General features: G+C 45.7%; 3 protein-coding genes across 7 annotated transcripts in view; all 3 read right to left on the reverse strand.

Annotated features, from left to right (window-relative positions):
- The window catches only part of SIGLEC15 (sialic acid binding Ig like lectin 15), a 20522-nt gene extending 16823 nt beyond the window's left edge, over positions 1-3699 (reverse strand). Inside the window, exon 1 of the mRNA XM_066247452.1 lies at positions 3594-3699. Within this exon, the coding sequence (XP_066103549.1) occupies positions 3594-3645 (52 nt within the window). The 5' untranslated portion in view covers positions 3646-3699. The remainder of the gene's footprint in view (positions 1-3593) is intronic.
- A 51461-nt stretch (positions 3700-55160) lies between these two features.
- LOC136315398 (urea transporter 1-like) lies at positions 55161-94379 on the reverse strand. 4 transcript variants are annotated; one of them, XM_066246945.1, is made up of 10 exons: positions 94314-94379; positions 78698-78761; positions 72329-72485; positions 71029-71218; positions 68598-68726; positions 67087-67279; positions 63833-63980; positions 63501-63635; positions 58859-58908; positions 55161-57202 (listed from the first exon to the last, which is right to left on the reverse strand). In XM_066246945.1, exons 3-10 carry the CDS (start codon positions 72462-72464, stop codon positions 57029-57031), a joined length of 1155 nt encoding a protein of 384 aa, XP_066103042.1. In that variant the 5' UTR covers positions 72465-72485; positions 78698-78761; positions 94314-94379; the 3' UTR covers positions 55161-57028. The 4 variants fall into 4 exon arrangements, with proteins under 4 accessions (XP_066103042.1, XP_066103041.1, XP_066103043.1 ...); XM_066246944.1 differs by lacking the exon at positions 94314-94379 and adding an exon at positions 79409-79543; XM_066246946.1 differs by lacking the exon at positions 94314-94379 and adding an exon at positions 78875-78893.
- Positions 94380-97401: 3022 nt separating this feature from the next.
- On the reverse strand, positions 97402-119205 carry LOC136315156 (urea transporter 2). 2 transcript variants are annotated; one of them, XM_066246480.1, is made up of 12 exons: positions 119187-119205; positions 118477-118597; positions 111385-111507; positions 109205-109287; positions 107951-108110; positions 107046-107235; positions 106593-106721; positions 105128-105320; positions 102025-102172; positions 101229-101363; positions 100129-100178; positions 97402-98481 (listed from the first exon to the last, which is right to left on the reverse strand). In XM_066246480.1, the coding sequence occupies exons 5-12, from the start codon at positions 108096-108098 to the stop codon at positions 98281-98283; spliced, it is 1194 nt and encodes a 397-aa protein (XP_066102577.1). In that variant the 5' UTR covers positions 108099-108110; positions 109205-109287; positions 111385-111507; positions 118477-118597; positions 119187-119205; the 3' UTR covers positions 97402-98280. The 2 variants fall into 2 exon arrangements, with proteins under 2 accessions (XP_066102577.1, XP_066102575.1); XM_066246478.1 differs by lacking the exons at positions 111385-111507; positions 118477-118597; positions 119187-119205 and adding an exon at positions 111554-111696.
- Between the last annotated feature and the right edge of the window lie 2691 nt (positions 119206-121896).

Consider the following 121896-nt stretch of genomic DNA (forward strand, 5'->3'; position numbering starts at 1 on the left):
GAGGTTGCCAGCTGGAGCACAGATTCACCAGCTTGAGCACAGGGTCACTGGCTTGAGCATGGGATCATCAATATGACCCCATGGTCACTGGCTTAAGCCCAAAGGTCACTGGCTTGAGCAAGGGGTCACTGGCTCAGCTGGAGCCCTCCCAGTCTAGGCACATATGAGAAAGCAATCAATGAACAATTAAAGTGCTGCAACTATGAGTTGATGCTTCTCATCTCTCTCCTTTCCTGTCTCTCTGTCTTGCTTTCTCTGTCTCTCTCACACAAAAAAAAGAAAAAGAAAAAGAGAGACATTGCTATCCTGACATCGCACCAGTTTGGCATCTTAGACCATGGGAAATACAATAGTCCCTGTCCTTAACTCACCTGCTAGCTAGTCATTTATTTATGTATTTATTCACTCAGTACATACTCACTGAGGGTCTATTGTGTGCTAGACATTTGTGCAGGGCATAGGGGATGTGGTTACAGTAACAATCAGTGGCCCTCCTTGGTATGTTTGTGGTCTGGCCATTGCTCAGCTACTGTTTGTTTTTCATTTACACACAATTCTAACAAGTTTGTTTGATTAGCACCCCAGCGGAGGGAAATACACAGTGAACAGCTGGGAAGTGGGTTCTGTTTGTAGGCCAACTGAAAGCAGCCGGAAAGACAACTGACAGGGAGGAAGGATCCAGGAACGATGAAAAAATGGCTCAGGACAGAAATGCTAAAAGGACAGCATAGAAGGGACCACTTAAAGAAGGAGTAAAGGCAGAGGGTCTTCAGGCTTCATGATCCTGCAGCAGATAGTGAAACAGATGCTCAGAGCTGTGACCCGAGTCACCTTGGGAAGGTTCATTGCCATGAGAGGTGTTTTGGGCAACAGCCCCGGCTAGACTGGCCCCTTTCCTCCTGGACCCACGACTGCAGCCTCTCTCCTCCCCCGTGCCAGCACCCCACCTCCTTGGGTGACGGCTGTGATTGCTCTGGCCTTTTCTGCTCTTTTTCCTGCAGTGGTTCATTTCCAAGCCAGTCAGGTGAATTCCTCTGAGCACCAAGCTTTGCCAGGCTCACCACCACTGCTCGTAGGTGGTGTAAGGTCCCGACCGCGCACAGAAGACTCCAGTTCACATCCAGGCTGTGACTTCCCAGAAAGTCACCTGACCTCTCTAAAACAGGAAAAACCGTCCTTGCATGGCAGGATTGTGATGAAGAGTAAACGAGCTGTTCTTCAAAGGTCTGGCACAGAAGTCCTTGAGCATGACAGCTACTGATTGCTCAACCTGCTTATCAGCGATCTGCGGACGACTGCGGACTTTGACAAGGTCGTCCAAGGGGGTAGAGCTCCCGGACCGCTGTTTTTCCCACCCCCTGCATTCCCATGCTCCAGAAACAGATTTGTGGCGAGAGAGAAGGAAAAGACAAGGAAGAGAGTGTGTGGGGACCCCCGGGAGGTGAGGGGCTGCCCAGAGTACTGTGTGCTCTGGGTTGGTGACAGGAGGAGGAGGAAGAAGGGCACGGATAGTGGAGGGGCGTTTCCTGGGACAACTTCACTCCACTTTGCTTCTGCTGCTAGCTTGCTCTGGGCCCCCATGCAGAGACGTGGACAGGGATGTGTCTGTGACCCTGATCATGCAGCCCCTTGGACTCCCACCTCGCAGTCAAGCTCAGCCAGGGGGCTCCTGCTCAGTTCTGCCGCCACCTGGAGGAGCTCACAGGTGCATGTCACCAGAGGGGTGGACCCCACTCATCCTGGCTATGGACCTCTGGGTTTTATCAATGAGGCAGCTGCCATTTTGAAAAGAAAAGGGTCTCCTCCCCTATGTGGCTCACACGCGTGGCTTAGCTTTCCAGGTAATCTTGACGCACGGCTGGAGCATCTGCAAGCTTTGGGTTTTGTTCTTGAACATGTGACTGTGCATGCTTCCTCTAAATCTTGGGCTTAACTGATTCATAGCAGCTGACCACCAGAGGAGGGCAAACCATAACAAAATGCCCCCATACCTAGCTTCTGAAGCTTTGTGACATCAGCAACATTCCACTGGCACTAATTGCACAACCATGGAGGACTGGGAACCATACTGGGGGCCTTTCATCAGTGATCTGATTATCTGAGGGCTCAGAGAAGTTAGTAAAACTGCCCAGGGCTGCACAGCTGGTAAACAGCAGAGCCAAGATTCAAGGTCATGCCTGACAACAATACGCAGGACATGAACTGCTGCTCTCCTATGTGCCCAAGGTCTGGGCAGGGTCACCTCCTCCAGCCTCTACCCTCTAAGTGGGACCCCGCATTAAAGTACCCCAGAAAGATGGCTGAGTTAAGTCAACTTGGGAGAAAAAAGCCCTTTTCCATGAACTGCCACCACTGTGGCAGGGGACAGGGGCCCGCAGTGGAGCGTCCAGTCTAAGGGCACACACAGCCACGTTCAAATCTCAGCTCCACCCCTAGTCATTCACCAAAACTCTCTGTGCCTCGGTTTCCTCATCTGTGAAAAGTGACTAGAATATTCCTTTTCCATAGGGTTTTCAGGCTCCAGTGAGTTACTAATTAAAGTGCCAGCACTTAGAGCTATGTGGGCACTTCCTGTTTCTATTCAACCCAGACCTCACTGAACTTTGCTGGAGAGGAAGGAGCTGAAGGCGTGGGAGCTTATCATGCAGTCCTGGCGACAGGACCCCACACAAGGAATGTTGTGTAACAGCTCAGAACATCATGAGGTCAGCAGTCACAGCACGTGACAGCAGTGGCCACGCACACGGAGACACGGATGCTGTGTGCAGGAGTCACAGGGGAGACATCTCAGGCGGGGGTCGAGGGAGGAACGGGGGCCTGGATGTAGGGGCTCAGAGGATGGCCTCTGTCAATTATCCCAGCTGCCTTCAATGGCACCGACCAGCAGAATCACTCAAGAGTGGTTGAAAATGCAGATCCCTGGCCCTGCTGCCTGATACTGTGATGCCACAGGGCTGTGGGGGGGCTGATGCGCCTGCATTTTAACAAGTGTCCCCTCCTCTGCGATTGTGATGCACATGGTCAGTGATCAACTTTTAAAACACACTGTTCCCAGGGACACAAACAAGGACCCTGATGCTATTGTTCCTGAGGCCTGCCACAGAGTTGCCACTTACCCTTTGGATCCTGCTGGGCAGTCCGAGTGCCCTCTATCACTATTCTACTCCCATGGGAAATTGTCCCCATCCTTCGCGCAGACCTTCAAGGCTGTCTACACCCTTCAAGACATAAAAACATTTGGGTGACAGCAACACCAAAGTCTGTTCAGAGCCTGGACTGTCTTCCTCATACCTGGCCCATTATCTCCCTGGACCCTCGGAGCAATGTGTAGGCCAGGTGGCCTTTCTACAGGTGGGGACCTTGAGGCCCAGAGAAGTCTGGGGCCTGCTTTAATCACCTGTAACCCAAGGCAAAGCCCAGACTTGACCTTCTGGATTCTGTTGTCCCCGCCTGCCTAAGTGCAGCTCTTCCTCCTCCACAGCCTGGAGGCTCCCGGGACCCCGGCTGCTCCGAGTGCAAGGAGAGAAGACTGTACCAAGGTTGGCGCCTATTCTGGTCCTAGCGTGGGCCAGAGAGAAGAGTGGGAAACTCACCCATCGGGAGGACACACACCAGGCAGGCCAGGAGTCGGACGGACCCTTCCATGTTGTGAGCACCTGCACACCCCAGACCAGCCCCCACCTTCGGCTGGGCCACCAGTGAGAAGCCTCCTGGGCATGGGTGTGGGGGGAGGAAGGTGGAGGGGAGGGCCGTGTGCCCGTCTGTCTGCACGGTGCTGGGCTCTGCCGGTGTCGGAGGGACTGGGGAGAGGCAGCCAGGCAGCCCGAGATATGATTAGATGAGACCCGTGGGGTTTAGTCATGTGGAAAACCAAGAGGGGAACCCCCGGATGACTTTTCAGGACAGGAAATGGAGAAGTGGATGGGGAAGATGCAGAACCCCTTCCCAGAGCCTGATCCCTTTGAGCACACTGCTTATGCTTCCCTCCCTCCCTCTTTCTTTCCTTCCCTCCCCCTTCCCCTTTCCCTTCCCTTTAGTGTGCCAGGGTGGGTTTTCTCTCCTTCTACCATGTTCTTGAGAGGTTTGACAAGATGATGAAAGAGACCGAGGGGAGGAGCCTGTCACCATAATAACTCTTCCAAGTTGTATGCCTGTTCTGTACCGGTCTACACTGAATCCTGCCCAGTACACCAGGTGCAATGCCGGTGATCGAGGCCAGGCAGGTTTAGATAGGATTCGGGCAGACCACAGAACTGTGGAGCCAAAAGGCACTGGGCCATTCCTGTTATGGGATTCTTGCAGAGGCAGGCGAGTGAACAGGCAGGGAAACTGCTTCTTGCAGTGGCAGGCCAGCTATCAGGAACACCTGCCCTTGTGGTGGCAGGCAAGTGATCTGTTCCAAGGGCAAGTATCCATAGCCTATATAGGCTTTACCCACGTGGCTTTCTGCCACATGCTCACACACTAATCATGCAAAGTGCTTGCAGCCAGGAAACCAGCAAGCAAGCCTAACCACAGCTCTTTTTTTTACACAGGTGCAGCCAGAAAGCTGTCAGGACTTGAAAGGAAAAGACTCTTTCACAGAAGATCCACTTCCATGACCCAGCCCCACCAGAGGGCCTGAGGCCTGGAGCTGCGCCTCATAAGACTCACCTGGGTATCTTGTTAAAATGCAGGTTCTGACCTGGGTTGTCTCTAATGCAGTGTTTTTCAACCAGTGTGCCGCGGCACACTAGTGTGCCGTGAGACATGGTCAGGTGTGCCGTGGGGAAATTAAACGTGGGTCCCCAAACTATGGCCCGCATGCCAGATATGGCCCGTAGAGGCTATTTATCCGGCCCGCCGCCAGCCGCCTCCATCCGAACATAAACATTCCCCTCACAATCCCTCCAGCTATCAGCAACAGGAAGAGTGGAGGCACAGAGAACGCTCACTGACCAATCACCTTCTAGGATTCATCCCGACCACTAGCGATGAACCAATAGTAGGCCACCTCTCATCCACACCCAGAAAGGTCCCCACTCAGGCTGCCGCGCACTTGTCATTGTGTGGCCGCTGTGAGTAGTTGAAGCTGTTACTCCTCCCCATGGTCCCGATTTCTAATCCTGGTCAGGACTGGAGGTAAATGTTGCCACCACTAGATGAAGCCTCGGCCTCAGCTGGTTATGTCTATCCTGATGGTATATATAGATATTTGACCTTTTCCTTTTTAAAAGAGGCCCCTGCAGAGGGTAATATATTGCATCACAATGTTATCTAACTTTAAAGCTAAAGTTTGCTGATCTTCCTTTGGACAGTTTTTGGTTATCTGTTGCCAAGGAGTTCCCCATTCTGGTCAACAAAGCTCTTTTGACATTGCTCCCATTTTCAACCACATATCTATGTGAGCTGAGATTCTCGAGCTTGACTGCAATAAAAACTAAAACCAGAGAGAGACTGAGAACTGTTGAGGAAGAGCTTCGTGTGTGTCTTTCTACCATTCCTGCCAGGATATCCCTTTTGTGTTCATCGAAACAGGCCCAGGTTTTACACTAAGTGAGTATAAATACATTTAGAAACTATATTATTAACTATATGTATAATATGTACTGTGTTAGAGTGTCATTTTGTGTCATTTTGGTAGGTGGTGTGCCCCAGGATTTTGTAAATGTAAAAAATGTGCCGCAGCTCAAAAAAGGTTGAAAATCACTGCTCTAATGAGCCCTCAATGCTGCTGTCGCTGGTCCATGAGCCATACATTCAGTAAGAAGAACTAAACCCCCACCCCCACCCTGGGGGTCACTGGGTGGAATGCCAGGTGGAAGTTGGGACCCTGGAGAAGAAGGGAAGCTTATTCAGTGGACTCTTGTGGGACTGACAGTTGGACTCCATGGGAACTAGAAGCCTGTTTGCTCTGTTTAATTGACTGTATTGGATTTGGACTGTCTGAGCTCTTTTCTGATAATGCACTAGACTCAAGTGCCTTGCAGAGGTGACGTTAGCAATGTCACTCTTCCTATCCAGGTGGCAGAGGAAATTCTGTAGGCCGAGTACACAGGGAAAATCTGTGCCCTACTCATGTCTTGCCCCTCCTCTTGTAACCTCTCACTGATGGGAGAGCCATCCCTGCCCACTCAGGAGGCCCCGCCCTGCTGGCTCCTGCCCAAAACTGAGTTGCCGCAGGTGGCCTGGCTACCTTGGAGAAGAGGAGGGTTAGGCCTGGGGGTCCCAGAATCCTCAGAAAATGAGAAAAGGTCTTCTCTTTTTGGCTGGACTACTCCCTAGCCCAGCTTCAATGGCCTAGAATGCCTTCCTGAGCTCCATTCAACTCCAACTTACTCCTTTCCTCTTACTAGTGAACCTGGGGCATCTTTCAGGAGATGCAGACTGTAAGGAAAACAGGTGTATTAGACTTGCTTGCACTTTGCATGATCAGTGCGTGAGCACGTGGCAAAGCCACATGTGTGTGAGTGTGTGTGTAGCCTATGTAAGGCTACAGGTATTTTCCCTCAGCACAGACCTCCTGCCCGCCACCGTGAGGGGCGGTGTTCCTGGTTCCTTGCCTTCCACTGTGAAAAGCGGTTTTCCTTTGCTTATTTGCTCGCCCATCTCTGTGAGCCTCCAATAAACGGGAATGGCCTGACGTGTTCCGGCTCCATAGTCCCTCTACTGTCTGCCCGAATCCAACGTGAACCTGCCTGGCCTCAACCACCGGCATTACATCTGGCATAGTGAGCAAGATTCAGTTCAAACAGGTATGAACCAGCACTACACAGACCTATCCCATTCTTTCCAATAGCTCTGTAGACTCCCACAGCATATAGTTAATGTAGCACACTTTTATCACTCTCTGTTAATGGATGTTGAAATTATAAGCAAAGCTGCAGGAGGAATTCGTGCACATGTATCTTTACATACCAGTACTTATATTTCATCAATAATCCCACAGTGGGATCTCTGGCTCATAGGGTATGTATATTTTGCATTTTAATTATTGTGCTCAGATTATGCTCCTAAGTGTTTGCAGTTGTAGTGGAGTCCATGTAAGAAACGTCTGAACCTGTAGAGAATTTTTATGAGTTTATTTGAGCCAAATAACAATTGCCGGGAAACAAAATATCCACAGACTGAGCACATGCTCCAGAGAATGGCAGTTTTATACCTTACTCTATATCAGGGGTCCCCAAACTTTTACACAGGGGGCCAGTTCGCTGTCCCTCAGACCGTTGGAGGGCTGGACTATAAAAAAAACTATGAACAAATCCCTATGCACACTGCACATATCTTATTTTAAAGTAAAAAAACAAAACGGGAACAAATACAATATTTAAAATAAAAAACAAGTAAATTTAAATCAAGAAACTGACCAGTATTTCAATAGGAACTATGGGCCTGCTTTTCGTTAATGAAATGGTCAATGTGCTCCTTTCATTGACCACCAATGAAAGAGGTGCCCCTTCCGGAAGTGCAGCAGGGGCCGGATAAATGGCCTCAGGGGGCCGCATGTGGCCCGCGGGCCATAGTTTGGGGACCCCTGCTCTATATATTACAATCAAAGGAGGACGCATAAGCGGTTACCCTGACATTCCCAAGCTATGTTATCACAAATGTAAAATGACAATAGACAGGTTCAGTTAAGGTACAGTTTGACCTTTGTCAAGGAAGATACTGGCCAAGGACTGGACTACTCGCTATGACTCTCTTCTAGTTAGAAAGTTTTAATTTCAGGCCACCCTGTGTGACTGCATTCAGCCTCTGAGTTTGTAAGGCTCACCATGCAGGCCTCCCTTAAACTTGTCAGGTTCAGTATGTGGCCCCCTTTTCACCCACACTTCCCCTTTCGTCATAAATTAACCCAAAGGATGCACTGGTGACCAATATTTTGGTTGGATAATGTGGTCCACGGTTCTAGGAAGGCTCATTCCTAGAAGTCTTAGTGTCAGTGTGGAGTAAGGGCAAGACCGTAACCCTGGACGGAAGTCAAGGCCGAGTTTTTCTCAAAAGTGAAAAGCAGGCAAGTGGAAGGCAGGCAGATCTTATGTGCCTTTATTAAGAAAATCATTCTAGCCCTGGCTGGTTGGCTCAGTGGTAGAGCGTCGGCCTGGCATGCAGAAGTCCCGGGTTTGATTCCCGGCCAGGGCACACAGGAGAAGCGCCCATCTGCTTCTCCACCCCTCCCCCTCTCCTTCCTCTCTGTCTCTCTCTTCCCCTCCCACAGCGAGGCTCCATTGGAGCAAAGATGGCCCAGGCGCTGGGGATGGCTCCTTGGCCTCTGCCCCAGGCGCTGGAGTGGCTCTGGTCGCAACAGAGCGATGCCCCGGAGGGGAAGAGCATCGCCCCCTGGTGGGCGGGCCAGGTGGATCCTGGTCGGGCGCATGCGGGAGTCTGTCTGACTGTCTCTCCTCGTTTCCGGCTTCAGAAAAATACAGAAAATAAATAAAAAATAAAATCATTCTGGGTCATTTCTAACATATAAGCTATCATGATCCAATTTCTGCTGTTGGTCTCACTTTTCTGTGTTCTGTATGTCGTATAACATTTACTTATTGTCTGAGGGCATACCATACACCTCTACGGTTTTCACAGTCTAACTATGAGACGGAGTCTCATTTACTACAGCCCATCTATAGTACTTCCTATTGGAAGCAATCAAGTGCTTTTGTGCAATTGGAAGCTCTAACTTTAAGGATTACTTGGGACCATAACACAATGGTGCAAAGTACAATTACCACCTAAAAATTCCAGAGGCCAGGAGGACCTTAGGAGTATTATAAGTAAATTCTGGTGCCTCAGCAGTAGTAATAAAGGGCTGAGTTTTTATAGCCACTTCAACTTCCATTGGAATTAATCTAGTCAGTAGTCCCTGGTGGATTTGGGGTTAAGCCTTTGCCCGTGGTTGGGTTCTAGCATTTATATATAAAATTTCTTTCTCAATATTCCTTTTCTACTAACCTTCTACAACCTCTGTTGGTCTTCTTAGTTTGTCTCTTTTTACTCATTTAGCAATAACCAACTTATTAGGACAAACTACTTACTTTTAACTTCTCTTAAACACACACACATCCCTTCCTGGTGCACTAACATCCTTTCTAAATTAAAAAAGTATTGTCGATAACACAAAAGTTATGTTCTATACCTTCAGCAATTACTAACAGTTGGCCTATAGACACAAAGTTTGGGAAAATCTTAAAGAACAAGTGTAACTATTATTATTATGATTAATATCATCAGACAGATAAAGACAATAAAACAAAGTTGAACGTCAATTTGTAGGGATACAGGCCTGGCAAATGTCTTGGAAAGCTATGTATCTCTGATGTCAGTGCCTCCTGACCCTTGAGGAGTCTTGGTCCCCACTGCAGAGAGAGGCAAGTGTCAGAGACAGGGGCAGACGTCTGTTTGCAGTTAAGCATCTGATAAGGTAAAATATGACAAGGTATTTAACTGATCTTTTTTCCAATGGACAAAATTTTCTGCTTTTAAGTTCTGGTCTTTGAAGTCTTTGTCTCTCAGGAGCGCACTGTGAAATGAATTGGTTACTAATTTATCAGTTCCTGTAAACTATTCAATATGTTCTTGATAATAATGCAGAATGTCTCCTTTTAGTACAGTTGATTTGTATGTCCCTTTATCTGGATGGATAGGATGACCAGTGACTATATAATGCTCGGCGTTTACCTAAAGAAGTGGATTTCAGGCTGAGGATCACTATGAGGAGAGCTTTCAGCCAAAGGAAATTAGAAGCTTCTGAATATTGACCTAGTTGAGTTTTAATTGTACCATTTGTGTGTCCCACCAATCCAGAGAACTGGGTGATAGGCACATGGTTTTATTTTGAGAATATGAAAATGCCATAGAATAGGCTAAATATTGCAAATGGATTGCATTATTTGCCCAGTGAAATGAGTCCCTCAATCACTGTAACTCAAAGGGAATTCCCTAATTGGGGATTAATTTTTCCCAATAATAATTTACCTACCATTAAGGCTGTTGCTCTCCTGCAAGGGAATGCCTCACTCAACCCAGTGAAAAAAACATACCAACCATAACTAACACATATTTGTATTCTTGAGATGGTGGCATTTGGATGAAACCCACTTGTCATACCTCAAAGGGATATCAGGCAGTGGGAAATATTGTTGGGACCTGTGGAGTTATTTTCCAGGATTGTATTTGCACAGATAGGATACCTGCTACACATTTTTACAAGCTACAGTCAGATTTCCAGTAATTGTGTTGACTTCATGAAATCATTTTTTCAGGACCCCAATGTGTAAGCTCATGTACATGCTAAAGTATAGATAATTGAGTCCTTATAAGTAAGATTGGTTTCTGATTGGATCCATACCAAATCTGTTTGTTTGGGTCAAAGTTTCCCCCTTTTTGTTGCCATATCCTCTTGTCTTCTGCAGCTGTCCATTGAAACTGTAAAGGGAGTCTTTTATTGATTTCATAGGAACCAAGGTGCATTCTTGGGTCTGGATAATTTGGCTGTTTCATGTTGCTTGTCTAGCCACAGCATCAGCTAGAGGAGTCCCTTTTGCTTTCATGGTGGCAGATTTAGAATGTTCTGGAATTTTGATAAATGCCAGTTGTTGCAATTTTGTGTGACATAATTCTGCAACTTATTTTCCATTCCTTATGGGCTGCCCCAAGAAAGTTAAGAAGCCTCATTGCTTCCACAACATTCTAAAGTTATGAGCTATACCAAAGGCATAGCTACTATTAGTGTAAATACTAGCTATTTGATCTTTAGTTGACAAGCTAGAATTAGTACAATGAATTCAGCTTGTGGAACAGATATTATTGAGGTTCAGAATAGCCAGGATCATATATTATAACAGTTAAATTCCTTTGTGGACCCATCAGGTTCTGAAGAAAGTTGGAAAATCTCTAGGTGGGTTCCTTAATTCTGTTGTATTGCAAAGAACGTGTATAATTGCTGGTTCCCTTCTGCCTGAGACTGGCTTTTCCCTGGAGCGAACTGCTAGAATTCCTGGATTATCCTTGTCTGAATTTCTATTCTCATTTTTCCCTCGGTCAGTGGGGAGTGATAATGGAAGAAATATAGAGGAGAGAAAGGGGGAAGGAAGAAGGAAGAAGGAAGGGCGAGGGCAAGTCCAGACAAGTAACCGCAGAGAGCAAAGAATATAGTGGAGAAACTGAAAGGGAGGGATGAAGTGTTGGCACTTATTAACTTCAGAAGCCTTCTTCAGTTCAGAGACGGTCTCTAAAATTTTCTTATTAACTTCCTATAGAGAAAATAATTTACCTGACTTGCTCCTAGAAGTTTCTAATTTCCAATCAAAATTTACTTCCCATTCATTCAGTTTAATTTTAGAGCTGGCTTAATCTAATTTTGCGTGCAAAAATATTAATTTAGCATCAGAAGAGTTCCATTTTGACCAACCTAAGTTCATATAATTTCTAGTTAAATTTTTCCATTTCTGTAAGTACTTGCAAGTAACAGCTTCCTATTAAGTGTATATCTGCAGGAGTGTTAATGGGGGCTGGAAGCTGGGAGTTTTCAACCTTGGAGGCACTAGTTCCCATGTTAATTTTAGTTTTATTTTGAGATCTGCAGAGTCTGAACAAAATTTCTAGGGATATTGTGTAGTGAGTTGAAGTGTGCTGCTTCTGTGTTCATTTTAAGGGACTGTCAGCTCCGGAGCCATCTCAACCCTCTTATGTATCTTGGTCTCTCTCCCCAGCTGACTAATACAGCTGTGAGGACTTGGAGTGCTAGGTAACCAACCATTCGTTACATGTGCATTCCCAGATGAGTCAATTATTTAATTAAAATTGAGTTGAAATTCCCTATGGGGCTCCTCCATGTCATGAACGATACTCTCTGACATCTCTACATAGATTCTTAACCTAAGAATACCTGCAATTTGAACTGGAGGGAGTAGATGCCCCTTATCTTTGGAGCTGAATGAGTTCAGACTCATTCAGCAAAGGAACCAGATTTGGGAGTCAGATAGACCATCCAGAAATCTATGTTTTAACCAGAAATCTGGGTGATTCTGATGTAAGCTTATGTGTGAGAACCAGTGGTTTAAAGAATAAAAGTGGTGAGGCCCATAGAGCTCTCAGTTCAGAGGTTGGCAGATTGAGGAGTCTCTCCACTGGGGAACAAAATTTTTGTTGCATCCACAAAAACACTTGTTCTTACCTAATTTGAGTGTGCTGATCTCCCATCCAAGTACTAAGTACTAACCAGGCCCGACCCTGCTTAGCTTCCGAGATCAGACGAGATCGGGCGCGTTCAGGGTGGTATGGCCGTAGACAAGTGTGCTGATCTCAAATCTGACATTAGTTTTTCTCTGTAAGCTACAGGCTTTTTTTTGCAATTCAAGATTTTAGGTTTTCATCTTATTGTAAAATTTTCGACATTTACTTTAACATAATGAAGTAGAATGTCTTCTTGGGCATCATCTTTGTGAAAATATAATAATTTATATAATGCAGTAAATACACTAATACACTAAAAGATATGATTGCATCAGAATTTGTCTACAATTTTAAAATAGAACATATTAAAACACTTATTTTAATCATAAAATTTGCGCAAAACTTATTTAAATTCTATTTGGGCAAAAATTTGCATCTGTAGCTCTTGCGTTTTTGTACTTGTTGTGGACAATCTCGTTTGATGCTCCAGTAGTAGTCTGTTCATCTCTAACAGCTCCAAGATTTTCAGGAAACTTATCAAGGTGACTGTTCAGGAAGTGAATCTTAATGTTCATATTATATCCAATGTCATGGAAAGCCAACAGCATCCTTTGACCCAGTTCATAGTTTTCTGCTTTTTTATTGCCAAGGAAGTTCTTTGTAACTGCCACAAAAGACTGTCATGCTGCTTTCTCCTCCTTATTCATCTTCCTGGCAAATTATTCATCATGTATGAGGGTTCAAGTTTGAGGTCTATCGAATACACCTGCTTTTATCTTCTCGAAAGACAAGACAGAAAAAGCAGAAATAAAATGTTGAAAGCATTCACTTTCTCTATTCAAAGCCTGAACAAACTGCTTCATTAAGCCAAGTTTGATGTGAAGTGGGGGAAAAATGATCCTGTCTCGATTAACTACAGATTCAATCACAATAATTTGCATTCTTACTTCCAGAGCTTCACGTTTCAGCCACTTCGTCTGTGTCCAGTGTTTCTCCCGAGCTCGGCTGTCCCACAAACACAGAAAGCAAGGATACTTTGTGAAACCTCTCTGTTGTCCTAGCAGGAAATTTACCATTTTAAGATCCACGGAAATGATCCAGTTATGCTCCTCATACTTCAGAAAGTTGAGGACAGTTTTTATGTCATTATAATCTTCTGGCAGATGAATTGAATAACCAATTGGAACTGCTGAAAATAGGCACATCTCACAAATGATGAAATATTGCGCCTTTGACGTTGAAGTGTGTAACAGCCATATATATAACAAAAGGTGTCAGGACTATTCTTACATTTATGCCTACTCGAAGAAGCCATGATTCAATCTTTTTATCAGATAATAATTTTTTTATCAGATAATATTTTTTTACATTTAAAAACAACTACAATTATGTAAAAGTGATGTTTGTAAAGCATTAATTGCCTTGTGGTTTTGTTCAATCCAAGAGCCGTTGCCCTTTAACTTCAATTTAAAAATCAATGCATGCCATTAACTGTAACAAAAAGAAATTAAAATTGCATAAAAACTAGAGCATGTACCAAAAACAGATTTCAGATTTGAAATCAGCAATGCAGAAATATATAGAACCAGTTCTAAAACCTCATGCAACAGAAAATGAAAAAAAAATTGTTTTACAATATAATCAATGGTAGCCATATGTTTGTGTTTGTGTGTGCATACACACACCTGTAATAAACATACATATATATATATATACACATGTTATATATATATGCATACATATATAAAATAACACAATATGTGTATATCTACATAGTAGCTGCTTAATTAAATGGTTCTTAATGTTATTGGAAGACAAGCTGATGCTGCCTTCTCCCAGTCTCTTGGGTTGACCCATTTGTGGCTTATAAGAAGAGTAATTGCATAATTTACACTCCAAACTGGGACACTTTTGTCTGGGACTATTAAATGTTAAACTGTTGGGACCACCAGTACAATAATCGTAAACTGGGACTCTCCTGAGCAAACTGAGCATGTGATTACTCTTGAAACATCCTGCACTGTCAATTTATTGGCAGAATATCTCAGAGTCTTTATGGATCTACCTATGACTATTGGAAACAGTGGAGGGTAAGGGAAGGCACTGGTAGTTGCTGTGATTGGAGGCAGAATTTTGCCTTTTCCGTCTGGGTCCTTTACATTGATTTTCTTGGGAGTCACTAAGGGGATTAAAATGTATGTGCCTGGGTCTCTGTGGGTGAACTGTAAATTGGAATCCTCATAGCTGAGGGTAAGTGAGAGCGTGTGAATAAGGGGCCATTGTGCTTTTTGTACTCTCTGTGTTTGCTCTTTACAGCCTGTACAACTGTATGCAGTCACCCTGTGTGAATGCCTGGGGTAAGGTAAGGAAATTGGGAACATGAAACCAGGATTGTTTCTGGAGAGCTATAGGGTCCTTCTCTGCCACCTGACCCATAGTCTGGTTTAATCTGGTGAAAGTGAACCCCCAGGTGGCCTAGGTTGGTGGAACCAGGGTGTAAACCTCAGGAGTAGTAAGGAGGAATGGCAGAAGGAACCAGGGGAGTTTCCAGTAATGGGATGACAGGCTGATATGATGTTCTCTCTCCTTAGCACCTGCTGATTCCCTGCCTACCCCTAGGTAGGAGATGTCCCAGTTCAGGGGCTCCAGGGACCTGGCTAGCTGCAAGGTTTGTGTGAGCAGGAATCCAGGAAGGTAACATCGTGTCTCTGCCTAGAGACTTTCATAGAGGAGGGTGTTCCTTGACCCAAGGATATGAGGAGCTAGAGAGCATGGGCGTGGGCCAGTGGGGACACCAGTTCACACCACGCTTAGTCTGGGGAAGAGGGACAGAAAGCTCGGGTTTCCTCAGTCATTTTGCCGGAGTGACTGAGGCCATGCCCTCTTGCTAGTTTTAATGAAGGTGAGGGACTGGTTGTTCCTTTCCACGTCTTCTTTCCATTTCCTCTTCTCCGGAAAACCCAGTTATTTTCAGCTTTCTGTGTCATTTCCCCCCCTCGGCCCTAGCAATCACACGGGAAAGGCGGTGTGGTATCCTGGCAAGGGCACGGCTTCTGCGGTCCCAGCTTTGTGATGATAGCGTGTCTTTGGGCAACTATTCTTGTCGTAAAATGTGGACAATAATGGCCTCTTCGTGCGGTTGCTGCAAAAACAACAGGGCAAGGTTTACAGGGTACAATGGCCAGTGCCTGACTCCTAATAAGAATTCAACTAATAATCAGTAAGATGCGATAGTATCTTTTTATTTTTGGGTCCCATGTGGGTGGATAGCTTCAGATTTTGATGAGAAACCAGTATGAGTTCAGGGGTTAGATAGAAGATAATAGTGGAAAATAGATATTTTGGAGAGGCCAAACAATTTCAAGCACTTATGAAACATTGGCAAGCTAGTTAACAAACCTATCTTCTGTTAATTCAGTCAGGTCATCTGAGGACCTGGACAAGTGTTCACTGTTCGCTTTAGTTGCATCGGGAAGCAGTATAATTGCTTTTTAGAAAGACCATTTTGTAATTTAGACGTCTGTCTCTTCTGCATTCCCAGTGTTTCCCAAACCCTCATCCATCCTCCCGTTTTCCCTCCCCAGCTGTCCAAACAGCACCCCCTGTGCCCACAGCGGTGCTTTCTCCCTGGTTTTGAGGCTTCTCTCTTTGCTTCAAAAGCAGCCCTTCCTCAGAGAGAAGTTGCAGATCGATGAAACAAGGCAGAGAGAACACAGCATATAAAATAAAATGTCATTCCAAATCACTGGAGAGAAGCTGAGTCTTTAATCACTGATGCTGGCAAAACCAGTGTGTCATTTGGATAAAAGAAAAAAAGCTAGATATTGTCCTTAAATCTTAATCTGTATTCCAGATTGTTGCAATTATTTAAAGCTAAAACTTGAAATCATAAAAATGCTGAAAGAAAACATGGGTGACTTTTACAATGAATCGTGGAGAGCTTTCTAAGTTTGGGAAAGAATCTCAGAAATAATAAAATCATTTTCATAAATTTGATCTCTTAAAATTTTTACTTTAAAATTGACTGTTTAAAAATAAAAAAAAATCTTTTTTATGATTGGGCAGGAATCTGGGCAGTTTTACACATTAACAAGGAACTCTGTCTGACTGTCTCCTTTACAGGGTTCCCTCTTTCCAGCAGCTGTGGCTGCCCCAGACTCTGTGCCTGGTTCTCCAAGTCAGAGGGTAGGCTTTCCAGGCCTCTATGGTCCATTAATATTTGACAAAGGAGGCAAGAACATACAATGAGGTAAAGAGAGTCTATTCTATAAATGGTGTTGGGAAAATTGGACAGATACAAGCAAAGGGGGGGAAAAAAAGAAAGAAACCAGACCACCTTCTTACACCATATATATAAGAATAAACTAAAAATGTATTAAGAATTTAAATGTAAAACTCAAAACCATAAATGTCCTAGAAGGAAATATAGGTTTATTTTTATTTATTTTATTTTTTTTTTGCATTTTTCTGAAGCTAGAAACAGGGAGAGACAGTCAGACAGACTCCCGCATGCCCCCGACCGGGATCCACCCGGCACGCCCACCAGGGGTGATGCTCTGTCCACCAGGGGGCGATGCTCTGCACATCCTGGGCGTCGCCAAGTTGCGACCCTCCTGGGTGTCGCCATGTTGCTATCAGAGCCACTCTAGCGCCTGGGGCAGAGGCCACAGAGCCATCCCCAGCGCCCGGGCCATCTTTGCTCCAATGGAGCCCTGGCTGCGGGAGGGGAAGAGAGAGACAGAGAGGAAGGTGCGACGGAGGGGTGGAGAAGCAAATGGGCGCTTCTCCTATGTGCCCTGGCCGGGAATCGAACCCGGGTCCTCCGCACGCTAGGCCGACGCTCTACCGCTGAGCCAACCGGCCAGGGCGGAAATATAGGTTTAAAATCTCTGACATTTCTCTTAGCAATTTTTTTTCCCTGACATATCTCCTTGGGCAAGGGAAACGAAAGAAAAAAACAAAAAACAGATGGGACTACATCAAACTAAAAAGTTTTTGCACAGCAAAGGAAGTCATCAACAAACCAAAAAGACAGCCTACTGAATAGGAGATATTCACCAATGATACATCTGATAAGGGGTTAATATCCAAAATTTATAAAGAACTCATATCACTCAACACCAAAATAATAATAATAATAATAATAATAATAATAAAATAAAACAAAAAAAATCAAATTGAAAAATGGGCAGAGGGCCTGACAAAGAGGTGGTGTAGTGGATAGAGCATCGGACTGGGATGCAGAGGACCCAGGTTCGAGACCCCAAGATTGCCAGATTGAGTGCGGGCTCATCTGGTTTGAGCAAAGCTCACCAGCTTGGACCCAAGGTCTCTGGCTTGAGCAAGGGGTTACTTGGTCTGCTGTAGCCCCCCTGGTCAAAGCACATATAAGAAAGCTATCAACGAACAACTAAAGTGCCACAACGAGAAACTGTTGATTGATGCTTTTCATCTCTCTTCATTCCTGTCTGTCTGTCCCTATCTATCCCTCTTTCTGACTCTCTCACTGTCTCTGTAAAAAATAAAAATTAATTAATTAAATAAATAAATAAAACAAGGTTGTTTAAATTGAAAATTTTTTTTAAAAATGGGCAGAGGACCTGAATAGATCTCTAAAGAGCACATATAGAAGACTAATAGGCATATGAAAAAATGTACAATGTCTCTAATTATAAGAGAAAAGCAAATTAAAACCACAATGAGATATTACCTCATACATGTCAAAATGGCTATAATCAATAAGTTAACAAATAACAAATATTGGTGAAGATGTACAGAAAAGGGGACCCTCATGCACTGTTGGTGAGAATGTAGATTGGTGCAGCTATTATGGAAAACAGTATGGAGTTTTCTCAAAAAACTAAAACACGGAACTGCTTTATGACCCAGCAATTCCACTTCTGGTATAGATTGGAAGATACACCAAACACTAATTTGCAAGAATATATGTTCATTTAGCATTATTTACAATAGCCAAGATTTGAAAGCTACCCAAATGCCCATCAACAGACAAGTGGATAAAAAAGTGGTAGCACATACGTACCGTGGAATGTTCCTCAGCCGTGAAAGCACCATTTGTGACAGCATGGGTGGACCTAGAGGGTTTCATGCTCAGGGAAATCAGTCAGGGAAAGACAAATACCATATACCATGTGATTTCACTTATATGTGGACTCTAAAGAACAAAATAAATAAACAAAGTTAAAAGAGACTCATAAATACAGTGATCAGCCTGAGGTTCTCAGAGGGGAGGGGAGTTGGGTGCTTGGACAACAAAAGTGAAGGGATTAAGAACTACAAATTGGCCTGACCTGTGGTGGCGCAGTGGATAAAGCGTCAACCTGGAATGCTGAGATTGCCAGTTTAAAACCCTGGGCTTGCCCGGTCAAGGCACATATGGGAGTTGAAGCTTCCTGCTCCTCCCCCCTTCTCTCTTTCTCTCTCTCTCTCCTCTAAAATGAATGAATAAATAAAAATAATAATAAAAAAACAACTATAAATTGGTAGTTAAAATAGTCACAGGGATGTAAAGTACAGCATAGGGAATATAGTCAATAATACTGTGATAACTGTGTATGCTGTCAGGTGGGTAATAGAAATATTGGGGGGAACACTTTCTAAAGTATATGATTGTCTTAACTGCTATGCTGTACACATAAACTACCGTATTTCCCCATGTATAAGACACACCTTAATTTTAGGGCCCAAAATTCGAAAAAAAATGTATTACATAAAATTATTGAACTCAAGTTTTATTCATCATAAAATTCATACAGCTCCTCATCACTGTCAAAACTCTCATCCATTGGCCTCATCTGTGTCTGATGACAAATCACTGTCTTCATATATTGATTGCCTCATCCTCAGTTCCATCTATGGCATTTGAAATGTCACAACCACTGTATAATATGCACCCAGTTTTTAGACCCCACATTTTTTGAAAAAAGGTGCATCTTATACATGGGGAAATACAATAATACAAAATAATATTAAATGTAAGATATAACTGAAAAATAAAATAAAAAAAAAGATAGTAGGTTTTCTATGAGTTTTAGTTACCCTTCTCTGACTGCAGCTTGCCCTCAGGCTAAACGTCATAAAAAACAGTAGACCCACCTTACACTATTCCCTTCTTCCAAGTATCACCTTCCCTCTAGAATCCGCCTGCTTTTGGTCTACTTGCCAGGGCCTTCAGTAGGGTTTTTTTTGTCCAGAATTTATTGTTACTTCAGGAAGGTCGGTACAGTAAGCGTTTACTCATCTTACCAGACGTAGAGCTCAGTCCAGAAGCTGGATGCTTAACCACTGAGCTGTACTGTCACTTAGTTAAGTGCTGTTCTGCCCTCATCATATGCCCTATAAAGGGTCATGACTCTGAGACAGATCTAAAATGGTGGGTTTTCAGATACTATGTGAGGCTGGTGATACGTTTAGAGAAGGAGAATTTTTGTTAATGCTTTTCAAATTGCAATGTCCACCTCATTTATAGATATGTTTTTTTCTTAAGAAAAAGTAATGCTATGTATGCAGACAGGAGCTACTGACTCATTATGGGCTTGTCTAGCCCTTGAGAGTGACTCACAGAGCCTCAGAGGCTGGAGGAAGTGGCCAAGGTGGCAGGCTGTTGGCTAATGCTTGGCTCTGACATGACTAGATTTAGAGCAAATCGATTCTGACTTGGGAAGGGTAGAAACTTGATTTTCTAGGTCATTAGGAGGTATCTTCTGTTTCCCTTTATTTGCCATCAAGAGGGCATGAGATCCTAGGATGTGATTAGACATGAGCAAATAAATGCCATCTGTATGAAGTCATTCAGTCACAGAGTGGGGTTCAGGTGTAAGGTGAGGGCAGGTGCTAGAACAGGTGGGGAAAGGTTAGAGACACCAGAAACTGCTGGGCCCTGTGGTCATCTCCTCCTCCTTCCATGGGCATTGGGGTGGGGTTGGATGTTTGGGGGTAACTGGGAAGGACCTGAGGGTCAAAGATTAGTGTCAACATTTGTTATATAACTCTAGTCCTCTGTGACTTAAGAGCTCTGGAGAGAGCTAGAAGGGCTCCATTTCTCTCTGAGCCTGTGGCCATGGATGAGGTGCGCTTGAAGGACCCCTCTGGTTTCATGAATTCAGGGAAGAGCCCCTCCTGATATCTATCAGGATTCACTAGAGGAGGGGACACGGGGATGAAAGCGAAGACAAGAGAGGTTAGGAGCAAGAGGGAGGTGCCAGAGGCCAAAGGCATTCTCGCTCTTGGGTTAAGCCTTCCTCCAGGTCCACCCTGGAGTGAGGGTGGGAGTGGACAGGACCCAGAACCCCACAGAAAGGGTGAGGAAGCTCAGCTTTCTCTGCACAGGGCACTGCCCTCACCTCCCAGGAGAGCTTGAAAGAGGGGTGCTAAAGTCCTCCCTCTGGCCATGCCTGCGAGGCCACGGGCTGGGCTTCCTTTCACTGCTAAGCCCCGAGGCAGCTGCCCACCACAGCCTTGGGAAGAGAAGCAGTTTCCCTTTCACCCCTTCCTCTCTGACGGGTGGAACTCCAGGTGGATTCAAACAGGGGAGAAGGGGAGGGAGGAAAGCTGAAAGGGGTGGTGGAGTGTGCGTACCCCAAACGTCCCCAGTTTCATGATACAGATTTCACTCAGCTCAGCAGTGACCCCCTTTCCTGCTGAGGCATCCCGACCTCCTCAACCCCCCACGTTTGGGTTGGTCCTCTACCTGTAGTCACTTGTTTATTTACTGTCAAAGTTTTGCTTACCAGAACCTTCCATCAAACTTTAAAACGCAGGAAGATGATGCATTGGAATGACTCTCTCTTTAAAAAATATTCGCCTATCTGGTTCCACCCCCCACACCCAACAAATACCCCTCCTTGCAAATAGCTCCCAACAGCCTCCTTTTCTAAGAGGCTTTCCCTGAAGGAGCAGAAGAGATGATTCTCTGAAGGTGTTCGGCCTCAGCTTAAAGCTGCTGCTGTCCCTAGCCCAGGAGATCCCTATCTGGGATGTCAGGGTCCCCACCTGATCTCTGGCTGGCCCAGCAGGGGGGACACTCCCAGATCAGAGGGCCAGAGGGCTTGCACTTTTGTCAAGAGACGGGACCTCGGCCCTGGCTGGTTGGCTCAGCGGTAGAGCGTCGGCCTGGTGTGTGGGGGACCCGGGTTCGATTCCCGGCCAGGGCACATAGGAGAAGAGTCCATTTGCTTCTCCACCCCACCCCTCCTTCCTCTCTGTCTCTTTCTTCCCCTCCCGCAGCCAAGGCTCCATTGGAGCAAAGATGGCCCGGATGCTGGGGATGGCTCCTTGGCTTCTGCCCCAGGCGCTAGAGTGGCTCTGGTCACAGCGGAGCAATGCCCCGGAGGGGCAGAGCATCGCCCCCTGGTGGGCAGAGCGTCGCCCCTGGTGGGCGTGCCGGGTGGATCCCGGTCGGGCGCATGCGGGAGTCTGTCTGACTGTCTCTCCCCGTTTCCGGCTTCGGAAAAATACAAAAACAAACAAACAAACAAAACAAAAACAAAAAAAAGAGACGGGACCTCTAATGACAAATATGCAACTGCTGCTCAATGCAATGTTTTACTAGCTTATTTTTAAATTTTTTCAATTTCTTTTTCCTACTATTTCTTCCCAGTTATCACGGTGCTGCATACCCATTGTAGACATTTTGGAAAAATCGAGAAAATTATAAAGCGAGTGAAGGAAATTGGCTGTAAACTTACCACCCACTGGTAAATTGGGCACATTACCTTTCCATTCTTTCTTTCTTTTTTTTTTCTGTATTTTTCTGAAGCCGGAAACGGGGAGAGACAGTCAGACAGACTCCCGCATGCGCCCGACCGGGATCCACCCGGCACGCCCACCAGGGGGTGACGCTCTGCCCACCAGGGGGCGATGCTCTGCCCCTCCCGGGCGTCGCTCTGTTGCAACCAGAGCCACTCTAGCGCCTGGGGCAGAGGCCAAGGAGCCATCCCCAGCGCCCGGGCCATCTTTGCTCCAATGGAGCCTCGGCTGCGGGAGGGGAAGAGAGAGACAGAGAGGAAGGAGGGGGGAGGGTGGAGAAGCAGATGGGCGCTTCTCCTGTGTGCCCTGGCTGGGAATCGAACCCGGGACTTCTGCACGCCAGGCCGACGCTCTACCACTGAGCCAACCGGCCAGGGCCTCCATCCTTTCTTTTCACGTCCATTTTTTCCTGGTATAGTTGAGGTCAAATAGTGCATACCCTTCTCTATACTGCTTTGAAAACCTAACCATTTACCAGTAGGATTTTCCTGTGATGTTAAAGGTCTGTCAGCATCATTTTAAATGGCTGCATTACGTCCTGTCAAAAGTATACACCTAGTTTGCTCAACAAATGGGCCTATGTTTTGGCTATCTGAGTCATCTGCACTTTTAAGCTATTATAATAAATCTGAAATGAACAGGATGGTACACAAGTCCTTTAGGTCAGATTCCCAAGAGTGACCAGAAGGACTGGTTTCCCTTCATCCTAGGCAGGTTGAGGCTTTCCTGGCTTTCATTTTACGAGTTTAAGGCCCACTTCTCCCCCACCCCACATTGATTAAAGATAGAGGTATATATAGAGATAAAGAGATAGAGATAGATATAGAGATAGAGAGAGAGAGAGAGAGAGAGAGGAAAGGAGAGGGAGGGAGAGAGAGAGAGAGAAATCAATTTGTTGTTCCACTTAGTTGTTGTATTTGGTTGTGCACTCACTGGTTGCTTCTTGTATGTGCCCTGACTGGGGCTTGAACCTGTGACATCAGTGCCCCAGGAGGATGCTCTCTCCGTGGAGCTCCTGGCTAGGACCTAGGCCCATTCTTAAGTCAGTTTCTATATTCCACTTCATGACTTCCCCAAAGTTTGTACCAGTTGACATTCCTACCAGCACTTGATGGAAATCCAGGTTATTTTGAGATCATTTGCAAACTGGAAAAACCCAGACGTTGCTTCCATTGTAAGGCAAGCTACATATCCTGACCCACCCATCAGGCCAGTCCCGGAGCCTGTCCCCAAAATAATGACAATATTAACAATCACAAGAGAATCAACAATTTTTTAGTGTGAGTGCCAGCTATGTTGTGAATGTTTCATATGTATGTGTGATCTAATTCTCACAGCATCCCTGAGAGTTAGTGGATGAAGTCATTCCAGAGTCATGGATGAAGAAGCCGAGGCTCAGAGAAGATAAGGAATTTGCTTGAGGGCACACAGGTGGGGAGAGGCAGAAGGAGGAGGAGACACTGGTTGTCTGGCCCCTAACGCTACAGGGTGTCCAAGCAAAGGGGAGAGAACTTGCCCCGGAATGCTGACTTGGGGACTTGGGGTGAGCACGGGGTGGGGTAGCTTTGATTGCAGTTTTGGTTGTGGTTTTGGCCTCACCACTTGGATCAGCAGGCACTGGATGGAGGCTGACAGGTGGCTGAGGGGTGTTTGCTCAAGGTTGTGTTTCTGCAAGGACGGATCATGTCAAACTTATTTTTTGGAGATATAATTGACATATAGTGTAAGTTTAAGGTAGTGTAGTGTAATATAGTGTAGTACAATATATTTGAGATACATATATATATACATATATACATTATGCAAAATATATCTATATAGCAAAATGATTACTACAATGAGGTTAGTTAACATCTATTACCTCTTGTAGTCACAATTTTTTTTTGTGTGTGTGTGTGGTGGTGAACTTTCAAAATCTACTCTCTTAGCAACTTTCAAATATATAGTCCAGTCTTGGTAACTATAGTCAACACACTATTTATTAACTCTCAGACTTATTTATCTAATAACTGAAGTTCAAAACTTCTGACTATCTTCACCCAATTTACCCCACCTCCATCTCCTACCCCTGGCAACCACCAGTCTGTTCTGTCTCCATGAGTTTGATTTTCTTAGATTCCACATGTGAAATCATAGAATATTTTTCTTTGACTTATTTCACTAGCATAATTCCTTCAAAGTCTATCTTGTTAGGATTTCCTTATTTTTTTTTATGGCTGAATAATATTCTATATCTATCTATCTATCTATATCTATCTATCACATTTTCTATATCCATTTATCTATCAGTGGACATTTGGGTTGTCCATGTCTTAGCTATTGTGAATAATGCTTCAGTGAACATGGAGATAGGTAGCATATATCCCCATGTATAAGACGCACCCTTTTTGAAAAATTTAAGGTCTAAAAACTGCGTGCGTCTTATACAGTGGTTGTAGATTTTTTTGCTTGCATTTTCCGCTTTTTCACGCGGATGAGGAGTTGTATGAATTTCATGATGAATAAAACTTGAGTTCAATATTTTGATGTAATACCATTTTTCCCCCAAATTTCAGGCCCCAAAATTAAGGTGTGTCTTATACATGAGAGCATCTTATACATGGTATCTTATACATGGAAATATGGTATCTCTTCAAGATAGTGGTTACATTTTTTTTGGATATATACCCAGAAGTGAATTGGTAGATCAGATGGTAGTTCCATTTTTAATTTTTATAAGAGTCTTCATACTGCTTTCCACAGTGGCTGCACCAGTCTGCATTCCCACCAACAGTGCAGAAGGGTTCCCTTTTCTCCACATCCTTGCCAACATTAGATATCACTTATCTTTTTGGTACTAGCCATTCTGGCAGGTATGAGGTGACATCTCCCTGGGGTTTTGAATTGCCAGATGTTGTCATAATTCTTATGCAGGCAGAAACATTCCAAAACTGCTGCTTCTGTCCCAATTCTAAGGTCCAGGTTCTAGTGCTCTGGGGACGCAATTTCCCTGAACAGAGACAGCACAGCTGTTCAATTGCCTCAGGGAAACATATTTTTAACTTAATACCTTTGGACATCTAACCTCCTGCAAACAAATTTAATTGCTTCAAAAATATGATTATATATATGCTCATCTGTGTGCAGTTTTCCTTTTTTATTTTTGGGTTTTTTCTCCCCGCCATTCATCTCTGTGTTCTGCCCCCATGGTCAGGTAAGCCAGGTAAACCATGTTTAACCTGTCTGTAATAGTTTACTGTTGACCAGAGGCCTTACTGATAACATAAAGGGTCAACTAACCCATGTTTCATATGTTATATGTACCATATACTGTATTGTATTCTTACCATAAGTTAAGGTAGAAAAAAGTTGCGAAGAAATGCATAAGGAAGAGAAAATAGGTTTACAGTATTGTATATGTGTATCGACACTGTGCATTTGCATCAATCTGTTTGCAAGATGAATTGTCTATCTGTACCTTCATCAATATCATCGTAGAGGTTACAAAACACTGCAGATTCTATACATATTAATAACACCAGATAGCAAAAATGAAAAGAAAATGTGAAAAAGAAATTTATATTTATTTACAGGCATAATGATTCATGCATCAGTAATGAAGAAGCAGCAATATGATTGCTTTCTGGTAGTAAGAAAATCTCAAAAAAAATTTAAACATTTATTGAAAAAAAATCTGCATGTCAAAGGGCTTGCACAGTTCAATCCCATAGTGTTCAAGAGTCATTGTACTTAAGTCTAGATATTTGTATGAATGGAATCACATAGTGTATATGCTTTGTCACATTTCTGCTTAATATTTTGCTTTTTAAAATTTATCCACATTGATGTATTAGCTGTAGTTAGTTCATTTTTAAAATTTATTTATTGATTTCAGCAAAAGAGGAAGATAGAAAGAGAGAGACAGGAACACCGAGCTGTTCCTGCAGGCGCCCTGACCGGGAATCAAACCCGCAGCCTCTGCACTTCAGGACGATGCTCTAACCAACTACCCTCTCTGGCCAGGGCACTTAATTCATTTTTAACATTGTGTTGCATTCTATTGTTGATCACATTTAGGTTGGTTCAGTATTTTCCTCCTATACTATGAGAATGTGTTTTCAATTGTATTTCAAAAACATTAAAAAAAAATCTAGCTGTAATCATATCAAGGTCAGAAATGGATAAATTTAATCAGTTTTTAAACAGGCATGTAGTTTAACAGGTAGGTATACAAGGCTTTTAACAAAAATGTAGCAGTGCCTTTCCCCCAGTTCTGTAACCAAGGCCAGGCCAGTTGGAGGATCCCCGCCTGGACTGGGGACCTGGGGTCCTGAGGGAGCTGCCGTAACTAACATGCAGGGGCACGTTCCTGACTGCTTAGCAATGGGAGTGGAGATAAGAGTCCAGAGAAGGGGGCAGGGGAGCCAGCGGTGTCAACTGTGCTGTCCCGGCTAGATTGTCCGCTGGGGCTGGGTTGGCCAAGTAACTTGCTGCCCAGTCTCCTTAGTTTCTTTTCTTCCAGTGTTATTGAGGAATAAACGCATACCTCGCTGTGTAAGTTGAAAGTGTACAGCATAACGGGTTGATTTGCATGTGTTGTGAAATGATTATCACAACAGGTTTAGTTAACATGCACCAACTCCTATAGATACAATAAATAGAAAAAAAAAATTCTTGGAATGAGAACACTTAGGGTCTATTCTCTAAGCAACTTCCCTATATATCGTATATCAGTGTTAACTGTTGTACGTCACATCCCTCATACTTACTTATCTTGCAACTGGAGGTTTGTCCCTTTGACCACCTTCCTCTAATTCCTCTTCCTTCACTCTCTCCCTATAAGACTGGGGTCGGGAACCTTTTTGGCTGAGAGAGCCACGAACGCCACATATTTTAAAATGTAATTCGTGAGAGCCATACAATGACCTGTGCACGTTACATATTATTCAATAAATATTTGGTGTTGTCCCAGAGGACAGTTGTGATTGGCTCCAGCCACCTGCAACCATGAACATGAGCGGTAGGAAATGAATGGATTGTAATACATGAGAATGTTTTATATTTTTAACGTTATTTTTTTTATTATTAAAGATTTGTCTGTGAGCCAGATGCAGCCATCAAAAGAGCCACATCTGGCTCGCGAGCCATAGGTTCCCAACTCCTGCTGTAATAACTATAAATCTGATATCTCCCTTCCTTCCTTCCTTCCTTCCTTCCTTCCTTCCTTCCTTCCTTCCTTCCTTCCTTCTTCCCTCCCTCCTTTTTTCCCTCTTTCTTTTTTTTCTTTTCTTTTTTCTCTTTTCTTCTCTTTCTTTCTTTCTTTCTTTCTTTCTTTCTTTCTTTCTTTCTTTCTTTCTTTCAACATATAAGTTATACCATACAGTATCTGTCTTTCTCTGTTGACTTATTTCACTTAGCCTATTGACTAAGTGATTTACTTATATTGTCATAAATGGTAGGACTTCCTCATTTCTATAATTGAATAATATTCCATTAGATGTGGATACCACAAATTCTATTTTTTTTAAATTTCTTAATATTTTTTTCTGAAGTGAGAAGCGGGGAGGCAGTCAGACAGACTCCTGCATGTGCCCAACTGGGATCCACCTGGCATGCCCACCAGGGGGTGATGCTCTGCCCATCTGAGCTGTTGCTCCGTTGCAACTGGAGCCATTCTAGTGCCTGAGGCGAAGGCCATGGAGCCGTCCTCAGCGCCCAGACCAACTTTGCTTCAGTGGAGCCTTGGTTGTGGGAGCGGAAGAGAGAGACAGAAAGAAAGGAGAGGGGAAGGGTGGAGAAGCAGATGGGTGCTTCTCCTGTGTGCCCAGGCTGGGAATCGAACCTGGTACTTCCACACATTAGGCCAACACTCTACTGCTGAGCCAACCGGCCAGGGCCACCACAGCTTCTTTATCCACTCATTCATCAGTGGGCATTTAGGCTGTTTCCATGTCTTGACTATTGTAAATAATGCTGCAATAAACATGGGGGTACATATACCTTTTCAAGATAGTGGTTTTGGTTTTTTTTGGATATATTCCCAGAAGTGAAATTGCTCGATCATATGATCATTCTATTTTTAGTTTTTTGAGGCTCCTCCAATATTGTTTTTCATAGCTTGCTTTTCTAACTTAAAATTGTCAGAGAAGCCAGGCAATGCCTTATCAGGTCAGGTACTATAATTTTAGCAGAATATGACTTCTTGTGGACACCTTCCCTCATCCTGATCACCCAGCCTGCTGCGTCAGGGTTTGTGACGTATCTCAGAGGAGAATATTCTGGCTGTGGGTATTTGTGTGTGTACTTCTGTCTTTCCCTTTACCTTACTGCTGTGCCAAGCCTGCTGAGGTGTAGATTTCCACACATGTTCCTACTTTCCTACCTTTCGGGGCTACTTCCCTTTCTCCTTGCTTAGGAGTGTTCCGGCCACAGTCTTTGGGGTAGAACAGACCTGGATTGAAATACTGTTTCTGGCACTTCCTTTTGCGACCCTGAACGAGTTACTTGGCCATTTGGATCTGTTGTAGCTCATCTGAGGAATGTGGCTAAATTGCCCTGAAGGAGCCAGCGCTGGGCCTCCATGAAGGAGGAGATAATGCACAGTTATCTCAGGAATCCCACACCAGTCCCCGCCCACCACTCTGGACACCACACAGAATTCCACTTCTCCTTGGCCCTGGAGGAGAACAAGTTTTTCCTTCTTTTCTTCTAGAACCAGAGATAAGAGCCTTGGCGCTAGCTCTGCTAGACTGAGAGGTCAGCGGCGACAGCAGATCTGATGAGAGTGTGTTATGGTAGGAGAGAGAGAGAGAGAGAGAGAGAGAGAGAGAGAGAAGAGAGAAAGATTATCTTGAGAGCAGTGAAGCTTGAAAAAGAGGTGGGGCAGTGGTGGGATTCAAATAATTTAACTATTGACTGTTTTAAGTATAAAAAATGATATACTGAAAGGTGATATATTATTTTATGCATTTAATACTTAAATAAGAACAATAAAAGAGGTACCACAAACTAGATTATAAGAGCTTACAAATATTAATGAAAAATATTAAATAACACCCGACAAAAAACAATAAAACTATTATTTAAGATATTTCCATATTGCGTCTTGATTGGTGTCCTCATTTGCAATTTTCTTTGCTTTTATTTAAGCATCATCAGCTCTGTGTTTTATCCTTAACCATCTTTTCACAGTAAGAGTAGGATCCCATTCCTTTAGAGGCCATTTTAACAAATGGTTTGCCGAACTCAACAAAAAATTAGGTATCCGTTCTGTTGAACCCGTGCAAACTGGCTGAACTCCACCACTGAGGTGGGGCTGTGAAAATCAAAAAGAGGACGAGCAGAGATAGGCTGTGTCCCGGCTCCAGGTGCTCTGATGGTTGTTTAATCCTTCGCTGTTTCCTGGACACGTTTACTGAGCTGATGCTTACAGCAGAGGCTCACCCAGGCCCACACTTGTCCTGAGCAACTCCACTGGCCACTCTTCGTGCACAGTGAGAGGAAGGGTATCGAGGTAGGGAAAACAATTAATTAGATGTCAAGGAGATGCCTCCCATCAGGACAGGCATAAACAGGCGAGCAGTAAATCTGAGCCACAGGGAGTCTGTCATTTACTTGAATGAGTCCTCCAGAAGAGGGTGGGACCCTCTGGGGCCAGGATTCCATCCTGGGGGCATGCTGGTCCCCAGAGAACTTGATGTGTGATAACTGGGAGGTTGAGCTAAACAGTTGGGAGTCACAAAGGGGCTGACGGGTGATGGATATAAATGGACACAGTTTCTCAGCACCTGCACCTGCCTGCTCAGTGAGGGTGAGGGCTGGCACCTTCTCTAGTTGCTGACACCCTGCAGAAGGACACCAGGTAGCAGGTTTGGTAAGTATTGAGAGCATAGTGACTCTTAAGAATGTAAGTAGATGTAGGAGGATGAGTAAGTGGGCAAGAAAGGCCACCTTTTCTGAAGATTTGGGATGAGGACAGAGGCGGGGCAGAAGAAATTGGGAAAAGAAGTATTGACTAGGCTGACTTCTTTCTTTACTCTGAGCAGAAGACTTGGCTGCCAAAGAGAGTAGAATTTAAGGATGGCTGGTGTTCATTCTCTTCTCTAACAGGTAAGACCCATCTGGCAGCTGCAGATGTGTGTTGGGGACACAAGGAGGCCGCCTCTGTTCTCATTTCTCATTTCCACCTCTGCGTTTGCTCACCATTCCCCGCCCGCTCCTCTCCCTCTTCTTTCCCTCTGCTTCAGGGTCTCTCAATCCAGCACTATTGACATTCTGGGTTAGATTATTCTTTGTTGTGGGGGGCTGTCCTGTGCATTGTGGAACTTTTAGCAGCATCCCTGGCTTCTACCCCCTAGATGCCAACCCTCAGCTCTGGCATCCAAAAATGTTTCTAGACACTGTCAGATACCTCTTGGGCAAGGGAACCACTAATCCATTTTGAGTGTATCTGTGTTTCCCAGCCTTGCTCAAGTCCTGCCTCCTCCATGAACCTTGCTTTGGCTACTTCTGCTCAAGTGGATTTCTACTTTCTTTGGTCTCCGGCACCCACCATTGCTACCGCAATGCAACTCACTGTGTGATCTTCCTCTTCCCTCATTTGACCTCCAGGAGAAGACAGCCCTGAAAACAGTCGTTCCTGGGGATGTAACCTTCATCCGGGCACCATGGCAAACCTATTACATCTCTGAGAACAAGCTGCTTCCATCCTCCTGGGGAGACCCCAGTTCCCTCAATTGTCAAATCACACACGGTATTAGATCAGAACTTTTCAACCTTGTATCATAAAAGAGACGAAGGGGCCAAGTGGGCAGGTTTCTAGGTACCAATTTTCCTTAAAATGAAGTAGATTTTGTGTTTCATATATTGAGTTCCATACAGTGTTTTGTCAAACACGATTCGATTATCTTACAGGCTTTTCTAATATTTCATGAGGTTTTGTTTGAATTAATTGTGTCTCATTTAGGTGTGAGTGCCTTCAGTGCCTGCCACCTCAGTGATTACCAATTAGCTCAGTGCCAGATTCACAGAAGTTACTATTATTAACATTTGCTATTTGATCATGTTTTCATTCCAAAGCCAGAGATGGTTTTGCTCTGAATTTGGGTCCTGGCGTTTGAAATCTCTCTGCATTAGTTAGGAGTGATTCATCTGCAAATGCTAGAAAACCTAATCACAATAGCTTGAATAAATAGTGGTTTCATTTTCTCACCTAAGAAGAAGCCATGTCAGGGCAAGTGTCAGCGATTTTCTGGGCCTCTCGCTCCCGTGTGTCCCCTCACATGATGGCTGCTCCAGCTCCAGGCAACACATCCACATTCAAGTCTGGGATTGGTGCCAGCTCCATTTGTCTCTTTTAGAATTAGAAGTGCCTAGAACCCTCCCACCAAGGTTCTGATTACATCTCACTGGTCAGAACTGTATCACAAGAGCACCCCAAGGTGGAGTCTGGGAAAGTGAAGATTTAGGTCTTCCAGTCTCCAGAGTGGAGAGAGCCATGGGAAAGGAGATAGGGGAATGGACGCCAGGTTGGCCAAGCTGCAGGGTCTGCCCCAGCCCTGTTCAGTCAAGGCTCCGGCAGCTTCAGCCCTGGAAGGCAGGCAGCCAGAGGGCCATGTGCAGGGTCCTGACACTTGACTGATGGTGCTTCTGCCTCAGAGGTGCAGCCTCGAGTCCCGGGGTTCACCCACTGCCCCACACAGCCCGAAGTGGCTTTCTGAGAGCGGGACGACAGTTCAGTGCTCCTGGGGGGGGGGTAATTCTCTGTGTCTTAGGTTTCTCTTTTCTCTTGGCAGACTTTGCAGTTGGAATGGAAGGCTCCCCAACAAGGAAGCAATTAAGTAAGTTAGACAATACTGCCTGATTTTTTGAAATCCCATGGGGTTAACTAGAATTAGAAGTGCCAGTTTGGGCATTAACCCAATAAACTCTTTGATCCTGTATGCTGGTTGGAACAAGGGGAGGGAACCTTCTTCTCTTACTTCTCTACTGACCCTGCCACACACCCCCCCCCCAAAAGCCTAAGCATCACTTTCTTAATTACTGGTCTCATGTCCCCTCCCCCACTGCTCACAAATTCTCATCTTCATCTCTATCCAGTCAGTATCAGACTCTGCTTCTAGTTAGCAGCAGACTGGGCAATCCAGTCAAACCTTTCTTCTGAAAACAGCTAAAAAAAATGAGAAAAAGAAAACATTAAAAATTTTCCCTAACATCTCAAAGATCTCATAGGATCGTAAGGAATGAGCAAGCCAATATCTCAAAGAGAGAAGTCCAGAGAGGCGAGCTTGGCACTGGCTGATCTAAAAAGGAAGCTGAGAAATAAGTCATGCTTTTGGAAATTCTAAATGGCTAGGGGTCTAAAAGTTGGAATCTATAGCTTATTTTCTTTTCCAGGGTAGAGGCCCTGGCAAATGGCTTGGCATTTAGAGTTGGGGCCCTCCAGCGCTGCACTGTAGGACTAAAGAACGAGAAGTACACTGCCCTCCCACGGAGCACAGTCTATCCGAGTCAGATGGTGGCCAAAGAGTCTGAAGCCTTGACTTTGGATTAAACTGATCTTGAATGCGAGTATCCCTAGGTGCCTGGCAGAGCCCGGGAAATCCTGTCTGGAAGGAGTTACTATCCTAGATCTCAAATCATTTCTACAGATTATTTTTCAAACAGAACATCCCATACACAATAAAAAAGGAACCAAGCAAATGAGGCATGCCATCAAGCCCACCTTCAGTGGCACATAGGGTGAGTGGGCCCCCAGTTGTATCTTTGGTTTCCACAGACCTCTTTCATAAGGTCTGCGCTACAGCTATCGGATCTGTTCACTGTCCCTGATAGTGTTCCTGTTCCTTTCTTTTTTTTTTTTTCTTTTCTTTTTAATGGGGCGTCATCAATAAATCAGGATACATATATTCAAAGATAACAAGTCCAGGTTATCTTGTCGTTCACTTATGTTGCATACCCATCACCCAAAGTCAGATTGTCCTCTGTCACCTTCTATCTAGTTTTCTTTGTGCCCCTCCCCCTCCCCCTTTCCCTCTCCCTCTCCCCCTCCCCCCTCCCTCCGTAACCACCACACTCTTATCAATGTCTCTTAGTTTCACTTTTATGTCCCAACTACGTATGGAATAATGCAGTTTTTGTTTTTTTCTGATTTACTTATTTCACTTCGTATAATGTTATCAAGATCCCACCATTTTGCTGTAAATGATCCGATGTCATCATTTCTTATGGCTGAGTAGTATTCCATAGTGTATATGTGCCACATCTTCTTAATCCAGTCATCTATTGACGGGCTTTTTGGTTGTTTCCATGTCCTGGCCACTGTGAACAATGCTACAATGAACATGGGGCTGCATGTGTCTTTACATATCAATGTTTCTGAGTTTTTGGGGTATATACCTAGTAGAGGGATTGCTGGGTCATAAGGTAGTTCTATTTTCAGTTTTTTGAGGAACCACCATACTTTCTTCCATAATGGTTGTACTGCTTTACATTCCCACCAACAGTGTATGAGGGTTCCTTTTTCTCCACAGCCTCTCCAACATTTATTACCTGTCTTGTTAATAATAGCTAATCTAACAGGTGTGAGGTGGTATCTCATTGCAGTTTTGATTTGCATTTCTCTAATAACTAACGAAGATGAGCATCTTTTCATATATCTGTTGGCCATTTGTATTTCTTCCTGGGAGAAGTGTCTGTTCATGTCCTCTTCCCATTTTTTTATTGGATTGTTTGTTTGTTGTTGAGTTTTATGAGTTCTTTGTATATTTTGGATATTAGGTCCTTATCTGAGCTGTTGTTTGAAAATATCATTTCCCATTTAGTTGGCTTTCTGTTTATTTTGTTATCAGTTTCTCTTGCTGAGAAAAAACTTCTTAGTCTGATGTAGTCCCATTCATTAATTTTTGCCTTCACTTCTCTTGCCATTGGAGTCAAATTCATAAAATGCTCTTTAAAACCCAGGTCCATGAGTTGAGTACCTATGTCTTCTTCTATGCACTTAATTGTTTCAGGTCTTATGTTTAGATCTTTGATCCATTTTGAGTTAATTTTAGTACAGGGGGACAGACTGTAGTCCAGTTTCATTCTTTTGCATGTGGCTTTCCAGTTTTCCCAGCACCATTTATTGAAGAGGCTTTCTTTTCTCCATTGTGTGTTCTTGGCCCCTTTATCAAAAATTATTTGACTATATATATGTGGTTTTATATATATTTATTTCTGGGTTTTCTATTCTGTTCCATTGGTCTGAATGTCTACTTTTCTGCCAATACCATGCTGTTTTGATTGTCGTGGCCCTATAATATAGTTTGAAGTCAGGTATTGTAATGCCCCCAGCTTCATTCTTTTTCTTTAGGATTGCTTTGGCTATTCGGGGTTTTTTATAGTTTCATATAAATCTGATGATTTTTTGCTCCATTTCTTTAAAAAATGTCATTGGAATTTTGATGGGAATTGCATTAAATTTGTATATTGCTTTGGGTAATATGGCCATCTTGATTATATTTATTCTTCCTAACCAAGAACAAGGTATATTCTTCCATCTCATTATATCTTTTTCGATTTCCCTTAACAATGGTTTATAGTTTTCATTATATAAGTCCTTTACATTCTTTGTTATGTTTATTCCTAAGTATTTTATTTTTTTTGTTGCAATCGTGAAGGGGATTGTTCTTTTGAGTTCGTTCTCAGATGTTTCATTGTTGGCATATAGAAAGGCTATTGACTTCTGTATGTTAATTTTGTATCCTGCGACCTTACTGTATTGGCTTATTGTTTCTAGTAGTCTTTTTGTGGATTCTTTGGGGTTTTTGATGTATAGGATCATATCATCTGCAAAAAGTGATACCTTTACTTCTTCTTTTCTGATATGGATGCCTTTTATTTCTTTGTCTTGTCTGATTGCTCTGGCTAGAACCTCTAGTACTACATTAAATAATAGTGGAGAGAGTGGACAACCCTGTCTTGTTCCTGATTTAAGGGGGAAAGCCTTCAGTTTAGTGCCATTTAATATGATGTTAGCTGACAGTTTATCATATATGGCCTTTATCATGTTGAGATATTTTCCTTTTATACCCATTTTGTTGAGAGTCTTAAACATAAAATTGTGTTGTATTTTATCGAAAGCCTTTTCTGCGTCTATTGATAAGATCATGTGGTTTTTGTTATTTGTTTTGTTGATATGGTGTATTACGTTAACCGTTTTACGTATGTTGAACCATCCTTGAGATTCTGGGATGAATCCCACTTGATCATGATGTATTATTTTTTTAATATCTTGTTGTATTCGATTTGCTAGTATTTTGTTTAGTATTTTAGCATCTGTATTCATTAGAGATATTGGTCTGTAGTTTTCTTTTTTTGTGCCATCCTTGCCTGGTTTTGGTATGAGGGTTACGTTGGCCTCATAAAATGTGTTTGGAAGTATTGCTTCTTCTTCAATTTTTTGGAAGACTTTGAGTAGAATAGGAACCAAGTCTTCTTTGAATGTTTGATAAAATTCGCTGGTATAGCCGTCAGGGCCTGGACTTTTATTTTTGGGGAGGTTTTTAATGGTTTGTTCTATTTCTTCTCTACTAATAGGTCTGTTTAGGCTTTCTGCTTCTTTATGACTCAGTCTAGGAAGGTTGTATTGTTCTAGGAATTTATCCATTTCTTCTAGATCGTTGAATTTAATAGCATAAAGTTTTTCATAGTATTCTACAATAATTGTTTGTATATCTACGGTGTCCGTGGTGATTTCTCCTCTTTCATTTTGGATTTTGTTTATATGAGTTCTTTCTCTTTTTTCCTTGGTAAGTCTTGCCAAGGCTTCGTCAGTTTTGTTGATCTTTTCAAAGAACCAGCTCTTTGTTCTATTAATTTTTTCTATAGTTTTACTGTTCTCTATCTCATTTATTTCTGCTCTGATTTTTTATTATCTCCTTTCTTCGGCTGGTTTTGGGTTGTCTTTGTTCTTCTTTTTCTAGTTCCTTAAGGTGTGAAGTTAAGTGGTTCACTTGGGCTCTCTCTTATTTGTTCATCTATGCCTGAAGTGATATGAACTTCCCTCTTATCACTGTTTTTGCTGCATCCCATAGATTCTGATATGTCATATTGTCATTTTCATTAGTCTGTATATATCTTTTGATCTCTGCACTTATTTCTTCTTTGACCCATTCATTTTTTAAAAGTATGTTGTTTAGTTTCCACATTTTTGTGGGATTTTTTTCCTCTTTTTTGCAGTTGAATTCTAGTTTCAAGGCTTTATGATCAGAAAATATGCTTGGTACAACTTCGATTTTTCTGAATTTGCTGATGTTGTTTTTGTGGCCCAACATATGGTCAATTCTTGAGAATGATCCATGTACACTGGAGAAAAATGTATACTCAGTCACTTTGGGATGAAATGTCCTGTAGATGTCTATCATATCCAAGTGCTCTAGTGTTTTGTTTAAGGCCACTATATCTTTGTTGATTCTCTTTTTGGATGACCGATCTAGAGCCGTCAGCGGTGTATTGAGGTCTCCAAGTATGATTGTATTTTTGTCAGTTTTTGTTTTAAGGTCAATAAGTAGCTGTCTTATATATTTTGGTGCTCCTTGGTTTGGTGCATATATATTAAGAATTGTTATGTCTTCTTGATTCAGTGTCCCCTTAGCCATTATGAAATGGCCATTTTTGTCTCTGAGTACTTTTGTTGTCTTGTAGTCAGCATTATCAGATATAAGTATTGCTACGCCTGCTTTTTATTGGATGTTATTTGCTTGGAGTATTGTTTTCCAGCCTTTCACTTTGAATTTATTTTTATCCTTGTTACTTAGATGAGTTTCCTGTAGGCAGCATACAGTTGGATTTTCTTTTTTAATCCATTCTGCTACTCTGTGCCTTTTTATTGGTGAGTTTAATCCGTTTACATTTAGTGTAATTATTGACACTTGTGAGTTCCCTATTGCCATTTAATAGATTGCTTTCTGTTAGTTTTGTGTCTTGTTTGATCCTTCTCTTTTGTTTTGCTATCTTTTGTTTTTATTTAGTTGTATTCCATACATCTTTCCTCTGTTGCTATCTTTTTTATCTCATGTGCTTCTGTGGTGGTTTTTTCAATGGTGGTTACCTTTAAGTAATGAAAAGGGTTCCTACCCTGTTCATTTTAGTGCACTATTTTGTGAGTACTTTTGCACTCCATTGTCCTTTGCTACTGTTAATCTCCATCCTCTCCCCCCTTTCTTTTTGTTGTTGTCACAGTTTAAATTTGGTTTTATTGTGTTCTTCTTGGAGCTTTTACTTGTGGCTTTGTTTTTTTTTTTTTCTTTGTATCTGATTGGAGAACCCCCTTTAGTAATTCCTGGAGTGGGGGTTTTCTGATGATAAATTCCTTCATCTTTTCTGTATCTGTGAATGTTTTTATTTTTTCTTCATATTTAAAGGATACCTTTGATGGGTATAGTATTCATGGCTGAAAGTTCCATTCTTTCAGGACTTTAAATATTGGGGTCCACTCTCTTCTAGCTTGTAGAGTTTCTGCTGAGAAATCTGATGATAATCTAATGGGCCTTCCTTTATATGTTGTATTCTTCTTTTCCCTGGCTGCCTTGAGAATTTTTTCTTTGCTGTTGGTTTGTGCCAATTTCATTATGATGTGCCTTGGAGTAGGTTTGTTGGGGTTAAGAAAACTCGGAGTTCTGTTTGCTTCATGAATTTGAGGCTTTAGTTCTTTCCACAGGCTTGGGAAGTTCTCATCTATTATTTGTTTGAGTATGTTCTCCATTCCATTTTCTCTCTCTTCTCCCTCTGATATACCTATTATTCTTATGTTATTCTTTCTGATGGAGTCAGATAATTCTTGTAGGGCTATCTCATTTTTTTAAATTTTTGAGTCTCTTTCTTCTCTCTGTTGTGCCTCAAGTTGCTTGTCTTCTATTTCGCTAATCCTTTCTTCTATCTGGCCTGTTCTATTAGCTAAGCTTGTTACCTCATTTTTCAGCTCGTGAATTGAGTTTTTCATCTCTGTTTGATTTGTTTTTATAGTTTCAATTTCCTTGGAAATATATTCTTTGTGTTCGTTGAGTTGTTTTCTGAGCTCCCTAAATTGCCTTTCTGTGTTTTCTTGTATATCTCGGAGGATTTTTAGGATTTCTATTTTAAATTCTCTGTCATTTAGCTCCAAGGTTTCCAATATGTTAAATTTTTTCTCCATAGATTTTTCCTCATCTAGCTGTGTTACCTCTCTTTTGTATCCATGATATTCTATTTTCTCTTCCTTAATGGCATCTGAGGGTGGTTTTGTTGATAGTATTAATGAGATTTAATAAAGAATAAAAAGTTTAAAAAAATAAAAAATTGAAAAGAGTTTTTTTTAAAAAAATTAATAATGAAATAAATAAAAATAAAATAAAAATTAAAAAAAAGGAAATTATTCCCCCCCCCTCCTTTTTTTCTCTCCTCTCCTCTTCCCTCTTTCTTGCGAAAATCTTGTGGTGAACTGTGAATTATATTGTACTAAATAGAACAAACAATGCCTGTAATGGAGGGCCTGAATTGGGGAGAAGTAATAAAGGGGCAAAAAAAGAAAAAGAACAAAAAAAAAGGGCATATGTACCCACAGAAAGCAAATAAGAAACAAAATTGGGTCAAGAATAAAATGATTTGCTTTTAGGTGTTGGTTGACTATGAGTTATGATGAGAGGAATAAGAGGGAAACAGGAAAATGGGACAAATTAAAAAATTACTATTGTATTTAGTGGAACAAGAGCTTGATAAAATGGAGAGCCAGGGATGGGAGCACTGCTAGTGTGTTAAAAAGGTGAAGTAAAAACCCCCCAAAATGCCACAAACATAAGTTTGAGTCCCAGATAAGATATTGTACATTATTGAGGTTTGAATGAGAGGAGACGTAAAGGAGAAAGGAAGAAACTAATATAGAGGGAGAAAAGAAAGAGAGAGAGAGAGAAAAAAGAGGGAACCACTAAAAGAAGAAAACAGAAAAAAGAGGAGAGAGAGAGAGAGTTAAGGGTTTTGGAGTGCAACCCTCATAAAGAGAAAGGAAGAGGAAAGAAAAGATAATGGGAGATGTAACACTTATAGGTAGTGTAGTTCAAGGAGAGGAAAGAGTAAGACCGGCAGAGAGTTAAATGACCAAATTGGAGGAGGAATAAAAAATATCAAGAATGAAGATAAGAGAAACAAACGAACAAATATAATAAAATGGGATAGGCTATAAAGTCTGCGGATTATTCTTGATTTTGAGAGGTTATCTTCTTGCTTTTTCTTTTCTCTCCCTCTTCCTGGTTGGTGACTCTGTACCTCAGGTTCTGCCCCTTTGGCACGCTCAGGTAGAGGTTTGTAGTTGATAAGTCTCTATGACGATGTCGTGTATTGTGCTTCAGTCTTGTTGGCAGTCGAGGCTCATTAGCATTTATAGGCTCCCACAGTGAGAGAGTCCGTGTTCCTGGAGCCTTTCTCCTAGTCTTTCCTTCCTCAATTAGTAGCCTGATAATCCGGCTATGGGGTTCTGCTGCCTCCTCTGCCTGGATAGTAAGAGGCTCAAAGAGCTGGCAACTCCCTACTCTATTCCCACTCAGCACAGGGCTCTGGGTAAGGCTCAGTCAGTCAGAGCTGCTAGCATATTCAGGCGGGGCTTCCGCCCACTCAAAGACCTCTGGCTCTGCCACTCTGTGGGATAACACGGGCGTGCACTGCCGAGGCACTTGGAGGAATCTCTTGCCCACTATCTGTGCGCACAGATCAGGATATCAGGCCAGCAGTCTCATACTCTATGTGAAACTCCCACCCGCACGGAAAAGTTCCAGAGTTGGAATTGGCTCTCGCTCTGTCCCCGGGCGCGGCTTTTTCAAGGCGCTGGGGCGGCCCGAGATTTCGCTTTTTGGCCCACACAAAGGCCCCTGACTCTGCCCCTCTGTGGGATAACACGGGCGGGCACTGCCGAGGCACTTGGAGGAATCTCTCGCTCACTATCTGCGCGCGCCGACCAGGATATCAGGCCAGCCGCCTCACCCTCTGAGTGAATCCCCCTCCCTCACGGAAAAGTTCCAGCGTTGGAATTAGTTCTCCCTCCCTCTCCGTGTGCGGCTTTCCCAGGGCAATGGGGTGGCCCGGAGATTCCGCTTTTGGCCCACACAAAGGCCTCTGACTCTGACTCTGCCTCTCTGTGGGACAACACAGGCGCACACTCCTGGGGCTTTGGAAGGAATCTCTCACCCACTATCTGCGCGTGCCGACCAGGAGATCGGGGAAAATGGCTGCCCCGCTTGTCTTTCTTTGTCTGGGTTTGGCACGAGTGTTAGCTTGTATTGCCCGGGTTGTCACAGGAACAGTTTTTCCTCGGCTTGGATCTCCGTGCCACAGCCTGGTTCGGCCGTTTGTGCCGCAGCCTGGATCTATTCACCCCCTTTGCCTGCCTCAGTTTCTATATTCTCAATTTCCAGTGAAAGCCGCCCTGTTTAGGTTAGTGAGGAAGGTGGAGCATTTCTTACTCCCTATTTCCTTTGGGGTTTGATTATATATTTAGCCAATTTTTCGCTCGACCATACCTTCGGGTGTATTGCGAAACATCTGGAGGCTCCAAGGATAGGTTTTTCTGTTTCTGGTTGAAGATCTTGTTGAGTTTTGGGGGAGATTTATCGGTATCGCTTCCTACCACACCATTACTTTGACATCATCTCGTCCTGTTCCTTTCGTTTCTCAATTCAGTCCCTTCTTCTGGGAGACGTGGATCAGTCAGTCATCATGCAATTTCTACCTTGGCCCCAATGATGTCTCCTCTAGCTGCTCTGCCACCAAACTCCTAGAGCCTCAGTGGACTGACTCACTCCAGATTAGATTTATTATATATTGTTTTGTATTGTAGTTATGTGGAGCAGTGGTCCCCAACCTTTTTTGAGCCACAGACTGGTTTAATGTCAGAAAATATTTTCCCGAACCGGCCTTTAGGGACGGATAAATGCACAAAATGAAATTATGCAGCCGGCATAAAAACTGTGGTATTTTAAAATATAATTGTTGAACTTATGAGACAAGTGTCAAGAGTGAGTGTTAGATGGATGTAACAGAGGAAATCTGGTAATTTTTAAAAAATAAAACATCATTCAGACTTAAATATAAATTAAATGGAAATGATGTAAGTTATTTATTTTTTCTCTGTGGACCGGTACCAAATGACCCACGGCCCGGTACCAGTCTGCGGCCTGGGGGTTGGAGACCACTGATGTGGAGGATAAATTTTATTTTTCCCAGAATATAGGTTTATGGAGGATAAGGATCTTGTTTTTAATACTTCTGTATCTCCTGTAATGCTTTAATAGAGAAGAAACTAAAGTAATTTTTAAAGAAATAGGTTATCATGGAAAGCTACTTAATATCTGTGTGTGGTTTTGCCATCCATTAAAATGACTGAGACAATATCTGCTCTTACTTAATTGATTAGATTGCTGAGAGGCTCAGATGGGCTAATAGATATGAAAGAACTTGGATTATGTAATATGCTATAGAGAATTAGTTACAGTAATAAGTACAATGATCAAGCAATCATTGGGTGTTTACAGTATGAAGAACATTAAACCTCAATAATTAGAGACGAACAAAAATCAAAACTCATTACCTGAGCCCTTAGGTACCAGGATTCAAATCATACTTTCATTTGTTCATACAATGATGTTTACTGAGGACATACTCTGTGACTTGATTGTGTCAGAAATAAACGTTTTTGCCCACATCTACTTTAGCCTGGTGGGGGACCAGATAAAGGTGGCAAGTGGTATGACAGAGGTATTTATAAAACGCTAAAAGAGCACGGAGGGGAGACGCCCGACCTCAGAATGGAGGTATTAGGATGTCTTCCCAGAAGAGGTGACTGCTGAAACAAGTTCTGGAAGACAACTAGGAGGCAGACAGGTGACAGAAGGACAAGGCTATTTCAGGACGATGGAGCAGCACGTGTAAATGCAATACATTTCCAAGAGCAAGTCTCCGTAAGGACATGTTTAGTACTTACTGGCAGATGTAGAGGTCTGTTGACAAGAGACTGGGCTGTTACATGGGTAGTAGATTAGTGATGGCCTTATATGGCCCTATGAGCCATGCTAAGAAGCATGAGTGCCCTTCTCTCCAGGGGACTCTGTGGATCACCTAGTCCAGCATTTCTCAAACTTGAGCATGAATCAGAATCTCTTGGAAGGCTTGTTAGAAGACAGGTTGCTGGGCTCATCACTGAGTCTCTGAGTCAGCTAGTCTAGGGTGGGTCTAACAATTTGCATTGCTGACAAGTTCCCAGGTGATGCTGATGTTGCTGACCTGGAAACCACTTTGAGAATCGCTACTCTAGTCCAACCTTCTTTTTCTTCCAGACGAACAAGCTGTGGCTTTTAGGAGAAGTGCATTTGGCCCTGGCCGGTTGGCTCAGTGGCAGAGCATCGGCCTGACGTGCAGGAGTCCCGGGTTTGATTCCCGGTCAGGGCACACAGAGAAGCGCCCATCTGCTTCTCCACCCCTCCCCCTCTCCTTCCCCTCTGTCTCTCTCTCCCCCTACCGCAGCCAAGGCTCCATTGGAGCAAAGTTGGCCCGGGCGCCAAGAAAAAGAGAAGTGCATTAACAAGGTTGTCGCACAGCTAAGTCAGGCAAAGTAGCCGAGGATCAGAGCAGCCCGCCCTCCGCCGCCGCACAGCGGAGTTCCCCCATTCCTGGACCTTAAATAGCCTCATCTCCCTCCCTCTCCCTTCATAATCCTACCTTCCAATGCTCCACTTTCTATAAGGGAACTGGTTATCCCAGTGTTCATTAAAATTCACTATTAAAGAAAGCTCCTAAAGAAGGCAACGTCTTAACCTAAGGGAGTGCATCTTAGCAGATTTGCAGGTGGGCACCCTGGCAGGTGGTTCCCAACATGCCAGTGGGCATCGCCCGATCTCTGTTCAGAAAGACATCTCACTCTATGTGGGGGACACAAAGATGCCCTCATTTGCTTAGGAGACAAGCCCTACATCACATGTGGATGCTGTAACAGTGCACTGTAGCTGCGACAAGTGCAGGCTTAGTACAGGAGCTGTGCAGAGGGGAGGCAGGTCGATCCTGGAGGACTTCATGGAAGGTGAGTACGTTTCCGGATAATGAATGGGAGGAGGATCCATTCCAGGCTGCAGGAGAAGCATAGGAGATGAGGGGGAAACTGCAGGGATGTAGAGGAGAGTATCGAGCAAGGCTCTGTGTGGCAGGGGGCTTAGCTAAGGCTGGACAGTCAGACGGACAGACTGCAAGTTCTAGAATTTCATCCTAAGCCCTTTATCCTGTTTGACAGTTGTTCTTCATAGTTTTCTTCTGAAATATTCTAAACAAGATCTGGTTGGAATTTAAAGGGGCAACTGCAGGCAAGACATTTTGTGAAAGTCTCATGTATTGCCTGACCTGTGGTGGCACAATGGATAAAACATTAACCTGGAATGCTGAGGTCACATGTTCGAGGCTTAGGGTTTGACTGGTCAAGGCACATACAAGGAGCAACTCTGAGCTGATCCTTCCCACTCCTCTCCCTTGTCCTGCCTTTTTTGCTCTCTTTCCTCTCTCTAAAATCAATAAATAAAATCTTTTTTTTAAAAAAAGTCTCATGTATTATCTCAGAAGTTCATGTGATTTTTGCGTGCTACTCAACAATGTTTCTATGTTTAGTTTTGATATAAAAATCATCTTCCAAATTGCTCCTCACTGGGTAAAAGGGAAGGGTCTGGTTTGTGTTATCCTTCAGTTCCCGTCCTCCAGGTGGATGGCCTCCCCCTGCTGACCCTGGTGTGAATCGTGTAATCATTCTCACCCCAATGAAACTCCTCACAGTGCCTGCCTCAGAGGGCTGGTGGGATTCGATGAAAGGAGAAAGAATGTCTACAGTTCCTGTACCTCAGAAACTTCGGGAGCCTGTCTTCCTTCCCAGTCTTCGTTCCTTCTTTCCCTCCACTCCTCCCTGCCTCTCGCCTCCAGCATGGTGGAGTGACGGTGGGATACCGGGGAGGAAGCAATGGTTGTGTCTTCTCTTCCAAACCCTACCCCCAATTTCTCCTGTACGTCTAGTCGTCAGTTAGCCTAAGCTCTAGTTTTCTCATCTATTGAATAGGAAACATCCTTGTGAAGTTCAAATGAGATCATGTATGAGTACTCAGTACAATCTAAGTCATTTCAACAATCCCAAGTGTCTCCTCTCTTTAAAATAATCACCCTTTCATCTCTATCAGCTCTGGCTACTGCCCATTTTTTTAAAACTCTTTAGAAATTAGCAAAGGTTTTCCAACTCATTGTCTCTACTTCCTACCTCCCATTCTCTCCTAAACCCACAACTCTATGGCTTTTGCTCCCACCACGCCAAGCTCTGACCCCCAACATCCCCAGAACCTCATGGACAACCTTTTGGAAGCAGTACCCACTATCGGCACCCCCTTCTTCTCGAAATCGCTCTTCCTTTGGGTTCTACAGCACCCCTCTCTGGGGCTTCCTCCCACCTCTCTGGCTACTCTGTCTCAGCCTCTCTCCTGCCCCTTCTGTTGCAGCTTAAAAGCTGCCGTTCTCCGGGGTCTCCTGTTCCTCTTACTTCCTGTGCTCTCCTACATCATTTCTTGGCTTGTGGTCATACTTAATTGATCCAATTATCTACTTTTTCTTTTGAAATACAAACTACTAAAAAATAGAGCTCAATAAAATCAACCAGGTTGGCAGGGACATACACACAGAATGAGAAAGTATTGTTAAGAGCCATGGTTTAAGAAAGTTCAACTCAAATGTCCAGGGTTTGTTCCGTTGGAACTCTTGGGTGAAAAAGACAGTTATACTCTGTACACTAGCATACAGAGGAATGGTGAGGAAGGTCACAGGGTTGAAAGGTGAGGATGACACACAGGAATCAGGGCATTTATAAGGACTTCAGGGACTGGAACCAAAGCCTGGGACCTTCTGAAACACACTATCAGCTGCCTTGCTCTTTCTTACTCTAAATGGCTTTTCTCCACACAGTGGGGAATGGAAGTTGATTCTCACCAGCTCCAGCCAGAAGAATTGGGATTGGCAGCAGCTGTCCCGTGACCTTTCTGAATGGATCACTGTGGTGAAGTGCAGTGATTGTTCTAACCTGGACCATGGGCCTCCCTCTGCCGTCAGGAGTTCAAGGTCTGTGCCCAGGAGGGTTGGGGTGGGGGTGGTGGGCACAGACTGGACAAGGCTAACAGTCACTTTGCTGCCTAGCTTACATACTCCCTTCTTCCCATATACACAGTTTCAAAAATATCCCTGTTTAAGATAAAACCACATTGCTTGTACCTCCCTCCCCGTGGGAGATAAGTAGAAGTCTATCGAATACCCCACCCCCTTAGATCTGAACGTGCTCCTCACACCAACCTTTGGATAGGTGTGCTACCCCAACACACCCAATATATAGCAATTCTGGGGGAGGGCCAGGGTGGCAGTGAAAACCATTTTAAAGAGGGTAAAGGAAACAGGAGATGACAGCCACTGGCCCAAAGGACAGCATACCGTGCTGGTCAGGAACAGTGAGTACTCAGGCAGACATGCTTGTCGACTCACTGTCCTGGCTGCGGGGAGTTCACAGTGGGCCACTGCGGCTTCCCAGTGCTCTGTTGCTGGTGCCTCCATCCAGGGTTCACTGTGGCCACACCAGAGGAACACTGGGCAGGATTTTGCTGCTGGGGCTGGGCCATGAGCCCACTCCCTCCTGGCATGGGTCCTGGGGTCTGGGTTTGCTTTGGGCTGACAATTTGAAGCTCCTGCTTGTCAAGCCTGGAGTGTCTTTGGCCACAAAAATCCTCTCACTGATCACATTTAGGGGAGTGCTGACCTGTAAGTTAGGATGTTTAAATCTAGACCCCACTTGGGCTGCTTCCAAACCTTGGCTATTGTAAATAAGGCTATTAACATAGGGATGCATATATTCTTTTGAATTAGTGTTTGGGTTTCTTGGGATATATTCCCAGAAGTGGAATGGCTAGGTCATAAGGTGGTTTCATTTTTATTTTTTTGAGGCAACTTCATACTGCTATCAGTAGATAAGTGGATAAAAAAGCCATGGTACATTTACACAATGGAATACTACTCAGCTGTAAAAAAGGAAATCTTACCTTTTGCAACAGCATAGATGGACCTGGAGAATATTACGCCGAGTGAAATAAGCCAGTCAGAGAAAGACAAGTACCATATGATTTCACTTACATGTGGAATCTAATGAACAAAATAAACAAACAAAATAGAAACAGACTCATAGATACAGAGAACAGAAGACTGACAGCTGTCAGAGGGAAGGAGGTAAGGGGTTGGGTAAAAAAGGTGAGATTAAGCAAAGAAAAAGCCCTCACAGACATGGACAGCACTGGTGATTATCAGAGGGAGATGGAGTGGGGGAGGTAGAAGAAGTAAGGGAGGGACACATGGTGATGAAAAGAGACTTGACTTGGGGTGATGAACACACGACATGCTAGACAGAAGAAGTATTATAGAATTGTAGAGCTGAAACCTATATAATTTTATTAACCAATGTCAACCCAGTCAATTCAGTTAAAATAGAAAGAAATCCGGAGCCCAGCCTTGCAGTTCTGTCTGCTAGCTCATTTCCCCAGATCTCAGCTCGATGGCTTTGTCTAGCCTTTGCCTTAGATCCAGGCAGCAGAGCAGATTTGCTTCCTGCCAGGCTCTTCCTTGACATTTATGAGGCTGAGACAAGGGCAGAAAGAGGTCCCTGGTCTTTCTCCTGCCCCCCCCCCCACATCTTTTCTTCCCATTTGGCTCTATCCTGCACAGTGGAGCCTTATACAACCCTATGGACAACTCAGTGGGCACATCCAATCTCTGTTCAACACTCCTCCTCGGCCCCCATCAGCCATCTCTTAGTGGTATGATGGCCAAGGGGTGGGTAACCTGCAGCACAGCGTTTGCTTAGAACGATGACTCAGGGAACAGCCTCATGGGCCCAGGAAGCAGGCTATGGGCCATTTGGGCAGGATACTCTGTGATATTGGGTGCTTGAAGCATAGGAGAAGGTCCCAGGTTGTAGGTGGACATATCCTCTTGTCTCCATGGCTCCTTGTCCCGGGAGAAAGGGCATGGGCCACAGGAAGATCATATTAGGACATTTTAAAGCACGGGGGCTCAGGACAGAGCCCTTCTGGCCTGGGTTAGAAGCCAGTACTGCCCCTGTTCCCAGGCTGCTCCCAGGAGGCGACACAGAATCATGACCAGGGATTGCTAACCTTTTTTGGTAAGGAGTGAATTTATAATAGAATGTATTTGGGAAAGGCCTGGAGATCAGACTCCCCACCCCCATTTCTCTTCATCTTCTTAGGTAACTGCTTCCTAGTCAGGACATTAACTTTATTGTTTGTGTTTTTTTGTATTTTTCCGAAGCTGGAAACGGGGAGAGACAGTCAGACAGACTCCCGCATGCGCCCGACCGGGATCCACCTGGCACGCCCACTAGGGGCGAAGCTCTGCCCACCAGGGGGCGATGCTCTGCCCCTCCGGGGCGTCACTCTGCCGCGACCAGAGCCACTCTAGCGCATGGGGCAGAGGCCACAGAGCCATCCCCAGCGCCCGGGCCATCTTTGCTCCAATGGAGCCTTGGCTGCAGGAGGGGAAGAGAGAGACAGAGAGGAAGAAGGGGGTGGGGGTGTAGAAGCAAATGGGCGCTTCTCCTATGTGCCCTGGCCGGGAATTGAACCCGGGTCCCCCGCATGCCAGGCCGACGCTCTACCACTGAGCCAACCGGCCAGGGCCAGGACATTAACTTTATAGTGCAGGGACATAACTCAGCTGAGAGAGGGACTTCCAAGTGCATGTGGTAGGTCAGGTTAAGGGAGAGTGACAAGAAACTGGAAACTATTTCTCTTAAGTGGCAACTCCATTTCCCTGCATCCTACCTCCTTCCCTCGGGCCCACACGATTAGCAGAAGCCAGCAGGCAAAGGAGAGATGTGGATTGTAGAGTCTCAGCCCCTGCTTCTCTAAGCAGAGTACAAAGGGTGCATTTAGAACTGGGAGACCATAGCTTAACCATGCAGGCAGAGTTCACAATTAGTCTACCCCTGGGGGTCTGCTGCATCAGCTAAAGGCAGAGAGAATCTCAACATACATCCTGCTTTAATGTAAGCCAGAAGTAGCTGAGAATTCCAACATCCTGACATTCCCCTGCCAAGCCTGTCTAAAGCTTTAGACATGGGGACACATGGTTTGGATCACAATATACATCAGTTAATAGTTTAACTGCATGTAGCAGGGACTATCAGATTCCCAGCCCAGGTAGTGGGGGAGGGAGGGTACTTGCTTAGCTCTTTGCCCCATCTTGACTCAGCCTATTTGATATTCTAAGTAAGTCACTTGCAATATGCTGTATCACTTTTGGTTGTTGGTTGCAACACAGATTGATTCATGTAAGTGCCAACTAAATTTACTGGAAAGATATTGGGATTGTTTACTACATGAAAGTAATAGTAACCTGGTGTTGGCAGTGGGGTGAAGGAAGAAGCCAAGATGGCTTTGAGTGTTTCCTGGCCTTTCTCCAGATCACTGTTGTCAGACCAGCTCCAGTTTCCTTCTATCTTGGATGTCTGCTCAGATTTTAGATTCCTGCAGGGCAGGATCTGATTGGCTCTGTTTGGGTCAGGTGGTTATTCATTGGGCCAGGGAATTGGAGTACTATGATTGGCCAGGTCTGAGCTACTCCCCACGGTGCCTGGGAGTGGCTATTGAGGCTGACAGCTCCAAGAGAAACTCGTGATTGGGGAAGGGGCAGATCCCTTAAGGAAAGAGAGATGCTATTTCCAGATGAAGGTGGGAAGTACATAGTTTGGGAAGATAAAAAACCACAACCGGCCATGAAGGCAGGCAAGCTGGGATTTCAGGAGTATGGGGAGAAACAGTACCTCATGAAGGAGGGAACTGCTGCTTAACCCGCCTGGACTTGCAGATTGTCCTGGAAAGGCACATACCTGGACTCCCTGCTCCTTGCCTCCTGGCTTCTCTCTTCACTCTGATGGGCTCAGCAGGGACTATATTTTAATCTTGCAATCTTGCATCTTCCTTTTGTATGTCATTCCTCTTCCCCTTTCCTGTTCTTTGCATGGCCACTGCCCTAGGTCTAAGTGGCTGTCTTCTTTGGGTTTACCCATCAAAACTAATCTCTCTAGAATCTTTTTCCTATAGCATTTGCTCTTGCCAAATATGGAGTGGGAAGAGACCAGATAAACTAGTTCCACTAGGATTTTAATAGCTGAGAGCCTAATGACCTGCTGCTATCACAGTGTAGCACTCTTTTACTGAGAATTCGAGGGATAAATTTTTGGCTTCATGGGGGGGCTTTATGTGAAGGTATCACAAGGCCTTGGTGCCTTTCAGATCATGCAGGTGTTGGCCTGATCTGGTCCAGGTGTGACTGCGTTGATCCTGATACCAGGTGCATGCACGCCCCTCATGTACCTCATGCTGAACCCTGGGCCCTGAGAGCCCACCTTGCAGCCTGGAAAAAAAATAATGCTTTGCATTAAATGACAGCCAGCTTTAGGCATGCAAACTGTGTCTGCATGGAACCGTTTGACCAGATGTGTACCAGGGTGACATTCAAAACTTGAACAGTTGGTTTGGCAAGGGTACTGTGGAATCAGAGGTCTCTGTCTCAGGGCCTCTGATGGGCAGGGAGGGGCAGGGCTGCAGGTGACAGGGCACTGTCCATGAGGAATGTGAAGATCAGAGGTGGGCAAATGAGACAAGTGTAGACAATGAAAGCAGTCCCCGGGAGAAGCATGTAGCAAGGCCTCTCTGTTGGATTGGCTACGCCCGTGGCCAGCCTGTGTGGCTCTTGTTGCCCCGTGATGCGCTTGCTCTTGGGCCACTGACTCATGTCCTAGTTGCCATTATTTTCTGTGGTCTCAGAGACTTGACTTCAGCCAGGTTTTCTGGTACTGTGCCAACTTCCCTCTGCACTTTATTGCATCCCTTTCAAGTCCTTGCGTGTCACTGTGATACAATTCAAACTTATGGGCTAGGAGCCAATCAGCCCAACCCAGAGAGGAAGCTGGCTTTCTCATTGTTTATTTGGAACCATGATGCAGAATGTGTTGGACACTTGTTTTCAGTGCTTCATTGATCTGGAACTGAATTGAAACTCAACAACTTCCAGTGGGGCCTTCCAATGCGGAATGCTTTAGAGGCTTCAAGCGTTAGATCCAGAGGACTAATTAAAATATGAAGTGACCCCAAACTGTTCTTGCTCTGATCATTATCACTGGCTGTCTCACCCTTTGCTTAGAATTTTGTTAGTCAGAGGCTACAAATCCTTGTATGAAGCAAGGGTATTCTAAAGTACTCTGGGAATATTCCAGCAAGTACTCCACAAAGTATTTCTGTGTGAAAGACCTTGATTAAGGTCTCTGTCCTAACCTTCCTTGTGATTCTCACAATGGACAGTCTTATCTGCCACTACCTGGCTCTGGGCACATATATACTGCTGTGTCCGAGATGTTGGCTGCCTATCCAATAGCCATTCATCCTGCTTTGGCTGCAATATGGCAGAGCTCACCTGCTTCAGTACAGGTTGACAATACTAGATGCATGTTTCCCAGACACCTTTGCTGCCAGGAATGGTCATATGACATAGTTCTACCAAAAAAAGATTGTCCTCCCTGATAAAAGAAGAGAGACATGAGAGAATGACTCTTGCAATTCTTGTTGCCTCCTTCTTACTGATGTGATGTCTGTAACCAAGGCAGCTCTTTTGGGACCAGGAGGCAACAAGCCTGATGATGAAAGTGGAGTCTTTTGAGGATGCTGAGAATGTCGAGGAGGATAAAAATAGGTCACATCCTTCATGACACTGTTGGGCAGCTGCACCAAACCTGGGAAAGAAATTCCTACTTTTCGGAATGTAATTACTATTGTACAGAGCATTTTAAGACAGGTATTCTGTTACTGCCAAAAGCATTCTATTTAGTATGGTTGCCTATACCATAATGATATGTTTTCGTCTTTCATTTTTTAGAAGGAAAAAGTCATTGGAATACTCCTCCTTCAACCTTGTTGCCTGGCTACCTCTTGCTCAGCTTTATTACCACACTACTCTGCTTGTTAGTTCACCTTATAAAGTTTTGATGAGGGCAGAGTCCCTGACTATTTGTTTCACTACTGCAGTCCCAGTTCCCATTATGTAATAAATAGTCATTTAATAAATATTTGCCAGTGAATGTTAGAATGGGGGCTATCAAGGTGGTGGAATACATACCATGCTTGTGGCTATTGCCTAGAGGTGAGAGAATGAAGTCAAGGATGTCACACTGTTTCTGACTTGTATGATTAGCTAGACATGCTAACCTTCCCCATGAGTCAACATGGGAAGAATAGCAGAATAGTTGAATAAGATGAGTTTTGTCCTGGATGTGTTGAAAGTGAGGATGTGTTTTTAGAATAGTCCCTATAGATAGCTTCAATCTAAGGTCTAGATCAAAGTCCAAGAAAGCTGACATTGGCCAGGAAGAATATGTAACATGAGAAGTGAGTCTTCAGTGCTCCCATCTCATTGTGTGGCACCACCATCTATCTTGTTGCCCAAGCCAGAAATTAGAAAGTCTTCCCTGACACCTTCTCCCTTACCTCCCATATCAATTTATCACCAAGTACTAAGGTTCTACTTCCTGTCTCTCTCAGCCATAAACTTTCCATCCCCTTGCCACCACTGAGTCCAAGCCAACCACCTCTCTCTCGCACTTTTTCAGTGGCCTCCTACTTGGTTTCCTAAATCCACTTCAATGCCCTCTTCCTCACCATATTCCAGCCACATCAGTCTTCTCTGTTCCTTGAAAGCACCAATCTCCTTCTTGTCTCAAAACCTTTATCCATGAGGTTCCCTCCACCAAGGACACTGTTCCCTCCATGCTCAACTGTCCATTTCTCGTCTGTTCTTCAGGCTCAACCTAAACATCACAACCTTGGGGATGTTAAACTACCTTTGACTACTCCTTATCCCACTTACCTCTGTAGCCTCAGACATTTTACTTTGTTGGAAAACCATGGGGGTATTGGGGTTTTGGTGACACATAGAGGAAAATAAAACTTTAAAAGACTTATGTATCTATTGGCCAAATAAGTTTGTAAAATGTGATTTTTGTGCTCATTTTGTTAAAAATGGCCATTGTGCCTGTGAATGGCCACTGCCCAGGTGAGGCTGCTGATTACCTTCCTGCTTGGGAAGGGGATTTGTTATGCTAATATGTGCTGGAGGAGGGGTTTTCACACCAAAAAGTTTTGAGAGAAGAAGGAGGCCATGTATTTTGCAGAGTGAGAGCAGGAAGGAAGAGTGCTGGAGAGAAAGCAGCCAAGATGGTAGGGTGCTGAAGGAGAAGCCAGTTTGTGCAGAGGAGAGAAGGAGATGGGGAACCAGAGGGGGCTGAGGCTGGTGGGGGCCCTTCGATTCTAGGAAAACTCAGAGAAGATTCTCCTGGTTGTGGAACCCGAGAACATGTGAGTGGGCTTTGGTGCCCCATGTGTTAGTTTTTACTTGCTGGCCGGTTGTGAAGCTAGAATAAAAGGATGGCCCACCATTTTTAGGCTCTGCTGTTTCTTTACCACCTGTCCAAATTCCATGAGAACCTGCATGTGAATGGCCATGATGATGGCAGCCCCTGGCCTTACAGTATCATAATTAAATTATTAATTAAAATGAGAAATGTAACTATTGAGGATCAGAAACTCATGAAAAAGTATACTTTTTTCCCTTAGGAGGCAAATCTACCCAGAGTCAAATAGCTTATGAGTATAGAAGCAGACAAGGGTCAATAGTTATGTGATTAAATTAAATTTGCTCAACCATGGTACCCAGCACACTCATTCCCACCATAGAGAGCTCCCTGACACCTGTTTCTGGGTTACCACCCCAGTGTTGATGACCCCCTACCACTGTTTGCTTCCAGTTCCTAAGCTTCAGTGGCTAATATGCTGCCCCATCAGACTTAAGTTTGCTTTAGATATGTTAACATCAATTTGGTTAATACTTAGTAATGTTAAGGTCAGACCTGGGAGCAATCTTTTCTTTTAGATACCTATGCATATATCGGCTCTGATCTATTGTACATATTTTATAGTTAAATTTTAAGAACTGTGAAAGCAGACTCCATAGGACTTAGATTCACTTCTTTAGAAGTCTATTATTTACTATTGTCAATGAAGCAAGACTTCCAAACCTGTAAGATTTTTTTTTTTTTTTTTTTTTTGCATTTTTCTGAAGCTGGAAGCAGGGAGAGACAGTCAGACAGACTCCCGCATGCACCCGACCGGGATCCACCTGGCACACCCACCATGGGGCGACGCTCTGCCCACCAGGGGGCGATGCTCTGCCCCTCCTGGGCGTCGCCATGTTGTGACCAGAGCCACTCTAGCGCCTGGGGCAGAGGCCACAGAGCCATCCCCAGCGCCCGGGCCATCTTTGCTCCAATGGAGCCTTGGCTGTGGGAGGGGAAGAGAGAGAGAGGAAGGTGCGGCGGAGGGGTGGAGAAGCAAATGGGCACTTCTCCTGTGTGCCCTGGCTGGGAATCGAACCCGGGTCCTCCGCACGCTTAAGATTTTTTTATGTTTATTTGAGCCAAACTGTTGACAATTGCCAGGAAGCGAAGTCTCAACAGATTGAGAAAGTGCTCCTGCAAATGGCAGTTCCACCACTGACTTTACGCATCAGAATCAAAGGGGAAGACGTGAGAGGGTTACAGGAAATTAATTAGTGGGAGAAAGCAAAGCGGGAATCTCTGGGATTGGGTAAAAGTAAAAGGGTTTATGTTGTTGAAACTTTTACATAGGCAGGAACAGGACAGTTAACAGTTAATAGTTCACATAACAGTAACAACCAGGGGGCTATTGGCTTCTGCTCCTGCGGAATGTCTGGCCTGATGGAAAAGGAAGATGACCCTTACATTCCAAAGGCATGTTATCAGCTGCGTTATCATAGATGCAAAAGACAGCAGACAGGCTTGAGTAAAAGCAAGCACTGACCTTTGTTTAGAGTAAGTTCTTCCCTAGGACTTGACTACCAAGCATGAACTGTTTTTAGAGAAGTTTGATTTAGACCATTCCGTGTTCACCTTAGTTCCCTGAGTTCGCCAGGCCATTGTGTAGGCTCTCCCTGAGCTTGTCAGGTTCATTTCGTGACCACATCTTGATTTATTAAAACAATTTTTTTTTTCGTCCAGACTATGTTTGTTTAGATTCCTTCAGGATCTTCATTGATGATTAATTTAGTAAGTAGAATTCTGCAGCCTGGACGCTGCAAACTTCTAATGGTCTGTGGGTTGTCAATGTGGGTTCAAGGGAGAGATTTAACTCTAAAGATGAAAGCCTTTTGGAAGAAAGCTGTTAAGGGGAAAGGCTGAAAAATTCATATGCATAAAACCTTCTTGTGTACTCCACAACTACAAATATATTCTTTCAAAGTTGTCTGTAATGAACCCCTTGGAAAGTCATCGTCTTCCATGGAACTGAACCTTCTAGCTCAACATAGTCCATGCTAATCAGGTGTGTGGGAAACAAGCCAGTCTGCACCTAGAACTCCTATAGGTGAGAAATATATATAATGTTGGGAGTCTTTAGCATAATAGTCTCAAAACCTTTTCCCTGTTTTCTACCTCAGATCAAAGGGGACACTTAATGATCATATATTACCTTGAAACAATAGGCAGGGAGGTTTTGTTTTGACCCAGGGCACTGCAATGGGCCAACCCACTGTGGCCTCCTTTTGTTTCCTGTTTGGGCTGCTTTTGACACTTGGAGTAAATTTCCATTCTTACCATGCTTTCTTTCAAGTATGCTACCCAGAGATGAAAGGAGGTGGAAGGGAAGTGCTTCAGGTGGCAGAGACAAGCACTGGTGACAAGGCTTGTCCTAGGGAGCTGGCCCCAGAGACTGTACCATGGCCCATTTCAGTCCTGACCTGGGGCCCAGGGCTTGTCTGGATATTCATGGAAGTGAGTTCTCAGGATATTCATCCCTAGTGTTGGGTGTGAATCTATACCCATCTATACCCATCTTCAGTAATCCACCCTCCTCCCTGAGTAAGAACAATGACAGAGGGGAGGATACCCTAGCAGATAGGCCAATAAATATGAACTTGAACAGGCTTTGCTGAAAGACACCTCCAGTGCTTTAAGGAAGGAATAGGATTTTAGATACAAGCAGTACTTACTTACACATGTGCTCGTGAATACACATGGTAGCTACAAAAGGCAATACTATATTTAAACAAAATTTACACAGAACTGAGTTGTGAATATAATTTATTCATATTCTTACATAAAAATTTGTCATATAGATGATAGGAAAAAAAATACAAGTCCTCCTTAAGAAAACTCATAACATACACTTAATTTCAGGCTAATGCTTAATAACAAAATAGCTTGAGAAAATACCATTTACATTAGACAGTGTACAAGGCCCTAAAATGTCCCTATTCACAAGCCAGTGTGAGCACCCCAGGAGAAGGTATGCATTTAACACACTGGACAGGCTCCGTTCAGAAGGTTAGCTTGGAGACACTTTAGAGGCCTCTGGTTCACTACCCACAGTCTTTACCCCTGTTTATCCTTGGTTATGTTTGCTCTTTAGTCCTCTCCCCCACCCACAGTCTTATGTCACAAATTCCTCAACCAGAGATTTCAGTTCAAACACTGAAGACTTAGTTATTTCACAGGAATAAACGTGACTCTGCCAGCTGCAAATCTGTGGCTTCCAAAGGCTTTGGTCACAGGGTTTTTAAATTGGAACAATGTTCGTTTGTTTTCCTGAGAAAAGTAAGCTGTGAACTTCTCCCTAAAGTATTTGTAGGTTTACTTCCCTTCTTATGTTTAGTGATTCAGCTAACTGTGTATTTTGCACTGAGCACTGCAAACCGAAAGAGGAAAGAAACCTTCAAGATTCTAGTTTCGCTATTGGCATCCTCCAAAATACCAAATAGATGCACACTGCCGGTGGGCAGAACTCTCTACTAGTCTCCGGCATGTTTGGTCATCAAATATTTATACAACTGATAACTGAAAAAAAAAAAAAGAAAAACAGGAGAATCCTTTATCTGTTTCTGTCTTTGTTGGTGTTTCAAATACCCTTGGTTTCTGAGTGAGAATACTGTGTGAGTGTTCAGAAAATAAATTTTCTTAAAGTCAAAATTCAACAACTTCTAAACACCCAGAAGCAATCTGACCTTAACTTTCAGTCTTTGTAACATGTAAGATATCATCAAATGAACTGAAATTGTAACTGAAAAGAGCCCTCAGATGTTGATGACTTAATTCTGCACATTTGTGGCATTTACGAGAGCATTTTAGGGGTTAAAGTAAAAGTGCTGTGCCGAGTATTTTATAAAACTGTAATTTCTCAATACAATTTAGGAATGTTAAGCCAAGAATGTCTCTTATTTTATCTCATTGAAGACAAATCTATTTTCACAAGAAAAAGATAATAAATTCTCTAAAAATCCTTTGCAATCGCCAAGAAAGGTAACAATATGGAATAATTTTGACAGACAAAAACTCTTTCTCCCTAATGCAGCTCTGTCAGTCTGGAAAAAAAACCCCAAACATCTTCTATTTGTTGAGTGTGAATGCCACACTCGGCAACAACTCTGAGGCCATGTTGACCACAGCTGTAATGCGTAACTTTTATTAACTTTCACAAGCCAAACTGCTTATCTGAAAATTCTGGGTTGACTTCAATTTTGTGACCATGAATTCCATTCCCTTAAGGTCTCACTTTTTAGAGCTTATTAATACTGTTTACATCAGCTAGCCAACCAAACATCAAAAATATCAATAAATATCAATAATTAGCTCCAGTCTCACTTCCTGTCTGTGGGAGCATGTTGGCTTTATAAATACATTACAGTCTTAGTGCCAGTGTCCCATGAGGATTTTCATTGCACAGCCAGAGCACACGGTCTGGATGTGTCTCTCACATGTTTAGGGATATTCCTGAAGTCTGAAAGAAAATGATAAAATGAGCAAAAGAACAGATTGCTGGTGGGTTAGTAGGAAAGTGGTTCTTAGTGAAAAACAACGATTTGCTGAGAATCTGGAAGCCAGCTGGGCAGTTAGTCCGAAATGGCTTGTGACCATGGCTGTGGATGAAGGCTGCTTTCACAGAGGGCTTTCAGCCATCCTTCTCTTGGCTTGCAGGTAGAAGATGCGGTTTTCTTCAGGATAAGTGACTTTACTGAGGGATATCTTGTAGATGTTGGTGTTATTCGTGGTCAGCAAGAGGAACACGAGTGTGGCCAAACAGAAGGGCCAGGTACAACATGGCAATCCGACCTGAGCAGGAAGAGACAAGCCACATGCTCCTTTGAGAGCCCGCAGAAAGCTAATCCATACCAACCATCACCTTTCCCTCTGTTCTCATCCCGCCCAGGGCGAGGGGCCACAGGGGCACTTCTCTGGACTCTGCTTGTGCCCATGGAGACTGAGTCTGAGTCCACAGGGCGCTTAGCAGTGGAAATGTCATCACCCATCCTTCAAGATGGTCAGTTATAGTTCTACCTTGTACATCTTTCCCTTCCTCTCCTACATGCAGACTTCCACACCAGCTGGGCAAAGATGATACTTAGCACACAGAGATGACACTTAGCAAACTGTCAGTGGCTCCTGACCCTTCATCCCATCCCACAAGACCTTCTTTGATTAGTTCAGCTCACAGTGAGCACTCTCCCCTTGACTTCCACCCAGACTAGGTCTTGGACTCCACTTGCTTTTCTTCTCTTCACCCTATCTCCCAAACAGACTCTAAGTTCCTTGAGGGTCAATCTTTCTTCTGCGCTATCCATGGCGACTCATGCGATTCTGAACATACACCATGTGCTTGATGAGGTCTGGCCCTATGCAAGGGCCCCGTGGGGGTGTGGTACCTAAAACCTGATGGCACATCAGAACCATCTGGGGAGGGGCTAAAAGCAGGGATGCCCAAGCACCACGGCAGATTGACTCCATCAGAAACACCAAGGAACAGGGCCTGAGGATCTGTACCTTTAAAAATATCCCTAGCTGACTCTGTTGTGCAGCCTGTGCAATTCTGGGCCACGGGCTGATGTCTGTGAGCCTATGTTGGGATGAAAGTGCTCCACAGTGCTCTAATATATTCCTATCATGGCTGTAATGGGGTTTCAACTTTCTATCAGAAACATACTGTGTCTCCAGAGGACGCTCCTGGATAAACTCTCTATGCTGCTGTAGAAAAGACGAGATACTGTTTCGACCCATTAGCAACCATGACCACATCCACATGGATTGTACTATCAGAAACTGGCCCTGCATCACCCGCAACAGTGGGTGGAAAAGAGATAAAGTGTCCAGGCCACTGGGAAGTGGGGGATCCTGAGATGGTCATACTGGGTTCCTCAGGGCAGTGGGAAAAGAAGTTTAAAGGGCCAGACAGAGCTGAAAACCAAGAAGAATGGCGGGGGCCACTTAATGCGCTATGATTTTTGCCTATTAACTAATTCAGCCACGACATGGGTCTAAATACGTCCTAGTGATGACTGACTAGGGATTTACAAAAAGGTAAGGCATATGAAAAAGTACTGGCTTGATTTAAAAAAATTAGGCTTTTAGCCAATTATGCTTTCTCTCCCTTGGCTGCTTCCTCCACTACTACCTGGTCCTGGCTTTCTGTTTAAGTGAAAGGTATTCTGAAGTCAACCTCCCGATCTTGGAGTTAGAGAGTAAACTGGGTAATATGTTATTCAACCCAAGTCTCACTTCCTTAAATCAAGCCTGGTGATGGTGACTAGGACTAAGATTGATTGAGATGCTCTGAGAGTAAGGACAGACAGGTGCAAGAAAAGGGAGAGTGGTGGCTGTCACAGTCACGGACCCCGCCGTGGGACGCTGCCTATGCGGACTTCAGGAGGGCTTCCAGAGCCTTGGAAACTGATCAATCATGCAGATGAGAAAGCAAGATTAAAGCAGACTCACCATAGCCATCAGCTTTGACATGCTGCCTCCAACATAGGCAGTGAACAGGCCTACGAGAAAAGAAGACAGAATGATGCTTGGTATGATTCATTTCATTATGGGAAGGACTGCCTTTGTATAAATCCCCTGCAATGTCAAAACACCCACGTTTGGCCCACTAGCCCAGCACCCTGGTTACAAGTATGAGTTTAGAGGCAGCAGCTCTGGGTTTGAATCCAGACTCTACCGCTTAGGAGCTTGGTGGCCTCTCTCAGCCTCTATCTCCTCACTTGGACAATGGACGTTATAGAGCTGGTGTGATCATGAAAGGAGGTAATGCTTGGGGTTGGCACACAGTAACTCAATAAAGGGAATCTCTTCTGTGGTTACTATTTTGTTGCTGCTTTGCTGATACTGAAGGGAAAGCCCTTCCATAGCAAATAAACTTCCCTGTTATTGTATCCAGGCATAGCTGAATTAAAATGAAACTGATAAACATTTCTTGAGATAGCCTGGCTTCTATACTGCATCTAGGATCCTCCTATTAATGGCTAGAACTCAAGTTACAAAAAAAAAATCATGGTATTAGAAAATAAGAAGGTTGTAACTCAGAGATCAGTAGAAATGGAACACAAACTTGGGATTCCTCCCCAGAATAATGCTTTCCCAAATACCATTAAGGTTGGCATACAGGTCAGTAAATAAACACGCTATTTTAAAATTTACTTCAAGTGAGCATGGATCTTAGAGTAGGTAATTTGGGTGTAAAATCTCTGTGATTTTCAATGTAAAACAACAAAAACAAAGATCTTAACTAGTAAATCATTAATTCCTCAGTTTTGGTTGGAAAAGGGGGCTCAAGGAGGCTTAGGAAAGCAGGCTGAAGGATGACCCCCACACAGCCACTTGGGCCACCAGCACACACTCTTAGAACACTCAACACCTAGTCTTCCTGTCTGGTGAGAAATCACATCAGCTATCTTGGGCGGTAGGATAGGAAATGGTAGGAGGAACTCTGATCCTGATTTCCATGCTTTTATATGCTATTATGTCTTTTTTTATCCCAACATTTTTGTTCAACAGTGTACCTAATTCTTTCCTGTCTGAACTGTCTCATGCTAGTGGGAAAGGCTTGTCATTGGAAAGTCTGGACTTCAAACCCCAGCTCTGCCATTTATTGTAGTTTGTTGTGCAACAAATCTCTAAGCATCTCAGAATCTAGTTTCATCATTTGTAAAATGGCAACTTGGAGCCATGCTTTACTGGGAAGCAGTGAATCTCAAATGAAATCATGTGTTTCCATGTGTTTCCACAACAACAGCTGTCAACTCACCGTTGTCACCATGTGACTGAGACACTGCTCTGAGCAGAAGGGTGCAACAGCTTGGGTTGGAAGAGCTCTGTGCTTGGTTTCCATAATTTTATTCTCCCCCCCTCCCCATTTCATTCATTAATTCACTCACTCATTCAAGAAATATTCACTGACCCTTGACTAGGCACCAGGGACGCTCTGTCCTTGCTGTCTTGAGTACCAGCTCTTATTTCTACACACCTTTCCTGACCACGGGAGACCATATTGCCATTTATCTCCTTTCAATACCAATTGTATTTCTAAGGCATCATCCTGGTGTTTAAGTCTCATACTGCTATACTATTGTCAAGTGATCGCCAATTCCAAGTTCCTTTTCTCTCTAAAATAAGAGTCAGATTAATAGCAGCTGCCTATCAATTAAGCCTTGCTGAGTTGGACTGGGTGTGCTAGAGGGAAGACTGGATTTCTAACCTTCATAGACAATGTCCCTCCCAACAGATGGCCATGTGAGAGTCCTACTATGATACTCTGGCAAAAGACAGACAAAATGTGTTTATAGTTTACATTGATAAAGTAACAAAATTTAGGAATTCCTGGCTACAGAGTTCCTGCTTTCGGGAAGGCAGCACTGCCAGGCGATGTCCGAGTTCGCCAACCCTTCTTTCCTGATAAAGCCATGAAAAGAGCAGCTCCACAATAAATGTCTGTTATTTATTTACCTTGGCTGACAAGGTTGGCTTTTGTTTGATGGCATCAGGGTGATGTGGGCAAGCGGAAACTTGCTGTGGCATTTCACATGTGATATTTGCTTTACCTTAGGGCAGGAAGTCTGTCTCAAAACTCGATGTCTAAAATAAAAAACACTGATAGCACCCAGTGTGGATGAAACGGACCCTCTTCCATGCAGTTGGCGGGAGGGGAAATTAATTCGGCCTATGTGGGGTGGACTTGGCAACTACTGAAAACTAAAATCGGCAGAGCTGGAATTTTGGCAGCAGGATCTGGGCTCTTAGCTGATTCAATATATTGCCTTAGCCATTATGATAAACTAGTAAAGAAAATATGATCTGCTCAAAGGAAGGTAGGCGTGGTAGGCAGAATCAAGTTCCCCAAAGATACTACATCCTAATCCCCAGAACCTGTGAATATGTAACCTTACATGACAAAAGGACTTTGCAGTGGTGACTACATTGGAAATCTTGAGATGAAGTGATGATCCAAAGTGGACCCAATGTAATCACAGGATCCTTATAAGAAGGAGGCAAAAACGTTCTATCCAGGGAGTAGGATAAAGAATTATCACTGTTTATTTTGTCCTCTTCTGTATTGACTGAATTTTTTTCATTTTGTTCAATAAGCCTATGCTACTTCTATAATAAAGAAAATAATGAAGAGATTCCTGCTTTGAGGAAATCCATCCACAAGCATCGTCGGCTTTATCCCCTTCCATGGTCTTCCGAGACCTCATCAACAACCCTTGTGACCAGAACAGTTTCTGCTTGATCTTTACGAGTGTGCTCAGGCTGTCCCCACGGATGTGCTCGGGCTGTCCCCACGGATGTGCTCAGGCTGTCCCCACGCGGGCCCAGAGCACCCTCTCCACCAACAAGAACTTCTCCTTGAAGTTTTTAGGACGTATGGAAAAGCTCGCTCTCTAAGAGGTGCTTCTGATGATTCTGGACTGGACTGTTCCCCCAAGAAGCTTGCATTATAGCTGTCTCCTTGTTCTGCTATAAACGCCACGTGGTCTCCTGTGGGCTCTCTCTTCCTTACTTGGCTTCTGCCCTTAACTGTAACTCTGTATGTCGGAACCACCTGAGATCTAAAGTGTCTAAATCCCTAGCTCTTACTAGTACTGCCTAGGTTGTATCATGAATGTTTAATATGTATTTGCTGCTACTGCCAATAAAATAAAATAAATAAAAATAAAGATATGCACTCCAAATAAAAGTTTGAAACCTCAAATCTCAGAATAAAGACTTGAACCCAGCTGAGCTCAGGCAGCCATATAATCTGTGACAGCCTTCTCCTCTGCCCTAAGTTTATGAACAAATACAGGAGAATGAGCCAATAGTTGTGACAGGGTTATTGGGAACTGGCAGGATGACGCATAAGCGGCCACCTGAGTTTTGTTATCACTGCTACTGCCCTGGGAAATCAAGAGTGAATGAACCCTTAGGAATCCTTGGTCCCATCCCACCCCCTGCCCAACACAGAAATCTCTTCTAAATCCCGCCTGACATGGGGTCCCTCGTTTTAAAAATGACAAATAACTTGGATTGATTAATCTGGTGATAAACTGACTCTAGACAAATATTTATTTCCATTAGCTCTGCAGTGAGTTTTGCACATTCCACTATCCCTGCACCCTCTGTCCCCCAGGGAGTGTCGTTCCCTTCAGTCTAGTACATTATCTGAAATGTTCTTACTCCTATTGCATGAGGAATGTCAGGGGCTATGGGAAAATCAGCATCCCTCACAATGGCCTGAGAAGCCGCTGGCTTTTCAGATTGAATCACTTGAGGGCTGTTCTCACCTAAGGCCTGAATGCTGCTACTAACGGAAGCAGAGTAGTGTAGTGGGCCTAACTCTCCGGGTCGTTAGCAAGTGTGAATTCTGGGTTTGCATTTACCCCCGCTGAGGATATCCTTTGGCATAGTGCTTTGTCTTCCTGGCCTTTGTACCCAAACAGTAAAATGAGTGAAATGAGAAGGATGGCATTTCCAGAACCCTTTCTGACTGACCGGCCGGGTCTGGCTGGGACATGGGGGTGAGAAAGGGTCAATACAGCCGCTCTCAAAACGTGGTTGGAGAGTAGCATCAGCCCCACCTCGCACTTGGTTAGAAACGCAAACTCCTTCCACCACCTCCAACAACAAATTAGGGTCTGAGGGTGGGCCCAGCAGTCTGCATTTTAACCAACCTTTCAGGTAATTCTGATGTACACTTATGCTTGAAATGAGCTGAATTAATGTGATCCTCCAAGGGCTGCACAGAGTACTACCAGGTTCACCAGGAGAAACGGCTCTGCATTTAGCTTGAGTTATGGCCTTTTAGTTTCTTGGGTCAAATGATTAGCATGAAGAACACAGGATGAGTTGAGTTTCTATCCCCCAACATACACACATTCAATAGGCTTTCCTGTCTCAGTGACCACTGAGCGAGGCACAGCTGACTTGAATACTCCTAGAGAGGGGACGTCACTTGCCCTGGTCACACACTTAGATAGCATGGGTCCCAATCTAGAACCTCAGCCCTAGTTTCTCATGCAGTCCTCCTATGCTGGTCTGTCCTGGATTTTGACGCCCACCATCATGGGCAGTCCTCCCTGCAGATGCACGGGGTACTCACCACAGCCTACAGCCAGGAGGTGGGTTTGCCAGGTGAGCGCCATGAACATTCCGCCAATTGCAATGCAGGCCAGAGAGCTGTTATAACTCCAGAGCCCAGCGTAGATGTCCTCAAATGGAGCTGAAAGGCTGAGTCCTGTCAGATAAGACAGGAGAAGTCAGAGCTGTGGACAGACGAATGGCAGGATGCTCTGGACAGAGGCTGGGGGCGGTGCAAGCAACTGAGAACTCCTATTGGTTGCTTGGAAGCAGAGAGCTCCAGAAAAGACTGGGGTACAGAAGAGGCCTGAGACAATGCATGGGGTGGAGGGCGAGCTCTCAACACTTTCTTACCTGCTACTACCCCCAGCAACGACCCGATTGTCGCATGCAGGCACATGAGCGGGGAGCACAGTAGGATGGCGCACAGGAAAATAAGCCCTGTCCACAGACTGCCGCAGCCATATATCTCACCAACACCCATAGGCAGGGCTTTCATTAGCTGCAAAGATAATTTAGGAAAAAGGTCATTGAAACAACTGGATAGAAATCCACAGGACACCTACAAGCACACAGTAATTTTAGATTGAGCGTACTTCATCTTTTGAGATCAGTGTTATTAATTTTTAAAAACTCTCTCTCTTTACGGAAAAATCTCAGTCATTTTTCTGCTTTATCCCCAGAGATACACCATCCCTTCCCTGGTGTACGCTGAGCATTGTGCCTTCTTAAAATCCCCCCTCCCTCACTGGCTCTCCTGCTTGCCCTGACACTTGGCCGTGGTACCTGCTAAGTTCCCAGTGTCTCAGTGTCCCCGCTGTGAGGATCCCCACGCCTCCCTGTGAGGATGGCAGGGAACGCAGCTTATACTTCTATTGCTTTCAACGGTTTGTCAGCGCTGAAGCCGGACCATCCTCACATCTCTACAGTCCACAGGAATATTATGATTCCCATGCAATCTGGTGGTTAATGATAGGGCCAGAAACCCGAAGTCAGGTTATCTTGTCCACAATTCGGAAGCAAGTATCGGCAACTTCGTAAATCAGGACCTTATTTACACTTGTGTTGTTAGCGAGGATATGTGTTATTTTAAACTAAGATATCCTTAGCTTATTCCAATTATCAACAACTGTCAGTCCTCAAAATACAAGAAAACATAAAAATGGCCTGATTCTACTTTCTAGCTGAGGTCTGAATTCAGCCAGTGTGTTTACAGCGTGGCAATTTAAAGCACAGGGTTTGATTTGAGCTAACAAATGATCATTCTTTCTCATAACACTTCTGGGAGGGCCAGGGCAGCCACAGTTAGCCATGGTGGTTCCCTTATGACCAAGGCCATTCGCTGCAATGCCTTTCCCAGGTCATATGGGCAACTTTTGTGGAGGGTCTTCAGGGGGCAGTGACTGCGATAGTGGGAGTCCTGGTTTGGGCATAAGGTAGAACATCCTCTACCTTCATGTGTTAGGCTGGCAGTAATGATGGCTTCCCAGTGCTGGTTTGGTCCTCGCTCAGTGTGCAGGACCATCCTGTGAGCTTAACTCTACCCTAAGATGGGCCCTAACTTCTAGTCCTGTCTGGGTTTTCATGCCTACATAGGATCACTTACTGTTTCTTCTAGACCTGAAAACTCGACACAGGCACACCCAGCAGAACTATCCCTCAGGCAGCCAAGGAGGTGGGGAGGTGGGTGAGGTGGGAAATAACGGTGCTGATGTAGAGATGGTAGTTCAGCGGGATGTAGAGATGGTAGTTCAGCGGGAAGGCACAGACAAGACCCTGACCTCCCCAGCTCGGCACTGTCCAACAGAACGTTCCATGATCTTGGAATATTTCTGTATCTCTGTTGTCCAATGCATGAGACTTGGGCACCTGAAATGGGGCTAGTGAGGCTCAGGAACTAAATTGTAAATTTACATTCTAGTTACTTTTGCACTTAAACTATAACAACCACATGGGGTTAACAGCTACTATATTGGACCATGCATTTTTAGAGCGATGAACAAATATTGTTTTATAACACCATTTTTCATAGGGAGTTATAATTAATTTTTGATTTGTCTTCTGAGTTATTTCCAACTGCTCCCATTCATTTTCCGGGCAAGAAGCTGAAGAAAAGACTAATTGAGTTTCTCATGTTTTGATCACTCGGCACAGAGGACACAGCACAAGGCATTGTATAGACTGAGAGTGGGAAAGACAGGGTTTTGCTCATGAGAAAAGGTAAGGACTCTGGTTTTCTTCTGACATCAAGTGTTCTCTTGTTTTTAATAATCAAGAAACCCTAAAGAGATGTGTTAAATAAATAACAATAGGAAGAGCGGGTTTTGATTTGAGTTAACCAGGTGTTTAAAAGTGGTGTTCTCTCTACGCATGTCGGTAAAGAGATACAGAGTCTGTGATTGTGGTTCTCAGACCCTGGCCCACATTACAAGTATTTGGGGAGCTTGTTAATACAGGTTCCCAGGCCCCGCCCCCCGAGCTTATAATTTAGGGAGTCTGTAATGGTATTAAAAACAATGATTCTGATGCCTATCAAAGCTTGAGGACCCTGAATTATTGTACTTATCCTGAGAGATTAACTGTCTGAAGAAGCAGAACAGAGAGATTTTGTGGTAGATATAATAGTATCTGCCAGTCCTTTTGATATGAGGAGGCAGGTCACGAGGGACTTAGCCCCAGGCTGAGCTCCCTGCATCAATGACTGTGCCTCCCCCCTTCCCCCCAACAAGGGCCAAGTTGGCAATAGAGTGTCTGATTTCCAATGGAGTTATACTCTGACATTAGTTCTTTTTTTTTTTATTAAATTTCCCCCCAGACTAGCAAATTTAATGAGTAGCTCCAAGTTTCCTAGCAGCAAAGGCAAAAAGAGAAAATATAATAATTATATAATAATTACTATTTGAGGAAAGAAAATATATACAAATATCAGTAGGGACATTTATTTTTCTAGAGCCAAATTCTTAAAGGAACTTAAGTACATTGATTCTATTACACAAGTCATTTTCAATATAATAAAAAATATGCTAATACACAGGGAGAGAGAAACGTTTTCTGCAGTTATATTATAAACGGAACTGAATTATGTAGGTCCAATTGCAAAAGGGACTTTGAATAGCAAAAAGAGTTGTGTAACCAACAGTGGATGGGCAGAAAATAAAGACTACTTTCATTCATCCATTAAAACGTCAATCTCTGAATGTACTTCTGGCCACAGGTCCAAGGGTGAGGCTCTCTGGTAATCTAACTTTTCTCAGAGAAGAAAGATTTTAAGATCTAGAAACTCTGAAGAAGAATGGGGTTGTGCCTGGGTTTGCGGTCCTCTCAGGGGAAGAAACGGGCTTCACTGCACACTGAGGGGAGGGACAGTGGAATTGTTTTCTTAGGAAAAGAGGGGGAAAAGTTAGTGATGACCAAATAGTTATTTAAAAAAATTCCTCAGAGCCCGGAGCTTTGGAGTAGAACAAATGCTTTAGCTGTAAGAATGAAGGCAGCAAGGCCGCCCTAGAGCCGAGTCTCTATAATGCTTTGATGCCTATGAACGATGAACCAGTAGGACACGGGACGTCTTCCAAAGCATGGAGGGAATGTGAAGAGATTGTGTCTCTTACCTGCAGGGCATCAAGATCTGGCCAGGAGATATTGGGAACTGAAGTTACAGGTTCGATCAGTTTGCTTGGGAAGAATGGGTGGTAATGTCCTGTGGCGGAAAGGTACATCGACAATGCCATGTTGAAGGGCAGCGTGAAGATAGGGATGTCCCATTTGCTGAAAATGGAGCTCAACGCACTTGAGAAAATTGGACTAAAACAACAACAAAACAGAATGGAAGAAACTGCACGTGTCAGCCATGTTGACAAACTGAATCTATCCTAGGGAGGACCTTTGTTTCATTGCAAACGACGTCTCTAAAGCACTGTGTCGAAAAACATTTCACAGAAAAAACAAACAAACAAAAAATCCAAACACACTTTGCATAAATCCTGTCATGAAGAGAATAATTCTTGCAGAACGTAAAAATATCAATTCATAGTTTATTTGGCTTTTGAAAAACTTGTATCTGCGGGGTTGCCCACAGTGAGCAATACAGTTTTCAAAAATATTTTTCTGGTATTTAAGACATGAAATAAAATACTATCTACACAGTCAAAACTGCCCGTTTTACCTACTTGATCACATGCCCTTCTTTCCCCACCAGAAACAACCAAGATCTTGAACTTGTCCATCACCTCCGCAAGTCTTTAGTATATATATTTTTGAAAAAGATAAACAATTGTTCAAGGGAGGATGCAGGTGATGCATGCTGGATGAGAAAGGTCTTAAACGCAGGGGGACTGAGTTTTAAGTCCTTGGGCAGTTGAAGAATGGTATGACCTTGGGCAGGACCTCGTCTATAAACTGGGGGATTGGATTAGTTGGTCTCTGGGACCCTTTTGTGCACTCACTTGTTGACTCAATCAGAGGGCTATCACTTTAAGGTCAGAGCTCCAAATATCATGGGTTGTGGGAGGAGCTATGGTGAGCATCCACAGGTCATGGCTCCTGCCCTTGAGCCTGTTCTTCAGAGCAAGCTGGAAGTGACCTCCTGAACAGGTTCGCTCAGCTAGCAGGTTCTCCCCCACACACCTGCGGATACAGCCAGGGTGGGTGGTTCTCCTGCAGACACTGCCCATGGTGGGCATTACTTCTCATTTGTGTGGATATTAGTATTTTATATTCTAAATATGCTACGATAAGGAAATGTTTGCTTCCAAAAGGCAGAATCAACATTGTCAACAGAGAGACTAGTTCAATTACCTCAGAATCTTGGGGGAGAAGGGAGGTAGTACGAAGGGCCACATGTGTGTTTTAATGTTTCCTGTTTCCAATAGACATAGCCTGAATCTAAATCTTAGAAAAGTATTTCTCTAGATTGAAGCTGTATTGTATGCAGAACATGAAACTGATCATTTAACCATTTTAACGTGTGTCCTTCAGAGGCACCAGAACAACCATGACCGCCATCCATTGTCAGATCACTTCTGTCTTGCAAACTGAAACCCTCTGCCCACTGAGCAGTAGCTCTCCTTCCCAGCCCGGACAGTGTTTTTGAAAAGCATTTTGAAAACGAGGTACAACTTACCAAGTCATGGACATAGCGCACACAGGGAATAACAGCCACCAGAAGTAGTCCCCCTTGTCGGAAAAGACAGCCATGAGTATTGCCACCAGGGTGGCATTGTAGCCATGCAACCCCGCGGCGATCGCAGACCTGCGGGCGAGAGGCACAGCTGGACGTCTCACAGGTGGATGCTGGCCGGGCTTGCACATTAGTGACACTTGTAAACTCCAGATCACATTCACATGAGAAAGTGAGATTATACTTAGAAATGTACTTCAGTCTACAGAAGCCATACACTAGTAAAACATGAAAAAATAAACTACCCGTAGAAAAATTACAAATGCGCCCAGAGAACCACCCTCTCCAGAGGCATCATATAGCTAAAGACAGAACCCTAGCCTCCAGGGGAGAAACGGAACCAGCAGGGCAACTGCTTCTGTTTCCTTTACACTTTTGCTTCGGGACGTTATTATTTCTTTTATATCATTAAGGGCTTCTGACTTGTACAAAGCTTTTAGGCGAAACTGTTTCCGAAGTCTGATTTTCTTGGTGAGAGATGTAAGATTCTCAAAGTGTAAATTCACTTTCATAGTATCTTTGGTCTTATAAACATTAATCTTCCAACTTAGCATATATTTCATCTTCCTGTGCTTCCATTTTGTTGTCTCCAAATACACATTTCCAAGTTATTGCGAAAAACAAACAAACAAAAATTAACTTTTCTTTTACTTGGCAAAGCACTCCAATTAATTCAGTGCATATTTAGCACCTAAATCTTTCTTGGGTCCCTTTTTGCTTCCCACCATTTAAACTCACTTTCAAAAGTTGTCTTATGAGTTAGAAGTGCCCAGAGAAAACGAAACAGTCTCTAGAGTGTGAGTCCCAAGGCTGACAAGCCAGCCCCTCCCCCAGGGCTCAGAGTTGGCAATACCTGGCACCATGAAGGGCCCAGCACGCAAGGTCAAAGGGGGCCATGGATGTGCAGATCGTGATGTGAGTGGGTGAGGTCAAAGGCAGGTCTGAGGGGGAGGTGAGGCAGGCAGTGGGCCACACTATGGGGGTGGCAGAGGATGGCGTGAGAATGCCTTCTAGGCTTGTTTCTAAGTGGGGTAGGAAGCACCAATGCATCAAGAAGATGTCACTCGGGAGTGAGAGCATTGTGGTGGGGGGGGGACGACTCCTTGTTCAAAAGTCTTTTATCTACCTTTAATAGTCCTCCAGGCCATGTGTGACGCAATTTGTATTGGTTTACCCAGGAAACAGTAATGCCCTTCAGAAATTGGGTCTGTATAGGATGACAGCATTAGCAGAGAGCTAATGCAGACTTATCCTCTCAAAGGCTGACTTTCAGAATGAATGCCTGACTTTGATCAACGAGTTCAATGGCCATGTCTACCAGTTGTGGCACACCATGATTAAAGAAACAAGACGTGTAGTCACTTAAAACAGAGGATTGTTTTAAGCAGTCCTTTGAGGACCAAGAAAAAGAAGAGGTTTGTAAACTAGCACATGCGACCATGGCTGGTCTTCTAATATATACCTGATAAGGAAAATGGGTCAACTTTCTCAGGAGCAAAGCAATGAAGGAATATTCAATATGGCACAGTCCTGGGCTGCACCTCCACAGTGGGCAGACCATCTCTTGCCATGCACTGGAACAGAGTTTACCTAAGATACTGAACCACTCTCTACAGAGAACAAATCAGGCTCCTCGAGCCTGATGCAAGAGTGGAGGAGCGTTTGTTGACTCTCTCCGCAAGAATGTCCTTAGGCAATCCACAGCGAGAGTTACAGGGGTTTAGCTGTGTAATGACAATCCACCTGGGATCGTGCATTGGTCTTGGACATCTGGCAGACTGGCAGCCTCACTGAAGAAACTGGTTAGTCAGAAGGGTTCTATACCCTTGGTGGGAGTCAGCTCATCTCTTTCATCAGAAGATATCCTAACACGATTTAAGTCAGAACTTGGAATTTGTTATTATTTATCTCTCTCGAAACTGAGCAGAATAAATTTACTAAACAAATCATGGAAATAAGATATAGGGGATTATTAAGCCAATAAAACGTGTCATGAACTCATGTATTTTTGCCCAAACAAAAAAACGCTGATAATAAATAATTGATCGATTATTAAAGAACTCCCTTTAGAAGCTCTCCTGGGAATTTCTTGCAGCTTAGCTGTGGTTACCACGCACTGCTATGAGAATCTGGCATTGTTACCACATACTCCATGAGAATCTGGCATTGTTCAGAATGGCTACCTAGTCAGGTACCATGAACATGAGGCTCTAAATGATACCCTGACCTTTCACTAAAAGCAAATATAAAGAGTTTTGTGGAATAAAGGTTATTTCTTCTGGGAAGGGTGGAGCTTTATTAGTGCTACCCCAAATCACTGGTCGGCTCCCGTGACCTCAGAAGTGAGAAGAGCGGCTTGGATGGGTGCGCCTACCTGTCTTGACAGAGCAACAAGGCTGTCAGGGTGGAGACCGCCGTTCCCAAACAGCCAGTGAGGGCCAACCAGGGGCTATGGACCAGGATTCCCACCAGAATCAGGATTCCACTGATGGGGTTGTTGACGAGCGCCACCTGGGCCAGGCCCCGGAGAACCCAGTCGATGAATTGGAGCACTAGGGGTTTGTCTGGAAGAGATGAGATGGGCGGAGCTAAGAACGCAGTGAGGCACCCTTCCAAGGTGCAGGGCCCTCTTGAGCAAAATCATCAAAATCCCCTCTGATGAAAGTGAAACTTATTTTTTATATTCTTTGAACACATTTCCCTTTGGTGGCACCAGGTCCCTAAAAGCAACCAGTTCCTTTATGCTAAACTCACACTGTCCTGTCTAGAACCTTAGATCCAGAAAGCATCAAATGCACTTATTTATCATGTTTAGAGGTACAGACTTTAAAGCCAAAGGAATGAATTACCAAAAGTAAAATGTTATTTATTTAATTTTTAAGTGAGAGGAGGTGAGATAGACATTCTCCTGCTTGTACCCTGACTGGGATCCACCTGCCAACACCTGTCTGGGGCTGATGCTTGAGTCAACCGAGCTATCCTAAGCACCTGGGGCTGATGCTTGAAATAATTAATCCACTGGCTGTGGGAGGGGAAGGGAGAGAAGAGGGAGAGATGAGGGAGAGAAGAGGGAGAGAAGAGGGAGAGAAGGGGGAGAGAAGGGGGAGAGAAGAGGGAGAGAAGAAGGAGGAAAAAGGGAGGGAAGAGGGAGAGAAGGGGGAGAGAAGAGGGAGAGAAGAGGGGAGAGGGAGGGAAGTGGGAGGGAAGGGGGAGAAGAAGAGGGAGAGAAGAGGGAGAGAAGAGGGAAGAGGGAGGGAAGAGGGAGAGAAGAGGGAAGAGGGAGGGAAGTGGGAGGGAAGGGGGAGAAGAAGATGGTTGTTTCTCCTGTGTGTCTTGACTGGGAGTTGAACCCAGGATGTCCATACACCAGGCCAATGCTCTATCCACTGAGCCAGCTGGCCAGGGTTCCAAAAGTAAAATTGTAGATTTTAAGTACTGAAACTACAAAATGGAGCCAGTTGCCTTCCTCTGATATGAGCAGGACCCTGGCCCTGACCACTGTCTCCATAAACAAAGTTTGAAAGGGCTTGCAGGTTAGAAGGTAACAGTTAAAAAATGGAGAGGAAAAAGATAGAACTTAGGTGACGACAACTAAAGACATGAGTAGAAGAACCAGCAAACAATTTCTCCCAAAGTCACTTCTCACATCCTCCAAGGGACAGAAGCATAAATACCTTTAAGCCAGTTGGTGAATTCTTTCATGTCACCGGTGACATAGCTGAGTGCTTTGCAAAGACAACTTCTCCCTCGACATGGTGAAATCAGGTTTTCACCCCGGTCCACTTTAACCATATTGGGGTTGTCCTCCATGGCGATCTCTTCTTCTGACCCCTGAGGAAAGAACAGAGCTCATTAACACCCTCGTGCAGAATTCTCCAGACTGTCCATCACTGGGTCTGGTCCCACTAGCCAGAGGATGAGCTCAAAGACATTTCACCTGGACCACAACATCCCATGATACTATGATAGCACCATTTTCCTCTTGAAATATCATCATGGAGATTATTGTCTGAACCCAAATTCCACCCCACTTTTGTCATCGCTGTCTTTGGTGCTACTACAAGAAGGTTCTCGTCTTTCTTTTTATAAGGTTTAGTTTCTAATTTAACAAACATTTATTGAGCACCTATATTCTGCACTCAAAGATCTCATTCAGCCTAGTGCCCTGGTTGGCAAACTGCAGCTCACATGCCATATGTGGCTCTTTGGCCCCTTGAGTGTTGCTCTTCCACAAAATACCACATACAGGCGCTACCTCGATAAAGAATGTACCTACCTACATAGTTTAAGTTAAAAAAATTGGCTCTCAAAAGAAATTTCAATTGTACTGTTGATATTTGGCTCTGTTGACTAATGAGTTTGCCGAGTGGAAAAGACTGAAAAAGAATTAATTTCAACATAATGAATCAAATAATAATATAGAAAAGCTAATATCACATGCTTAAGCTTAACGTTGCCAAAGGAGCTAGTTACCAGATTACAAAATGATGGTCACTAATGCAGACCAATTGGCTACTTTCTAAGAAAAACAGCCTTTTTCAATTGAAATTTAATTTTACGAAAAAAGGTTTTATTTTTAAGCATTTGAAGGGAAGACAGACTTTAAAAAACTGTGTGTGTCAACACAGCCTACGGAACCCCTTCACATTCACTCTCCAAATTCAAAGATCACTTTATTATGTCCTCCTATCAGGCAACTGCCTCAGATATTCCTGTGTTTGGAGTTTTTTATTTAAATATTTTAAAACAGGCATGAATAAACATTATACAAAGGCATAGAAAACAGGTAAGGTAGAAGTGGACCAAGCTGTTGAAAAGCAAAGATGTGTAAGTTAAGCATTGTACAATATAAGGATGTACAGGGCATAATTATAGTAAACATGCTTCTGGAAAACACTAGCAACATAACCATGACTTTGTTCACTAGGAGAGTCTTTCACTTCTCTGGATTAGTTTGTAACAGGAAACATCACCAGAATATGGCACTCTGCAGACAGAACTGGTTTCACGGTGCTAATGGTAGACACATGAGAACACCAATGATGTAACCCCCTAGGTAGGCAAAGGGGTAAGACAATGGCAAAACCACCTTGAGCGTGCAAGAAAAGCCAAGAGCACAAGATAAGTGTGGAGTAGAACACCAACACCACCAGCCCGCTGGAGGCATGACTATGGAATGGGGAAGCCACAGGCACGGAAGACACAACCATGGAAATACCAAAGCCCATGCGGATAAACCAGCCCACCTTCTACCTGTGGCCAGGCTGAGGATGAAGGGTTCTCATGGCTATTGTTTGACCCCATCATTGTTTCATTTACCATAGCCAACAAATAGCTATTAATAGATAGAAAAGTTATGCCTTTTTTATTTTCAACCCTAACTCTAGTTTTGCCTTCTATTAATCCTAGTACGGAAATCAATGTGGGTAACTGATTTTTAACTAAGTAACAATTGTATTGTATTCTTTCACTGCTCAACTAACCATTCTGCTTTCAAACAATGGTGAATCATTAATCATTAGACAAAGTAGAGGGTATTTATGGGGTTTGTTTTTTAGCTCATTTTTTCTTGGCATTTGTGAGACTTCCAGTGAAACTTTGCATTCAGAAACTCTTAAGCTGAAAACTGCTGGTGGTGCTAACACTAATTTTACATGGAACTCACTGTCCCCATAGTTAAACATGTAAAACTGAATTTATTAAGCAATTATGAGAAACCGTGTTTTATTTTATTTAAATTTTTATTTGTTGATTTTAGTGAGAGGAAGAGAGAGAAAGGAACATTGATCTGTTCCTGTATGTGCCCTGATCGGGGATCAAACTGGCAATCTCTGTGCATGGGGACGATGCTCTCATCAACCGAGCTATCTGGCCAGGGCAATTGTCTTATTTTTATAATCTAAGTGATGGCTGGCATGTATTTTCAGATATTTTCCTCTTTCAATCTCACTACTAAAAATATTGGTTGGTAAAACCCTTCCTCAGCTACAGGTGACTCGTTTTAAAAGCCATGCCAACTTATCAGAGGCATCGGGCCTCAGCCCAGGCAACCACAAACCGCTCAGGCACAACTGCCTTACATTTCTATATGTGAGCAGATTGTGTTCGACAGAGGCAGAATGAAATACAAACATTAAAAGGGCATTTTCCATCAGGGAGTACAATTTCATGGTCTCTCAGTTGCCAGCCTCTATTTTATTTATTTTAGAGGGTTTTAAATACACCAATGCCTCTGAGATTTTGGAGATACAAATACGAAACTTGATATTATAACTGGCCCGGCGTGATTGGGAACCTGAATGGCCGGAGTTCCCTGCGGAGCCACCCAAAGTTAAATAAAGAGTGAATTGTCTAAATCCACAGCCAGCCATAAAGAAGGCTCCTTGCTAGTTGTCTTTCCAGGATCCATATGCTGGGATGGGTGGTAGGGCTTCTATGTCTTCGGCAGAGGGGTCTGCTCCTGAGTTGAGCGGACAGTTGCTGCAGTTTCTGAGCCCCTGGGAACCATTCAGGGGTTCTGGAGGCCCCGCGACCCTGACCTTTTGCTCCAGAACTTCAGGAATGAGTACTGGTTATGAGAAACCAGGATCTTAAAGGCTGCAGTTCATCCTAAACTTTAACCATGTTTGACTCCATGCATTTCTCCAGGGAACTCAAAGACTCCACACATCCTAATGGGAAAGGCAATGGTGCAGGGACCATCTACTGATGCTCAAACATCTCAAATCTGACTCAGCAGGCCATCAAACTTCAACTAGACAGGTCAGAAAAATGAGAGGAAGAAACCCTAATAAAATAGAGGCAGGATAAGGTAGGTAAACAACAAAAACCTAGACTATTTTTTTTCTTAGTTTTTCCACGGTTATCAAAACCCTGCAGCTCAACCATCCAGCACCTGAGCCATGAGAAGTGCCAGACCAAGCCCTGTGTGCACCCGGGCAGCCCAAGCCCACCGCTCAGCAGAGCATGAGGACCCCCGTCCCAGGCTCTGTTCAGGAAAGACGCGGGTGCAGGCGCGAGACAGAGGCTGCACGGAGGAAGCATACCTGTTCTGGCGGCCCCCGAGCCGCGACCATCTTTAGCAGGGAGGAGCGTCCGCGCGTTGCCTCACCAGCTCTATTTCCAAAAGGGATCCTCCAAAGAGGAACAGGAGGGGCCTCACCAGTACCGCCAATTAAAGACCGTCCGTTCATTCTCCTTCCTCTCCACTCTCTCCATACATAACAAAGGGCAAAAAATACATGAATCAGAAGGACGCAAGCCCTGGCTCTGATGGGCACTGAACTGCAAGATGGAGGGAAGCCCAGCGAGCGAGCGCACGGGTGGGTCCTGGGGAGAGGAGAGGCGGCCACCCACAGAAACCGCTAACAGAGAGGGCAGAGAGGGCAGACTTCTCCTTCAGCCAAGAACTCCAGCAGCAAAGAGAGGCAATGAGCTGACTACAGACACTGAATGTTCATCTTACTTTGCTTAGAAAACAAACAAATGATGGCAGACCATCCTGCATGGAGACCAACGCACAGACCTCGTTCTGCTGTGTTTTCCCACCACCAGGACGTTGGCAGCTCTGAAGCCTGTTCCAGTGGGAGGCGTAAATTTGGGGCTCTGAAATGCTTCAGGGCAAACCGTTAGGGCTCCATCCTGGGGTCCAAGGCTAAGGCAACAATTTCCTCAGTCTTATTCCTAACAAAAGTGAGAAGAAGTCATGGTGTGGACTCTGTTTTCTGTAATAAGAGACTAGCTACATTTAATGCACAGCAAAAGCTCAGTCTAAGAGAATGCTAAATGGCATTTTTTTCTTGTGTCTGAATAACATTGTTAAATATTGGAATCATCTTGTCAAAAATAAACTATTCTTTATTGAATTCTACAAGTATAACAGCTTTTACATTTTTCTTTTTTTAGATTTTATTTATTTAGAGAGAGGAGAGGCAGTGAGAGAAGAGAAAGAGAGAGGGGGGGGGAGGAGCAGGAAGCATCAACTCCCATATGTACCTTGACCAGGCAAGCCCAGGGTTTCGAACCGGCGACCTCAGCATTTCCAGGTCAACGCTTTATCTACTGCGCCACCACAGGTCAGGCTGTAACAGCTTTTTATGTTTTCTTTTTTTGTGTTTTAAACTTCTGTTGCATCCAAGGATATCCTTCTTCCTTCAGAAGTTCTAGAAAAGTTGCACGTGTGGTATTTCTTTTTTTCTACCCATTTTATTTAATTTGTGCTTTCTTCTGCTGGCTTGGCTTGAAACCTGAGAACTTACACTCTACTAGAGTGATTTAGAACAACCTATAATTGTGCAAAATATCACTGTCATGTCTTAGAAAAAAAAATGTGTGCATGTGTGCTTATCTGTAGTTAAACTATCTGGTTAGTTCAGTACCAAACTGAAGTGTTTGAGAAAGAACAACATTAAGAAGCCCAGTGGTAAGATTCTTATCTTATACATGGTAAAGGAAGAAAGGAAGGAAGGAAGAAAGGAAGAAAGGAAGGAGGGAAAGAAGGAAGGAAGGAAGGAAGGGAAAGAGAAAGAGAGAGAGGGGGAGGGAGGGAAGAAAGAAGGAAGGAAAGAAGGAAGGAAGAAAGAGGAAAAGAAGGAGAGAGAGGAGAAAGAGAAAGAAAAAGAAAGAAAGAGAGAAAGAAGGAAAGGAATAAAGAAACAAAGAAACAAAGAAAGAAAGAAAGAAAGGAAGGAAGGAAGGAAGAGAGGAAGAAAGGAAGGAAGGAAGGAAGGAAAGAGAGCAGTAAGCAGGAACTGTCACCTCTCGCCGGTGTGGATGTTTAGCCCTTCCGCCCCTGCATGGTTCCTGCCTCTCCCCCACCAGCAAAACCACACACATCTTTGGGAATCACATCCTTTGAGCTCAACATCAATATTTTCTTAGAATCAAGAGACGGAAAAATTTGAGAGCTAGGTGGGGTTTGAAAGAGTGCATAGTTTAAGCTTTCGTTTTCTAGAAGAGAAATCAGAGGTTCAAAGGGGGGACCAGAGTCAGCCTTGTGGAATAGGTGAGCCTGGGTGGCTCCTTGTCTTCCAGTCTGGAGCGCATTAATGCCACCCAGAATTCTGTGCAAGTCAACAGACAGTGAAGGAACAGCTTCGGAAGGCAGTCTGCAGTAGCTGCTGGGGCTCAGTGAGGCGGTCGACACAGCCTGTCTCCACGCTGCCTTGAGATAACTCTAAGAGGGGGGTGAACGATGGCAAAGGGCTCGGTCACCCCCCAGTTTTACCCCCTGCCCTTGCCGGCACCGGTAACTGTTCCGACGAATAAACATCCCGTGCCCCAAAGTGAGCCTCATTCTCCTGTATCGCTGACACATCCACAACAAGGCCTGTGCGTGCTGAAGTGAACATCCTCAGAATATTCTGGAAGCTGCTTTCTGACAGGAGTCAGAAAGCCTAGCTCACTAGCGAAACAAAACAGAGCTCATCATGCTAATACAAAGCAATGTCAACATTGCAATCCAACCAACAGTCCCTATTTTATTATACAAACTAAAGCTCATTTTACTGTCCGCATACTTTAGAAATTTGTGCAACTGGAGAGAGCTGGAACTCCTTCATTTTCCATGTCTTAAGTACACGCGTAACGTGGAGATATTGCAGGTTTGCTTCCAAACCACTGCAATAAAGTGAGTATCTCAATAAAGCAAGTCTCACAATTGTTTTGGTTTCCCAGTGCATATAAAAGTTATGTTTACACTCTGCTATAGACTATTAAGTACACAATAACCTTATGTCTGAAAACATAATGTACACACCTTAATTAAAGACAATTTATTGCTAAAAAATTGCTAACATGATCTGAGTCTTCGGGAAGTCATAATCTATTTTCTAGTTGGAGTGTCTTCCGTTCACGTTTGTTAAAACCCCCACAATTTACACAAAGTACAATAAAGCTTTTTCTCTGCAATAAAATGAGGTACGCTGGTATCACTTTAAAAAGTAGCACAAGGTTTTGGATACACATATAGAAGAAAGATTTTCAACATTCACGCTCTGTTGTATTAAAGAGACTTCCAACATTGCCATTTATTTGGTACTTACAGTAATCTTTATTTTAGGTGGTTTCTGATAGTAAGTGGTAGGAGGTGCTCAGTCTTCTCTAAAGCTGTAAGCAGAAACAAAGACAATGCTGTCAAGTATTTCTGTCTCCCGTTTTAAATATTTTTCTCCTGGGAACACACCACTCCTAGAAGGCTTGAGGTCTGAATTCCACATTACCAAGCGCAGCTGCAAAGAAGCTGCCAAATTCATGGCTCCAGTGCCCCGTGGATGGGTGAGCACACTCCCTTCAGCATAACAGCACACGCAGAGAGATTCATAAAACCAGATCGGAAAGGGCCATTGCCAGTACCCCACTTTTTTGGGGAGTCATATTGCTGTGTCTCTAACTTCACTTAATTATTCAAGAACACAGCCTGAAGCTCCCGTGCAGCAGTGTTAATGAACTCATCAGAGGCACTTAGCACGTCCCGGAGACACCTTGCTGAAACCCTTTCTTCCACGTGGCACTCAGGCACAGTTCCCATCCTGCGATAGAGACCATGAACAAAGACATCGCTTTCAAGCTCCCAGGAAAAAATGGCTTTGGGAAACTGTTTCCTCATTGACCAGAACTCTGACTTTGCTCTTTCTACTCAGTTCCGACCCTCTGAAGCACTTCTCCATTAGAACAAAGAAAAGGGAAGAGCAAAAACCTAAAGCGGACCAAGGACCCAGCAGTTAGAAGTGAATAGAACGGAGAAGGGTACTCACACTGCAGCTGGCCTCCCGGTGGCAGAGGGCGCGGGCTGATAAGCCTGGCTGTGCTCCGCTGGCGGGGAGGGTGCTGAGGAGGAGGCAGTGCAGGGAGGGAGGCACCAACAGTTTTATACTCGGAACCCCACGCTGCATATCCCTGCACTCGGCTCTCTCCTCCCACTCAGGCACCCGTGCCAAAGCTCTGCTGAGGAACTGGTCCCCTGTTTGTACCCCCCCCCCCCCCCCGTTCTTCATTTGCTGCTATTTGTCATCCTTTCCATGGGGTTTCGAGGACTTTGCCCAGCCACAAGTCCACTCAAACTCAATGTTTTCTTCTCCATGCTGTTTCCTGTAGCTCTGACCCTTATGCCGAAATAGTTTTTTGGAAGGTTTGTAACTGAAAAGAATCAACAGAGTGTCACTTTAAAAACCAAGGGGCAGGTTGCTATGCAATGGACTCTGGAACTAAGAGCCTGGCCTGGGGGGAATTTTCTCATAGATTGACAGCTTCTGTCCAGGTGTAAGAACCCAGCAAGGGCCCTAAGGGCTCAGCGCCAGGGTGGGAGGACACGGGGTAGACAATTTGTTTTCTGGACACCAAGCTGCCCTTTCCCCAATGAGTAGAAAAAAATATATAAACATTTCTGTGGGATCTCCCTCTACCTAGGTGAGAATCTCAGGACAAATTCTGCTGCCTTTTAAATGCCTGGAAGCTGCACAGTCAACAATATTGTGATAAGTTCACACAGTGACAGATGATTACTAGAATGAGGTGATCACATTGTAAGGTATAAAAATGTTGAATCACTGTATTGTACACCTAAAGCTAATATGACCAATAAAAGATCTTAGACCAACTATATTTAAATAAAAATAAACTAAAAAAACCCAAAAAACAAAAACAGTCCAGAGGCAAAATCATTCCATAGCAGGGGAATCTAAAGTTCAAGTAAAAAAATCCATTTCTTCCTCATTCTTCTTTAATGTCAATTCTGAGGCATGTTCTGTTATGGCAGGAATCTAGCTCAGGTGCACTTCAGGAGCACAGAATTTTCAAAGTCCCACCGTGTGCTGTGCTGATGTCCTCAGTCCTTCCCCTGAGCTTCCCGCCCGCCTGGGTGAGCTGATAGCCCTCGTCAGAGGATCAGCAAAGCAGCGGCAACTCTCTGGCTCCACCCCCTGGACACTCGCCAAACCACAGGGTTTCCTGCCCTCTTGGGGACTCCCTCCCTCCAGGTGCCTCCTGTTGAGAGGGTGTTTGTGTCTGGAGCCTGGGAGGGAAATCATAGTACAGGTTCGTGATTCGAATTTTGATGGTCTGGCATGTTTCCCCCCAACATGTTTTTTCCTGGTGATATAAGAAGAACTTGTGCTCTTAGACAATATCCTGAAAGAGAAAAACGTATCACAAGAGGACAGTCTGAGGGGCTGGTACAGGAATGAAAGGAATCACACTAGTGTTCCTTCTGCATGTGAGCTACAATCCCTCATTGTAATAACAGTGATAATGATAGTAACGATAATATAAAAATTGCACAAAAAAGTTGAGTATTCACTTTCTGCAAATGATTGTTGAGAATTGTATATTCTGATGGGTTGTATGGAGCTCTGATTGATTGGTAAAGAAGTGAACAAGGATATATCTGCACAGCTCTGATTGGACAGGGCAGGTCTCAGCCCCTTTGTCAAAATACGATTCCAGAACTCCTTTATAAGTGTTGGTTCAGCTCATAGGAACGTTGTGCAGAAGTCTTGGCAGCCCAGTCAATGGTGTTTCCTTGGAAGGCAGCATATGTGAGAGGCCCCCTGTAAACAATGGTTGCTAGACTTTGATTACAAATGAAAGCCCATAACCACAAGGAGTCCTTTTTTTTTTTTGTATTTTTTCTGAAGCTGGAAATGGGGAGAGACAGTCAGACAGACTCCTACATGCGCCTGACCAGGATCCACCCGGCACGCCCACCAGGGGCGACGCTCTGCCCATCAGGGGGCGATGCTCTGCCCCTCCAGGGTGTCGCTCTGCCACGACCAGAGCCACTCTAGCGCCTGGGGCAGAGGCCAAGGAGCCATCCTCAGCGCCCGGGCCATCTTTGCTCCAATGGAGCCTTGGCTGCGGGAGGGGAAGAGAGAGACAGAGAGGAAGGAGGGGGGGTAGAGAAGCAAATGGGCGCTTCTCCTATGTGCCCTGGCTGGGAATCGAACCCGGGTCCCCCGCACGCCAGGCCGACGCTCTACTGCTGAGCCAACTGGCCAGGGCCAAGGAGTCCTTTTTGATACGTATATTCCTTCTTTTTTTATTTTTATTTTTATTTTTGTATTTTTCTGAAGTGAGAAGCAGGGAGGCAGAGAGACAGACTCCTGCATGTGCCTGACCAGGATCCACCCAGCATGCCCACCAGGGGGTGATGCTCTGCCCATCTGGGGCATTGTTTCATTGCAACTGGAGCCATTCTAGCGCCTGAGGTGGAGGCCATGGAGCCATCCTCAGCGCCTGGGCCAACTTTGCTCCAATGGAGCCTTGGCTGCAGGAGGGGAAGAGAGAGACAGAAAGGAGAGGGGAAAGGATGGAGAAGCAGATGGGCGCTTCTCCTGTGTGCCCTGGCTAGAAATTGAACCCGGGACTTCCACACGCCGGGCCGATGCTCTACTGCTGAGCCAACCGGCCAGGGCTGGTATATTCCTTCTTGAGGTCAAGAAAGTTTGAGAAACCCTGGGTCCCCACCCTCCAGCCCAATAAAAGCAGAACCTAAGGCCCACGTGAGCATGCACTCTCCTCACGACTACCTTGTGTGGCCCTAGGTGTGCTGTGTAATTTCCAGGTTCTGTGTGTGATAAACCTTTATCAACGTTTCCTGATGGTTATTTGTATTGCGATAGTCATGAGAACCACAGGGTCTAGCCACAACACTGGTCACTGATGGGCTGAAACCAGCACAAACCAACCATCACAACCATCAACACGTCTTCATAGACCTTGTCCTGAATTCACCTCCACACATGCCCATGAGGCCTTCTGTTTCCGTGGTCCTGGTCAGCGCTGAGGGTGTGGATTGAGTCTCCAGTCTTCTTGGCCAACCACTTTCTCTTCTACCTTTACTCCTTGGCCCCTCCCTGGTCCCTGTAAAGCCATACCTTGTCATATTTTATGTGCTGGTTACAAAATACAGCCTCGTTATATGGTATTCACAAGGTAGCGCAAAGCATGTGGGCTTCTGAGTCAGAGAGACCAGAGTTTTGAACTGTGGCTTCAGCCCTTATTAGCTGTGTCCCTTACCTAAGGTGACTTTATGTATCACACTCCCAGCCCTGCAAAGAGCTCTGGTATTATCTTTTATTTTAAAAAAGTACACTGCATAGTCCCACCTGGGTTGGAAGATACAGGATGACAAGGTCAGGGTCTCTTACTCCTCTTTATTCATGGCATCTCTTTCTTTCCAGAGACATTTTGAAGAAGTTTATAAAACATGTGTAGGAGGAGATAAGAACCAGGGGAGGGAGGATGGGGGAGAAGGGAGAACAAAACTATGGGTAGTGACAGGATTTTAGTATTTTTTCTACAATGTGTTGCATTTGTAGGTGTTTCTAAGTATGTGTTGTTTGACTCAGGAATTACTGCAACTGTATCTCATTTTGATTACTGCTTGGTCACGATCTAGCAACAGGCAGGTTAACTTTTTTGTCATTTGCACCAATGTGTGTGACGGGGCAGGGCTGCACTCAGGAACTGGACATGACAGGACAGCCGCCGAGGGCTCCTCCTGCATTCTGAGCAGGCCTTTTCTAAATGGAAGAGAATGTGCGAGAGAAAAAACATTCTCTGTCTTCCCTTTCTATGCTCTCACCCCTCCCCGTGGAGAGAGAAGCAAAGACAGCAAGTCTGGGACAGAACGTCCCTCGGCAGTGTGCTCTAAGCCCAAAACGTTTAGCATGGTAAACAGTCAGACAAAAAGGCGCCAGATCAGAGCCCAGACTCCCTCTGACCCAGAACGCCACTTGGGGGTCGCCCTTTGTGGTAGGCATTCTCCAGCCAAGATTAGCCAAGAGGCAAGCAGGCACTCTCAAACCTCCACCGCCTGCCCTTGCGGGACAGAAACGGGATGGATGATGCCAGGAGGCTCTGAGGTCCCCCCATTTTGAGCTCTTCAATGTGGCCATTCAGCTCTTATGTGCAATTCAGCTCTACTTCATCTTTAGGGGTGCTCCTGCTCACAGCAAAAGGGCCAGGAAATCTCCATGCCTACCAGTGACTTTTATCAGATGCCCACATACGTTATCATTTTTCCCAGCTTTTAAATTAAATCCAGGCCAAGACATGGAAACAACCAAAAAGCCCTTCAATAGAAGACTGGATAAAGAAGATGTGGCACATATACACTATGGAATACTCCTCAGCCATAGAAATGATGACATCGGATCATTTACAACAAAATGGTGGGATCTTGATAACATTATATGGAGTGAAATAAGTAAATCAGAAAAAAACCAAGAACTGCATTATTCCATACGTAGGTGGGACATAAAAACGAGACTAAGAGACATTGATAAGAGTGTGGTGGTTACGTGGGAGGGGGGGGGAGAGGGAGAGGGAAAGGGGGAGGGGAAGGGGCATAAAGAAAACTAGATAGAAGGTGACAGAGGTCAATCTGACTTTGGGTGATGGGTATGCAACATAATTGATTGACAAGATAACCTGGACATGTTTTCTTTGAACATATGTACCCTGATTTATTGATGTCACCCTAGTAAAATTAATAATAAAAAAAGGTGAAAACAATCACACATTTACAGAAAGACAAAATTAAAAAAAAAAATTAAGACTGGAATTACCATATGACCCAGCAATCCCTCTACTGGTTATCTGCTCCCAAAACTAGAAAACATTGGTACAGAAAGACACATGCAGCCCCATGTTCATTGCAGCATTATTCACAGTGGCCAAGACATGGAAACACCAAAGTATCCCTCGATAGAAGATTGGATAAAGAAGATGTGGTACATATATACAATGCAATACTACTCAGCCATAAGAAACGATGACATAGTGACAATTGTGACAACACTGATCGACCTTGAGAACTTTATACTCAGTGAAATAAGTAAATCAGAAAAAGCTAAGAACTGTATGATTTTATACATAGGTAGGACATAAAACTGAGACTTATGGACATAGATAAAAGTGAAGTGGTTACCAGGGGGAAGGGCATGTGAAGGGAGGGGGAGAGGGTAAGGGTGTAAAGAGGTACTAATATGAAGTGACAGAAAATGATTTGACTGGGTGATGGGTATACGACCTAATCAACAGTTCAAATACTATAGAAATGTTTACCTGAAACCTATGTACTCTTATTGATCAATATCACCTTGTTAATTTTCTAAATAAAATTAAAAAATTAAAAAATTAAATACAATAAAACTAAAATAAATAAATAAATAAATTAAATCCAGGCCAGTGGAAGGCCCATCACGTAGGACTCTGGTGTCCACAGCCAGTGCTGGGGCTGACATGCCTTGAGGAAAGGGGTGGTAGGGTGCCCTTGCCCAAAGGGGTCATTTTGGCTAGCAGTGGTCCTGCTGGTGTTCATAAACTTCTTCCTAATGAGGAGTAAGAGGGCAAGGGGCAGAAGGAGAATCATTTAAATCTCTTTAGGTTGAGGAAGGGATTGGAGGGTTGGAAAGAAACACTTCACTGGGGGAAGGGTTGGGGTTGGCATAGCTGTGTTTCCTTGACTTTCTTTCAAGAGTAATTTACAATTTATGAGATTGTCATCATTGAAGATATGATACTGGCCCCAAGCGTAGGCAGTGGAGCTTTACTTTATATTGATAATTAGGCCGTGAAGAGAAGGTGAGATGGCCTGGCTCTGCCATTGCAAATGGGGCTTTCCAGGGCATTGCCCAAGTGTGACAGGCTCTTGGCAGAAACATCAGCCACCAGCGGTTGAGAGGGTTGGATCCAGGCCATTCCCAGCCAGTCCCAGATCACCCAGGAACATCACAGGGACGGTAGTGGAGCCAAGAAGCTGCAGGGAATGGTTGGATGGATGCCTTCAGTAAAGTGAGGCTGCCCCCTGGAGCCGAGGAGTGGCAGCTGGCTCAGGCTCTCACCGCTGTCACAACGGAGGCTTCATCACTGCTGGATGCACAGTTTTGTCAACTCAGCCTGACTTACAGGACCCTCTGTGGTCCCCCTATCACATTGCCCTGCCTCCCACCAACTGGCAGCCAGGAGCCAGAGAGGAACTCCGAGTCTCCTGGTCCTCAGCCCTCCCCATCCCTGTGTCTCTCCCGACTGCTGGGAACTGAGAGGGATTCATTCTGACAAGACTGGCGCTTCACCCACCAGCTCCTCACTTGCCTCATTCATTGGAAGGGGAGTTGGACTAATTCTCAGTCTTGTCTGCACATTGGAATTAACCGGGCTTTTAAAAAAATTGCTGAGAGTGGGTCCTGTTTGCTAGAAAGCCTGATATAATGGTTCAGGGTGTGAGAGCTTTCAAAGTCCCCTTGGGGAGAACCACATGCAGGCAAGTTTGAGAACCGGTGGGCTGAATCTAATCCTAATTTCTCACACTCCAAACAAGAAGTGTGCCGTGGTGGGGCCAGGTGGGATCTGGAGTTTGACAGACCAAGTTCAAATTCGGGGCAGCCATGACACCCTGTGGAAAATCTTCACCTTTCCAAGCCTTAATCTCATTAGGAAATTAATAGAGGTTAATAATATCTACCTTGCCAAATATAAAGATCAATCAAGATCAGAGCATGTGGTAGGCATTCAAACAAAGGTAACCTTTCTTATTATTCCCTTCTAAAGCAGTTCCTACCTCTGACTTTCTCGTTTCTGCCAATGGTGCCACAATCATCTGAGTTCTTAGTCTCAACAAGTGTTTAATGAATGAGTAATGGATGGTGGACTGACCATTCTCACCTGTGAAGGAGAGGGGAAGGTTTATTTCATTCATTCTTGTTAATATTCAGCCTTCCCAGGGTGGCCCACAGACCAGCAGCACCAACAACCCTGGGAACTCACTTAGAAAGGAGGACTCAGCCTCACCCAGACCTTCAGAATCAGAACATGCATTTTAACCAGTTCCCCGGGGGTCCGCGTGCGCATTAGGGTTTGGAAAGCATGCTCTCAAACATCCCTGTCCTGAAACTTAGTGAGAAGGAATCAATTCAAGACCTCGGAGTGGTGACAGTTTACAAATTCCAGTGTCTTGGTTGGAGACACCATGGTGAGTCCCAAGGACTCATGGTTACATTCCAGCAGGCAGCATAGAGCACGCTGTCACATGCTGGGTCCTGCCCGCCGATGGCAGGGCTCTAGGCGAAGGCTTATCATTCCATTAGACTCTATCAAGCTACTCCATCAGGTTCCACCCTCTGTTTGGTGCAAATTACTTCACATAGGCTTGGTGAGTGACTTCCCGCCCTCAAGTTACCGTGAAAGATTATCACAGGTCACGAGAGGGTAATGCTTGCACGCACAGGGGCGGGCCTCCTGCTGCCCAGGGAATCCGGCCGGAGTTCCTATGGTCCAGCAGAGGCCACAGCACTGACATGCCAGTGACCCCTGCATCCAGGGCCTTGGGGGATCTTCCCTAAGCATTTTCCCAGTTGGCCTCCACTCCTTGGTTCTCCAGCTTAGCGTCCTTGGCCTTTTTTACCTGGGTTCCCTGCAACAATCCCTCACCCCACCCCAGCATACAACTACTTTGCTTTGCCCCAAAGGCAGAACACCCTTAAACACATAGTTTTTATTTGTCTTTAAAATTGGGGAGGAGTAAGCGGAATTTGCCTGCTTTGTTTCCCAGGCATTCATCTCTATTACTCGGTAATTAGAAGAGGATTTCAAAACTTCCTACTGGTCAAAAGCCCCCTAACATGCTGGAGGACTAGAGCTGATGAGATGTCCCTGTCACTGAGAAGCGTTTTCAAAGGAGAGCCGGCTGGAAATTTTCATTTGTCATCCCCTCTTCTTCACATCCAGTTAAATCCAAAGCTCTGCTGCTTTCCGATCAAAGAACGGCTACCAGCTGATAAGAAGGGACTGTTGTCCCTTTAGGAGAGTCGTGAAATACTTGCCAGGGCACTAGTATTTTTTTGACAAGTTCTTCATGACTTGGGGCTTCTCTGGAAATGAGTGTTGGAACAAGCTCCCTCAGGCTTTGCCAGTACCAAGTCTCCCCAGCTTGGGTGCTTCTTCAGCCCCGCTAACAAAGAAGGCAGTTCTCCAGCCAAACGGGCTGGCGTCCGGGACTTACAGAAAGGGGTATTAAGGCACTGGGAAAAGACGCGTGGGAATTGCGAAGGCAGCGTGGAGGCCTAATGAAACATGGCGACTGTGGACCATTGGCTAGATTTGCACGGCATGTCAAAACCCAACACATTTAAACAGACATAGCTCTAAGTTAACTGGAGAGCAGGGGTGATTGAAGTTCTGTGGACGGAAGACAATGTGGCGATGACAGCAGCACTTGGGGAGATTATCTGAGAGAACCATTTGTGGGGTAGCCTGAAGGTCAAAGCCAGGGAGGCTGGCTCACAGTGCCCGCAGTGGGGCAGCACCAAGGGGAAATGGCTGCAAACATGGGATCGTCTGGGCGGAAAAAGGGTGACAGGCATAGAGGGGAGGTCAGGTGAATCAAAACTGGCACCCAGTGTTGGTGAGGAGGTGCAGCAGCAACCAGAACTCACATGGGTCCTGGCGGACATGCACATGGGCACGCCCACTTTAGCAAACTGGCTGGCAGAATCTGCCAGAGAGGGCATCTGCATTCCCTATAGCCCAGCCACGCTTTCCTGGGAACATACACAAAAGAGACACGTGCCTGTGGTCACCCCACCAAAGGACATGCACTGCAAAGTCCAAGATAGCGCTATTCATAAAAGCCAAAAATTGGAAACCTAACTGCCCATCAGCAGGCGAGTGGATCAATAATGGTATATTTGCACTGCAAGAGAATGAATGACCTACGACTCCATGCAACGGTATAGATACAAGTTGCAATGTTGAGTGAAGGAAGCCATAGATGGGTACAGATGCTATGATTCCATTTACGGAAAATTCGAAAACTGGCTAAACAGAGAGAATTTAGGATGTTCATCAGCACTGGAGGGGGTCACCGCAGGAACTTCTGGGGAGGGGGCTGATAATGTTCTATGTATGTCTTGATCTGGGTTCTGGTTTCCTGGGTTTGTTCGTTAGTGAAAATGCACCAAGCTGTATACTTACATGTACACTTAATGTGAGTCCAGTACACTTTAATAAAATTTATGAAATGACAATATAAAGCAGAGTAAAGGCATTAGAGGGCTCATCTTGTGAAACTGAGTTTGAGGTGTCTGAACAGGCAGGTGGAAATGCCCCAGATACAGCTGGCGATGAGAAACTCGGGTCTGAGCAAGAATCCGGGGCTGCACAGAACTGACAGGGAAGACGGGAGCATAGGTGTGTCTTCTGGGACGTAGGGGAGCAATGGGTCATGTCAGAGGGCAGGAGGAAGATGAGGCGTGAGGAAGGCATTCATCAGAAGTCCAGTTAGCACGTCCCGGAACCAGGACCCTTTGCTTGGCTCTGCTGGCCATGATTTCTGTCTGTGGGGACTTCTATTTTGATGTGGTGTTGAACAGATCCTCTGTCACCCTTCAGATGGCACCATCTTCCTTTTAAAGGCTAAAGAACCAGGCTGGGCAAGGGTCACTATCAGGGCTGGTGAGTGGCAGAGCGAGGTGTCAGCTGATTTATTGGAACCTTATTTATGAAATGTTCACTCACGATTTTTAAAACTCTTTTGGATGCATGTAAAAAATAGATCTGTGACAGGATGTCTGAGCTCTGCCCTTGATGTTACAGTCAGCCTTCAAGATGGACGGAGTGGCTGCTGGCTCAGCATGAGGGCATGGGGCCAGAGGTCTCGGATCAGGCTGGGAGGACCCTTGGAGAGGTCATTTTAAGGCCACCTCTGGTGGGCAGGGAGGTCCCATAAGCCTTTACCAGCCAGATTAAAAAGGTTAGAGTTGAGGTGTGCACAAACTACCACGGAAGTGTTGATAAAGGAAATTGAACTTCACCTTGAGGATCAGAAAAGCCCTCACAGAGGATGCTAGTGACATTTGAACTGGGCAGTGAAGACAGAATAGGAGTGTTTCTGGTAGAAAACGAAGGTGATGACAGGAGTACTATGAACAAAGACAATAAATTGAGGTTTGGTTTGGTCTGAGGCTCAGAAAGCATTCCAATGTAAAAGAGCTGAGTGAGTGTGAGTGAGGATGTGTGTGCCTGAGTGTGAGTGTGACTGTGAGAAGTGAGGCTGAACAAGTAAGCAGTAGCTGGGTCACAAAGACCCACAAAGCTTTGTTAAGCTCAGGAATTTGGGATTTATCCTTTAGGCAGGTGGAGTCCCTGATGATGCTAAGTAGGAGAGTCCACCTTCCACCAACACCACTGCCACCACGAACTTCACCATCCCCTCCCTTCCCCCCGCACCTCCCCATCCACTACCAGAGTACATATTACAATAACAGTCTCCACAGAATAGATTATCATAATGCTAATTGCGATAGTGCTGAGACTGAGAGACTAGACCTCCCAGTGGGGAGCTGTGGTAGGAATGGAGACCAGAGGGGACTTGCATGGGTTTTGAAGGCACTCTGGCGCCCCCTCATGGCAATATGCAAGTGTCATAAGACAAAAAAAAGTGCTCAGGGTGCCTGAGTTCAGTGATGGATCATTCACACAGGATATTTCAACATGCAAAAGTGCATGGAAGTGGGCAGTGGAGATGGGAGGGGAAGAAGATAAAGAGCCAGCTTGGTCCTAGGTACCTGTCAGCCTCTGCTGCTCATCTCGTTATAGACAACTTGGCTCTCTCCTTTCAATCAAGGATGAGCAGTTCTCAAATGGGTATGCACAGAATCACAGGGCAGATTGAGAGCACAGCCTCTGGGCTCCAGCTCCAGAGTTTCTGATTATTAGGTCTGAAGGGGCTACTGGGTCTGCATTTCTAAACCACATCCAAGTGGTTCTGCAGCACGTGGTTCTTGGACCACACTTTAAAAATCTCTACTGTTTAATACTGATATTTAGCTTTAAAAAAATGGATGTGTCAGTAGTAAACTAAAAATATGGTTCCTAAACCAGTTGTTAAAAGAAATTCCCAGGTCTTATTTCCGTTCTGACATGGTTAAAGATAAACAATACAGCTCTACATACCACACAATGCCCAACCATGTTGGTGGCTTAATTCTCAAAGAGCAAAGTTAAAACATCTTAACAGAATTCAATTTAATAATTCTGTCCCCTCAAAAGAGTGCATCTGAAACTTGAGTTCCTTGAAAGTGTGCTTCCAGAGATGTTAATAAGTGGCCACATAAAAAGCCTTTTCTGACAAAGTAAAGATGAGAGACTCATTAAAGTGCATGGACTCTAAAATCTTGGAGAAGCCTATAGTAAAGTATGATGTTTAACTTTACTTAGTTAATGTACCTGGGTCTTGTTGAATCACGTGACTTAATACTATCCTAGAATAGGAATGCAAATTACAGATTCTTTTTTCTGGGTTCTGAAAACAATACCTGTCAGTGGGAAAGAATAGTCCTTTCAATAGTTGGAGAAGGATAGGTATCATTGCTTCTTTGAATGTCTGGCATGATTGTGTGGTTTTTATCCTTCATTTTGTTTATGTGGTGTATCATGTTTATTGATTTGTGGATATTGTACAAATCTTGCATCCCCTTTAGTGATTTTCAACCTTTGTTTCTCATGCGCTCATAAACTATTCAATAATTACTAAAGAAAAAGGGGCCCTGACCTCTTCTTCCTTAGTAACTAATTTATTTGTGCCATGAGATGAAAATGGTTGTATTTAGTCAGGGGCACTGACCTTAGTAATTAGTGTGTGTTTGTGCCATGAAAGAAAAAGGTTGAAAATCACTACTAGATCATGATGTATGATCTTTTTAACGTATTGCTGGATCCAGTTTGTTAATATTTTGTTGAGGATTTTTAGGATCTATGTTCATCAGGGACATTGGAAAAATAGTCTTTTCAATCAGAGGTGCTGGGACAACTGGATATTCACATGCCAAAGACTGAAGATCCTACTTCACACTGCGTACTTAAACTACTTTAAAATGGCTCAGAAGACCAAAATATAAGGTCTAAAACTATAAAAGACCAAAATATAAGGTCTAAGCGTTCTTAGAAGAAAAGTTTTCATCACGTTGGATCAAGTAATTTTTTTAGCTATGGCCCCAAAAGCACAAACAACAGAAGAAATAATAGATTGTTAGACTTTTTCAAAATGAAATACTTTTGTGTTTCAAAAGGACCATCAAGAAGGTGAAAAGGCAACCCATAGATAGAGCGGTAGAAAATATTTTCAAATTATATATCTGATAAGGAACTTGTATTTGAAATATGTAAAGGATTCTTACAGCATAATAAAAAGACAAATAACCTAATTTTAAAAAGGGGCAAAGATTTAAATGGATATATTCATGATCAAGGGAGATTTATTCCTGGGATGCAAGTGATCAATTCAGTTTGCCAATATTTTGTTGAGTGTCAGCCCGGCAGAATGGGGCCTCAGGGTGTCAGTAGGCTGGGACTAGTAGCTAACCAGGCTGATGCCCTACGTGGGGGAGTGCTCACTCAGGAAAGATGGCGTCAGTGGGCCGTGTAGGAGAGGATGCAACATAGGGACGGGACACTGACGGCTATCTCTCCAGCTCTCTCCCCAAAGCCACACACCTCAATCTCTCTCCATATGACTCTGGTCCCCTCTGAGCTGTCGAATTTCTGCTGGAGCTCCAGTCAAGTGCCTGTCGAGTGAGATTTTGTGTGTTGGTCCTTTAAAAAGGCACGTGGGTTTCCTGCAGTTTCTAGTCTCGTGGGGGCAGACTGAACCCTCACTGATTTTCACAGCCAGATGCTTTGTGGGCTCCTCTTCCTGGCACTAGTGCTCCAGGCTGGCGAGCCTGGCATGCGGTTGAAACCCCTCGCTCTTCAGGGGGCACCTCAGCAGCTAGATTCTCAACTGCCACGTGTGGGTGCCCGGGGCCAGCCAGGTTCATGTCTCCATTCCTTCTACCAGTCTTGACGTGTCTTCTTCTGTGTACCCTTAGTTATAAGACTCCTGTTCTGCTAGCCTTCAGATGGTTATCCAGGTTGACTGTTCTATAATTTAGTTGTAATTTTGATGTGGACCTGGGAGGAGGTGATTGTCATTTCTACGGACTCCGCCATCTTGGATCCCTCCCTCTCCGAGTTCTACTTTAGAAATCCAGGCTTACTAAATAAAAGTTCTTTGGGGTGGTCATAGAAAACCATAAATCTAGTTTCTTAAAAATAATCACTCCCCCCTACATGCTCCCCACCTCTTATTATAAACAATAGCTGGAACTCACTGGACTAAATTCCAAGCTTCCTGGGGCCTGGACAGGCGACCAATCTTTGCTAACACCACATTCCTGAGCAGATTTAGAGCCCCAGTAGGCACTGTGTCCATGCTTGTGTGACTGAAAGTACTTTTCTTTGCTTGGTAGCTCTTTAACTCCACCTGAATCAGATTTCCCTGGAGCACTTGTTAAAGCAGATCACTCTCACTCACCCCCAGGGTCTCTGATTCAGAAGGTGTGGGGCAGCCCGAGAACTTATATTTCTGACCAGCAACATCATCATCACTTGGGAACTTGTACACTGCAACATCTCAGGCCCCACCTGGGACTTACTGACACAGAATCCGCATTTTAACAAGATCCTCAGGAGATGTGTGTGCATATAAAAGAGCGGGAAGCATCACTGTTAGTTCATTTGATCCTCCCACCACACCTGTGAGGCGGTCGTTGCTATTATTCCTATTTCATGGATGAGAAATTACAAGGGTGGGTGAGAGAGATCACGTGATGCAAAGGCATGGTGTGAAAGAGCCCGCTGCAGAGCAGAGACTGGAATCAGCCCTCATCCGTTCACATGCAGACACTGCTCTCCTCCCCCCATGGAAGCCCACCCAGCACCCCCTTTCTTCCTTCAGACAACAGGCCTGGGGATCCAAACATTCACCGAGCTGAGCAGCAAGGATCCCTGTGCCCAGCACTGTGCTTGAGCCCAGGAGGTGCTGTGTCCACAGGACACGACGAGGGCCCTGGCCCCAGAGTTCGCCACCTCGCCGAGGAAGGGCCTCCCAGATGAAACAAGCGATATCAGACAATATCAAACACAGTATTCAATTGTGGGGTCAGTATTATATTTCATGTTGAAACTGCAAGTTTTCTTAAAGAATATGAAAGCTACTAAAAATTTATGCTGAAGGTCAATTGAATATTTTAAGAGGAGAAATGCACCAAGCACTTATATTTTCCTTAGTTATGCTAGCTGAACCACAATACGCCCCTGCCCATCCCCCACCCCCTGCAGTGTCCGTGGTAACCGTTGGCGACTGCCGTGATAGTGGGAAGGGCTGTGCAGACCCTCCTTGCCACACCTGTTCGGGCCACACTATAGATTACAGCCTCTCTCTAACATTCTCCTGAGTCCTTCGACTCAGGCCGATTCCTCAAGAAGCGAATGGTGGGGAAAGGAGGGAGAACCACCCCCTGCCCCCATCTCTGGTCCCACCAGGCCATTCACAGAGGCCTGGAGCCTTGTTTCGTCATCAAACTGGCCTATTGTTCGCCCTTTTCCAGTTATAGGACCACCTGGACCTCCATACTTGCTCTCTGCATTTCTCTATTGTTTTTCTCCATTTCCTTTACCTCTAAGATGTCCATCTGTCCCGCCTTCCTGCCTCCGGGTCTTGAAGGAGCGCCCTTTTTACCTGTCCACCTGCTGCTGTCGCCACTGCCCCACCGCTCCCACTTTCTGTCCCACCCCGGGGCAGCCCAGCCCGAACTTGCTCACCCAGCGCACACGCAGTCTTACCTGTAGCCACGACTGTCCTCCAGGCCCGCGCTGCCCTGCCCGCAGGGCCAGGGTTGGACCCCAGCCTGAGAGCGCGGGGCAGAGGTGGGCTGCCAACCTCTCGGCTCTGCGTGTTTTCACGCCGAGACCGCCCACGCAGCGGGCTTCCGGAGCCCTACGAAACCTCGCCCCTCAGCTCAGCCTACAGGCCGCATGTTTCCTGTTAGTGGTTTTATTTTCTCTTATATCGTCTCCTTTGGGGGCAGGACTGGGGCCCAGCCACGCTGAGAACAAGGCACACCTCACTTCTGAGGGTTCTCTCTGCCCCCAGGTGCCCACGCTGCGCAGCCCACCCCTGCCGGGCCCACTGCTTCTCATCGAGTCCGCCTGGGGGCTGCCGGGCGGCCAGGGCTCAGCGGCTGGTAGGAGTGACTCTAATTGGAGGCAGGTGGAAGGCTGAGAAACAGACAACATAGATCAGGGGTCCCCAAACTACACCCCGGGGCCGGGCCGTATGCGGCTCCCTGAGGCTATTTATCCGCGGGATGCACTTCTTTCATTGGTGGTCAGTGAGAGGAGCATAGTTCCCATTGAAATACTGGTCAGTTTGTTGATTTAAATTTACTTGTTCTTTATTTTAAATATTGTATTTGTTCCCATTTTGTTTTTTTTTTACTTTAAAATAAGATATGTGCAGTGTGTATAGGGATTTGTTCATAGTTTTTTTATAGTCTGGCCCTCCAACGGTCTGAAGGACAGTGAATTGGCCCCCTGTGTAAAAAGTTTGGGGGCCCCTGGACTAGATGTTTTTCAACCCTGGCTGCTCATCGGAATCACACTGGGAGCTTTAAAGATACCTATTCCCAGGCCCACAGCTAACTTTTTTTTACTGTTTTACTATCTTTTTTGGGTGACTTTCTAGAATGCTTTCTAGTTTTCTGCCTTCCATTGGAAAGAGAATTTTCTTCTGGTTCAAAATTTGTATTTCTAATTTTGTTCTCACAGCGGTTGCCCTTATCACCCATGCTTATTCCTCCCTGTGGGCTTTTTAATTTATCAGCTCTTGCACAAGCTAAGTACTCCCACAGGCTCTCCTGCCGCATTGACTCCCCCGTCCTGCCCTCATTTAATATCCCAGTTCTAGGTTGTCATAGGACTATTCCTATAATTTCCCTCCTTTAGTCCTAATAAGCACGACCGAGGTTTTGACCATCCTATCGTGTTCTTGGGTCTCTTGTAGCATTTCCTAGATTCGTTTTTCTTATTTGTAGAGTTTTCATTGTAGGGCTCTGTGGATAAATCTTCAGAGGTCTTTTTATGCCTGAGGACACTTTTGTTAGTCTTTTAAATACTTGTTGTCTGAGCAATGGCATCTGTGTAGGATTGCTAGATTGCATCTTCTGGCCCTTGTCTCTGAGACTCTGGTTGGGACCCCTGCAGTTGTCCTTTTTTCTTCCCACCAAACCAGCTGGTCAGTGTTGTACTGGTAAGCTGGCTCCCTGGGGGAAAGAGCCCAGATCTGTAGTTTGCCAACTACTGTGGTGGAAGACTCCCATCACGGCTGATTTCAAGCTTCCCATGTGATGTCACCGGACACAGCCTTGGGCGAGCTGCGCTTCCGGGAGAGCTGATGATGAGCACCGTCAGCATCCAGGAGCTGGTATGAGCTGACCCCCTCTCCACTGTTGAGTCCTGATTGAAGGGCTGAAATAGACTCCTATGGTCATCGTACGTTTTCTTAAATCGAATTCTTTTGGCCAGTCTATTTCCACCTTGCTTGTTGTTCTAGGCCAGTGGTCGGCAAACTCATTAGTCAACAGAGCCAAATATCAACAGTACAACGATTGAAATTTCTTTTGAGAGCCAAATTTTTTAAACTTAAACTATATAGGTAGGTACATTGTTATTAACTGAATTAGGGTACTCCTAAGCTGGCCTTTGCTAAAAACATCCTCAGCCTGATTGAGTCGCATGTGGCTTGTGAGCCGTAGTTTGCTGACCACTGTTCTAGGCCAACTCAATTTGCTTTATAAGTGAGGATATTGAAATACTTAGAAGAGATAACAGGATCTGTTAGGGGTCAATAATCAGAAAGGCATGCACACAGAGGTTTCCTGCCCTTAATAAAACCAGATTATAACACTTTGGTGGGAAATGCATGAAAAGTGGTATTTTAATAGTTCTATGTCATCACTTAGAGGTTTTGGGGCAGCTGAGTGAGCTGTGAGCATAAACAGCTTTCTGGTAAAATTCCTGGATGCTTAATCCTCAGGGAGCTATAACTCCATCACCATTAAAATACAGCCTGAGACCTTCTTGGCCTCAAGGTGTGACCACAAGCTCAGAAGTAGTCTCTGGAGGGTGACTTTCTCCAGTTTCCTGTGTGGGAGATTTGTTTCCATCGAGACATGTGCCATTTTCTTGGAGAAGTCAGAACTGGCTAGAGCTGATTTGGACGAGAAATAAGTAGCTCAGTGCCTGCGGCCCTGGCAGAATGTGGCCGGGGTCTCAGGGCAGGCAGGGGCAAGATCCATGTGGATGCTAGCTTTTTATAAATGATGGACTTGAGTCAAATGTAATTCTTCCCTTAAAGCTACATTTATAGAGGGTCTGTCCCTCCTTCTTGCCTCCTTCCTGCATCCCCCATCTGATGGCCTCATCCTATCCTGCTAAATTGGAAGGATGGGAGATGGGAAGTTCCCACTGAAGGGCTGTAAGAGGTTCATCCATACGCCTCTGGGGAGGGGTGGGAAGGCTGAGCCACCTGGCTTCCTACGAGGGAGTCCTGTAGTTTAGGAGCTTGATACTGTCACCAGAGTAATTAAATAACAAAAGGGTCTGGGTTTATAATTTTAGGGATCCGAGACTGAAAGCCTATGCCCTAAAAAGTGAAAAGGGTTGTTAACAACCTGTACTTTAATGCACACAGTAAAAACGACCACTGTTGTTTCTGTATAATTCCCTTTGCAAACAAATCAAACCCTCTCCTGAGAATTTCCCACCATTCTCACCTCTTTTCAGACACATGCTTGACTGTGGGGAACCCCTCGAATGGCCAGTGTGTGAACAATGTAGATGAGCTGCATTTTAAGAAAACGCTGATACCAAGTTGCAAACTTAACAGTTTAATGAGAGTATGCTGATGTCTCTTACAAAAGGAAACATACTTCTTTAAAATATGATTTGAATGTTGAAAAAGATCAGAGTTCATCCTATGACATCTCCAGAACTATTTGTGTTATGAAAAGAAAGGCACGCTGGCATATCCGGTGGATGAGGTTACTAACCGCAAGTCTGGAGATCTTCTCATGATTCAAGAATAAATCTCCCTAGATCAGGAGAATTGTTCTGCCTCTTCTCCAGGTAACCCCTCCATCTCTTACTTAACTCAAAGTAATTACTTGTTGGTCATGCTGATTTTGTTCATTTACAGGAGAGAGAGATGAATCAACATTTCTAAGGTGGAAGGGCTGACATAGTCCCTCCCTGTCAGGAAACCAGTAAGAAATTGAGGCTGAGCGATGGCATAGACTCATCCAGGATGGTAGGAGTTCATTAGTGTCAGAGCTCGGGCAGGAACAGCCCCTTTGCCTCCTAAGCTAATGCATATTTCCTGACACTGTGCATTGCTGCATTAGATGACTAAGTTGGATAACCAGGTCACCAATCTCTGTCTCCTTCTTGGTGAGTTCTCTTTAGGGATGTGGCTTATTTTGCAGAAGAGGGGAAATCCCCCCCCCCCTAAAGGAAGCTCTTTTGAAGTGAGCTGTACAAAATCTAAACTAACCATATCTTTGATAAGGGTTGTGTTTCTTAGAACAGAGAGGTCCTGGATGGTGACTACCATTAGGCTTGCTTGAGGGAGAATCACAGAGTAGATTCTGTGATCACCGAATCGCAGCAGGAGAGGTTAAGGAGCCTTCAGCCTGGGGACCTGCACAGCCTGCTGAAGGCTGAATTTGCAGTGACATGTTTTGGGAAGGGCAACTTAGGAAACATCATAGGCCTGGTACTTGGTTATGGTTGACGGTCTTCTGTTTTTCTCCTGGGACAGGTAATAGATGCGATTGGCCTCCGGGTAGGTGACTTTGCTGAGTGGAAGCTTGTAGATGGCAGGGTTGTTGGTTGTCAGGAGCAGGAAGGTTAGTGCGGAGAGGCAGAAAGGCCAGGTGCAGGGTGGTAATCCAAACTGGGGCGGGGGACACAAGAGAAGTCTTGGTTACTTCAGATGTGTGTGCCTATTTCATCAGCCCTTGCCAAACACCTCCAGCCCTGGGTAGAGGAGGGGATGCTTCATGGGTATTGCTAGGAATAATATATACTTACTTTATGACCAATATGAATAAAATCATGCCAGTGGTGTCAGTATGTAGTGTAACTTACTTCAAAATGTAGCTATTGGAACCCTATTATAATATGCCTTTATGTAGGAGCCATGTTTTGTTTTGGGTTATCTGGCCAGCTTGTACCCCCAGCTCAAGGGACTATGGCCATTCCTGTCTCTCCCGTAGCCCCTGTCGAAGGAATGGCTTTGGCAGTCATTTTGTAGTTCAAGGCCATTTTCCTTTAGTCACAGCTGATTGAACCAGAGACAGACACCTGACTCAAGTGCAGCTTCCCGTAGGCAGATGTCCCGGGAACAGAATCCCTCTTTTGAGAATTTGAACTAAGAAGCATAGAGACTGTGGCCAGAGACATGAGAATGTGACTGGGCCCCTGTTCTGAAGGAGCACACAGGTTGGAGGTGGAATAGGACTAATGTGTTTTTGAGTCATCTCAATACTGTATGTCATATGTTGTAGCAGACACATGTACAAAATTTGATGGGGCTCAGAGGAGGGACTTAGACCATCAAGGGACACAGGAAGACTAATTCTGTGCATAGGAAATTCTCTTTCATGCTAAGTCCAAACCACTCAGTTTTACTAAGGAGGGATTTAGATGGGCCCTCCATCTCCACCTGCAGTACCAATTGGACTTTTCCTGGCTGCCCATGTAAGATGTGCCCTTGAACCCTTATCCAAGATGGGGAGGCACTGACTGCCAGCTGAGCCCTGAGCACTCTGTGGACAAGGGGAGCTGAGGCTGGCCACGTGGTGCTTCCTGACATCACACACCACTCTGTACTAGGGCTCTGAGAAGGGGCTCTCGGGCTGATGCATGTGCCTAAAGCCACTGTCTCTAGCTTCTCTCAGGTTTACTCGGGCTTGGCTCCCTGCCTCCACCGAAGGACTTCCCTCTGGACTCCCAACACCATGCTAGTTAATACGGGACAAATAACTGGCCCAGAAGCTAGTTAGACAGATGATCTACAAATGTACACAAAATTAAATAATAAAGATTTAACTCTAGGTCTAGAACAGCGGTTCTCAACCTGTGGGTCGTGACCCAGCGGGGGTTGAACGACCAAAACACAGGGGTCACCTAAAGCCATATTTTTTTCCAATGGCTTTAGGCGACCCCTGTGTTTTGGTCGTTGGACCCTCGCCGGGGTCGCAACCCACAGGTTGAGAACCACTGGTCTAGAAGATGATAGAACTCAAGTCCTTTCAGAAAGGAGTTTGATTTATAAGCTAATGCTCTTCAAATTGTCTTTCTATAAGGAGCTCTGCTGGCCCACTGCCCATGGGAGCTGATTGGTGCACACTTGATATTCAGACTTTTGGGAGGCAGCTCCTTCTGCCCAGCAGGTGCTGAGGTGAGTAGTGTGATTTGAGAGAAGAGGGATGGATTGGAGAAGGTTTCCTGGACGGAGGAGGGATTTTGTGTTGACTTTGGGGAGACAAAAGAACACCAGAAAGGGTGCTGGGCACTTTCTTGGCTCATGTGAACTCACCACAGAGAACACGTTGGCCAGGGCAGCTCCCAGGTAGGCTGCAAACAGCGCTGGAAAGGAACCAAGAAACAGTCAAGTGACGAACAGTGCCAGAAGCTTCGTCTACATACCCCCCCCCCTGCCACCCCCACACAGTTTATGCCACAAATGCTATCTCTCAGATAATTGAATTCTGTTTCCATTGCTTAGGAAAATGTTACATTCAGTGCTAGTGTTGGCACACCTAGGACAGCCGATGAACTTGGTTAAAAAGGCCAGAATTGGGCTGTTACGGTTCTCTTGGCTTCCACCATCCTGCATTCTAGCACAGGAACATTTAACGGCATAAACTATAAATGAAAATTTTCCTATACAGCCAAGATGAGTGACTCCCAGAACTCCCCGCTGATGTATTTCATCACAAGTTATGAACATAATATGGGTTTCCAGGGAGAAGCAGCATTCTGTAAACTTGAGTAAGACCATATGCACTGACTGCCTCATCTCCTAGCTCTGCATGGGCTGGGGGCATGGCCAGGCTGGCCACTGGGAAGAGCCAAGTGCCAGCTACTGGTGAGGTTCTGTGGGAATGGGCCAGTGCAAGTGGGCTTTGCTTTTGAACCTTTCATTTCTCAACTCGAAACACCCCAATGGCCCCTAGGACGTTAACAACAAACTTTTATTAGAGAGTTATTGAGTACCCAGCTGGTAGTGACCCTGAACCCATCCCACAACGTAAGCACTATTTGAAGGCCCGATGGTCAATGTTTGTGTGCTTAAAGTTAATCACTGCATCTCATGTAAATCACCCAGCCTCAAATATAAAGATAAATTTGTATATGAATTTTCATGTCAATCCACTGCCGCTGAACAAACCAGCACCATCTACAATGACCTGTCTTCATGTGACTGGACATGCTGTGTTGAGCGGAAATAATTTTTAATTCATTATTCACTAAACAATAGTTAAAAACAGTTTTAGAGAAAAGCCCTTTTATAAAGTAAACGATCCTCCCATTTATCTCTGAAGGACCAGCAGAGTCTCCACAGGGTGGCTGTCCTGGCGGGGACAGACCCAGCCGTCTTTTCTGGTGGAAAGGGGACTCGTTGGCAGTACCTACCACAGGCAATGGCGAGGAGGTGCGTCTGCCAGGTGAGGACGTAGAACATGCCCCCGATGGCGATGCAGGCCAGCGTGCTATTGAAGCCACACAGGCCAAAGTAGATGGAGTCAAAGGGCGTGGCGATGGTGAGGGCTGCGGGAAAAGGCGAAGCCGTTCATTCGTGCTGGGCTCAGGGTCTCCGGAGACTCCTGTGCCAGCCCCGAGACCCACCGCGGTCCTCAAAACCCAGACTTGTGACCCTCTTAGGCACTTATAAGAAGGAACTCATCACTTTATTCGGTGGAGAAACACCTACAGGCAGCACGTGGCCATAGAGTCACATGAATATTAGTGGGAAAGCTATTATGGGTAGAAGAGACCCTGTGAGTAAGAACTCTGAAGGCCGATGTGAGCAGTCCAGAGAAAGTCCTTCCCTGGCCAAAATAAAGAGGATGGCTTCTTCTTCTTCATTGATATATTAACGTTCTCTAGTGAAGAATATATTCTTCTTATTATCATTAATTATAAGACTTAAAATATAAACATGCCTGGAAGAAACCCTTCCTAAACTTTACATTTATACTAAAGTGTAAATGACTAACACCAGAGCCTTTTTTGAGGAAAGTTTTTGCTCATGGGAACATAAAAACACTGGCTTCCAAAATAGAAAAAAACATGGTACCATAAAAAGAGGAAAAATATACAAAAATAAATAGGTGAAGCATTGAAGACACCCATCACCATATTCTTTGGAGTTGGCCCTGGGCACTAACACCCTTATGGCCCATTGATAAGGGAGAGTAATACCACCGACCTGCTAACATCCCCATGGTGGATCCAATTGCAGCATGCAGGCAAATAAGAGGAGACGATACAAACAAAGCGAGGATGAAGATGCCTCCAGTCCAGGGGTTATCGCAGCCGTACACTTGGCCGATGCCGACAGGGATGGCTCTCAGAAGCTGTGGGTATCACATGCAGAGAGACACCTTAACCTCGGCTGGAAAAGACTTGCTGCTAAACCTCCCACACTATCATTTTGCAACTGGCTCTCAAGATAGTTTTGTTTGAATAGGTTAACTCTTAAGAGAATGTGAGCTTTATTGTTTTAATCTCGAGTTCTTAGAACCGTTAGAGGTTAGGATGTTAAGTTTCCTTGGTGTAAGCACATGGGTATAAGGCACTGAACCCCCAGTGAGAGATGCTAAAAACGTTCCCAGTGAGGGTATTATTCATTAGGAAAGTAGTAGATGTCCGATCAAAGTTGCGGTTTAAAAACTCTCTGGGGACTTTTTTTTTTAAAGCAAGAAAAGTAACTAGAAGGCTAAAGATGTGATGAAAAAAATGGTCCTTTGTGTTTTCAAGGACCACACGTCTGGGCTGTGGTCACATTAGTCGGGTCTGGGTGAGCAGTGCAGCAGGATCCACGGGCGAGCCCGGGAAGCAGTGTGGCCGCCTCTGTCCTCGGCTGCTAAGCCAGCATCCAGGGGTGGCTGATAGAGCAGCACCCTGCTTGGGTCAGGCTTCCGTGGATCTCGGGGGAGAGGGGCCTGTCTGTGCACGACAGGCGGTTTGAGGCGGCCAGGGCCCAATGCCTGTAGGCCTAGGCACATGTGCTCTGGATCTGGGAAAAGGATCCGGGACAGGCAGCCATTCCAGCCACTGAGATCGGATCCTGTGGTTCGGGAGCCCGTCCAATGGCCCTGGAGCTGGGAAAGTGTTTAAGGGCAGAGGCTCTGGGCCAGGCTGCAATGCACTGATTGGGGGTCGTCTCACCCCGTGGGCAGTGAGCTGAGGAAAAGCAGAGTCCTGGGGGAAGAATGTGTATATATTATGACGAGGCAGTTCTTCTGTTAGCCTGTGACCTCTGAGAGGCCTCTGCCCTCCGGGGCTGTGCAGGGACAGGGGAGCCTGCAGGAGCCCGTGGGCTGGCCTAGGGGGCTGACCCTCCAGGCTCAGTCTCCTGTGACCCCAGGGACAGGGAACAAAGTGGGGGCTTAGGCATCACCATGTGAGGGAAAGTCAGGACATTCAAGAATTTTACAGAGAGGCAGTGGTGCTGGCCAGCTTCGTCCCCAGCTGGTCCCATCCTCCACGGTGCCCTCCAGCGGCCACAGAGCACAGGAACTCAAGGGGACCTCAACACCGCATCGAGTTTTAAGTCCTCTCTCTGACATTTACCACCTCTTTCCCCCCAAACTCAAGGCTTTAATAAGATAGTCAAACATATTACTCATTACCATAATTCATTCAATTGTCCAGAAAGTTCTTTCTAAAGAACATCCCCCCCAAACTGGAATCTCTTTCCTGGAAATTTGGGAGTTTTAAAATGTTATACAGAATTTTCTATTTCCCCCCCCTTTCTACAACATTCTTAGATGGCTTTGCCATTGAAAATATGGCACAGGGAATGCAAAATAGCTTAAAGTGAACTTTCATCACATCATCTCCCTGTGGCACACCAATGAGAGCGATGTTGCCTTCTGAAGATATCGATGGGTTAATACCACGGAAAGGAAGCCACAGGAGTGAATTGCCAATGTGGCACCTTTTCTCGCCTTTGGCTCATGAAGTCCTCGATCCCCCCCCCCCCCAACAAGGACAGGGCTAACACGAATATTTCTCTTCCTAAACAGAGATGCTTTCTGTGCAAGTGCAGGCATCTTCCTGCCACGCCACGCTGTTGCAGACAGGCGATGAAACGCTCAGAGGAATGAGGCGACATCCGTTCTGAAAGTTCTTTCAACAAGGGCAAGTGGCTTTGTGGCTGGGTGACAGAGTGCCAATAATGGAGTTATCGACTGAGCCATCCCGGGGGTTGTTCAGTGTAACGGAAAGTGGGGGGGGGGCCTCAGAGGAAACGTGCCCACTTAGATAAGGAGCCAAACGGGCTCATTTCTCCAGGCTGATTTAACACTCAGTGTAGCTTCCTAATGATCTTGGCAGGCTTCCAGAGACCAGCATTCTACACACAGAATACTTGGGAAAAAAACTTCAAAAGCTCTGTTAGATACGCCTGTCTTAATGGAGGAACACCAGTGCTTTAAAAGGCAGGCCTGCGTCAGAGAGCGGGTGGGTGTGACTGGAGGTTGGAGAGACCCTTCCCAGGCCAGGACGTGGTAGTGGGGGGTGTGCCTTGAATGATTCAGTGAGGCCGGATGAAAGAGAACACTCAGGCCCTGGCCGGTTGGCTCAGCGGTAGGGTGTCGGTCTGGCGTGCGGGGGACCTGGGTTCAATTCCTGGCCAGGGCACATAGGAGAAGCGCCCATTTGCTTCTCTACCCCCCCCTTCCTCTCTGTCTCTCTCCTCCCCTCCCGCAGGAGCAAAGATGGCCTGGGTGCTGGGGATGGCTCCTTGGCCTCTGCCCCAGGCGCTAGAGTGGCTCTGGTCGCGGCAGAGCGACGCCCTGGAGGGGCAGAGCATCACCCTCTGGAAGGCAGAGCATCACCCCTGGTGGGCGTGCCGGGTGGATCCCGGTCAGGCGCATGCGGGAGTCTGTCTGACTGTCTCTCCCCGTTTCCAGCTTCAGAAAAATACAAAAAAAAAAAAAGAGAACTCTCAGCGTAAGGTGGAGTATGACTGGAATAGAGTACCACAAAGATGTTCCAAAAAGGGTCAAAGAGAGAACCTGGGTCTAGCTGACAAGAGGCCAGAGACCTAGTCTTGACTTTGCTCTTTTTGAATGAGTTGTGTGACCTTAGGCAGTGTTTCAACCTGGCCTCAGTGTCTTCCTCTCTGGAACCAGAAATGGACCTTCAAAAGTTTCCTTTTGGATGGTGGCTAATGACAAGCTGTATGAAGACTGTTTAATTGCTAATGATTGCTATTACTCATGGATGCTTCTAGCGTGCAAATGAGTAAATGCCACACATCGAACGTGGACAGGTGCTGTCCTCCTGCCTTCCACAATACCTACCAAAGGCACCTGGACCTCCGACCAGGTGATGTTGGGCACAGAGGATGCAGGCTGCAGCAGTGTCGTGGGGAAGAAGAGGTTGTAGTGGCCCGTGGCGGCCAGGTACAGGGTCACCATGATGTTGAAGGGCAGCGTGAACACCGGGAGGTCCCACTTGCTGAAGATGGTGCTCAGGGCACTAGAGAGGATAGGGCTGTTGGCAGAAGCATAAGAGATGCTATTCAAGTAGCCCTGACCTTGGCATTAGACTGAGTGGGAGTAGGATGCGTCCTGTGCCTCCCTGGAGAGAGGCAGCCCGCTGGGCACCTCTCTCACCTGAGCAGCCTTTTCTCTGGGCCTCTGCCTCCCTGTCCCTGGGACGGGGTGGATGCCCAGACTCAACCTGAGAATCAGGGCTTTCTGGGGGAGTCACAGAACTTCCTTCAAGTCCGAGAGCTCCATGCCCGGGCACGGGGAGAGAGAACAGGTTGGGGTAAAGACGACGCAGGGAATGGCATTCATTCATTCATTCATTCATTCATTAATTCATTCATTCATTCAACAAATGTCTGCTGAGCCAACGACAGCACTGAACCTCATGGCCAGAGAGCCTGCAATTTCTGGGGGTGAAGAGGGAGCTGGCGCCTGGCGCTCTGAGGGCTCTCTGGTGCCTGGGCCTTCAGCCTACACTGGAGACTGTCCTGGTTTGGTCAGGGGTCCCAAGGACAAGGAAGAGCTTGGGAGGGGGTGGGTGGCAGCAGGAGGAATAATAAGACTTGCAGAAACTGATGGGAGCCTGTGGTGAGGCTCTTAACCTATGTGTCCTCAGTGCCTTTCCCTGTGCGCTGGTCGGATGGGACCAGAAACCCTTTAGACCAGGGGCAGCCAACTTTTTATACCTACTGCCCACTTCTGTATCTCTGTTAGTAGTAAAATTTTCTAACCGCCCACCGGTTCCACAGTAATGGTGATTTATAAAGTAGGGAAAGTAACTTGACTTTATAAAATTTATAAAGCAGAGTTACAGCAAGTTAAAGCATATAATAATAATTACTTACCAAGTACTTTATGTTGGATTTTCGCTAAGTTTGGCAGAATAAATCTTTATAAAACAACTTACTATAGTTAAATCTATCTTTTTATTTATACTTTGGTTGCTCTGCTACCGCCCACCATGAAAGCTGGAATGCCCACTAGTGGGCGGTAGGGACCAGGTTGACTACCACTGCTTTAGATCTTTAAAAAAAAAGGAGAGTAAAGGATTATAAGTAATGAGATACGGTCTATAGGCCACCTGGCACAGTGCTGATGCTGTATGATGTTAGTAATTATTTCCAGGGGAGGTATCTTGTGTGCAAGCTAAATAAATGCCACTTTCAAAGCGAGTGTAGACACACAACCATGGAGTTTAGTTGGAAGCCATGGAGTTGGGATAGAAAGATCGGCTGCCCCCGATCTGCACCCACATCCTCAGATGCCAACTTACCAACACATGGACATAACAGTGACAGGGAGCAAAAGCCACCAGTAGTAGTCGCCTTTGTCTGAGAACACAGCCATCAGCAGCCCCACCAGCACCCCATTGTAGCCCTGTAGTCCCGCCGCGATGGCCGACCTAGGGGGAGAGGGGGGCTGGTGAGGCAGGGGCTCCCGAGGCCCCGGGCAGGGGCTGACCCCTTGATGTCCCACTGCAATCAGATTTTTCTCACCTGGGGCCTGGCAACACTCTCCTTCAAGCAGGTGGCCCCCCTCCACACTCCCCTAGACGATGTGTCGCAGTTACAAAACAGGGAATGGTTTTTCTTAGTTATTAGCGTCCTTATTTTGAGGGGTTTCTGAGCTGGGAGCCACACAGTGAGGGGGTGGGAAGGTGGCAATGGTCCCTGCAGGTTGTGACCTCTGGCCTTCTTGCTGGGACCCTGGGCCTCCTAGAACTTACTTGTCCTGACTGAGGATGAGGGCTGTCAGAGTGGACACAATGGTGCCCAAGCAGCCCGAGATGGCCCACCAGGGGTTCTGGACGAAGAGGCCGAGGACGATGAGGGTGCCGCTCAGGGGGTTGCTCACGAACATCACCTGCGACATGCCCCGGAGGATCCAGTCCAGGAACTGGAACACGGGAGACTTGTCTGAAAGGGAACAGGGAGGGCAGGGGGTCGGTGCTCAGGGGGCCGGCCCTGGGCCAGGCCCCTGCAGTCTGCACAGGGTGTGAGGGAAGAGCCACACCCAAGGTGGGTTGGTAGGAGCCAGCCCCTTGCTGTCATCAGCCACAGAAGAGGGTAAGCCAAGAACCGAGGGGGTGTTTGACAGCCCAGAGAACTCTGTGGACCCGCTGCTCCCTGGCTGTGCTCGTTCGGTTCCTTTCACGCTCAGGTGGATACCCTGAGCTCTCTGTGCCCTGTGAGAATGGCGTGATTTTCAAGAAGACAGGTCTGGGAAGAAACTTCCCATGCTGCACAGAGGGTGTCGGACTCACGGCCTGAGTGCTGGGGCGATGGCTAAAGAGAACCATTGGAAGATTAGACGTGGTTCTCCCGCGGGCCCTCCGTGGGGCTGGCGTTATTTCTAGGATGCTGGCTCTAGAACGCCAGGGCTGAGGTGCCTGGCCGCAACACCGTGATGGGCGGCCTGAGAGCATGTCGTGTTCAGCAATGCGGCCGCACGCTTCAAGTGTTGCATTTACATCCCGAGAGACTGGATGTCAGTTCTAACAGCGGAACTCTGATCTTTGAAAGACAGGACTCCGTCTCGTCTATAGAGAACCACGGCCCAGTGTGTCCTGGGGGACGACCGGAGGTGACCTCTGTAGGGTAGGGCCAGGGGTCGCGCTCACAGGACCGTTACCTTTCAGCCCCTCTCCACACTCCTTCATCTCCCCTGTGATGTAACCGAGGGCTCTGCTGAGCCGTTTCCCGCTGGCGGCCAAGTAGCTCCTAATCCAGGAGGTCCTGGAAATGCTCGTTTCCGCCTTAATCTCAGAGCTCTCCTCCATGGTGTCCAGGTCCTGCCGGGGACAAGAGAGGGGCGAGGGGCTCCCGCATTCTGTCGGCTCACACTGAGAAGTGGCAGCTGTGCTCGCACGGGGCCAAGCTAAGATCTCCTTTTGGTCTTTAGTGACATTGTTATGTAACCATCTTCGTGTTTCCATAGACTAGAGTGTTCTGTGCTCCGTGTATCCTGTCACCTCAATTAACATGAGCCACACACTTGAACTTCGACATGACAAATATCTGCACTCTTCTGTGGGTGAGGGCTCAGCGGGAGCTGTTCTCGTGTGCAGACATCAGAGTCAAATGGTAGCATTGGGATTTGACCCTGTTCTTTGAAAAAAGAAGTTTAGTTCCACTATACCGCAACCTTCCCAGAAGACATTCTTCCCCTCTGCCAGCGTTAATGCAACTGTCCGTAAAATTAAACATATAAAGATTCTGTTTTGGAAAACTGGCTCCAGCTCATTTCCTAAATGCTTAAACGCTAGGTTTCGAGGAAGATGGGTAATAAAGAATTCAAATAAAAGCAATGTGAAACGTTATAAAATGAACCGTGAAAAACAGATTTAAAAAAATCCCAGGTAATTATGTTTCTGGAAATATGAATTCAAGAAAAGTTTGCCCAAGGCCCTGGCTGGTTGGCTCAGTGGTAGAGCGTTGGCCTGGCGTGCAGAAGTCCCGGGTTTGATTCCCGGCCAGGGCACACAGGAGAAGCACCCATCTGCTTCTCCACCCCTCCCCCTCTCCTTCCTCTCTGTCTCTCTCTTCCCCTCCCGCAGCCAAGACTCCATTGGAGCAAAGATGGCCCGGGCGCTGGGGATGGCTCCTTGGCCTCTGCCCCAGGCGCTAGAGTGGCTCTGGTCGCAACAGAGCAACGCCCCGGAGGGGCAGAGCATTGCCCCCTGGTGGGCGTGCCGGGTGGATCCTGGTCGGGTGCATGCGGGAGTCTGTCTGACTGTCTCTCCCCGTTTCCAGCTTCAGAAAAAAAAAAAAAAAAAAGATAAGTTTGCCCGAACTAGAGAACACCTTTCCTGGCCCCAGGTCCCTGATCTGCCACAGGCTCTGTGACTGTGGGGTGGTGGCCCTCACCCAGGCCATCAGCACTCACCAGCAACTCAACCGTGGGCTTCCGGTATTGATAGGGGGAGGGCTCTCTGGTTTGTTTCTCCTGGTGCTCCCCTTTCCCAAACACTGGAGTTGGAAGGAAAAAAAAATCATTCATTAGGACACCTCAACCCTGGCACTGGCAGCAAATCTCTTGGAAGGCTGTCATTGGAATACATCTTTCCTGTTCCACGAGAGAGGAAGCCCGCACATGACATCTCGCAGTTGGAAGGTTCCTTGTATTTTCTTTCATTACTTAGGAACTCATTTGAGCTCTCCCTTTGGGAAAATAATTGCACGTCCTCATGTAAACATGGAATCCAGAGATTTGACTGACCTTTAGTTAAACAAACTCTGATTTAGCCAACCCTTACATTTTGTAGATGAGGAAGCAGCAACTTGCCAATAATCCCCAAATCAGGGGTTCTTTCTCTTATACCACACCGGGAACTCGCAGATGTATAAAGAAAAAACCTAGATGCTAGTGCTCACAAAGTATTAAGCTGCCTGAGCCACGCAAGGTCTGTTTGCATTTGCTTATGACTCTTCCCAACTGGATTAACCTATGTCTTGGAATTTTAGATATTTTAGCAGCAACTGCTGGTTGAAATAAGACAAGAGGTAGCCATGCCATTACTTGCATTCGATTTTGACATGTCTTTGTAATTCTAGAAAACTTTTGTAAAGCAACCCTAAATGTGTTTTTCATTATTATCAGGTAACTTATTTTTAACCATGACCAATTTCAGTAGGGTTTTATACATGGTAAAAAGAAGCTATGGCCCTTGGAAGTTTCGGTCTTGGTGCTCTGATGCCCCCTTGTGGTCAAGTTTGAGAATGGCAGGCTGGTTTTAGACTGAATAAGGTGGGATCATGGTGCACGCATGAGTCTTCAGAATACCTCACCACTAGAAGGAATGCATCAAAGGCATTGTGCTCCCGCTCTAGGAGGAGAATAGTCTGCAAATACTATTGTGGCTGGGAAGTTGCACTATGCCAGAGAAACAAATTCATGTTTGGAAGCTTAGAAATGAAGAGTAGGAAGCAGAGGATTCCCCTGACTCTCAGGCCAGTGTGAGTGTGATTCCGGTGGACCCGCTGCTTCTGTCTGAAGCTCCTGCTGTCTGCTAGCTCTGCAGCAATGCGACCAAGCTCCACCTCCCAGGCTCCATTGCTCGGGGTTCTCTGCTAGGCCCTCCCCCACCCCGGCCCTGAACCACGATCATAGGAAGATTTTTGAAGGGAGATGATTAACTTGATGAGGCAAGCCATGCTGTCTTCCACACCGTGCCCAGGGTCCCTGACAAATACAGCCTCCCAGACTAGGGGGTGCTTGAGACCCCTTGGTGCCCACTCCACCTTGTGTGATGTTTTTCCATAACGCCCCAGGCCCATTTCTCTGGGTCAGCCTCTCTGGGTGGTAAAGGATGAGACTCAGATGTCCTAGATGGAGAAAGTCGCTCCTGGGATGCACGTGATATAAGAAGGACAGTCGCCCAGGAGTCAGTTTTATTCCTTGTTGGGCCCCTTGCCAGCTGGGTGACTAGGCAGGTTGGCTCTGCTGTCTGGAGTTTGGGGGGCAGAATTAGATGGTCTCTCTGCCAGGCTCTTCACGAGACTGCTATAACCTTGCATCAGGTTGGGGAGACCCTCCAACCCCCCCACTCCTTTCTGTTTGCCACACCGTGTCCTCAGCTTCTAAGTCCAGGTTTCTGGCCCCCTAGTGGCTCAGCTTGCCTGCCCTCTGGACCCCCGTCGTGGCTTTCGGGAGCCTCCTCCGCTTCACACCTCTCCGTCTGACCCCTTGGCCTCGACACCTTCACCAGTGCGGGACTGAGAACCTCCATCTCTGGCCCCCCAGCCCAGTGCTTTGTGACCTCGTGGAGAGCCTTGACCGATCCGAACGCCCACCCAGGTTGCTTCCTAGCGAAATTAACTTAGTCTTCCAGGATGGGAAACAGGTGACTCCAATGTGCAGCCGTGTCTGAGACCTCCGGCCTTGACCTACAGAGCCCACGGCCTGTTCCGTCTCCTCCCCAGGAGGGGTGTAGACCCCGGGACCTGTGGCCGTGGATGGGGGGTGGCTGTGACTAGACAAAGCCTGACCCTCCTGGTCCCCCCCCCCCCGCCCCATGAAGTAGGCTGTGCCATGGTCCTCGTTTTAGAGATGAGCAAATCACAGACCTTTGCTTCTCCTCCGAATGGATGACCACTCAATGTGGAACACACTCCTGGGCTTGGGGAGCACGGCCTTCGAGCCCTCATCGGCCTTCGGGCTCGTCGTGACGGGCTGTTCCCCACCGCCGCCTGGGCAGGGGCAAAACGAGACAGGTCAGTGCCCCCGGGTACGTACCCTGTGAGAGCCCAGCAGATGGCGGGAGGAAAATCACATGCCAAAGCAGAAAACGAGAGAGCTGTGTGGTCTGAAGCTGCGGTAGGAGTTGCATCAGCGTCTGCGAAGCACGTAGCTCCTCCCTCCCTCCCCGCTCAGACTTCCAGCCCTTTCCCCGCAGACACCTGCCGCAGACACCTATCAGTGTCAAGAGGCCACGGGCGTCTGCCTATTTCCCCAGCAAGGAACTGTTCTGAGACTCACTTCCCTGGACCTTGGACTGGCCTGGCTGGTGGACCCTAGCTGTCTGCCTATTCCCGTCCCTCAGCTGGCGCCTTGGCTTCCCGCTGGGGCAGGGAGTCTGTGTGGGGGGCCCCTCAATGCTGGCTGCATGTTAGAATCACGTGGGTGCTTTAAAAATATCCAAACCCTACCCCAGGCCAATGAAAAAAATTCAAGTTTTTCAATGCTCTTAGCACTTGAAAGGTGACTGTTATGGCCAGATCGGGCTGAAAACCACTGATTTAGGTTCTTGTAACTCTAAGTGTGGTCCTCAGACCAGTGTCATCCGGGGGCTTGTTGGAAATGCAGAGTCTCAGATTCCACCCAGACCTACAGAATCCAAGTCTGTATTTCGACTGGGTTCCCCGAGTGATTTCTGTGCACGTTAAAGTTGACAGGCACCAACGTACGGGGCCGTAGGAGTCCGGGATCTGGGCCTGGCTACCAGAACCCCCTGCTGTACCTTATTTTTGTACATTTCCACACTTGGGGAGAGCAGAGCCCCTTGGCCACTGCGACAGGATTCCTCAGCGCACTGACTGCGTCGCATCCCCCAGGTGGCTTGTTAGAATGTATGTTTCTGTGCCGACCCGGGTCCATTGGTTGGAGTATTCATTGGTCCCGACGTCTGCAGTTTTACCACGTTCTGCTTGGGGTTCATGTACACTAGAGTTTGATGACCTACTGCTCACAAAAATTAGGGGATCAGAGAACGTGCAGATACTCCAGTACTTTCAGCCTTTTGTATCGTGCATTTTCACCAATGAAATAAAAGTTGGTTTTGCACCTCATTTGCATAATCAAACGACTTTCTTTGACTTGTCATTTGCTTTTCTGATGTTCTTGTTTAATAAAAAAATCACATACTTCCTTTTTGTATTGCTTCATATTCCTTTTGAAATATCCCCTAATTTTTGTGAGCAGTAGAGTTGCCCAGAACAGGTGAGAACATTCACACTATTGTTATGTTGGCACACTTTCTAAATGAACGCACTTGACTCTTTAATAGCACCTTTAATCTGATACAGTAGGCAGTGTTATGTCCAACAGATGGGAAATAAAGGCTCTGAATAATTTCTGAAGCCGCCTACAAACAGCGAGCTGTGTGGCTCTCAGCCCTCAATCATTCTCTCTGCACCTTTGCTGCCCAGAGTCCGGGTCGTGGGCCAGCTTCGTGGACATCAAAGGAGGCTTGTTTGGAACGCAGACTCTCGGGCCCTGTCCCAGACTGACCAAATTGGAATCTGTCTCTTAAGCAAGGTTCCCCAGCTGACTTGAGTGGACATTTTGGTTTGAAAGCCCTGGTCTAAGATTATGCTGCTCACCTAGAAACGATTTTAGCAAGTTTCAGAACATATCATGACCAACAAGCAGAGATTATGTGGAACACGGACAAGCAAGGACAGGGGTTTGTTTGCACTTTCTGATTGATTGCAAGTAAAACAAGCGACCATGTCCCCGTCTGCGCTCAGGACCGGGAAGAGGCTCCCAATGCCGCGGCCCGTCCATGGGTCAGCGATGAACCATGACCCCTGACACAGAAGTCCTCTTTACCCCGTGCTTCGGAGACGCTGGGAATGTCATCCCACCCTGGGACACTGTGCAGATAGGGTCCATAAGGGGACAAGGACCAAGGCGGGGGATCATCGCATCACCTGACAAGACCAGGCATTTCCCATCGCACCAGCCCCCTGCAGGTGTGCCGGGGAAGGGCGCCTCCGCCAGCCCATTGCTGCTTGCTTCTCACGTGCTGCGGCAGTGAGCCCGCCCCGCACACCCCGGGCGGACCAGCGCTGTGATCTGAGCAGCACAGACTCGGAACTGCATGGAACGTCAAGATGGCACCTCCTAGAGCCAGAGAACCCACGTGCCCAAGCCGCGCCTTCGCCCTGGGGCAGCCAGAGCTGCTCCCAGGGCTCCCGACTGCCACGCGCTGCCCTTTCCAGGGCTGCAGAAGGCCTGCTCCCCGTCCGTGCCCTGGCTCCCTGTCCGTGCCCTGCTCCGCGGGGCCCACACGTCTGTGAGGCCCTAGATCCTAGAGCTGATATCCCAGTCACAGAAGACAGAAACAAAAAAGCCTCTCTCCTTTAAAAACAATTTTTTTTGTCGTTATTTGGGATGAGCTGGGAGGTTGTGCCAGGTATGGCCTAAAATGGGGTTGGTTCTGCACTGCCGGCCTATAGACCACCCAGGGAGGGCAGAAGCCCCTCCAGATGGGCTGGCCAAGAGTTGAGAATGAAGGGTGGGAATAGACATCATGAAGAAGGTTGGAGATAAAGTCACGGATTCTCTGAGGCTGTGAGAAAACTTAAAGCTAAGGTAGCAGCAATTCATCTCTCCTTTTGGGACCAGATAGCTGGGCCCAGGGACTCTGGCCACTCCAGCCGCCACCTGGCTGCTTTCTGGGCCCGGCTGTGAGTGCGCCGGGCACATGGTTGGGGAGCTCTGTCCTCCACAACCTGCGGGAAAGCTAAGCGGCTGAGTGACTGCTCCGCACGGCCGCCTGCGCAGGAGCTGCTGCCGGCTCCTACTGTGAGAAGCCTTTCAGGTGCCCCAGTGCATGTAGCTGCTCACTGGGGCTGTTCAGGACCATTTCAGGGGCATGGTCCCTGCCCTCGAGGATTTCTGCCACCTGTGTTTTAATAGGCAGCAGTCCAAGAATGCTTTCCTCCCTTTGACTCAGAGAAAGCGAGGGCAGTTAGGAGCCATAGTGATCGTCTGCCAGCACTTGCAACATGTCCCGTAGGACTCACGCCCCTGCCAGCTCCTAATGTACAGAAAATGCCAACCGTTCAAGCAGGTGGAGGAAAAGATTTAGTAGGGGAGCCCACCTGTCAGATACAATTTTGAAGCTCACTGCAATTTTTTTGAGGTGATCAAAACAACTTCTAACCATATATGACATCTTTCAGAAGAGGAAGAAACGATCTCTTCGATCTTACTGAAAGTCAACCTTGACTCAAACAGGTCCCTGCCTATGCGCTTTCCACCAGCTGTCTTCCTCAGGTGCTGGCAGCTTCTCCGAGCTCCTGGAGGGGGGGTCGATGCTGTCCTTATATCACTTGCAATGTTCAACATATGGAGCATCTGGAACCTTCGATTAAGACCCATTTGTCATCCCTTTCCAGCTCCCTGGGTCTCCTATTCCTCCAGCCTACTGTTTGCGAACGCAGGCACACATCACCGGGCAATTCCTTACTATGCCAGCATGACTTTTTTGAAGTGACACATTGCGTATGATTTGATTTTTCTTTTTTACATTCAATTCTATATGGTTACACTATGACCATTATTTGGAAATGTTTCTCTTTGCAGAGGTTGAGCTTTACATGATAACTTGTCATTTCCAAGGCTGCTGCTGCTGTGTGTGTATATATGTGTGTGTGTGTGTGTGTGTGTGTGTGAGAGAGAGAGAGAGAGAGAGAGAGAGGGAGGGAGAGAGAGAGAGATGGATGACCATGGTGGTAAAGGGATGGAACCTTTTCCGTGAAGTTGTGTTTAGTTGACATTTTCAAAGTTCTTTCTGTGAGATAGATATCAGAGGCCTAGATACGAGAGTTGGAAAGGCCTTTGAGAGGATCCAGCCCAGCCTCTCCTTTCACAGGTGGGGAAAGCAAAGCCTAGAGAGGCGGAGTGACTTCCTGGCGTCCACAGAGCTATTGTCTCTTGCCTTCCAGTCCAAGACCTATTTCCCTAAACCTTCCTTCCTGCCAAGGATTTATTTTTATTTATTTATTTTTAATTATTTTCATTTATTTATTCATTTTAGGGGGAGGGAGGGAGGGAGGGAGAGAGAGAGAGAGAGAGAGAGAGAGAGAGAGAGAAGGGGGAGAGGAGCAGGAAGCTTCAACTCCCATATGTGCCTTGACTGGGCAAGGCCAGGGTTTTGAACCGGCAACCTCAGTGTTTCCAGGTCGACGCTTTATCCACTGCGCCACCACAGGTCAGGCCTCAGGGATTTATTTATTGTTTATCAATTCAACCCTGCTTTTGAGTGTCATGGTCCCATAAGGTACTCTAGAATACACTTCTCTTTCCTTGGGGGGATTCAGGGAAACCCACGAAGCTTCCCGAGCCTTTCTAATCTATCTGCACTGGGAAGTGAGTTGTGAGGGAGGTGGACAGACGGGAGGTGGAGGTCAGGGCTACAGGAACACTGGGAGATAAATTAGTTAAAAGTCCCAGTGTTTTAATGGGCCAATCTTTTTAAAGAAGGTGGGGTGTGAGTCGCTGTAAACCTGAGATTAAGGGAGGCCTCATCCTCATAGTAAATGCTTTAAGCTCTTTCACTTCCTCCCCACACAGCTCGCTGATTGGCCAATGGACTTGCCTAGATTTTATTTGGTTTTGCCTTGTTTTTGGTGTCTTTGGCTCACGCCATGGAGAAGACATTAATAAGCATACATGACTTGTACCTCATTTAACCTCAAAATACCTTATAATGATTTCATAAATGAGGTTAAAGAGTACACTGGTCAAAGCTGGCCACCTGGAATTGGGGTCCCACCTGTCTGGCCTTCCTCTGGAATGACCGTGCACTCTGCTCCATGTTCCCACCCCAGCCCACACCCTCAGAATTGCAAGTCTACATTGTTGATCTCCCTGATTTTGATCTCTCCCCTGTCAACCCATTCTGTACTTCAACCACTAGACTGTACCATTATATCGCTGTCGCTCAATAATTGACATGGCTCTCTATTGCCAAGAGCATGATGCTCAGGCTCCTTGGCCTGGCTTCCCAGAAGTTCCACAGTATGGCCAACCCCCTCATCTGGCCCTTCCCGACCTTCCCACCACACCCTGCCTTGACACTCTGGCTCCATGTCTCCTTCCTCTTCTTGACTAATTCCTATGGACCTTTCAAGGTCTGGTTTATGTTCTACTTCCTCCATGATGCCACTCTTGACCTATTTGGCCACATGGGCCATTCCATTCTTGCAATTCCCATTGCATTTTTTTTCAGAAAACTCTAGACTTAAAATTTTTTGAAGTTAGTGCCATTGTAAAATTTTGTACTGAGAGTCACCATACACATGAAAAGTCAATGAATCCTTTCCAATCCAATAAAACTACTTGGAATGATCAATCCTTGACTAAGTGACCTTTGAATCCAGGCCCTGACAGAAGGAAACCGAGGCCCAGAGGGCAGTGGCTGACCTGAGGCCACGTGTCTAGTCAGCTGTGGGGTCAGGTTTTGACCTCCTGGTTTGGATGCTTTACTCCCACACTGTAGGTGTTTACAGATGGTTGGAGCCTTCCCCAGTGATATCAATGCACTTGTGTCATTTTTAATTAAAACAATTATGAATTATTTCATATTCCAAAAGGAGGAACACACGTTACCAAAACATAACAAAACCAAACAAAACACAAAAGCCCACCTGTGTGTCATTATGCTTGTGACACCAATGAAAGGCCAAGGAAAGTTCTGGGCCATTGTCTACTAGCTTCTTCTCTTGTGGCAACATTTCCGTACTCCCTTTCCTCACGGCCTCTTCTCCACCACCCCGTCTCCCCATTACCTACAGCAAACGTAGATAATTGATCATAGCACTTTCCCTACAAATTTCAATACAGCCTCAGAATCCTTCTTAACACAGTGCTCCAGACAATCAATACCAATCAGTCAGAGCTGACACAATTGCAACCTTTTTCCCTTCTGACTTTAAAGGGCGGTATGGATGCTGTGGAAGTGTGAGAGAGGGTTACGCCAAGGCCGGTGTTGGGAGCAACCAGAGGCACTTCCAAGCCTTGCAGGGGAGTCTTCCCTCAGCAAGTTCACCAAGATCCAGGTCCTTTGCTGCCAGTTTTGGAGGAGAGCACATACCTTACGAGGTTGTCCGTTCTCTGACTTGAATATCCTGGAATGTTGTTCTCTAAGGCACAGCTATCTGTCTTCCAGAATCATCCATTCTCTGTGGCTACTCAGAACATGGCTACAGTAATCTAAGACGGCTGTGTGAGAGACGGGCACTGAGAAGCTAGGTTGTTAATCTGGGGTGTTAGGATGTTTGTGGATCCTGAGATGGTCTCGTTCTAAAGGCACATCTGCAGAAGGGGTTAGGACCTGAGGGGAGAGAGGCTCAGATGCCTGGACCAGATGCCATCATCCTGGATGCAGCAGGTAATGACCCCAGGGAGGAAGGGTTTCAAATCCACCTCATTAACATCTCACAGCTCAGTTCAATGTGCTGCTACCCTGGGAACCGTCCGTACTAATGTCAGAGCTGTGAGTTACAGAGTTGTGGGCAAGAGGACAAAGACGACGAAGGCTCAGCCAGTGGGAAGGTATGGTGGTAAGGGGACTGGAGGGCTGATGGATTCACCTAGTTCCATCACCAGGTGAGCAAGAAAAGCCCAGGGTTAGGACATCTGGACAGGTCCCTGGACAAGCTGTGGTTTCCTCATCTATAAAGTGAGGGGTTTAAACTATATATTTTTTAAAAAGCTCTTCCAGTTTAAAGCTTCCAGAATTGAAACTCTCTTTCAAGGTTTTATGAAGTTTCCTGTCTCGAGACTGGCCTTCCCCAGACACCACAGCTCAGCAGAAGAAAGCAACAGAAAAAAGACCAGCCTTTGTTTTTCTCTTCCTTTGGAAAGTCAGATGGTCCCTTTGGCAACAGGGTCTACTTGGCCCATTTCTCTCCCCCAGGACCTCTTACCTGGGCTCCTTTTGATGTCCTGCTCAGGGCTGGAGGAATCTAGACCATTGAGATTTGGGAAGAAGCTTCTTTCTGATTGGGCAGCGTCTCTGGTCCTCCACTCCGGGCGTTGGACTTCCCCCTAAACCCAAACCCCTTTAATTCCTGGAGCCCTCCAACCCATCCTCTTGCTGACTTTCTGTAAATTGCCTTTGCATTGCCTAACCCTGGGCCTGGCACACGCCATCCGGTTGTGGAAGGGAACTATGGAGGACGAGGGAGAGGCCAGGCAAATGCTCTTTCTGCAGCTTGCCCACGTCTCTCTGGCCTTCCTGACAAAAGCTTACTTCCTAAACTCCCCAGGGAATCCCGGCTCCTGCTACCATGGTTCCCTGACCTGGTTTGATCAGGCAGATTTCCTTTAAAGGGGCAGAGCCGGGGACTGTCTAGCAGTAGCTTTCATGTCCTCCTTTAGGCATTACCATCCAGTTACTCCTTTCGTTAGAATTCTTGCTCCAGAACTTGCCTTAAAGCAATCATCTAAGTGTTGTCTCCTCAGGGGGCCAATTTGCCTTCCAGCCTCAATAAAGGCTCTCAATTCCCCACACAGGCATGGCACAGTCTGGGGACAGCACTGCCAGCTGCGTTGTGATGGAAATTTCTGTACAGACCAAAAGTAGATACTGTCTTTCTGGTTCTGTGGGGACTTTTAGACCTTTCTCCCTTCTGACCTCTACTGCCTGGTGTCCTGGAGACGCTCTCAGAGCGAGAAGGGTCTGCGCTAACCCTCGCCCCCAGAAAGGACTCTTAGCTCTATATATTACGGAAGCCAGCCCTCCCAAGTCCCATGAGGCTGTGGGGCCTGGTCGGCTGAAGTTTGGGGAAGGGGCCCAATCAAAACATGCTTTGTTTGGCTTTGTGGTCTGATGGGTCAAGCGTCACACCCTCCCCTCCCTTGAGTTTGTGTACTCTTCTCCCCAACCCCCTCCCCCGTCTCTGAGACAAGGTGTGAGGAGGCCTACCCGAGAGCCTCACACTGCAGGAATTAGCTACACCTGAGTAGACAAACGCCCCACTGACGTCAACACCCCCCCCACTGTGCCAGGTGTTTGGAACTGCCAGAGAGGGGTCCTGACCAGGGAGGGCGTCCAAAGGAAGGAAAGCAAACAGAGGTGGGGGTGGGGGTGGGGAGGAGCCTGGCGGGCCCCATATTCCAGGGGTAACTCAGGAACTGACTGCGGACAGGTTCCCTACACAGGGGCCCTCCCTTGGTGTTGCAAGTGCGGGCCCGTGGCTGTCTGCTGACAACACTTTCTCTCGTCCCCCCGCTGGCTGTTCTCTCAGCTCACCCCTGGGTGCCTATGCCTTCCTCTCTTGCTCTGGCCTCTCCCAAGGGCCCCTGAAATTCTTGTGGTTCCCTCTCTCCAGTCCCCTCAGTCTCTGCACTGGAAGTAAAAGGGGGATGCTACCCATTCATAGCATGTAACCAATTTGAAAAGACAGGAAGTGCTTTTCCTGAGGAACCACCCGGGAAGTTCCCACACTGTTCCACGAACCCAGTGGAACTATGGTGCTTAGCAAGTGGAGAGTGTCAGTCACAGCCACCAGACACAGGGCGGGGCAGTTGAGGGCCCTTCTGGAAAGCAGAAGATCAAGATGGACTCTTGTCTGTGACAGGTCCCATTGAGGACTGCAGGTCCGTCTACACCCACAGGTCGTTCCCTTGAAGGCTCAATCAGAAATCATTTTAGAACTAAGTTTTCAGGGCTCATGGCTCCCTCTAACTCTACATTTCAACCACATTGAAGGAACAGGCTGCATTGACTGCCAGGGGATAAACTTGGAGAAGGCAGCCTCTTCCAGGGGAAGAGGCCAGAGTTCATGGGGAATAAATACAAGCTGAGCTGAAAGTTCTCTAGAGAGCTACTTCCTTTGCGTCATCTGCTCCAGCACCCGTGCAGCTGTAGGAGGGGGCCGGGGGCTCCTAGTTATCAATTCACAGAGTTTAAGGACTTCTCTGACAATCTCCTCACCTCTCTCCTGGGACATTGGAAGGACAGAAGGATTCTCTATGGATCTGTCTATCTTCTTTGAATGACAAGAGACAGGAAAAGGCAGGCAAGTCAGAAATAATCTCACATGAAAAGATGAATGCCTTCAAAGTTGCCAAACGAGACTGAGCTTTATTGAGTTGAAATCATAGCCACCCTGAAACTACCAACCCCTGGCTTGTTCTAGGTTATAGCCGTCCCCAGGCCCTCAACGCCTTTATGGTCCAAGAAAACAAGGACTCTTACAGGAAGCACAAACAAGTGGAAGCACATGGGTCTGATGTAGCCACAGATCCAGGCCAGGAAGACTGAGTATCTCAATGGGATGATCTTAGAGGATTGAGCAGAAGAACCCCCTGAGCGGGGAGAGTGATGGGGAGGAGAAGGTGGAGGACAAGGCAGGGCTGCATGGCGTGGGTCCCTCAGCTTGCACCCAAACAAGCAGCCATGTCAAGCATTTTGGTAACCTGACCACATGACTAACTAGTTATACTCTATGAAAAGCTGTAAAGGCAACAATGGTATATTTTGGGTACATTTGATCTCTATGTTCTCAACTTTTTTGGCACCTCAGTGATATCTCCTCATTCTTCTGTAGGAACGTAGGGCTATAGAATCACAGAAACTTGGAATTGGAAGAGAAAGTCTACAGTGGTTATCTTGTCTACCCTACCCAACGCAAGTGTCCCCAACAAGCCTGCCCTGCCTGGGTAGGGAACTTAGGGTCTCATAGGTCAGGACTTAGGCAACTTTTATTGTTAAAAGCACCCCTTTTCACTGATTCAAAGTCTGCCTGCTCAGCACTCCATCCTAGTGGGGCTTGTTCCACATGCTGAAGTAACTTTGAGTAAGTTGACTTATTTTTCCACACGTGTTACCTCATCTTCCAGACAGTCCAGCCCTGGTCATTTCTTCTGTTCTCTAAGACAAATATAGCACCTTCCTTAACATTCCTGATGAGACGAAGGGGTCCCAGACCCTATTCACCCAGCCTGGCCTCATGGCAACAGTCTTCCCTTGTCAAAGACCCTCTTCATATGTGCTACACATTTTCTTCCTTTGTACCCTCCCATTGTTTTTCATTCAACCTATTCTCAGAAATGATTCCTTCAACCTGAGATGCAAATGACTGATCATGTTTACTCTGTTATCTTCCCAGAACTGTTTATATTTTAACAGGTTCAAAGCCTTAAACTGAGGAAATGACTGGGAATGTTTGGGCCGCAGGCAATGGCAAGACAGAAGACGAGAGGGAAGGCACAGAAATTTCCCAGGACCCTTACAATCACGATTGATTCTCTTCCTGAACTAAAGGCTAACTCAATTAGGCAATTCACTTAAACTAATGACTCTGGTGCTGTGAACTTATGTGGCTGGGAAATCTGTGGTG

This window comes from Saccopteryx bilineata, chromosome 11, assembly GCF_036850765.1.
Source record: "Saccopteryx bilineata isolate mSacBil1 chromosome 11, mSacBil1_pri_phased_curated, whole genome shotgun sequence".
In the NCBI taxonomy this organism is placed as follows: Eukaryota; Metazoa; Chordata; class Mammalia; order Chiroptera; family Emballonuridae; genus Saccopteryx; species Saccopteryx bilineata.

Coding starts and splice junctions, on each gene's coding strand:
- LOC136315398 (XM_066246947.1), bottom strand. CDS start 75,847: ATGAACGGACGGTCTTTAATTGGCGGTACTGGTGAGGCCCCTCCTGTT. Junction 71,219..72,328: donor ATTCACCAACTGGCTTAAAG/GTATTTATGCTT, acceptor CATCTCTTCCAG/ACAAACCCCTAGTGCTCCAA. Junction 63,636..63,832: donor GTTGCTGGGGGTAGTAGCAG/GTAAGAAAGTGT, acceptor CTTATCTGACAG/GACTCAGCCTTTCAGCTCCA.
- LOC136315156 (XM_066246478.1), bottom strand. CDS start 111,647: ATGCAACTCCTACCGCAGCTTCAGACCACACAGCTCTCTCGTTTTCTG. Junction 106,722..107,045: donor CTCATCCTCAGTCAGGACAA/GTAAGTTCTAGG, acceptor CTCTCCCCCTAG/GTCGGCCATCGCGGCGGGAC. Junction 105,321..106,592: donor ACTGTTATGTCCATGTGTTG/GTAAGTTGGCAT, acceptor TTCTGCCAACAG/CCCTATCCTCTCTAGTGCCC.